This window comes from Crinia signifera, chromosome 1 (assembly GCF_055691185.1).
Source record: "Crinia signifera chromosome 1, ASM5569118v1, whole genome shotgun sequence".
Classification (NCBI taxonomy): domain Eukaryota; kingdom Metazoa; phylum Chordata; class Amphibia; order Anura; family Myobatrachidae; genus Crinia; species Crinia signifera.
Genome location: NC_139217.1, coordinates 226,769,812 through 226,900,622, shown reverse-complemented (window position 1 = coordinate 226,900,622; position 130,811 = coordinate 226,769,812). Strand labels below are relative to the sequence as shown.

Below are 130,811 nucleotides of genomic sequence, written 5' to 3'. Positions count from 1 at the left end.
CCCTGTTGTCATTGCCAGGATGCATCTTTTTCGATTTGCTTTTGGTGGTCCTGCGAGTTTCTTCAGTCTGGAAACTTGGAGCTTCTGAAAAATATACTTGTGGGCCTAAAAACTCGTTAGGCTGTGCCAAATATGCTTGGTATGACTCGGGTCTTCATGTTTAACCAAACCTAAAATAAAATGGTTAGGACTCCAGGACATATAAACATTCTCATCCTGGTGATGCTTTTCAGCATTCCTGTACTTCTGTGTGGTGTTCACAGATTGACACTCTGCATGTGGTCTCTCTAAGAGACTGTGGACATTTGCTCCACCACTAGATGTCTCTAACTGCTGTGTGGGGGTTACAGAGATGGTGGAACCTTTTGTGTGATCATGCATACTCAAATTCATGCCATTGCTCAGCTCAGACATATTTGTGGCTGAATACATTTGCTCATTTAATTCTGTGACAACTTTACCTACAATTGGAGTGTGTGCATACAAGGTTATTGTCTGTTCCCCTTTCCCTGAGGGCAACACAAGTTTCTTTGTCACAATGGGGGCTGTGAGAGTGGATTCTGCAGAATCACTCTCCTTCTCAATGTACTGATCTCCCCCCTTAATCAAAACAGTGCAGGGGATATCTCTCATTGCTCCTGCCTTATTTGCAGTAATGTGCGCTTTGAGGATAGGTACATCGTGCACAGTATTACGTTCTCTCTCTATTACAGAGCCCTGATTAGCATCTGTGACCATTTCAGACTTTGTAGTCTGTTTGTGAATGAGCCCCTCTGTGGTCTCATCCCTGCTCCTAACACCTTTGCTGGGTGCTTCTGTGATCCCTTCATGAGAGATCTGGGCAGTTTTTTCAAAATCTGCCAGAAAATTTACTTTTGTCTCAGAATTCTTCTGAGTACACTTCTTAACCTTTAGGGATTTTAAGAAGCAAATCACCTTTGCATTCATTTTCAGGCATGCCCTCTTGAAGCATGAACCTGATTTCTCTCTAGATCCTAAAGTAACAGTTTTGGGCATTTTCCTGAAAGCCACTGCAACTTTATGTAAATTCAGCATTGCACACGTTTTGCAATGCTATATTTATATTTTGTACACAAGATATCCTCCCAATGAGAGTGTCCGGATTCTCAAAGTTAACTCTAATATCTGGTACTACTTATCATTTATTTGGAAATGCTCATTTCCATTCTATTTTATTCTAGGCCTTACAATTATCATGTGCCTATTTAGTAACATACCCCACTGTGATCTTGCAATGTGTCAGCAGGCTAACCAGCCCTTGTGCTGAGCCTAGTAAATATAGTATTAGTTAAAAATGTTTCTGAATAATGCCATATTATCAATATCTAAGCGTGCACTCCCAGATAATTGTAACAGTGGAATATCAGTTCTGTTCTACCAATACGTTATTCTAGGTATACAAACAATGCAAGATAAAAATACACAATAGTATTACGTTTTCCTAGATACATCCTCACTGTGATTCTGTAGGTTAGGTAGCCAGCTTCACGCATCTGCTACTCCTTATAAATATTATAATCATACAATCAGATACCAAAATGTACAAGTCCTTCGTGGTTGCCATTGTAGAGTTTTATTTTAGGGATCATATATCTCTCTTATCCCAATAATGGTTATTGAGATTGAAATATTATCTAAAATATATTTATTATATCTGGTATTGATATAATAACATATATAGATGACATCTGCAATTATATTCTAATAGACTTTACAATACAATATGCAGAGTACTTGTCATAATTTGATTCCCCAAATATGAGAGTTCAAGACTTGTAATTTTAGCTCCAATTGGAGGATTTTATTTATAGGCAAAACAAACCATACAGAATAATTTTAACACAGTAATTTATGTATATGCTATTATATATATATTTATATACGCCTCCTTGCTTATATTACATAAAATTACATTAAACAATTGACAGACTTAGACTGCTACGATACTGACACAAACTATACCTATACCCATAAACGAACATTCATAACTACCATATTTACTGTTAGTCTCTCACTCCAGCCCATTGCTTCGGTTCCGTTCTCTCTCCTGCTCGTGTCTCACATCTCTCCTCCTGACTCACTGAATGGGTTTCTTGCTGACTGTCCGTGTGTGTCTGTGAGTGAATGTCTACTCTATCTCTCTCCTTATATCACAAATACATGGATTGAAGTTCCCTGTTCTCATGACGTTATTGAATTTATGGATGCTAATGGTGACAGGGTCTCCTGCTTGTCTGGACGCTAGTGGTAATCTCCATTGCGAGATCTCCTGTTTCTGGTCTCTCCCTGTGCATCAATCTATTTTACACTCCTGTTGTCAAAATACAATAGTGTCCTGTCTGTCCTGCAATGTAACTTGGATGATGTACTAGCAGTCTACATTCTCCAGAAAGGAAACCAGATGGCTGGAGTCTGGCCCATAGTGTCTATATAATATTGCTTACTTAATAAATATAGATATATCTGGGGAGGGTAACAACACTCTATCTGCTTAATAGTATGCCTTAGACATTTTGTCTCCTAAATGAATTCAGTTGCATTTGATATGTTACAAAGTGGTCATTCATATTATTTAGTAAACCCAAAAGCTATACTACGATGTCTAAACATTAAACTCTGATGTCCTAATTATTAAGCTATTCCTATTTTTATATACACATACATAATATATACTATGGTTAAAATCACATTACATTAATGATGGTATAAAACAATATCTATATGCCTATATGGTAACATTGCAATAATTCAATATTACAAAGATCTTGTTTTTAAAAAAATACTTTCCTAAACCTGTGTGACATTTACCTATATGTAAAGTTAGGAGAGGATGTTTCTAATCAAACATTTGAATTACCTCATTATTTCAAACTGGGTCACCATCTCCCTCATCACCAACGTCATCCCCGGTATCTTCTATTTCAATTGGAGGTTCTGACTTGACAGAAGGTAAACTATGTTCCGGACTTTTGAAGAGAGAACACGAAGTCGATGCTTTCGGATATGTTGGGAAAAATCTCTTGTAGGCCTCTTGCTTTTGAAGTGGTGTGTAAAGCTTTGGTGTATATCTTGGATTTTGCGATGTATTTTGCGGGGTTGACATTCCAAGATTTTTTTCCGATGTCATTGCCTGAAACCGGTGTGTTTTTTTTCTCTAATTGCTCAACTATCATTTTCAAAGCTGTAGTCAACAACACATGTGTAGATGTTGATTGACGCAGTTGTTCTCGCATGTCATCAATAGTAGTTGCAGTGCACGTTGTGTTGGCTACCAATTTATTAATTGCTTCTGCCATAATGTTAATTCCTTCCATTGTCTTCTGATCTGTCTGTAATCTTCGATTCTCAGATTCATGCAAGTACTCCAGGAGTTGACGTAGAATGTTTTCAATGGTTTGCTTGTCAGATATTTGTTTAAGATTTGAACCAATACTTTCAATGTTTTTATCCATTGAATTCATTGCTGTTGCCATTGACTCGAGCCTTCTATCTATTATTTCGCGGAACTGATCCTGACTGGCATGAAAACTTGACACTATTTTTTCAATGTCTTGCAATTCTGTGTTGCTAAGTGTTGCCCGTGGACGTTGAGTGCTGGACAGGGTTTCTGTAATAGTGTGGAGTAAAACATTTCCGTAAATATATATATATATATATATATATATATATATATATATATATATATATATATATATATATATATATATATATATAGATAGATAGATAGATAGATAGATAGATAGATAGATAGATAAAAAATACACTCAGTAGGTCAATGAATATTTTCAAACTCACCAATTGGTCTTATTGGGTTTTCAGGAGGATTGTCCTCATCTGCGTTTATCCTTTCAGCACAGTGCAAAGTTGAATTTGCCATATTTGAACATGAATTACTGCCAACAGGATTATCTGTAAATTTTAAAAATAACAATTCCCAAAAAAAATGTAATAACGTTAACATTAAATCAAACTAATTAAGAGTAAGATCCTTTAATATATGGGCAAAACAAAGAAAACAAACCTTCCAGTCTTTCAATGGAGATATGCTCACCATCGGAATTTTCACTATTCTGATTAGCTTGTCCAGTTCTTTCAGTTGCAAATGACTTTTCAGATTGACTTGATTCAAAGCCTAAAAAAGTTGATTCAGTTATGATGCTGTCTCCGAATAGACTACGTGCACTTGGAATGTTGGAATTGGGAATCTTGGATGGAAATAACTCTGCATCATCAATCAAAGCAAAATCACGTGTTCCAGAGGCAGAATGACTTCTTTTCTTACTTTTTGGTTTTTCTAAAAGAAAAGTAAAATAAATTATAAATATATATTCAATTACATTTTCTTGCCAGTTAAGCATCAACCCAGTGGCGTAAGTTTGTCCCAGTTGCCCGGAGGCAAGAAGAACATTGGTGCCCCCCCACACATATATATATATATATATATATATATATATATATATATATATAGTCTGTTATGAGATATATATTATATTCTGTATATATATACAGATATATATATATATATATTTCAGAACTCAGCCACAGAAGCGATTTTGATGGTTTTCAATTAATGGTTTTAAACTGGCAGTGGTGGAGAGGTGCCCCCTTGAGAGCAGGATCCCGGTGGCAGATGACTCCATTGCCTCCCAGAGTTCTGCCTCTGCATCAACCTCCTAGAACTCACCACAATCTGGATAAAGTGAAAAGAGAACAGGCAGACTGCTCGTTGAATGATGCATTTTGCCAAGTTTTTCTAGTAAATTAAGGCGCAACTCCAAGCTGCTTAGGAGCACACAAACCAATATACCATTACATAGTGATAAACCAGATATTTATCTGATAAGCTTAGATATGATAAATAACCCAAACCAAATTTATTTACTTTATTACCTTTAAATATAACGGCAACGCTGAAATGATTGCACACCCACACAACCTTGTTATAAAAGGTATGACAATGCTTTACTTAAAGAATAGCTTCATTACAGATATTTTGCAAATGCAGACTAACACAAGAAACATAAAATTGATTAGCTAATACTTAAACAGTAATTCTAAATCAAATCAAAATGGACACCTTTCAAGGACAGTGATCAGCCATGATTAAACCTCCTTCATAGTTACCTCCAGCCCCCTGTGCTTCCTTGTTCTTTCTCAACTGCCTTCCTCCTCCTTCTATCACTCTGATATTTAAACCTTTATCACATTAATTAATTAATTACTCATAAGCATTGAGTCTTATTGGCAAGCTCTGCTTTCAATCATGATGTCATAATTAACCCAACACCCAACTTCAGTGGCCTTGTGGGTCTACGCATGTGTGGCCTTGTTCCCATATAGTTTGTTCCTATTTCTAGACAAAACTGTGCAGACTGGCTGTCTGCCCTTGTCCTCTGTTACATCAATAAGGCATTCTTAAACCCAGAAATCCAAAACAATATCTCATAAGAAATTACTTATTTCAGCAGTATTCTGATTCCACACGCCATCTTGTAACGATATATGCAAGTCATGCCTAACAAAATGGCCGCAGTGTCTGACATATTATCACTGTTTAGCGCAAAGGGAAGGCCTCATACGCAGTGAATAGTACATTGTGCAACAGGCAAAAGTCATCTGCAGCAATAAAAGCGGCAGTCAGGAAAACAGAATATAATAAAAGCATAGATTTATTGATTAGTTGATTTTCTGTATTATCAGTCCATCCTCAACTTTTTTCATATCTCCGAAAAAAAGTTCATATCTCTCGTACTGTGCATCATTTGTTTCTCTCTTAATACATCGGAAAACCTTCTTGAAGCATTTCACTAGTATACAGAAAAATCAATAATATTATCTTGGCAAAAACATTAAACTTCTTAAAGCATATATAACATTGACTTATGCGAACCAGTTACTGGGGTTCAACCAAATAAACCAACTGTAGGGAATCACATCACTCACACCTGTTCAATAAACTAATTTTTAACCCAAATAATTTAATTCAACTTTCCTTTTAATGTCACCATCAGTTTTGTACCATATTTTAATTATATTCACAAATTCAAATACAATTTTATAAACTTGGGATAATGTAAATAAGTGTGTTTCTCTAATATACCATGTGTTACTTTCAAATCTTCATGTTGAATCACCACTGTATTAATTAGTAAAAGTAAAATTTTATTACAATAGATCTTGTTTGTAACCATTTAGAAACCTTAAGTGTGTAAATATAATATAATCCTTGTGGTAATGTCCATATCTTAAGAGACAGTATGTTTGAGAAAACATCATAAGAAACAATTCAATGAGTACCCCTTTTTTTTCTCTAGATGTTATACTAGCACACCCAACTCTGTCACATAACTACATGTTTTGTTGTACTCCAAAATATCTCCTGTTATTACACTCTTTACCAATTTTAAACCTAGGGAGAGTCAGTAACCTTATAAGATTCACTTGTGTAAATCCTACATAGAAAATGAAGTGTTGTTTGATTTGACTGCAAATATAAGTAGCCATTAACCCAACATTACCGGAGTGATACCGTAGATAACAATATAACCAACAATCAGTTTACCTTATTGTTCTTTCTATCAGCTCATGATGAGCGTCTTAAAGAAGAAATGTCAGTTTGCAGATAGATATTATGTTTGCACCTTTGTTACCATCCTTACTTAGAATGCCTCTTCTTTACTGATACCTTACTAGATGTATTCTATCAATGGTTTTGGTTTGGATGTTCTTAGTTACTTTTATGTTATTACTCATATATTTATTTTAAACCTTCTAATTAGTTTAACATATTGGCTATCAGTATTTTATTACCATCCTCTGATGCATACCGAAACCTGGAAGCATCAGTAGTATGATGTATATGTGTGTCTGTTATGATTATTACTATACTTGTGGGATTAAAATTAAAAGCAGAAGTAGAATACACCACCATGACTCTAGTAATACCTCTTTGATAACTATACACACTGTCCTTGCCAGCAACCAATCCCTGGTAACCCTCATTCACTATAAAAATATGAAAACTTAAAAAAACAAAAAATGACTTTTTCAGTTAGTTAATGTATGGGAAACTTGGTCACTCATGGGGATCATTGTTTTACACCTTGTCCACAACCCGCAGGGACACCACTAAGGGTATCCCCCGATTCCGTGGACCTCTTCTTGCCCACAACCCGCAGGGACACCACTAAGGATGCCCCCCGATTCCGTGGACCTTGTCTTGGTCTGTGTGGGGGCCCTGGACAGGCCCATCATCAAATAAGTTTATTAAGTTAGAATCACAGTCACAATATTTATCTGCATCAGTTTATTTCTTTCAACTGATATCACCACCAGGTCGGAAACCTTCTTGCAGTGAGACGCATTAATTCAATTGGTTTGTTTCACAGGGACGGGTCTTGCCTTTGATCTATGAGACATTTAATTGTAAGAATTTTCTCACCATTGCATAGTCTCCAGGCTGGACCTTATAACAACATCCCTTCATAAGCTTGTTTGCTTTTCTGGTAAAGTATTTAGATGATGTGAGAATTAGAGTGACAAGTCTGCTGCTGGATGTTGAATAGGGATTGATGGTCTCCCAAAAAAAATGTATATATAAATTTAAAAAATGATCTTACAGTATAAGGGGACAGGTTCAGTGGCTGCTGAGGAGTAGTGTGAATGTCATACAGAACCGAAGACAAAACTTCAAGTCAACTCATGGTAATTTCTACACCCACCCTAAATTATGTGTTCTCAATATGCATTTGTTAACATGTTCAATTTTGACTAAAACCTTTTAGTGAATGGTGAGTGCAACCAACCTTCAATAACCATACATTGATTTATTCCTTAGAATACCTTTCCTGTCAAATATGTACCTCTATAATTTTTTTTTTTTACTACCATATACCTTATGGGATAACATATCTGAACACAAATTTCTCAAAACATTTCTTTGCTGTAAAGGATGCTGTACATGGGACAGCTGGGATGTTCCTTCTAATCAAGATAACATATCAGATACCATTTAAATATAATGACAATTTTAAATGCATGTAAATTCCCAAAAAAATTATTTTAACCTTAGGAATGGACCAGTGGTAGGAGAAATGATTGATGGTTCTATAGGAATAATTTTCCTGAGTTCATTCTTCTGCAGATGCGTTTGGGCCTCTGCATAAGATGAAATCAACATACCGTATATACTCGAGTATAAGTCGACCCGTATATAAGCCGATGCACCTAATTTTACAACAAAAAACTGGGAAAACTTATTGACTCAAGTGGGACCCTCACTCGAGTATAAGCCGAGTCGGGCCTTTTCAGCATAAAAAGTGTTCTGAAAAAGTAGGCTTATACTCGAGTATATATGGTACATGCCCTCTCTCTCCTTACATGGGTCATCCCATGGGCAGCTTCCGCATATGCCAGGAGGAGGGGTTTGGGGAGCTACTGATCTGCCCCCACCATCTTTATATAGGCCATTAGCCTTTTGACTGTATCCATTCATCATCCATTGGCACATTCCTTTTAAATACACAACTCTTGATGCTTTATGAGCTTCTGCTAAAAAAACATTAAATTGTATAGTGGTGTGATTCACAACAGTGGTCATCCTGTTTTTTTTTACCAAGTGAAACAAGATCCCTTTATAACATGTGAGCTTGACACTTAACAACTACTGCCTTTGCAGGGAGTTGCACAGCCTCAATGAGCTCCTTTACTTGCTGTGATATTAGCGTATTATATCATAGCAAAATCACGATGGAAAATGAGGATCTCTAAATCCAATACTACCGCATATCCCGTATATGGCCATCCTGAGTCTCCTTGTTGGTGACAACTACAATCTTTGTAGATGGTAGTGGCGTGTCAGAGATATCAGGTCTAATTGGAGAAATTTTGCTTTAAATATTCCTCACAATCATGTTCTAAATCCTGCCTCTCATCCATCCTCTGGGACTCCCGGGTCCCACCAGGTAGCAGGATTTAGCGTACCACACCTGACAATGGTCAGGTCATGTGGCGCTGGGAGCAAAAGTTCCCAACGAGAGAACCATGCACTGGAAATGTGTCTTGTCCGTGAAGAGTTCATTAGAAAAGATGTAGCATTAGAGACACATAGTGTGCGGTGTTCTGTAATTTCTATACAAAGGCTGCAGCAGCCGCCACAGTCCTTAAACATGTTGGTAAAGCAGATGCCACTCGGTCAAATGTGCAACTGTAGTACCTGATGGGTCTATGTGAACCCCAATGTATATGTGTTCAAACTCCCAAGGCCTCTGCTTGTTGTTCATTACAGTAAAGACAGGTATATGATAAATCTGATATATTCAGTGCTGTGGTTTCTGTCAGTGCGTGTCTCAGAGCCTCAAATGAAGCAATGATGTCAGTATATTGTACTTTGCCAGCTCTGTGTCAGTTAGATTCAGTAGTAGTAATAGAAAAGGTGTCAGTAAGAGAATCCTGTAAAGAATTTAAACACATCATTAGATCATAAGCATATTGAATCAGCAATGTGGTAGGAATCATGCAACTCATTGTGGGACATAGTGGGACTGTCCATAAAACTTTGGCTTAATTAAGTCCACGTATATTGGACTGTGCTGTAAATAAATGTAGTAAGTCCTGACTATTTGCTATTTGATTGTAAGAGATATGCAGATCATAAATCAATGATTAGATGACGGTAATACTTCCATAACTGTAAAGTGAATTGATTTACACTAAAAAAAATAATAAGAATAATCACATTGGGTAGATAACCTACAATAACAGAGTGTTGCAAATACTATGGGTATTAAATAGTATACGTTGTTGTAAAATTTGAAAAAAACTATTTCTTGTGGTCCATAGATGTTTAGAAACTTGTGACATGATTAGTAATGAAAAACTCATCAAAATACTCTAACCCCGTGAGGGTCCTCATATCGGTTAGTGCCTTCTGACAGCAGTCTCTCATGGATTCCTGTTAATAATACACAATTTCTTCCAAAACCACTCTGAGAAAAAAACAATCATTAAATCATTACAAATATTTGAGAGAATATCATGATTAGTTGTGCAGCAAATGCGATTTACTAGTAGCAGAACCCAGTAGTGCTGCACCTAATTGTGACCTCCATTCCTTATTTGTGGGCTCATATGCATAAACCAATGGATCTAGTAAAGTGGCAACATGCAATCAGATAAATCAGTAAGCATAAAAATGCAACTCAATATGCATCTTATAATAATCACTATAAAATCTGTATTTTTCAATAAGGGCTTTGATAAGGATTCTGCAGAGGTACCTGCAGACTCAATATTTTTTCTAAATAATTTCTAGTGGCTCAGTAATAATAATAATAATAATAATAATAATAATAATAATAATAATATTTTTTTTAAACACTTGCTTTTTCTGTGCAAAATGAAATGCATCAATTTGTAAATTAATCTTTTCTCTGGAATGGTCACACCTCTATTAGCTGGTATTTAATTTAAATAAAACAAGCAAAAGCAATAGCATTATTAAGCTCAGACATCATATTAGCATTTGTCATTTGGGAAAAAAATGGCAGTTTTTAAACAGATGTTGACAAAACAACATTATCACATGAGGGAAGCAGAGGGGAGGGGGCTGGAGGTCATCCTTGGGTATGGCTGATCACTGTCCCATACAGAACATTGCAATAACTTTAATGTATTCATTGTGCTTTTTCAAAAGGGTAAACAATATCTTCAATTCTAAAATCTTTCATGTCCTTGTTATGGAAAACAGTTCTGTAACACTCCTTGGATATTTCACATCATTTAGGAATAAAACTTTACTCTCTTATCAATCTCATTAACCATTTCCTGCCTTTAATCTCCTACAGAGTTATTTCTGATGTTACTCTCACCTTATCACTGAAAAAAACTTATTCCCTTCTGCTTTTTCAAAAATAAACAAAAAATTTCAAAATTATTCTTTTTTTTCCCCATTTTTTCTTTTTCTCCCTAAGGCTCTAAAAGACATATCACCTCTCCTCACTTCTCACTGAACAGAATTAACCCCTCAGTGAGACAGTACAATCTTTCCAAACATATGTGGGTTAGTGGGATATACTATCTCAATTCTTGAAGCTTTCACCACCTGTCACCAGACCATTGCGCGTTCACTCTCATCAAATAATCATTACCTCACAGGTGCATCATCATCGCCAATTCCAACTAACTATGACCAGCATAGTATTTTCTATACCTTCTCACTTGCTCACACTAGTCACATACTCAGAGAACTTTCTGTGATCCCATACAAATGCTTAAAAAGGTGTTACCTCTTTCAAAGACAAAAATGTAAATAAAATAAATGAAAAATGTCCCCCAAAAAACCTAACCTTGCGTTATGTGTCTGTCACTGTTATCACACCTACGCCTTCCACATACTGTCCTCTGTTATCAGTATAGTGGGCCACCTACTGTCCATCTCTGTTATCAGCCTGGTGTTTCATCTACTGTCCTCTGTTATCAGTAGTCACGTGTCCCACCCCCACCCTTTCTTCTCTTATTATTTTTCCCCATATATTCTACCTTGTACGTAGGTGGCAGATACCCCCTGTGAATCTCGCTACCGGTCAGCACTCTTCACAGGAAAAAATCAACTCATCAAATCAGAAAAAAATTATATGCAATATGTCATTCTTTGTTACCATATCTGCACATTGTCTAAGCGATCATTACACGATTAGATCACTATCTCCCTTGGTTATATAGCTAACTGTGGCCACAGTATTAATCCCTTAAGATACTCTATCAATTTAGTACCCTCCCCCTTTCCAAACAAACAAAATTAAATTAACACAAATCAAAAACAAAACAAAAATTGGCTTAAAGAAAACCCCACAGCCTTGAGTCAGTTATCACTGATTACCTTCCATTCATAAGAATAAAAATAAATCCAGGATTTATCTGCGCATTACTCAAGGTATATCTGATTCAATATATGTATCCAGATCAAACAAATAAGCAATAGAAATTGCCAACAGAAAACATGGTCTAATATATCAATATGAACCTTTAAGAATAGATGTTATATTGGACTTATATCTCATCGATATATATCACTTTTCTTATCCAAAATGTATTACTCATTAAATGAAAAAAAACATTGAATTCACATGATCATTTCCTGTTTCTTCACCTAACATGGACAACTCCTTATCTCGCATTACATCAACTGAATCCATCACTTTAGAGTTTCCAACTCACAGCTGCTTTGTTTAATAAACCAAAAAAATTAAATCAAAAACCCATAGCAGAAAAACATCAGTCCTACATTACGGACTTCATCTCCGCAAGACAAGAGACCAAAAAAACTTTACAATGAGATAAACTCGATCTTACTTTCTTTGTTATAAACAATATTCCAATTAACTTTATTTATTCTGGTGGTAAAAATGAACTGTTACTTGGCTTACAATATTAGCGTCTACTCCTTTAAACTCTGTATTTTAACGGACCTTTGTCTATGGATACAAAGAAACTATCTCAAATTGTTATTGTAATCCGACTGCTTGCTAGCTCTAACAATGCAACGTATACTTAATTATTTATTAACATTTTCTTATATAAACCATATACAGTAGACAATCCGGGGGTTTCCAAACAATACAGATTATGGATAAATCATGCATTCCATTTCTTCCACATGTTGCTGGCCAGTCAACCAGGAAGAATGTAAATACACAATCTCCTATCTCTAATCACCAAATTATAAGCACGGGAAAACCTACAACAAATATATGCAACTTCTTTAAAATTTATAGATTGGACAAACAAAGAAACTCTAATTATCAAAACAACCGCTACAGATTAGTTACTTCAGCAATATCCTCAGCAGACAATATACACCAAACAATCCAACTGCGGTCAAAAAAAAAAAAAAAAAAAAAAAAAAAAAAAAATACTGTCATTTAAAGAATATTATTATTTTTTTTTTTTTAAAGTAGAAAATTTATTGCCAGCATAACCTTTATACCAATATGCTTGCTATAGTCTGCATGCTTTGCAAATAAACTAAAGAAATACTCTTCCTGACCCAAGCAATGTTGTTTACAACTTCTTGCCAAGTTTCTCGCTGCTCTCCTTATCTATTCTCTGACACAGAGAAGAAATGGGGGTACTTATGTAGTATCTGGGCTGCCGATTTTTTGATTGTATGCCTTAAGTTAAGGCATACAATCAGATGCGATGCGATGCGATATCGCATCGCATCGCATCCGATATCGGATGCGATATCGGATGCGATGACCCGATTTTTCCATAGGAATCAATGTTAAAATGATTCCTATGGAAAAATGGGTCCTTTTCATACCCCTACTATCCAAGTGGGCATGGAGTTGGATATAAACCTGTGGCGAGCGTAGCGAGCCACCGAGCCCGAAGCGTGGCGAGCGAAGCGAGCCCCGCGAGGGGACGGTATTCGTCCCCTCGCGGGGCTCGCTTCGCTCGCCACGCTTCGGGCTCGGTGGCTCGCTACGCTCGCCACAGGTTTATATCCAACTCCATGCCCACTTGGATAGTAGGGGTATGAAAAGGACCCATTTTTCCCATTGAATTCCATGTTAAAATGGACTCAGTCCATTTTAACATTGATTCCTATGGAAAAATCGGGTCATCGCATCGCATCGCATCGAATCGCATGGTCGCATGCGATGCGATGCGATCTCCCGATCCGACCCGATTTAGAAATCGGCAGCCCAGATACTACATAAGTACCGAAATGGGCGATGCGGGGGGGTTTAGCAAGCTGACAGTCTGCAAAATGCAGCGTTGTCTTTCCATGCCTTAAATTACGATCTATTGGTTTTATAATTAAAGATCGAAGTTGTTTCAAGTGATATTGAATTAGCACACTTTAACAGATGTTGAGAAAGATAAGGGTACAAATAAATGCACCGACTTTACAATTTTTTCTACACATTTTTTTTTATTTATTTATTTATTTTTTTAAATAGCTAATTTTTTTTTTTTTTTTTTCAAACTTTGATTTTCTCAACTGATAAAATGTGAAAACCAACATCATTGAATCTCGCTGGGGCCTCCAACTGATAAACCAGATATTTATCTGATAAGCTTAGATATGATAAATAACCCAAACCAAATTTATTTACTTTATTACCTTTAAATATAACGGCAACGCTGAAATGATTGCACACCCACACAACCTTGTTATAAAAGGTATGACAATGCTTTACTTAAAGAATAGCTTCATTACAGATATTTTGCAAATGCAGACTAACACAAGAAACATAAAATTGATTAGCTAATACTTAAACAGTAATTCTAAATCAAATCAAAATGGACACCTTTCAAGGACAGTGATCAGCCATGATTAAACCTCCTTCATAGTTACCTCCAGCCCCCTGTGCTTCCTTGTTCTTTCTCAACTGCCTTCCTCCTCCTTCTATCACTCTGATATTTAAACCTTTATCACATTAATTAATTAATTACTCATAAGCATTGAGTCTTATTGGCAAGCTCTGCTTTCAATCATGATGTCATAATTAACCCAACACCCAACTTCAGTGGCCTTGTGGGTCTACGCATGTGAGGCCTTGTTCCCATATAGTTTGTTCCTATTTCTAGACAAAACTGTGCAGACTGGCTGTCTGCCCTTGTCCTCTGTTACATCAATAAGGCATTCTTAAACCCAGAAATCCAAAACAATATCTCATAAGAAATTACTTATTTCAGCAGTATTCTGATTCCACACGCCATCTTGTAACGATATATGCAAGTCATGCCTAACAAAATGGCCGCAGTGTCTGACATATTATCACTGTTTAGCGCAAAGGGAAGGCCTCATACGCAGTGAATAGTACATTGTGCAACAGGCAAAAGTCATCTGCAGCAATAAAAGCGGCAGTCAGGAAAACAGAATATAATAAAAGCATAGATTTATTGATTAGTTGATTTTCTGTATTATCAATAGAAAATGAATAAAAGTAACTCTTCCTGTGTATTTGATTAATTGAAAATACCTTTCAGTTGCCTCGTATTCTCCAAAACACTCCTTCGGTTTTTGACTTCCTCAACCTTATCTTGTCCTTCTTGTCTGGCATCCAGAAAACCAGAGACACCTTGTACCATTATAGGGTTCATACGCCTTCTTATTATTTCTTCCCATGGCTGCCATTTTATGTTAACTTCTGGTCCCCCACCAGTTCCTCGATCTTGCTTTCGTTGTAAAGCCATTTTTCGCTGGGTTTGGCGCCTACAATCGCTGTAGCGCTTTAGGCAATTACGGGCATCACGCTTGTTCCCTGATACAGATGTGACTTGGTTGGATATATTAAGCCATATTTTTCTTTTTTCCTTTGTGGCTGTTACAGAAGCCCTTGGACCATAAAGAATATCATAATATTTATCAACTAAAAGAACCAGTGTAATATTTTCTGATTCTGTGTATCTTGCTTCTCTTCTCTTTACGGCTTCACCGTCTGAGGATTCTTCATCATCTGGTGGCTGATCACCTGGTGGACAATTGGGATCGCGGGGATTTCTAGGTTGTTGATTAGATGTTCCTTTAGTTTTTTTCCGAACAAATTCACCTTGCTTTGTTTTTTTCTATAAACAATAAAGGTAAATTACAAACTTCAAAATGACCAAACGTACAAATCAATGTTAATTTTTTCAAATTATTACCTGTTTCGCGGCTGCCTTAGTTTTTTTCTTCAATTTTTGCTCCTGCTGCCATTGATGAAATAGAGTGCTCTGCGTCCAATCATCATCACTTTCAATACACTCCACTGATGATATCGTGTCACTGGCATTGCCATTTTTGCTTACAACCTGAGCAATATTGGAAAAAACTATTAAAAAAATAAAAACCTACACACAAATGTACTTTAATTACAATGTAAAATATAACTTGACAGCAGTAAATTGCCATATAATTCACTCAACCAATAATATTTGGGGAACATAAAAAAAAAGGTAGATTGTGGAGTGGGTTTTAGGGTATGAGAAGAGAGGAGACCTGTACACCAGATGAGTGATTCACTGTGCTTGTGCTGCTGCTGGCTTCTTGGCACTGTGGACTGTGGGGTCATATGCGTGCCATTGTGCCGGCATATCTGGCACTAGGGGCATAACTAGCACTGTGGGGGCATAAGTGTGGCACTGTGGGGGAATATTTGCCTCCGTGGGTGATAAATGTGTGGCACAGGGGGCATACATAGCGCTGCGGGGGGCATATCTGGCACTGGGGTCATAAATTTGTACCATGTAGCCACTCCCCCTTGTGTCATGATCACGCCCATTTTTTGCAACACTGTCTTTTTTTTTCACTTGCACCACTCACTTTCATTGGGGTCAAGAAGTGCCTGGAGTAATGACACAGAGGAGAACCTGATGGCCAAACTGGATACATGAGTCTGTACACCAGTCTGTGTAGGACATGTAGCATTAAGGGTCCCGGGGGAAGGCTGGGTGTCCCCTGTCAGAGATGGTTCATTATATGGGTATAACTTTGTGGCACAATGGGCTTAATGAGGGGCAGGGAGAAGAGAGGAGGCTTTATTCTGATGGGACCCAGAAAAGGTCAGGTCAGACTTCATTTTTTTAAAGTGACTGGTCACAGGAACCCATATTTTTTTAAGGTTTTCACGATCACTGCTATGTAGACCGAGGCATCTTCTTCAAATAAGAACAATAAGACTTTGGCCAATAAAGAGAGATATTAATTAAGGGTAAAATACAATTACCTTTTTAACAGTGGATCTGGACGGCCTTGTAATATGTTGTGAACTTTCAAGATCTCTTTGGCTCACATCACTGTCATCTGAGGTGGATGTTAGCTCATTCACTAATGACTTTTTAAAAAAAGGTTACATTAAAATCAAAATTGTGAAGTTACACTGACATTATTTGAATGGGTTTGAAGTGAGTTTAAAAAAACATACCTTTTTCTGTATTTTTCGTGAGTGCGCATTAGAATTTGATTTGTTCCCTAATAATGTTACTTTATCATGCAAATTTGAAGGTCCCTCTTCACCTGATAACACCTCGTCATTAAATGCATGAATCTGCAAGCCAAAAAAATATAAACAATGAAAAATATACACAGCACTAACATCATTAAATTAAAGAAACAAATAAGTTACAAATCTGATATTTACTAAAAAAATTGAAGACATTACCCGCTTTTGTTGTTTGTCACAAGCATGAACTAAGGCCTTCATCTTTGAACTTGGTCGTGGCCGATCTACTTCAAAATCCTTCAGATTATTTTTTTTTTTAGTCAAACACTCATCAGAGGATATGTCTTGCTGGTCAGCCCTGCGCCAGGTTTTATGACTTTATACTATTGTAAAACACAATTGAATCACCAGTGCTACATAGCAAATAGTAGACGAAAAAATGAATAATGATTCATTATGTATACATACCACTTTCGGGCGCCTGCACCACCTCACAGGCCTCCTCCTCCGGCTCCACCTCCTCCTCTTCTTCCCTGGCCTCCTCCACTGCCACCACCTCCTCCTCCACTTCCTCCGGCATCTCCTCCGCCTCCACTTCCTCTGCCTCCCCTTCCTCCGGCACCACCTCCTCTGCCATCTCCTCCGTCACCTCCTCCTGGCCCTGCCCCGCCTCTGCCTCCTCCCGGGCCTCTCGTGCTCGATCCCGTGCTGTGTTGGAGAAAAGAAACATTAGTGCCAATTAGGGGTCATTGGGGCAGATGTATTAAGCCTTAACAAGCAATAAATGCAAAGGTGATAAGTAGAGATAAATGTCCAGCCAATCAGCTCCTTACTGGCTTCTATCAAACACAGGCTGTAACATGGCAGTTATGATGTGACATTTGGGCCATTGTATGCATCACAAACAATAATCCTATACAATTACATATTATATCCACATTACAGGATGTCAAACAGGAAGTAGCACACATATAGTGTATGCCATGTTTAACTCATGATCAGCCAGTTTACCTTATTGGCTTAAAAAAGTTCATGTAAGCAATAATGTACAAATGCCCATTTAATGTGTAAACACTCACATCGCGCAATCCTGGCCCTGATTTGCTGGAGCAAATCTGGCTGTCGACGTCTGAGGTCTGACCATCGCCGCTCCAGCTGAGCGATGGTCCTCTACACCTGGGTGCGGGCGTAGATTCGGCAGCGGGCCGCAGCATAGGAACTACGCTTCTGCCTAGTCTCCATAACGGAGACCAGTGCCCTGAGCTCCGCAGGTGAGAATGGGGCTGCTCTCCCATAGGCTGCCATCTTAGCAATGGCGCAATACAAGCAATCATGTCCTGTAATTGGTTGTTCACAGTGATATTTGGTATTAACTTTATTGTTCATTTTTACATTAACAGCGTGTATGCGCCACAACAGACGGCTAAAACATTGCATCGCAAAACAACACTTGCTGTAGCTTTGCATCGCTGAGCTGACCTTGGCATTACTTAGTATCTACAAAACAGACAGGGTGAAAGAAGTTGGGAAACCATTATACTCACCAAACATGGCTGGGCAATTGCGGCCCTCCAGATGTTGATGAACTACACATCCCAGCATGCCTTGCATCAGTTTCAGCATGGCCACATAGCAAAACTAATGCAAAGCATCCTGGGATGTGTAGTTCACTAACATCTGGTGGGCCGCAAATGCCCAGCCCTGCTCTACAAGGTACTAAAATAGACAGCTTTATTAGTGTGAAAGCTATACACCAGAAACATAGCAAATAGTGCAAGACCTTTTCCCAATATTAGGCCATGGTGCCATGTAAACACTTACCTTATACCGGCCCACACTAGAGATGTGGATTCAAATGTACCTAGCATCAAGGCAGTATTGAGAGACCTATCACATGTGATTTGGATGCAAGCACTGATTACTATTGCCTGAGTTGTGGAGTGGATTAACATATGGAATGGGTTAGTGTCATTTGTTGTACATACCAAACAAGTGCACAGTACAAATGAACATTCACATATAGATTTTATGTCTGGCCAAAGTTGTAGGTGTTTATTGTTGTTCAAATCTGCCAATAAGTACAAAATCAGACTTAGAAAGTATGCCTGGTTTTGAACTTTTTTTGTTCCGCTGGTATGGGCACGGTGTACGTACGGAACGCTGCCGTACGGAACGCTGCCGTACGGAACGCAGGGTGTGGCTGATGTACGCCAATGACAGAAATAGTATATAAATGTGTGCTAGAAAAACAAAATGTTGTTGCAAACATGGCTGGATCTCAATCTGAGGGAGACCAAGAGTACCAGGAACTCATTGCTCGCCTGGACTCCAGCACCTCCTATGTGCCCCTCACCACAGACCAGCCAGTGGGAGAAGAGCAGGCAGCTGGCCCTGCAACATCTGGCCAATGTACAGATGCCCAATCTGCAGCTGGGCCATCTTCTGCCTCAGCAGAATCATTGGAAACACAGCAGGTGGCTTCCCAACAGAGTAGCCTGGCCAGCACTTCAAGTACAGCGACAGGTGGCCATGGTCGTGGCCGAAAGAGGCCAACAGAGGAACCAAGCAGCAGGAACATGGCATTCGAACCGCAGGAGCTTGCCATACTGGTACCCCGTGCACGGGATTGGATAGAGTGTCCACAGGACAGGTTGACACACACAAGGAGATGGAAGATTTGGGAGGACATAACTGTGGAGATTAATGCGGTAGCTCCACAACTTCGTGAGGCGGAGCAATTGAGGAGGTCCGGGGGGTGAGCACCATGAATAGTGAGGCCCCAGTGGACGTTTTTGTTTCTCTTTTAGAAGGTAATTTGTTTGCATGGCATAAGTGGTTTGTACTAATTTTCCAGGAATATGTTGTAATTGTACGTTTCTCTTTCTTTCAGAAGCATCCCCACCGTTTGGTCGAGAAACTCTTGAGGAGGTGGAGGAGTCAGTGCCACCTGCCACCAGTGGTAGCCATGTGCAGCAGCAGCAGCCAACGGCCACAACGGATTATGACAGGTGGGTGCAGATGCTTGGCCAGATTCACCAGCAGGGAGAGTTAGCATCAGAGCGGATGCGTAGGACCAAGGAGGTCATGCAGGGTATTGTCAGCACCCAGCAGGCAATAGCTGGGAGCCAGCAGGCTATTGCTGACACTCAGCAGGCCATGGCTGGCAACCAGCAGTCCATAGCTGCCAGCCTGCAGGTGCTGGCAGATCAAGCCCTGCGCCAAAATGACCTCCTCCTCCACCATAATGAGCTTATGGTGGAGCTAGTTACCACCAATAGGGCCCTATTGTCATTCGTTTCTGGTGCATTTCCAACACCAGCACTCCCTGCTGGCAGAGGGGGAACACCATCCCCCCCTTCACCAGCATCTGCTTCACCTGGGCAACCATCCCAACGTGGCCGTGGCCGAGGAGCTGCTGCACATGGCAAGGGCCCTACCACGGCCAAAAAGTGCCGCAAATGAACTTGTGTCCGCATTAATCTCCACCCTTATGTCTTCCCAAATCTTTCATTTAGCTGTGTGTGTCAGCTTCCTGTGTCCAATCCCGTGCACAGGGTACCCACATTTGCCCTCGGTTCGAATGTCTTGTTTGGTTCCCCTGTTGCCCTCTTTCGGCTACCATTACCTTCTGCTGTACTTGAAGTGTTGGTGCTATACTTTTGTTGTGAAGCCACCTGATGTGTTCCTAATGATTCTGCTGTGGCTATGAATGTCAATAATACATTGTTTTATTTTTATTTATTTTTCGACATTCCTGGTATGGTACCTTTAATTTGTTGCATGTGTCCAAAAACATGCTTTTTCAATTTTGTGTTTGACCTTAGTGTAATAAATTTATATTTTGATCCCCAAATGTGTGGTTTTATTGGTAAATGTACAAGTGACATGTATATTTATATTAGTGATAGGAAGTTCTGTCCATTGCTTGCAGTGTAAATGTGTGTCAAAAATGCAGCATATATTGGTGTGTTTAGTAATGGTCCATTTAAGCTGCAATGGTTCCAATTGAAGCAATGACAAGAGTGTAATTAATGAGTAAAGGAGTGGATTGTATTGTGTTCAGCTGACATTGGTTGAGGTGCGCCCGTACTGATTGGGCGTTCCGAATGCCTAGCGCACGACCGAGTGGTGTCCGCAAAGCAATACTTTCTTGTGAAGACCGCATGTTTCCTGCCTTTTTGTTCGTGTGCATTCGGTGTGCTGTCCGAAATCACGCGTACCAGAATTAGTGCACTCCCTCGTGTACGCCCATGTTTACGCCCAGTTTAGCCCACTTTGAAACTACGCCCCTGTGTATTTCCAAATGACGCCCATAATACGCCTGTATCTCCAGAGTGAATGCGGTGCACATTTCTGTACGGTATTAGTGCAAACAAGTACGGAGACCATGCGTGGCACATGCGCATAGCGTTGCCCACGCATGCGCAGACGGCTAAAAAACACCATTCGAAAGAGTTCGGGAAAGTACGCACAGACCAGAATAAGGCCCAATGTGAGAAGTGGTGATAGTCTGACTGCACAAAGAAAATCGGCTGGCTGTTCCCAGCTGCTGATTGGCTGCCAGATCTCCCACTGACACCAGTCTCATGGAGTTATACATAAAGCACCTTAGTCCATTGGATACATTGGTACTTGTGACTTATCTGGGCGCCCGATTTTCTTCATCGCACCTAAAAATCGCGTCAAATCGCATCGCATACAATCAGATTGCATGCGATGCGATTTGATGCGATTTGCCGCGATTTTAATATGTGAAGGCACCCAGATGCCTGTTTCATATGTGAAATGGCCCCCCAGACCCTATTTTTAATTGTATACCCACCCTGATGGCTAAATGCCCCCCATTGTTAACGCCACCCCACTATCAACGCCAACCCGTAGCGTGGCGAGCGTAGCGAGCCCGCGAGGGGCGACGGTACGCGTCCTCCGACCTTTTCATACCCCACTATCCACGTCGGCGTGGAGTTGATTTTATATAGTGTGGCGAGCGCAGCGAGCCACCTAGCCCGAAGCGTGGCGAGCCCCGCGAGGGGACGCGGATACCTGTGAAGCCCGCGAGGTGACGCGTATAGCTGTGAAGGTATCCATGTCCCCTCGCCACGCTTCGGGCTCGGTGGCTCGCTGCGCTCGCCACACTATATAAAATCAACTCCACGCCGACGTGGATAGTGGGGGTATGAAAAGGCCGGAGGACGCGTACCGCCGCCCCTCGCGGGCTCGCTGCGCTCGCCACGCTTCGGGTTGGCATTGATAGTGGGTTGGCTTTAACAATGGGGGTCATTTAGCCATCAGGGTGGGTATACAATTAAAAATGGGGTCTGGGGGGCCTTTTCACATATGAAACAGGCATCTGGGTGCCTTCACATATTAAAATCGCGTCAAATCGCATCAAATTGCATCGCATGCAATACAATAGCATACAATGCAACGTGATTTTCTCTTCAAGGGAATTTCAAGGGAAATCGCATCAAATCGCATGCTTAGGGTACTGGCATACAATTTCAACATCGGGCGCCCAGATAAGTCACAAGTACCGATACATTATTAACCAATAGATAGGAGAGTATGGAATATCACCTCAATGTCTGACCATGTTTCCATTTTACAGATAATGATAACACAATGCTCTGCCCCTAAACGGGTGTGAATTGAGAGGTCTACAGTAACTAGGTAAACATCTAAAAGGTCAAAATTAAAAAATTTAAAAAAGGTGGACACAAGCGAAATGCCAAAGCAGGAGGTCAGCATGAGATTTGCACTTTTTTTGTGTTAATGTTGACATGGTCCCCAAGTGGTGTTACGTGTACCCTCGTATAGTTTGTGGACTTCAGGCGCACTTTACAGTTCCAATCATAGTCCACATGGATTGGAAAAGTCCAAAAAGTAAAAAATTTAGAAAAATGCATGCCGACCTTTATATGTGTCAACTATTGCCATGTTGACCTTTTGCATGGCGAACTTTTGTCAATATCGACCTAGTGCATGTCAACCTGTTGGCTACACATGGGAAATGTATTTACCAGAACCAGCATGGACTTCCCTCCTAATGTACGATTACAGTGAGCTGCACTGAGACACCTTTCTTATCAGTTATGTCTTATCAGAGTCCAGCAGCAGAGAATTCAGCTCAAATAGCATATGTGATCTCTACACAATGCAAATGCAGGAGGGGGTACATACCACCCCCTGCCTGCATACCATCCCCTGCCTGCATACCACCCCCCTACCTAAATACCACCTCCTGCCAGAATACCACCCCCTGTCTGCATACCACCTCCTGCCAGCATACCACCCCCTGCCTGCATACCATCCCCTGTCTGCATACCACCCCCTGCCTGCATAGGATCCTCTGCCTGCATACCACGCCCCTGCCTGCACACCACCCCCTGCCTGAATACCATCCCCTGCCTGAATACCACCCTGCTGTGTGAGGGATTTGAAACGGATCCCTCGCAGGAAGCCCTGTGGTTGCCTAGGTCTCTGCGCATGCGCAGGGGGACGTACAGGCAATGTCGGGAATCACAAAGGGCAGCTCTTATCAGGAGAGCTGCCCTTTATGCTGCTTATCACATATGTCAGTCCATATGCGATGGGCGGCAGGATGAACCACCGCTGCTTGGTGCATTCCGCCCTCTATTACTCCAGGGCCACTCTCTTATGTTTCTCCCCAGGCTAAGAGTTGCCAGCCAGCCCCTGACCCCTAGACTGCATACCACTCCCTGACTGGATACCACCTCCTGCCTACACCCCTGCCTGCATACCATCCTCTGCCTTCATACGACCCCCTGCCTGCATACCACCCACTACCTGCATTTGCAATCAAACTGAACTCAATCTCAGTACAAGAGGAACATTTTGACCATTGGTCATGGTGTCCCTCTACTGTTTAAGTCTTAAGGCCCCCATACATTAGGCCGACTTGTCCTTAAGACAAGTCGGACCCAATTCTCCTGTGAGCCGCCCGGGAGCTCCCTGGGAGGCTCACACACAATTTGGCACTTGATGAGCCAAATTTGACATGTGATAAATCGCTTGCGATTTATCACATGTCGGGGCGCAGGGGGCAGGCGGTGAGGGGCAGGGGTCGGCGGTGCTCTCATCAGGGGGAGCAGTGGGGCGGGCAGCGGGTCCCTGAGCGCCGGGGAGTGCTGACCTGGCCGGGCGGTGATGTTCATATATATCAGCAGCGCTGCAGGAGTCAGGAGGGGACGTGGTGCCGGGTGCGGCGAGTGCTGCTGGCTGACCTGGACGGGCATGTGATAACAAATAGCAGCAGCGGGGTCGGGACGCGCAGTGGCGGCTATTAGATTTTTAAAATACCTGTCAAATGACCGGCCGTTCTCTGACTGGCTGAGAGCTCTCTCAGCCAGTCAGAGAACGACCGGTCATTTGACAGGTATAATCTAATAGCCGCCACTGCACGTCCCGTCCCCACTGCTGCTATTTGTTATCACATGCCCGGCCAGGTCAGCCAGCAGCACTCGCCGCACCCGGCACCCGGCACCACGTCCCCTCCTGATTCCTGCAGCGCTGCTGATATATATGAACATCACCGCCCGGCCAGGTCAGCACTCCCCGGCGCTCAGGGACCCGCTGCCCGCCCCACTGCTCCCCCGGTGTCTGCAGGTGGGCAGGCATATGCATACAGGGAGGTCGGACTTGATCGTATGTACTGACCGTCCGACCTCCCTGATCCGGTCCGATGCGCACGGGACCGCACATCGGATCAGATAACACACTCTTGCGATTTTGGGCCAATTTCACCCGATTATCGGCACAAAGTGCCGAAATCGGATGAAATCGTCCCAAAATCGGATAGTGTATGGGGGCCTTAACCTTATTCAGACTGCCTGCCGTAGCCCAGCTTCCAAAACCAAGGCCCACCCAAAACTGAGGTGACACGCCCCCATTTACAGAAATCCAGTCCAGTCCCTCCAATGAATGCCTCTACATTCACTGTTCTGCATGCAGAGCAATATCATCGGGCATAATGCACGTATGCCATCCAACCAGATTTAACTTTTTTGTCACTTACTGGAATGGAAGATTTAGAAGAGGGTAAAAGTCAGAAACCTTTTAAAGTATATTCAAAAAGATTAAATCATTATAAAATTCACATATTTACATATTTTCAATGCATTTGACATCACCTTTTTTTAATGCACTTTACAATGATTTTCTGGCATATTCAATTGGGGATGGCCATTGAACATGGATGATTCACAATCATCAATGGTTTATGATCAATGTGGAATGGTTTTGTCATCAAATGGGAAAGAACCAACTGGTTTTCTCCATCGACAGAGCTAAAGGAGGAAATTTACTAAGATGTGAAATACACGTCACAGGTCATGTTGCTATGGGCAACCAATCAGATCCTGTCTACTATCTCCTAGAGCAGTGGTTCCCAACCTTGGTCCTCAAGTAGCCCCAACAGTGCACGTTTTCCAGGTCACCCGGCAGGTGCACTCATTATTCAGGCACATTTGAAAAGATCCACAGGTGTAGCTAATTATCTCACCTGTGATTCTGTGTGGAGACCTGCAAAACGTGCACTGTTGTGGGTACTTCAGGACCAGGGTTGGGAACCACTGTCCTAGAGGGTGAAAAATACATAAGTAGTAGCTTCTGATTGGTTGCCCATAGCAACATGACCTGTGAAGTGTATTTCACATCTAAAGGTGCCCATACACGTTACAATTATACCCCTTTCAGACATACGCGAAAATCCCGGGTTTTTTCACATGAACGCACCCAAACCCGGGACTAGCTTATGTCTGAAAGGGTATACCCGGGATTTCACTCCCGGATACTGAGCACCTGCAATTGACCAGGGTTTTTCCAGGTATTTAACTCCCGGGTATAATACCCGGCTTATGTCTGAATGGGTTTACCCGGGTTTTTCCGTTTTAAACATGTAATGTTGCTTTTTTTTGCTGCCGGGGCATGTCCCATTTTAATGATGAAACACTGAAATGCTTGAAAAGCCTGGCCTATGTGTGAAAGGGGTATACCCGGATTTGAGGTGTAGTGTGAAAGGGGGTTTGTTACTAAAATCCCGGGAGTGACCTGGGTTGAAAATCCCGGGTAAACCTGGACAAAATCCCAGGTAGTATGTCTAAAAGGGGTATTATTGTATACAATATCGCATCTTATCACATATCGGTTTTGCGATGAGATCAGATGAGATCTAGTACAAAAAGTATGTGCTGCACATACTTTTTGTACTAGATCTCATCTCATCCGATCTCATCGCAAAACCGAGATGTGATGAGATGCGATATTGTATACAATATTGTATACAATAATTGTAACGTGTATGGGCAACTTTAGTAAATTTCCCCCAAAATGTCTAGTGCTAATTTAGTTTAGTGCTCTATAGGTTTAGTATATTTAGCAGCGGTCCTCAGATGTGTCTGTACTCACACAAACAAATATCAGTATCAGCAACAATCAAATCCTCATTCTTTCTGGGAGAAATGTACAGAGATTTAGATTTACACTGTGTTCTCACTGCGAGTGAGAAATACACAGCTTTTACCCGGCATTAAAATGCCGGGGACTGCAGGGACCGTTCTCACTGCAAGGCAAATTCCCGTGTGAAGAAGTTCTACCCGGCAATTTGCCTGTTAACTAGAGATGTGTACCGGCCACTTTTCGGGTTTTGGGTTCTGATTACCTTGAGGTTTTGGGTTCTAATGGGTTTTGCCAAAACACCTCCTAAGTGTTTTGTGTTTGGATTTCTTGGGTTTTGGGTTCTGATTTTTTTGTTAAAAAAGCATAAAAACTGCTAAAATCGCAGAATTTTTTTTTTTTTGCTCCTACGCTATATTAACCTCAATAACATTCATTTCCACTCATTTACAGTCTATTCTGAACAGCTCACACCTAACAATATTGATTTTAGTGCAAAGGTTGCACCGAGGTAGCTGGATAACTATAAGCCACACAAGTGTGCGGCACAAACACTAGACTGATATGGCACACTTAGCATACCCTCTAGGCTGATACTGCACACCTAGAATTACCCCTGGACTGATATGGCACAGGTAGCATCACCCCTGGACTGATACGGCACATTTAGCATCACCCCTGGACTGATATGGCACACTTAGCATCCCCCCTAGTTTGATACGGCACACCTAGCATCACCCCTGGACTGATATGGCACAGGTAGCATCACCCCTGGACTGATACGGCACATTTAGCATCACCCCTGGACTGATATGGCACACTTAGCATCCCCCCTAGTCTGATACGGCACACCTAGCATCACCCCTGGACTGATATGGCACAGGTAGCATCACCCCTGGACTGATACGGCACATTTAGCATCACCCCTGGACTGATATGGCACGCTTAGCATCACCCCTGGACTAATAAAGCACACTTGGCAGCACCCCATGAATTATACGGCAGACTTGGCCTACCCCAGGAATTATACGGCACAGATGGTGGCACCCCTGACCTGATACAGCACACATGGAATTATACGGCACAGATGGCGGCACCCCTGGACTGTTACGGCACACATGGCGGCAGGCATGGAATTATACGGCAGACAAATTCCTGCAGTAAAAATAAAAATGTGTATTCTTTTAATTATAAAAAAGAGCAGCACACCTTACTTAGCAACACCCCATGAATTATACATCACTCTTGGCTCACCCCTGGACGGATCCGATACGTAATCCCGGCGGTCGGGATCCCGGCGGTCGGAATCCCGACACTGGAATTCCGACCGCCGAAATCCCGACATGGGGGGGATGTGGATCGCCCCCCATTGCGGGCTCGCTGCGCTCGCCGCGCAGCGGGCCCGGTGCCTCGCTACGCTCGGCACGCTATTTTATTCTCCCTCTATGGGTGTCGTGGACACCCACGGAGGGAGAAAGTTTCGGGATTTCGGCGGTCGGGATTCCAGTGTCGGGATTCTGAACGCCGGGATCCCGACCGCCGGCAAATTGACCGCATCCCCCCTGGACTACAGCGCATTTAACAGCCCTTGCAGTAAAAAAAAAAAAAAACACCTTAATTTTATTTTCATTTAAAAAAAGGGCAGCTCCCCTGGTCTGATATGGGACACATGGGGCACCCCTGGAATTATACGGCACACATGCGGGCACCCCAGGACTGATACAGGACACATGGGGGCACCCCTGGACAAATACAGCACACATGTGGGCACCCCTGGATGGATACAGCACACATGTGGGCACCCCTGGACTGATAGTACTGGTATCCAGTGGAAACAGCAGATTGGAATTATATACTGCAATAAATACTGGTAGCCAGTGGCAACAGACTGGAATTATATACTGCGATAAATACTGGTAGCCAGTGGAAACAGCAGACTGGATTTTTATATACTGTGATAAATAATACTGGTAGCCAGCGGCAACAGCAGACTGGAATTATATACTGCGATAAATACTGGTAGCCAGTGGAAACAGCAGACTGGATTTATATACTGTGATAAATAATACTGGTAGCCAGCGGCAACAGCAGACTGGAATTATATACTGCGATAAATACTGGTAGCCAGTGGCAACAGCAGACTGGAATTATATACTGCGATAAATACTGGTAGCCAGTGGAAACAGCAGACTGGATTTATATACTGTGATAAATAATACTGGTAGCCAGCGGCAACAGCAGACTGGAATTATATACTGCGATAAATACTGGTAGCCAGTGGCAACAGCAGACTAGAATTATAGACTGCAATAAATAAAATACTGGTAGCCACTGCCAGTGGCAACAGCAAACTGGAATTATATACTGTGATAGGTACTGGTAGCCAGGGGCAACAGCACACTGGAATTATATACTGCAATAGGCACTGGTAGGCACTAGCCAGTGGCAACAGCAGAGAGCAGACTGCAGCAGACACTAGGCAGTGCAGGGCAGGCAGTGGCACTAGCAGCACCAGTGGACTATCACACTGTGACTGACTATACAGGAGCAGACTCAGCAGAGGCAGGCCCCAGCACAAAGGAGAGACAGAACGCAGCACCAGTCATCCTTGCAATGGTGATGTCTTGATCACTGAGCAGAGACACAGTACACAGCAGCACGGGCCCCAGCAGAGACCACACACAGCAGCGAAGATGATGGCGTGAGGTTGCGGAATTTAAGGGTTCCGTGATCTCGCGAGAATCCGACGCCGGGCGATGACGTTTTGCCTGTGCGCCCGGATTCGAGTCAGGCGGGAAGCGCCGAGCGCTGCTCGTATCCGGGCCCGGATTGATGACGTCCGTGCGGGCTCGGATCTGGGGAATCCGAGCCCGCACATTTCTACTGTTAACACGGGTTTTTATGCAGTGAGAACGGGTCAACCCGTGTCTGCATACCCGGATCTCAAACACGGGTAAAAAGAAGGGTTTTACCCATGTATAAGATCCGGGTATGCGACCCGTTCACACTGCAAAAAAACCTGTGTTAAAAGGCACATTTCCTGGTCGTCATGCTAGACCCGGGAATTTGCCTGCAGTGAGAACGGGGCATTACTCCAAAATACCAGGTTTTTGCACATGAACGCACATAAACACGGGATATTAATATGTCTGAAAGGGTCAACCCGGGTGTTAAAACCTGGGTCTTCAACCCTTCTTTTTACCTGGGTTGTGGCCCCGGGATTTACTAACCGGATTGACCCTTATACCCCTTTTACACCAGAGGTTGGACCCGGGATATTGCAGCTCCAGTCCGGGGTGGGGCGCGGTGTAAATGGGCTGAAAAAAAATTATGCAGGTGCTGTTCCCTGGGAATCTGATCCGGGGCTTAGGGTGGTGTAAATGGTCATTATCCAGGTTATTTGGCGGTAAGAAGTCAACGAAGAGCTGATTGGTGCTTCTGTGGCTCTGGCAGAGGATGTTATCTGCCAGAGACTTGCACAGGGCACATGACAGCGCATGGAGCATCGCAGCAGCAGCGTTACCACGCTGTTTGCAGCCTGTACCCTACACTACAGCAACAGTCTGTGCTGGAAGCACTCTCCCCAGTGTGTTTACAGCCTCATCTGCAGCAACACACGCTGGCTGTCATGCAGTGTGTCCCACAGCATCACCCTCAGCCTGACTATTTGCCATCTTTGCTGCAATGCTGGGAGCAGACCCCATCCCCTCCCTTTTCCCTTTCTTGTGACCTCATCTCAAACAGCCCAAAAGGTCAGTTTTTAATGACACCAGCAAGGAAAGACAGGGCTGATCCGTTTTCAGTGTAAAAGGGCATTCAATGGGAATAACCCGGTTTGAAGTGCAATGCATACCTCCCAATATGACCCATGCCAGGACGGACAAATTACTCTGCTTCTGGACTTTTTCTCTTAATGCATGAATGCCATCACCTGTGTTGAACAGGTTTACTTATAAGAAAGGTGTTTCTCCACAGGTGATGGCAATCATTAATTAAGAGGAAAGTGCAGGAGCAGAGCATTGTGTCCCTCCTGGAGAGGGTCATGTTGGGAGGTATGGCAGTGTAAATGGGGTCTGAGGCATACTTGCCTACCTGACCCTCTCCATGCGGGAGAAAATGCTGTGTTCCTGTGCTTCCCTGGCAATGTATGATTGCCAGCACCTGTGGTGAAACACCTTTACCTAGCTCCCCACAGGTGATGGCAATCATACATTACCAGGAACAGGGGCGTAACTACACTAAGGCAGCCACCGCCAATGCTTGGGGGAGCGAGTGGCAGCGCTGTCTGTGTGGGCGCCGGCATTCAGCACTTTATACTGCCGCTGCCCACCCCGCATCCCCGGCATAGATTCCGGTCCAGTCCCACCGACCGTCAACTGGTGGCTGGCTGTGGTCGGGGGTATAGGCTACACGTGCCATGCTCCCCAGGACAGTACAGCACAGCAGCGGTGCAGGCTTGCAGAGCAGTTCAGTAGCACAGTGTCAGCCTGCTGCTTCAGCTGAGACGCTATCGGAGCTGGATACAGTCTACCAAAAAGTGCGGGGATGAGTGATTTTTGCATTGTCCGGCAACACATCACAGCGGCAGTGCAGGTACGGTACCAGCTTCACTTGTTCAATAAATCAAATCCTCCCCTCTCCCCTCTCTGAGGGCAGCTCAGCCTCTTCTGTTCACTGGCAGGTCACATAAAACACTCCTGACAGGGTATTTAAAACTTCCAGCTAATGTTTTTTTTTTTTTTTTCTGAATGAGCAATTCAGCTTCAGTGGGAGCTGGCAACAAATTAACTGTTTGGGATCACTACATTGGGCACAATTGACTTATGGTTTTACCTTATCTCTCTCTCTCTCTCTGCTGTCCTTATCTCTCTCTCTCTCTCTCTGCTGTCCTTATCTCTCTCTCTCTCTCTCTGCTGTCCTTATCTCTCTCTCTCTCTCTGCTGTCCTTATCTCTCTCTCTCTCTCTCTCTGCTGTCCTTATCTCTCTCTCTGCTCTTTCTGCTGTCCCGCTCTCCCATGTCTTTTCTCTTTCTGTTGTCCTTTTGTCTCTTTCCACTCTTATACCCCTTTTACACCGCCGAAAAATCCGGGTCAGCGGCGGGTCAGACCCGGATCCGCGGCGGTGTAAATGGGGGGTATCCGTTTCCATTTACACGGGTCCTCTACCCAGGTCCTGACCTGGGTAGAACACGGATAGGACCCGTGTAAATGTCGGTGTAAATGGTCCCGCTGCGGGTGCAGGCACCCGCAGCGGGTCCACAGCGTGCAGCGCTGGGGAAGATGTTCCCAGCTGCTGCGGGAGGAGGGGGGTCCCTGCGGCTGCTGAGGAGAGGGGGGTACCTGTCAGCCTGCTGTGCTGGGGGTACGGGGGTGCTAGGGGTGCTGGGGGTACCTGTCCTGCCTGCGGTCGGATCTCAGCGGAGAAGATGATGTGCGCCGCTGCTGTATCACCCCCCCCCCCCCCCCCCCCCCCCGCATCCGGCAGCCGGTCCCTGCGGCGTATGGAGTGTCAGTATCGGCGGTCCCTCCAGCGCATAGGAACTAGTACTAGTTCCCATGCGCCAGAGGGACCCCCGCCACTGACACTCCATACGCCGCACGCCGCAGGGACCGTCTGCCGGGGAGGGGGGGGGGTGGTACAGCAACGGCGCACATCATCTTCTCCGCTGAGATCCGACCGCAGACAGGACAGGTACCTTCAGCACCCCTTGCACCCCCCAGCACCCCGGTACCCCCAGGTACACCAAGCACAGCAGGCAGGACAGGTACCCTCCGGCACCCCCAGCACCTTAAAAAAACAAACAAAAAAAAAACACTTAACCTGGGTCAGCCCTGATATATATATATATATATATATATATATATATATATATATATATATATATATATATATATATATATATATATATATATTATATATTTCTATATTATATATTTCTATATATTATATATTTCTATATATTATATATTTCTATATATATATATATATATATATATATATATTTTTCTATAAATATATATATAAAATATTATTTAAGGCAGGGCTGACCCAGGTTCAGTGTAAATGGTGCAGACCCAGGTCCGACCCAGGTCAAAGTGCTGTGTAAATGGGGTATAAAGCAGGGTCAGACCCTGGATACTCCAGCATTCAAAGACCAGGGTCCGACCAGGGTTTTTGGTGTAAAAGGGGTATTAGTGAGTACATGCATCCTGGCAAAATATATATATATATATATTTTTTGTGGGGGGCGCCACAATTTTTTTTAGCAGGGGGGAGCAAAATTTATAGTTACGCCACTGACCAGGAAGTCCAGAAACAGAGCATTTTCTCCCGCATGGAGAGGGTCAGGTAGGCAAGTATGTTCTGCGGCAGGGCATACCCTGGCAATTTCCCATGTTCAATTTCCTGGGTCCTACCCGGCATTCTGGTAAGAAAAACCTGGGTTTTTCAGCAGATTACCAGGTAAAACGGCTTCACCCGGTATTTTGCTGCTGTAAGTTTGAAAGGGTGCTGGCTGCACCTGGTAAAATGACCCGGCAGTCAAAATGGTGGGTAATTCCCAGGTAGTATGTTTAAAAGGGTTATAGTATTTACCTGCATGCATTGCAAACACATACCTCCCAACATGACCCTCTCCAGGAGGGACATATTGCACTGCTTCTGCGTCTTTCTTATTAATTAACCTGTTCAACACAGATCAAAGTAATCATGCATTAAGAAAGTCCAGAAGTTGAGCATTTTGTCCCTCCCTTGCATTTGCAACATGGTTTGTCCAGGTAAAAAGTTTTTTGCATAATTGTTTTTTTTAGCTTTGCTTTTAGAATCAGTCCCCTGATAAGTATATTGCCAGTTATAAAGGCATGTCCAATTCATAGTTATCCCTGGGACAGCAAAGGAACACGCCACAGTAATGCAGCTTGCCTACCTGACCCTTCCCTTCAGGGAGAAAATGCTCTGTTCCTGGACTTCCTAGAGAGCTAGGTAATTGATAAGAAAGGTGTTTCGCCACAGGTGATGGCAATCGTACATTACCAGGGAAGTCCAGCAATAGAGCATTTTCTCCCTGAAGGAGAGGGTCAGGTAGGCATTGGCAAGCCTGCAGTAAAGCCACAGACAGACAGTAGTAATCTCACTCACTACTCTCCTGCCTGCGCTGCCCAGTGCCCAGCTGATTACAGGTTAATATATACAATACTACTAGCAGGCTGCAGCCGGACACATGTGACATGCGCGAGTGTCATGTGACCACGATTTTTCTTTTTCCTTCCCCCAAGAAGCCACGCCCTCACTCTTTCTGAAGACCCCAATATGGCGGCCAGTAATTACTATGGTTTCGGCAACGACGGCTATAGCAGGTAATCAGGTAGAATGGGCAGCAGGTAGTAGGGGTTTAGGGAGCGGGTCAGCTCCTTGGAGATGGCAGACGCTGTGCTGTGATATACGGAGTTGTCACTGCGGGACCTAGCGCTGTATAGGGGATGTCCGCTACCGCGACGGCAGGAGAACGGAAGTAGCGCGGGCCTCACCATCCTCCCCTCAGCCTGTGCCGCTCACCGCTCCCTGACTTACACATGTACAGCGGCACGGCTAAGCCACTTGCGTGTGTGACACAAAGCCATATTTATCTACGGGATCATCGGTATTGCGCGCACAAACTGCGGCTGGGAGCGGGCTGCGCGTGGCATGATGGGTCAGGTTTTGCCTTTTGTACTGTCGCCTATTGAATAGACCTGTAGCAGGCGGCATGCTGCACGGTCGCAGAGCCTGGCGTCTCTACGACCGTGACAGGGCTTCAACTGGTCTTACGTGTGCAGACACAACACTGCGCCGTACAGCTGCTGCACAGCACTGGGAATATCTGATCGGTGCAGCTGTTCAGACATGCTGCTCGGCAGTAGTAGTTTTTTTTTTTCAGGGTGATATTGTCACCGAAAGAAGTATTTTAATTTCGCTACAAATCTGGTTGATGGTTCACGTTAAACAAACCACAAATGTATTTGTTTGTTCATAACCATACATCTTGGTGCTCTGAAAGTACATGCCATGTGTTGCATGCAAGAGTGTATTTCTCTTTAGTGCAGTGATTGTTAACCTCGGTCCTCAGGACCCCCCAACAGTACTCGTTTTCCAGGTCACAAAAAATAAAGAGGGGGGGGGGGGACGAGACTTAGATTGAGAACCACTGCTTTAGGGCTTGTCTGTATTTGATTATCTTAACCAAAAATAAAAATGTCATTCTGTTGCTTTGCAAATTCTTAGGGGGGTATTTAATGTAGGGTCACGACCTGTGACCCTGGCCAGCTCGACACTGATTTTGCAGGTGGGATTCAATCTCTTGAGTGCCGAGAAGGGGGTGCGGCTGGAAATCGTCAAGCTGTGGCCGGCCGGGAGCTTGAAAATTCCTGGTCGTTCTCGGCTGAACGTGCCCGACTGCTTGTGAAGGCTGGCACATTCTGCTGAGATCCCTGTTCAGTTCTGCCGGGGAAGACCACAATGAATAGGGCACTGCCGCGATTTTCCTCGTCGGGAATATCTGTGGGAGATTGTCACGTATCCAACTAAGGGGAATATTCAATCGCATAAGGAATATAAAGGGATTCCCCCCCCCCCCCCACCACCACCACATTAATCTGCAAGTTTACGGGCATACAGTATTTATCAGAATATATATTTCCTTGTAAAAAAGCTTTTGGTATGGAAAGTACCCACAAATTTATAGGTGCCCGTACACGGGTCTGATCTTACCCAACAGATCGGGATGATAAATCGGGTGAAATCGTCCCAAATTGGATGGGTTTAACCTCTTGTCCAATCTGTTGCCTGTTCCCATGCGCACTGGATCTGAGCCTGGCAATATAACGTGCAGCACATCGTATCAGATTTCACATCGAGGCGGAGAAACGTGTAATTAAGTTTGGAGACCCATTTTGAAAACTTTCTAACTCTCCATGAGCTATGCAAATATTGCAACAAGAGTACCAGGAGGCATTCCATCAGTGTCCTGCAGGACTGAGATACATGCTAAAAAGCAGATCGATATACACGGCAAACTAATACCCCTTTCACGCCAGAAAATGCAGGGACTTACCTGGGAAAATGGTCCCTGTATCAAGCAGGGACATTCCCGGGTTGGCCCCTTTCACACCGTCCTAGTCCCTGCATTTTCTGGTTTCAGGGGGGGAGTGGGTGGCGGGCAGCTGGGTCCAGACTGCGAAGATCCGGGAAGGGGCGGCTGAGCGCTATTTGCCGGGCAGTGGGATGGGAAGCACTGCTGGATTTGAAAACACTGGCCAGACGCTGATTAGCTAAGAGCGTCCGGACAGTCTTTTCAATATATTTTCAAATCCAGCAGCACTGCCCAACAAATAGTGCTACAAGCACCTAGCCGCTGCTGCCCGGGTGCCCACAGTCTGGACCCCGGACCACACTGCCTGGGTAAGTTCCTCTCACGCCAGCCAGTAACCCGGGCTGATCGTGGGAGCAACCCTGCTAGCTAGTAGGGCTGAAATCCCGGTGAATTTTCCCTTGCACACCAGCGCTAGTCATGAGTTCCCGCGGCCAACCTGGGAATTTTGGCTGGTGTGAAAGGCGTATTAACTGAAGGATATTCCTTTTGTAATGCGGGCTAATTTCATAATCTGCGCAAACTGAACACCACCCAGGGCAGTTAATGAATAAATTGTGGTAATCAAATACCTTTTTAAAAAGCCTCTATATAACTTAAACAAATATACCAAGCCATCCATATCGCCTTAAACAGCAAATCATTTTGTTTTGTCGGTTTCAAATTTTTTTCTCTTATGATTGTATGTATTTTTATGTTTATGAATTTTATGAAGATTGTGTCTTTTTTTTTTAATGTGTTAAAAAAAAAAAAAAAAAGCTATGCGATTATGTGGGAGCGCACCTCACCGCTGAACCATACACACTGGGTGGCTTTGAGCTGAAAGCTGCTCAAACTTAGGGCCAAATGTAAAGGCCCATACACACTTGACGATTTTCAGCTGAAAATCGGTCAAAACAGCCGTTTTGAGCGATTTTCGACTGAAAATCGCCCCAGTGTGTATGCCCCAGAGATTGCCGACTAGCGATGATGCGCGCTCCGGCATCATCGCTAGTAAAGTGGTTCATCTGCTGGTTTTACCAGCAGATGTGGCGATGATGGATGGTTTTTCATCCATCATCGCCATGTGTGTACGCCTGCCGGGCTGAAAGATTAACCACTTTCAGCCCGGCGGACCGCCCCGGTGCCTCCCCACGCCCCTCGCCTGTCATACTCACCAAGCTGGTCCGCAGCGCGCCGCTCCTGCCATCTTCTATCCGTCCGGCTGCTGCTGCTGCTGTCGTCCCTGCTCCCCGGCCACTCGCCCCGCCCCCCGCCCAACACAGGAGCAGACAGCACTGCTCCCCGGCAACATAGTGCACCCTGATGGCCCCGCCCCTCTGGCCACCAATGTGTACACATTTTCTGCCCACTGCCACCAATATATTAATTTAAATGCATCAGCAATATATATATATGTATGTATGTGTATGTATGTGTGTATATATATATATATGTATATATGTGTGTGTGTGTATATATATATATATATATATATATATATATATATATATATATATATATATATATATATATATATATATATATATATATATATATGTGTGTATATATATATATATATGTGTGTGTGTGTGTGTGTGTGTGTGTGTGTGTGTATGTATATATATATATATATGTGTGTGTGTGTGTGTGTGTGTATATATGTATATATATATATATATATATATATATATATATATATATATATATATATATATATATATGTGTGTGTGTGTATATATTTATATTATACCTGCTCCACTGGGGGGGGGGGGTGTGATGTGGCTGCCGCATTGCTCCATGGGGGAATTATGCAGCCGCGGCCGCATCGCTCCAAGGGAGGGAAGGGGCTGGCAGGTGATGGGGTCGTCGCTGCATGGCTCCACTGGGGGGGTGGAGAGGCCTGCGGGTGATGTGGTGAGGACTGCCGCGTCACTCCACGGGGGTGGCGGGTGATGTGGCATCGGCCACCGAGTCGCTCCGGGGGAGCGGGGGGGGGGAGGAGTTGCGCCCCCCATCTAGTCCTCGCATGCCATTTAAATTAATACATCGGTGGGCAGTTTGCATTTAAATAGATATACATTGGTGGCAGTCCCTTGACGGCGGCGAGGGGCATCGGGGGAGGCGGCGGAGAAAGCTCCGTAGCCACGGGGCGCGTGCAAGCGTCTCGTGCACGCACGCCCCTGGCGAGAGCCAGCCACTGGCGGGGGCTGACGATAGAATAGCCAGCCCCTGCAAGAAAGAGGCCGGCTCCATCTGTATGGAACCCTTGGAATTCAAACCCAGCCCATTTATAATGAAAGATTTTCAGCAAAGTCTTTCGCCTCCTGAAAATCTCTCGCTCTTTGGGGAAAATAGCTCAGTGTGTATGCACTACTTTGGTGAAAGATATATCTATCACAGATTTTGGCAAAGTCTTTTGAAATGAAAATCTTCAAGTGTGTATGGGCCTTAATAGGGTGAGAGTTTCAGAAAGTGAGAGATTTTGGGAGAGTATTCCCATGGTTTTTAAAGCAGCAATTAATTACATTGCAAAATCAGCCTGGTTTTGCAGTGTAATTGATTGCTGCTTTAAAAAAAAGGGGAAAACTCTCCCAAAATCTCTCACTTTCTGAAACTCTCACCCTATTACATTTGGCCCCTGGTGTTTTATATTGTAAGCTCTGACTAGCAGGGCCCTCTCTCGTCATGTGCTTTTCATAGGGCAGTATTCAATGAGAAAAGTTCTCCGTGTTTTGTGGAGAACTTGTGCTTTGTTCGCCTTGGACGCAGCATTTTGCTCTCCAAAAGCGAGCAACCCTATTCAATGTGAAATTCTCTCCGTCTTTCTAAGTGATGTTCTCCGTGTCTCTCCGTGTAGCAATTCTCCATCTTTTGATGGAGAGCTGGAATGTGAACTTTTAAACTCAAAGGTTTTTTTCTTAAATTTTGGTGTCAAAAAATCAGTTTTTTTTTTTCTGTGAAGGGGCATGTTATTTTTATTCATGTGCTTATAGCACATGAATATATATTTAATTGTAAAAAAAAATATTTTTTTTAATTTTTAGTGCAGCCAGCAGGGTGCCGGAGCGCTCGAGCCGCTCATTACATATTCATATATTCACTGCACCCGATGCACGTTCGGGTGCAGTGAATACTGGGTCCCCCGCTGGCTATGGGGGGGGGGCAGCCTGTGCTGCCTGGGTCCCGGAGAGCCCCCCTCCTCTCCAAATTCCTCTGGAGCAGCCAGGGAGACTTTAATCTCTCTGGCTGCTTCCGGCTCCCTGAAAGCTCTCTGCTCCCTGCAGGGGTTAAGACTCTCCGCGAGTGGCGGAGAGTCTTAACCACATTGAATAGAGGGAGCAGGAGTGGCAGAGAGCCCTCCGGAACACGGAGAGTGCATGGAGAGCGAAATCAAACGCTCTCCATGCATGGAGAACTTTGACATTGAATACTGCCCTTAGACTATATCTCTGCCACTGTTCTAATTGCATCAGTGTCTGCTGCTGCAACTGTCTTTTTATCCACCATGTACTTGTCCTAATTTGCATTTGTACTGTAAATCACTAGTTTTCTTGTTTTGTTCTTTTGCTCATCTATGTATTGTCAGGCGCTGCAGAACCCTTGTGGCTCCATATAAATAAAGGATAAAAATAAATAAATCACCCAATGTGTATGGGCCTTAAGTTTGTTTGTGTTCTATGCATAAGGACTGCATACTGTGTATTATATGCAATCCTTCAGCCCAGGAAGCTGCCAGGCAGTTCAAGGAAAATCTCATGTCTCTGAGAAGTTGCCCTTGTGTACACTACCATTTAAAAGTGTGGGGTCACCCAGTCAATTTCATGTTTTTACATGAAAACTGACTTTTTTTAATTGATCAAATGTGTTGCAAAAGGAATAGAGCATATAGTCAGAACATTATTTGGTACTTCTTTACTTTCACGGCGCCACTAGAAATCGCGGGCATCGCGGCCATTGAATGCACTAAAAATCGGGTGCGATGCGACCGACGCGATGCCCGCGATTTCCCATAGGGAACAATGTTAAATTTTACTGTTCAATGCCTCAATTGACACGATTTTTCCATAGGAAACAATGTTAAATGGCCCACAGAGGCCAAATAGGCACCCTCAAGTGTGAAATGGCCCCCACAATTGTTAACGCCACCCCACGATCAACGTCAACCCGAAGCGTGGCGAGCGCAGCGGTACGCGTCCTCCGACCTTTTCATACCCCCACTATCCACGTCGGCGTGGAGTTGAGAATAGAATAGTGTGGCGAGCGCAGCGAGCCACCGAGCCCGAAGCGTGGCGAGCGCACGCGGATACCTTCACAGGTAAACGCGTCCCTTCGCGGGCTTCACAGGTATCCTCGTCCCCTCGCGGGGCTCGCTGCGCTCGCCACACTATTCTATTCTCAACTCCACGCCGACGTTGATAGTGGGGGTATGAAAAGGTCGTAGGACGCGTACCGACGCCCCTCGCGGGCTCGCTGCGCTCGCCACGCTTCGGGTTCACGTTGATCGTGGGGTGGCGTTAACAATTGTGGGGGCCATTTCACACTTCAGGGTGTCTATTTGGCCTCTGTGGGCCATTTAACATTGATTCCTATGGAAAAATCGTGTCAATTGAGAAATTTAACATTGTTCCCTATGGGAAATCGCGGGCATCGCATCGGTCGCGTCGCACCCGATTTTTTTTAGTGCATTCAATGCCCGCCATGACCGCGATATCCTATCTGTCCTATCTAGTGGCGCCGTAAAAGTAAAGAAGTACCCATTATTTTACTATTCGATTTACACTACACGGGAGCGTGCGTTGTGATCGAATCTGCATTGACTGTAGAAAAAATATTTGATTTTCTATTCGATTTTTCTGGTCAGTTTTGCTTCTATCAGCAAAATCAAACAGGAAAAATTGTGCATGTCTCAGCCTCTATAACAGTGATGGCTAACCTTGACACTCCAGCTGTTGTTGAACTACACGTCCCAGCATGCCTTGCATCAGTTTTACTATTTGGTCATGCTAAAACTGATGCAGGGCATGCTGGGATGTGTAGTTCAACAGCTGGAGTGTCAAGGTTAGCGTCACTGTTCTATAGGATGGTTGAATGGTGCAGAATAAGAAACAGAATTGTAGTAACTGGAGTGCAGTCACAGGAGGGAAAGGTTACCAGTGGAGTACCCCATCTGTTCTTGGACCAGTGCTTTTTAAAATCTTAATTGGTGAAATTTGTCATCTTCAAAAATGAAGCATATTTAACCAAAGGTATGCAACAGGGTAGAAACACCAGGAGGGTTAAACAAATGATTGATGGAACTAGGTAGATTAGAGCAGGGGTCCTCAAACTATTTTGCTGTGGGACCCCTTCAGACAATAAAAATAATTGCGGGATCCCAGAAAGTTACTGCAGAAGATCACATCACATGTGTAGTCAGCAGACAGCACATACACAGCAGCATTGTGGAGGCACAAAATGATGGGAGCAGTCTAAAATAAACAATTCAACAGCTTTTTCAGATTCCTTGAATCGCTGACTGATATTAGAAAAGTCATCAGCTTGATGGTCAGCAACATAGTTGTGACCCCATACTGAGAAGGTCGGGACCCACTTGGGGGTCAGGACCCACAGTTTGAGCACCACTGGATTATGCTGCTTTCACACCGCAAAACCTGCTTTGACCCGTTTTTTTTAAACCTTTAAAAAAATGGGTCAAATCAGGTTAAACCTCTTTCAGACAGCACTTATAAAAGCCGGTATTTAGGGTATGGCACTGAGGTCCCGCTCTGTGCATATCTAATGAGCGGGACCCACTCGGTGCAGGGAATATTTAATGAGCGGGTCCCCGCCCCCTGCAGATGGAATGAGCGGGTTCCGGCTGCAAAATACTGTACAGGCAAGACTATGTAGTACAGATTGAATGCATTAGCCCAATTCTTCAGCAAGGTAATCACATAGTGTGTGCATCCATTAAGACGCAACCTAATAACGGGTTATGCAGCCAGCTACATAAGGCCTCATTTTGTGCAAATATGCCTTTTTATCAGTTACTGTATAAATGGGAGACAATGTCTAGGTCGACCTCTAATGGTTGACACCTTGAAATGATCGACATACCGAAGGTTGATGTAAGCTTATGATCGACAGCCTTGGTCGAAGAGAGGTTTTTCACTGTTTTTGGTGTCAGTCTACATGGACACCGTATAAGTGTACTGCGTCCCCTTCACATGGCTTGCTGCACTTACCAGGTTTCGGGTACCATGCCTTGCTGCGCTCAGCACACTATTATATTACCACTCCCAAAGTATGAAAAAACACCTTTAAAAAAAAAAAAAAAATGTCGACAATGTATGTCAACAATAAACTTGTGTCAACCTTTTGTCAATGTTGACTTTGGGTATGTCCTCCATTTTAAGGTGTCGACCCAGTCACTGACGACCATTAGTGATCTACCTAGTGACTGTAGACCTAGACTATGGGCGGTATTCAATGAGGCTGATTTGCCAGGTTTTTATGGCGATTTTGTGCTGTAAGGCGAAATTTTGACAAAAACGGTGAATCACCCTATTCAATGACCAGATGGCGAATACATTTCAAGGTTTTTTTCGCGATGATTCACCGAGTAGCAATCGCTATCTTTTTATGGTGAAGTAGAATGTGAACTTTTAAAATAAAGTGTTTTGTTTTTTACATTTGGTGTCAAAAAATCAGGAATTTTATTCTGAGGAGGGGCATGCTATTTTTCATGTGCTGTAAGCACATGAATATATATTTAATTAAAAAAAAAATATATATTTTTTTTTGCACTGACCAGCCAGCAGGGGGCGCCGGAGCTGAGCCGCTCTTTAGATATTCATATATTCACTGCACCCGATCGTTACATATGCATGATCGGGTGTAGTGAATATACCCGGTCCCCTGCTGGCACCCCCGGGGGGCAGCCTGTGCTGTCTGGCACCCGGGGAGCCCACCTCCCCCCCACATACGCTCTGGGGCAGGCAGGGAGACTTCCATCTCCCTGCCTGCCACCGTCCTCAGGCTCCCTGCGGCGTTCGCCGCAGGAGCTCGTATTCGCCGGTCAGGGGCAGCGAGCCCCTGACTCGTTGAATACCGGAGCCGGCGAGGCTCCGGAATGCGGCGACCAGTGGCGAATGTGCAGCGAATCCTAAACAGGATTCGCTGCACGTCGCCGGTATTCACATTGAATACCGCCCATTGTCTACCCAATGACCGCATACCCTTTTACCGGCCTTGCAAATACAGTTGCATAACAATGTTGTGGTTTGTGAAACTGCCCAAAGCGGTCTGTGTCTACTTTGTCATTGCCATTGATTAGTGCAAGGAAACCTCCCAATAAAAGGGTTTACCAGGCCTGGCCTAAACTGTGGCTCTCCAGCTGTTGTGAAACTACAAGTCCCAGCATTCCTTCCCTTAGTTTTTCTATATTTTAATGCTTAAACTAGCAGGGCATGCATGTGGCATGGCCTATTATAGACACACTAAGAAGATACAGTGGGGGAAAGTTACTTAGATGTGTAGTCTACTTCATGTGATGTTGCTATGGGCAACCAATCAGAATATACTTATTTATTTTGCACCCTCCAGAACAGGAATGTCCAACGTTGGCCCTCCAGATGTTGTGAAACTACACATCCCAGCATGCTTTGCAATAGTTTTAGCATTCTCTAATAGCAAAACTGTGGCAAAGCATGCTGGGATGTGTAGTTTCACAACATCTGGAGGGCCAACATAGTAGACAGGCTCTGATTTGTTGCCCATAGCAACATCACATGTGATGTTGAATACACATCTTAGTAAATTTCCCCCAGTGTGCCTAACTTGCATTTTAGCAACAGCACCAGTTCTGCCTGGATCCTGTAATGTGGTACACAATATGCATATTCTGAAATATATGCACTTCCCTGTATTGTCAACCTGAGTAAAAAAAACATTGTCTGATTTAATTTAGATTGCTTTGTTGTACATCTTGCATAATTGTATGCAGTCAAATTAAAAGGTCTAGAGTAGCTAAGACTGAAGGTGCCCATACACAGTCTAATTATTGTATACAATATTCTATACAATATCGCATTGCATAGGTTTTGCAATGCAATGAGGTATAGTACAAAAAATATGTACTGCACATACTTTTTGAGCTTTGTGACGGAAGCGCGAATCTCATCGCACCCAACAATTGTACTGTGTATGGGCACCTTGTGGTATAGATTAAATACTGTGTGGTTAACCTTGTTATTTTACATTGTATAGTAACCAAATTATTTGGCCTGTTGCAGTTCACACACCGGACCCACATATTCCTATCCTCCACCAGCACACAATTTTCCTGTTCAGCAGCAGAGCTCGGGATACTCTGGAGATATGAAATACCAAAATGCACCACCTTATACACAGCCAGCAGCTCCTAGGGGGTTTGGGAATCGTCACAATTACATGGAAAGTCATACAAGCTTTGGAGCCCGAGAAGAGAACCAATCGCAACATTCAATGAACGATCAAGGCTATCAGGTGTGTATGAATATAAAAACACCCCTAACGTTTCCAATTCTAATATTTTTTTAAAGTATAAACATACTTGAAATGCTTGGTATATTACTGTGGATGATATAGTAAGTTTTTAATTAAACGATAATGTGTTTTTTTTTTTTGTTTTTTTTTATTGTGACCCATTAAAAAAATGTCTGTTTTAGCAGTGTAAAGCAGCATGCAATATTTAGAGGTACATCCTAATCTTTCAGGAAGTAGTTGCACCATATATTCCTGGATACATTGGTGGATCGTGCTTAACCCCCACTATGGGGCCCCAATGCCACCTAATATTATACAGGCACCTCCGCCATGAGTTGATACATTATCTACCATGGTACAAACCTTGCACAAACATCAGTGGCTATGCATAAAATGCTGCCTACTGCTCAAAGGCCTCTACATTGCCTAAGCACCCCTCTTCCTCTGCCAGAGATGGTCGCTGATGAAAAAGAAACTGCCGGGGGATCCCGGAAGTGGAAATCAGCTGGTCGCATGTTCCTGCGATCACTATGGGGGAGAAAACGGGAGCGCGCACCCGGCGATATATTGCCGGTGCACACTCACATCGCGGGCAATATGGTCATCCAGCGACCACATTGCCCGCGATATTACACAATTGCCCACGTGTGTACACAGCCTAACAGTGGCAGCGTCTTGGGCTGCAAAAGCAATTGAGCCCTGGATTAAGGTTATAGAAGATGAATTGCCAGTTGAGGCATACAAGTATTGTAAGATGTGCATTTCAGACATTAGTGCTGCGCTGATGCGGGTATATTGGCTGCTAAGGCTTCAGCTACCCTGGTATTGGCACGACGAAATGTTTGGTTCTAGATTCTAAACATACTTTATAAATGTTGCGATATTACACAATTGCCCACGTGTGTACACAGCCTAACAGTGGCAGCGTCTTGGGCTGCAAAAGCAATTGAGCCCTGGATTAAGGTTATAGAAGATGAATTGCCAGTTGAGGCATACAAGTATTGTAAGATGTGCATTTCAGACATTAGTGCTGCGCTGATGCGGGTATATTGGCTGCTAAGGCTTCAGCTACCCTGGTATTGGCACGACGAAATGTTTGGTTCTAGATTCTAAACATACTTTATAAATGTTGCCTTTCATGGGTGAAGTTCTGTTTGGAGAAGACTAAATAAAATCGTGGCCTGTTTTCACTCTGCTCTTGCTCTACTAGCTAAAGTACACCCTTTAGGTCCTTTTGACCCCTAGGAAAGCAAAGGGACAAAGTTTTCCAAGGCAATCTAATGCTGCTAAGCCCAACAGACATGGACCACCAGTCAACCCCCTGCTAAATCTGATAAGCCTACTGCCTGACCCCAGGGTGGGAGGTCAATCTTTTCACTTTGCACAGTATTGGATGAGCACCATTTCAGATGTCTGGGTCCTTCAAAGGTCACCCTCTCAGCAATACTTTTACACAGTCTCCTGTCAGACCTTAAAAGGTAAGCCTACAGGAGTTGATAGAGTCCCTAGTACAGTCCAGAGTCATTGTTCCGGTCCCTCATCACCAAAAAGCTTGCGGAAATTACTCAACACTGTATTTGGTCCCCAAGCCAAATGGGATTTATGGGCTTATTCTAAATTTAAAGTCCCTAAACTAGTTCGTAATAAAGCTAATTTTATTTTTAAATCCTCTGCACTCCCATGAAATTAATAAGCAGCTCCTTAAATGGAGTATATTTAAATTTGGTGTAATGAGAGCGCTGATTAAAAAAATTAAATGGGTTTAAAGAAAGAAACAAGTAAAAGAAAAGTACGTAAATAAAACAAAAAAACAGCACAAATGTTTGCTCTTTTCAAAAGTTCTGAAAAGGTGTATTCAGCACTAAAGCAAGCTGGTGTGTAGTGTAAAATCCAGCAGCCACCACCACGATGGAGGATTGCCTACCTTCAAACTTTTGGAAAAAGTAGAAAGTACGTGGGGCACTGTTATACAACCAATGTGATTGAAAAAGCCGAAGGAGTCTTTAAGGAATTTGAGTATTGCTAAATCCCACCATCCTAATCCCCACTAAAATCGCCACCAGCTTGGACTTCAGCGGCACACATCAGCAGCGGCATTCGCATGCTGAATGCAAGCAATGGCTGGAGCCCACTTATTCTTAAACCGCCAGCATCGAGGTCTCCCACGGCAGCTGAAATAGCCATGCCGGGTTTGAGGTCAGGCTTTCGGGCGTACAGCACTCTCCACAGCAATACAGAAACACGTCCCTGACATCGCACAGCAACTTCCTCCAGCTCGGCTTAATTTGAAGTCTGCCTGAGGACACCTCTATATGGATACCACCGGTGAGACTTGAGTATCCTCGTAGTGGTAATAATACCCACCTTTTTTCTGTTTCCATTTAATGGATAGTTCCACTGTGACATGCCAGTGATTATTGGTTGCTTCCCAATTTTTGGACGCCGATATTTCTCTTTCAATGGTCCTGGTGACACAGCTCAACACTGGGATGTAGGAGGGTCCGAAGGAGCCAGGCACCTATCCTAAAGTTTTAGAGGGTAGGCTCCTCCCCTACTGCATCCCTGGACTCTTCAGTTCGTGTTAGGTGCCCACTGGAGTGGGTGCTATTCTAAAGGGCTGCAGGAGCAGCCGAAGAATTAGAGTAGTTAGGGGATTTTTATTGTTTTATTAACTTTTACCCTAGCTAGGTAGGCACAGTGTGAGGATTCTCATAGTGAATCCTCACACTGATAGCGCAGCAGGAGCCGACAGAAGCGCGTCCTGTCAGCTCACTGTGCACAGGGGAGACACTGTCTGGTCTCCCTGTGCAGCGCTTATAGCCTTTTCTAAGAGGCTGCCTGGGCTCCGGAGTACCCTGAAACCGGCTCCACATTTAGGTGGGGATCATGGGGGACAGGCGCTCCGTGATGGCGGCGGCCATTTTATGCGGAGCTTACACGCTGAGCTCCTAGATGAGAGGACAGCAGCGTTGTGACAGGCATGTTCCAAGTGATCCCCAGTTGAGGGGGAGACACTGGAACTAGGAAATCCTACCTAAGGAGCGGCTGGCTGGGGGTGGTTGGCGCCAAAAGGTCACGGACCCCGCAGCAGCAGGGACCTGTGGTCTCTTCCTTCACTCTGACTTTGGCGCCTTTCAGAACGCTTGCAGCGGAGCTGAGCTGGCTTACTGATCCTGGCAGAGTGACTTGGATTTCCTGGGCATCGCTTCCCCGCAGTTGAAACCAACAGACAGATAAGTGACTGGGTGCATTGCCTCTGTATAAACGCTTGTACATTGTTTGCACTGTGTATACTGATAGATATACATTTATCACTTGCATCATGTCTGAGCATCAGGCTGTGGTTTTGGGGGAGGGAGCCCTTAGTGCACTGAGCGCGTGCAATGTTTGCACACAAAAGTTTGTCCCTGAGCAGATGGCCAAGGGGGGCTTATGTATTACTTGCGCTGATGTGAGACCCATGGGCAGTGAACCCCATAGGGCAGAGCAGATGGAACCTGCGTGGGCCAGGGCCCTAGGCAGGTCAGTAAACGCTTTGGTGCAGCTTTTGGACAGGCAGAGTGATGGGCTGGTAGAATCACAGAGACCTATGCCATCATCTCAGCAGTCGTCTGGCTCCTTGCCTCTTACCCAGGCAGATCCTGCGCTGATTCAGGTGATGCAGGATACTGCTAAAGGGATTAACAGGTTCAGTGAAATGCTGGACAAAATGGATGATGTGGCAGGGACCCCTAGAAGGTCTTATGCTTTGACTACTGTGGTAGATGAGGAGGAAGGAGAGTATACTGACATCCCCTGGGATCAGGGTGATGATTTGGAAGAGAACTCTGCTGCTGGTATAGAGGATCTCATTGTAGCTGTGAAGCAGGCTTTAAAGCTGTCTGTGGAGGATAAGACTCCTGTTAAAGGTGTTTTTAAGCGACAGCGGAAGGAGGCTGTTACTTTTCCTTCAGATGAGGGGTTACAGGAATTGTTAGAAGGGGCTTGGAAAACTCCTGATAAGAGGCTTCAGATGCCTAAGCGATTCCTTAGTCTGTACCCCATGCCAGAGTCTCATGCGGAGCTCTGGGAAAAGGTCCCAGTTGTGGACGCTTCAGTGGCACGGTTGTCCAAGGCTACTGTATTACCAGTACAAGGCGGTGCAGCTTTTAAAGATTCTGTGGATAAAAAGCTGGAGGGAAACCTCAAGGCTATCTTTGAAGGGGTGGGGTTTACCTTACGGCCCCTTATTGCTTCAGCCTGGGTCTCTAAGGCCATGATAGAGTGGGCTGGTGAATTATGCACCATGCTGCAGGCTGACCCTGGTGCGTTACTGCTTGCAGAAAAGATTAAGGCAGCTGCAGAATATGCAGTGGAAGCAGAGGAGGAAGCTATTAAAATGGCAATCAGAGTGTCCACAGTCTCCATTAATGCCAGGAGAGTGCTTTGGCTTAAAGCCTGGGAAGCAGACAATGAGTCCAAGAAGGCTTTGGAAACATTAGCCTTCAAAGGAAAGGTACTCTTTGGTACCGAATTAGAGGAGATTATAAAACAGGCCACGGGCGGCAAAAGTACATTCCTGCCGGCCTCCTCAGCAAAGCAGACGTCCAGATTTTCTGCTTTTAAGCCGTCCTTTCGGCCCTCCCCTAGAGGTGGTGCGTCCTTTCGAGGACAGTCTTTCAGGGGAAGGTTTCAGTCCTCTAGAGGCAAGACACAAAAGTCAAAATTTGGCTCTTTTCACAAGAAGCCTGCCACAAAAGGAGAGGACAAACTCTCTGCATGACTGTCAGGGGCTTCGCCCGACAGTGACAAAAGTGGGGGGGCGTCTCACACTCTTCAGGGACGCTTGGGCTTCTCTAAGCCAGGATGCCTGGGTGTTAGATATTATAACACAGGGTTACAAGATCCCTTTCAGAGGGCCGCCTCCGAAAAGGTTCATTCCCACATCCTTACCAAAGGAGGCACGGCTTCGTACAGCTCTTGTGAGAGCAGCTCACTCCCTTTTGGAAAAAGGGGTGGTTACACTAGTCCCCAGGGCAGAGTGGAAGAAAGGCTTTTACTCCACGCTGTTCCTGGTGCCCAAACCAGACGGGTCTTTCAGACCAATACTAAATTTGAAGTCTCTAAATGTTCATTTATGGGTAGACCATTTCAAAATGGAGTCCCTACGGTCAGTACTCCTGAGTCTGGACCAGGGAGAATTTTTGGCGTCCATGGATGTCCAGGACGCATATCTGCACGTCCCTATACACCCGGAGCATCAGACCTTGTTGAGGTTTGCCATAGGAGACCTGCATTTACAATTCCGGGCGTTACCCTTTGGGCTAGCAACCGCGCCAAGGGTATTCACAAAGATAATGTCAGTGATGGCGGCGGTGCTGAGGCTCAGGGGAATCACAGTAATACCCTATTTGGACGATCTCCTGTTCAAAGCAGAGTCAGCAGCCATGCTGCAGAGTCACTTGGCAGAGGCCATCAGTTTTTTGCAGGCTCACGGCTGGATTTTAAATTTGCAAAAATCTCAGTTGGTACCGTCACAAAGGCTCCAATTCTTGGGAGTCATACTGGACACCCATCTTCATCGGGTTTTCCTCCCGGAGGTAAAGGCCAGGGATCTGGTCACCCTAGTCCAGGAGATTCTCAGGGCTCAGAGCATTTCAGTATGGAGGTGCCTCAAGCTCCTGGGGAAAATGGTGGCGTCATTCGAGACGCTTCAATTTGCCAGGTTCCACTCTCGGAGGTTCCAATGGAACATTTTGTCAGCCTGGTCAGGAAACACTTTGACCATGAAATCCGAGATGATAGTGCTGTCTTCGGACACTCGGGAATCCTTGAAATGGTGGACAGAAGTAGATTCCCTTCAGTGGGGTCGGTCATTACAGACCTGGGACTGGTTGGTAGTAACTACCGACGCCAGTCTCAGGGGCTGGGGGGCAGTAGTCCTGGATCTCAGGCTTCAGGGCCTGTGGACGGCAGAGGAATCAGCGTTACCAATCAACATCTTGGAGCTGAGAGCTGTCTGGAAAGTGATTTCCTTGGCGGGAGACAGGTTACAGAACCTCCCTTTGAGGATTCAGACCGACAATGCCACAGCTGTGGCGTATCTGAATCACCAGGGAGGTACACGCAGCAAATTGGCCATGTGGGAGGTGTCCAGAATCTTCCTATGGGCGGAACAGAATGTCCCAGCTGTCAGCTGTATCGGCTATATTCATTCCAGGAATAGAGAATATAGAAGCCGACTTCCTGAGCAGGGAGGAGCTCAAGGAAGGGGAATGGAGCTTACACCCTCAGGTGTTTCACCAGATCACTTCGATGTGGGGAACTCCGGATGTGGACCTGATGGCATCCAGGGTCAACCGTCAAGTGCCCAGGTTCTATGCCAGAACGAGGGATCCACTAGCGGAGGCAGTGGATGCCATGACTATTCACTGGCAGGGAGATCTCCTTTATGCATTCCCACCAGTACCAATGTTACCGAGACTTCTGAAGAAAATACAGGGGCAGAAGGTTCCAGTGATCTTAGTGGCCCCAGATTGGCCAAGGAGGTCCTGGTACTCGAGGCTTCAGAGGTTGTCTGTGGACTCATGGCGTCTACCTCTGAGACCAGACCTTCTAAGACAAGGCCCATTCAATCACCTGGATTCCGATCGATTGATTTTGACGGCCTGGCTATTGAAACCACCATTTTGAAAAGGAAAGGGTTTTCTGAGGCAGTAGTACAGACGATGATAAAAGCCAGAAAAGCTGTATCTTCGGCAAATTATTATAGAGTCTGGAAGACTTACATTCGATGGTGTGAGAGAAGAAAGGCTCATACATCTCATTTTAAGCTATCAAGAATGATGGAATTCTTACAAGATGGTTTTTTATCGGGTCTAAGCCTTCAGTCACTGAAGGTGCAGATTTCGGCCTTGTCCATCTATTTCCAGAAAAAGATAGCCATTTTGCCGGAAATTCAAACCTTTTTACAAGGAGTATCCAGGTTGAAACCTCCATACAAGCAACCAGTAGCACCTTGGGATCTATCACTGGTTTTGGAATGCCTTCAGAAGGCACCATTTGAACCTTTAAGGTCGGCTGACTTTAAGTTTCTCACGTGGAAGCTAGTGTTTTTGTTAGCAGTAGCATCTGCTAAAAGAGTTTCAGAGTTGGGAGCCTTGTCATGTAAATCTCCCTTCTTAATTTTTCATGATGACAGGGCTGTTTTGAGAACAGTGCCTCAGTTTTTACCGAAGGTGGTATCTACCTTCCATTTAAATCAGGAGATAGTTCTACCTGTGTTTCAACCCCCAGAGGGTTCTAAGAAAAGGGACAAGTTGAGAACTTTGGATGTTGTGCGTGCTTTACGCATATATGTGGACAGAATGAAGAGTGTCAGGAAGACTGACACGTTGTTGGTATTGTATGACGTACACAAAATTGGTTGGCCTGCATCTAAGCAGACTATTGCTAGGTGGTTGCGGTCTGTGATAGCCTTTGCATACACCAAAGTGGGTAGACCGGTACCGGCCAAAATAAATGCGCATACCACCAGGTCAGTTGCCACCTCTTGGGCGGTTCGACATGGGGCCACAGCTGAGCAGGTTTGCAGAGCTGCCACTTGGTCATCTGTTCACACATTTGGCAAATTCTATAGATTCCATGAGTTCGCGTCGGAGGACGCATCATTCGGGCGAGCAGTGCTGAGAGCTGCAGACCTGAGCGTACCCTCCCAAAGGACCGGCTCTGGAACGTCCCAGTGTTGAGCTGTGTCACCAGGACCATTGAAAGAGAAAAAGGGATTTTTGTAAGAACTTACCGTTCGAATCCCTTTCTCTGATATGGTCCTGGTGACACAGCGATCCCTCCCTTACGCTCAGTAAGTATGCCAGAAGTTTCATGATGTTCATGTTAAAATGGTTAAAAGTTAACAGTTTCTGTTATAAAATATGCATATAATATGTGCAGGCGTTTGTACTGAGTTAATGTATTCCAGTGGCTTTGAAAGATTGAACTGAAGAGTCCAGGGATGCAGTAGGGGAGGAGCCTACCCTCTAAAACTTTAGGATAGGTGCCTGGCTCCTTCGGACCCTCCTACATCCCAGTGTTGAGCTGTGTCACCAGGACCATATCAGAGAAAGGGATTCGAACGGTAAGTTCTTACAAAAATCCCTTTATAAATGAAGGAATATTGCCTTTTATGCATCTCAGATCACTGAGGCCATCTATATCAATTGCTCAATTTACCTAAGACCAGCAAGCTTGTTGGCAATAAGAACTGAACTCAAACATCAAATTTGTCATTTATATAAGTGTGTACCCAGTGTTTTACTGTGCTTTATATTTTTAAATGATTGTATTCCATTGAATGTCGGTATGTTTCATGTTTTAAATCGTGGTTTTGTGACATTAAATAGATTTTTATTTTTAACACTGTGGTTGTATAACTAAGCGCCCCACATACTTTTTCATCTTTTCAAAAGTTTTTTTTTTTTAAGGAGTCTCCTTTCCCTATTCCATGGGTCTTCAAACTGTGGCCCTCCAGATGTTGTGAAACTACAAATCCCCCAGCATGCCTTACCACAGTTTTGCTATAAGGGAGTGTTAAAACTGTGGCAAGGCATGCTGGGATTTGTAGTTTCACAACATCTGGAGGGCCACAGTTTAAAGACCAATGCCTATATCTATAATTTGCCGGTAATTGAGATGTTCCAGACTGCTGGCGAGATGTTTAGAAAACGAGAAATGGAGTATCTGCGCTGTTTTTTATTTATTTAATAATTTGCACCATGGATGAAATCACTTTACATACACAATTTTTATCTGTTTATGAATATTTATTTTCATTTATTTGTATAAAAAGAATTCTATCATATATAAAAAACAGTACAATTTTTATATAGGCGGCCACCTACAGATATAGAAAAAAGTATTATAGCGATTGCATAAATATTATTTATCATGCAATCGATATATACACGTGAACAATTATATAAAAAGTTGGTTTCACATATAGAATAAATCACATTTAAATAGAAAAAATATATAATAAAAATAAATTTAAATTTTCAAAAAATAATAAAATCAAAATATATAAAACAGTAAACTTTGTGACTTATAGCCCCAGGATGGCGAAAGCTGTATAGCTAGTCCAGGTATCTAGAATTCTGGACAGATATTATAACTTTTGAAGAAAGACTGAACTGAGCGGGTCACTTTCCATATAAACCTTTTTAGTCTTTGGTTAAAGAGAGTCTTTTCCAATTAAAGATGAATTTATACGCAAGATATTCTGTACGCACACACTTGTAACTGTAGATGACTTGGCAATATATGCCTTTTGAAAAAAAGTAAATTTGCACAGCGGTGCGTCTCTCACCTGCACAGGTTGTGCGTGGATACTTGTCCTAGCAGCGGGATGTCTTGCTGCATACACCGCGCTCAGGTGTCTGCACGGGCTGTGTAGATATTTGTCCCAGCAGCGGGACGTCCGGCTGCACACACTGCGCTTTGGTGTCTGCGCTAGTTGTGGAGTGTCCCTCCGGTGAGCGGGGTGATCGGGGAGGACGCCGCGTAGATGTTGTTAGCTGGCGTCTCACTCACCCGTAGTTGGAATCCAACAGCTGGCGCTGCTCTCACCTGCGCCGCTGTGTCACCTATTTTCTCACCGGAGTTCTCCTAGCAGCTTGGCTGGCGTGATGACGTAGGGCTTGGTCTATATTTTCTCCCAATGAACTTATGCTGGTAGTAGTAGATGTGGGAGATTTATCGGAATCCAAGCGGATAAATTTCTTCTCAATTGAAGGCTGTAGGCTGGGTGAACCTCTAACGCGTTTCGCCCTATCAGAGGGCTTTTTCAAAGAGTGATAATAGTTTGCTCAGTGTGGCTTTTTATACCCAGCTACAAATTGATTTTCCAATTTCATTGGACAAGAGGATGACACAGGTGTGTCTGGTCATTTTAACCTCTTATATGCTTTTTCTTCCGCAGTCCACAGGGCTTTTTTAGTCACATTATAAACATAAATCAAATATATATATATATATATATATATATATATATATATATATATATATATATATATATATATATATATATATATATATATATATATATATATATAATGCAACAAACATATTTCTACATATAATTAATTATAAAAAGCAAATACTGATATAAATAATATTAATAACAATAATAACTCTCGATTTTTATTTCTTTTTCCTTTCTAAAAAAATCATCAATTAAATTGTCCCATGTTTAAAATTTACCCACTGTTTTGATCACAACACAGTTAATTTTCTTGATTTAACTATCTCTGCGGAGAGCCTCTCTAAAAACATTTCCACGGTCAATTTTAAAAAGAAGGTAGATACAAATAACTTCCTTCATTTTTCCAGCGGACATTATAAGCCGTGGCTCACAAATATTCCACTTAGCCAGTTAAATCGGCTTCGTAGAAATTGTTCCGATATAGAAAAATTTAAAGTCCAGGCAGATCAAATGTGCATGGATTTTGAGAAGAAGGGATATCCCAGAGAATTGCTAGAGAATGCATTTAAGAAAAGTTTAAATACAGAAAGAAAAACCCTCCTTACACCAAAAATAAAACCAAAAAATATCAATGCACTCCAAGACCCTAATAACCCCAAAAAAATGATGACCTTCATAACAAAATTCAATTCAAAATCTGAACAGATAAAAAAGATCTTAAAAAAGAATTATACTCTCTTAGAACAAGACCCAATTCTGAACAAAGTCATTGATTCACAATTAAAAATAGTATTTAAAAAGAACTCAAACCTAAAATCCATAATTGCTCCAAGCAAATTAAAGATAGAAAAACCTCTGGCTAAAAAGGAACAAAATAGAACATGGCTTGATCAACAAGAGAAAATTAAAGGATGTTATAAGTGCAACCAAACTAGATGTATTACTTGTAGCCATATGCCAAGAAAGATTGTGGTGGTAGAATCTTATAGTAACAAAAGAAAATTCGAGATCAAAGAATTTTTAAATTGCAACACAGTATATTGTATATACGTGTTGCAATGTATATGCGGCTTACAATATGTGGGCCGCACTACAAGAAAACTGAAAGACAGATTCAGAGAACATCGACTCAATATTTTGAAAAATTTTCCCCACCACAGTGTCTCTAGGCATATGACAGAAGCCCATAAAGGAAATATTGAAGGTTTACAAATATATGGTGTACACCATGTTAAAACCACAGAAAGAGGAGGGGACAGATTTAGAGAGCTGGCAAATAAAGAAGCATTTTGGATATTTCAACTACAAACATTAACCCCTTTAGGGTTAAATGCCAATATAGATCTAGAATCTTTCATCTAGAATACTTTTGAAGATTAAGATTGGAGACAACAAATATACATTTTTTCATGTCCACCAAGCTAGGGGCTGCAGTCTGTAAGACGGGGGGAGCACTGTGACTCCAGTATCCGTCTTCACTCCCGTTGTAGAGTGGCACTTCAGCGGGGTGAAGTACGGACCAGCGGGGTGAAGTACGGACCAGAAACAGTCTGTGTAAATCCATAGCCAGGTGTAATAAAGTTAGGATATACTTTGATAAAACATATGTAAAATAAATTAGAGGCAAATGCCATCTAGCGCAAATGTGTAATTATTGGTAATTCGATGGAATAAAGATGTTTTTGAGAATATGATTTGATGTTAATTTAACGAATAGTAATTTAATGATAAAAAAGACAGGTATATGAATTGATAACTATATACAAGCGAATAGAGGATGAAGTTATGAGAGAAAATATCGTTAAAATGAAAATTAAATGAGCGATTTAGGACTATGAAAATAAAGAAAAAATGTTTCTACTCAAGTGGCACAATAGGTAGGGAGTCAGTTTAGAGATCATGGAGTGCCAAGTTCGAGTCCAACATGGGACAATTTAATTGATGATTTTTTTAGAAAGGAAAAAGAAATAAAAATCGAGAGTTATTATTGTTATTAATATTATTTATATCAGTATTTGCTTTTTATAATTAATTATATGTAGAAATATGTTTGTTGCATTATATATATATATATATATATATATATATATATATATATATATATATATATATATATATATATATATATATATATATATATTTGATTTATGTTTATAATGTGACTAAAAAAGCCCTGTGGACTGCGGAAGAAAAAGCATATAAGAGGTTAAAATGACCAGACACACCTGTGTCATCCTCTTGTCCAATGAAATTGGAAAATCAATTTGTAGCTGGGTATAAAAAGCCACACTGAGCAAACAATTATCACTCTTTGAAAAAGCCCTCTGATAGGGCGAAACGCGTTAGAGGTTCACCCAGCCTACAGCCTTCAATTGAGAAGAAATTTATCCGCTTGGATTCCGATAAATCTCCCACATCTACTACTACTACCAGCATAAGTTCATTGGGAGAAAATATAGACCAAGCCCTACGTCATCACGCCAGCCAAGCTGCTAGGAGAACTCCGGTGAGAAAATAGGTGACACAGCGGCGCAGGTGAGAGCAGCGCCAGCTGTTGGATTCCAACTACGGGTGAGTGAGACGCCAGCTAACAACATCTACGCGGCGTCCTCTCCGATCACCCCGCTCACCGGAGGGACACTCAACAACTAGCGCAGACACCAAAGCGCAGTGTGTGCAGCCGGACGTCCCGCTGCTGGGACAAATATCTACACAGCCCGTGCAGACACCTGAGCGCGGTGTATGCAGCAAGACATCCCGCTGCTAGGACAAGTATCCACGCACAACCTGTGCAGGTGAGAGACGCACCGCTGTGCAAATTTACTTTTTTTCAAAAGGCATATATTGCCAAGTCATCTACAGTTACAAGTGTGTGCGTACAGAATATCTTGCGTATAAATTCATCTTTAATTGGAAAAGACTGTCTCTTTAACCAAAGACTAAAAAGGTTTATATGGAAAGTGACCCGCTCAGTTCAGTCTTTCTTCAAAAGTTATAATATCTGTCCAGAATTCTAGATTCCTGGACTAGCTATACAGCTTTCGCCATCCTGGGGCTATAAGTCACAAAGTTTACTGTTTTATATATTTTGATTTTATTATTTTTTGAAAATTTAAATTTATTTTTATTATATATTTTTTCTATTTAAATGTGATTTATTCTATATGTGAAACCAACTTTTTATATAATTGTTCACGTGTATATATCGATTGCATGATAAATAATATTTATGCAATCGCTATAATACTTTTTTCTATATCTGTAGGTGGCCGCCTATATAAAAATTGTACTGTTTTTTATATATGATAGAATTCTTTTTATACAAATAAATGAAAATAAATATTCATAAACAGATAAAAATTGTGTATGTAAAGTGATTTCATCCATGGTGCAAATTATTAAATAAATAAAAAACAGCGCAGATACTCCATTTCTCGTTTTCTAATTATCTTTATAGATCAGTCTAGAACCTGTACCCTAAAAAGTCAGGTGATAAACAGATTGGGTGTATCCACACTGGTACACAAGGGAGAACTGCAAGCTATAATACAAAGCAATTAAATTTCAAACGATTATAGGTCAAATATTTATTGTTTGTACAACTGTTACCAACTAGCGCCCAATATTCCACTAATTTAGTGGCTTCCTTTTTCTTTTGTGCTGGCGAGATGTGTTGTAAAAGCCTGAGGCCATTACCGATCGGTCTCTCCTCAGCTCCTCTTATAATCACAACAAGAAAGAACTTAAAAATCAGGCGCAGATCTGAAAAAACATAAAGTGCTTAAGTGGATATATATCCCAATTCACTGGGGTGCTTAAAATTGGTATATATATGCAGCTCCCAACAAAGAACAACAATACTACAGAATAAAGATTCCTCTTGTAATCATGATGGTGATAACTGCATAACTGAGACTTCAGGGGGTTTGTATTCTTCTTCATATGGACAACCTTCTGATAGCAAATTCACAGGCCAGTCATTAGGATCCCGTTCAGCTTACCATGGGTCAGATGCACTAAGCTTCAAAAGTGATAAAATGTATAGTGATAGAAATCCAGCTCCTACCTGTTGTCACAGACTGTTTGAAAAACGTCAGGTAGCTGATTGGTTTGTTGTTATCTCCATTTTATCAATCAGCTCCTACCTGACATTTTTCAAACAGTCTGTGACAACAGGTAGGAGCTGGATTTCCATCACTATCCATTTTATCACTTTTGAAGCTTAGTGCATCTGGCCCTGAATCCATTCTGCAGTCTCACGGATGGCTGATAAACTGGAGCAATTCCAGTCTTCCTGCCCAGTGCAGAATTCCTCTGGGAGCCCTGCTGGATACCAAAATTCAGATGGTGTTCCTGCCTAGAGGACAAACTAATCATAGAAACATAGACTTTGACGGCAGATAAGAACCATTTGGCCCATCTAGTCTGCCCCTTTTTTTACCCTTTAGGTAAACTCAACCCTTTTTAATCCTTATTTCTTTGTAAGGATATTCATATGCCTATCCCAAGCATGTTTAAATTGTTCTACTGTCTTAGCCTCTACCACCTCTGATGGGAGGCTATTCCACTTATCCACTACCCTTTCAGTGAAGTAATTCTTTCTAACATTTCCCCTGAACCTACCTCCCTTCAGTTTCAGTGCATGTCCTCGTGTTTTATTACTTGTTTTCCTTTGAAGAAAATTTCCCACCTGTACTCTGTTAAAACCCTTGATATATTTGAAGATTTCTATTATGTCCCCCCTTTCCCTTCTCTGCTCCAAACTATACATGTTAAGATCTTTTAGTCTATCCAGGTAAGTTTTGTGATGTAGGCCATGAGCCATTTTAGTTGCCCTTCTTTGTACACTCTCCAATGTATTTATATCCTTCTGAAGATATGGTCTCCAGAACTGGACACAGTATTCCAGATGAGGTCGTACCAATGACCTATAAAGTGGCATTATTACGTCTTTTTTTCTGCTACTGATTCCTCTCCCTATGCAACCAAGCATCTGACTAGCCTTCCTCATTGCTTTGTTACATTGCCTCCCTGCCTTTAAGTCACTTGAAATAGTGACTCCTAGATCTCTCTCCTCTTCAGTAGTTTTCATTATAGTACCCTTGATACTATATTGAGCCTTTGGGTTTTTGAGTCCCAAGTGCATAATTTTGCATTTTTTAGCATTAAACTGTAGTTGCCATTCTCTTGACCAATTCTCAAGTTTACTTAGATCATCAGTCATTTGATTTACCCCTCCTGGTGTGTCTACTCTGTTGAATATCTTTGTGTCATCTGCAAAAAGGCATACTTTCCCTTCAATACCATTTGCAATGTCACTAACAAAGATATTAAAGAGCACTGGTCCAAGTACAGATCCCTGGGGTACTCCACTGGTAACATGTCCCTCCATAGAATGCACTCCATTTACTACAACTGTCTGTTTCCTATCCTGCAACCAGGTTCTTATCCATTTAATTGTTTTATAATCCAATCCCACACTTTCAAGTTTATTTAGCAGCCTGCGATGTGGGACAGTGTCAAATGCCTTTCTAAAGTCTAGATATGCCACATCTACAGCCCCCCTTCATCTAGTATTTTGGTCACAGAGTCAAAAAAGTCAATGAGACTTGTTTGGCATGATCTCCCTGCAGTAAAACCATGCTGTTTTGGATCCTGTAAGTTGTTTAATTTAAGATATTCCACTATTCTTTCTTTTAATAGTGTTTCCATTATTTTCCCTACTACTGATGTAAGGCTCACTGGTCTGTAGTTACTTGCTTCTTCTTTGCTTCCGCTTTTGTGCAGTGGAACTACATTTGCTTTTCTCCAGTCCTCTGGAACGGCACCTGTATCTAGTGACTGGTTGAATAAATCTGTTAATGGCGCTACCAACACATCTTTTAGTTCTTTTAGTATCCTTGGATGCACTCCGTCTGGCCCCATTGATTTATCCACTTTCAGTCTTGAAAGTTCTGTTAGGACTTTCTCCCTAGTAAATGTACCTCCATCTACCTTATTTTTATTACCCTGTAGATGATGCTCTGGGACTTCCCCTCTCACTGAGTGTTGCCAGTTTATTTCTACATGCACCTTGGACATTTCATAGAGTTTGTTTCCTCTGATTGCTCTCCTGCAGCAAGTACCTTGACTTCACCCAAACCGTCCTTGCTTTGCTTTGATGGTCTGGCTGTTGAAAGGTTGGTCCTAAGAGCTAAAGATTTTTTACTGACCAAGTCATTACTACTGTGGTCTCTGCTTGTAAACCATACAATCTTCGTCAATATTCTCTTTGCCTGCTCTGTTTTCTGCAGTCGGGCCTGGATGTAGATTTCACCTGGCGTCTCTAAAGGTGCGTTTTCTGCCCTCTGTCCTATTTCGATGACTGATTGCTCAGTCTTCTGTGGTATAAACCATTTTAGAAGGGGTGCAACATCTTTCAACCTCTTTTTGCTTCCCCAGTAAATCCATGGGATCTGGTTGTTCTTCGGGCCCCGTAAAAGGCTCCCTTTAGCCAATTTTACAGGAACTTCAGATAAAAGGCTCAGTGGAAGACTTTTTTTTTTTTTTTTGGTAGCCATTTCCTCTTTCAAAATGAGGTGCTCACTCATATAGAGCTCCTTTTTCTATTTCTTTTTTTTTACCATGATGGGGCGGTACTCTGCATTCATTTGTACTAGACCCTTTCGCAAAACAAATTCCTTGTTCATGTTATGACTACCACAAGATATGATGGCCAGCTTCTAAGCAAATCATTGCGCAGTGGATTTGTATAGCTATTTGATTTTTGGGAAGACTGTGCTGGTTTCTGCCTGAGCCCATTCCACCCGTCTGGTTGAAACGTCTTGGATGGGCTCGCATGGGGGTATTCTGCGGAACAGATTTGCAAAGCGGCCACTTGGTCCTCTGTGCATACTTTCATCTGTTTCTATCGATTTGACTTTTGCCAGGGTTCCTAAGTGCAGCTTGGACGAGTTCCCACCCTTGATGGATTACTTTTGGGAGGTCCTATGGTGCCAGTGCGACACCATAGGCTAATAGAAAAAATAACTGATTATTCTCACTATAATGTATTTTCTTCGGAATACTTCATGGAAGCCTTAACCTCTTATCTCCTAGTTTGTAGACAGGTAGTTTTTTTCGCTCTAGGATCCCCCCTTCCTCTGACCAGGAATTATAGTGAGTATAAAACGTTATTTTCTCCTTACTACTTCATGGCAGCCTTAACAATGGGACATACCAAAGCCAAACAGGGAGGGCAATAAAATACATAGTCATGACCTGTTTAAGGACACAACCACCAAAATGCTCCTTAGTCACCTTCAACTCATAGTGTTTAGCAAAGGTGTGGATAGAAGACCAGGTTGCTGCTTCACAAATGTCTTTCATTGATACTTTTGCCTCTTTAGCCCAGTAAACCGACATTGCTCTATGGGCAGTATTCAATGAAAAAATTCTCCGTGCATGGAGAGCGTTTTATTTCGCTCTCCATGCACTCTCCGTGTTCCGGAGGGCTCGCTGCCACTCCTGCTCCCTCTATTCAATGTGGTTAAGACTCGCCGCCACTCGCGGCGAATCTTAACCCCTGCAGGGAGCAGGGAGCTTTCAGGGAGCCGGAAGCAGCCAGAGAGATTAAAGTCTCCCTGGCTGCTCCAGAGGACTGTGGAGGGGAGGGGGGCTCTCCAGGACCCAGGCTGCACCCCCCTATAGCCAGCGGGGGACCCAGTATTCACTGCACCGTTCATGCATAGTTACGTTCGGGTGCAGTGAATATATGAATATCTAATGAGCGGCTCGAGCGCTCGGGCCCCCTGCTGGCTGCACTGTGTAAAAAAAAAAAAAAAAAAAAAAAAAATTAAAAAAAATATTTTTTTTTTAAATTAAATATATATTCATGTGCTATAAGCACATGAATAAAAATAACATGCCCCTTCACAGGAAAAAAAACCTGATTTTTTTACACCAAAATTTAAAAAAAAAACCTTTACGTTCAAAAGTTCACATTCCAGCTCTCCATCAAAAGATGGAGAATTGCTACACGGAGAGAGACGGAGAAAATCACTTAAAAAGACGGAGAATATTTCACATTGAATAGGGTTGCTCGCTTTTGGAGAGCAAAATGCTCCGTCCAAGGCGAACAAAGCACAAATTCTCCACAAAACACGGAGAACTTTTCTCATTGAATACTGCCTATGCCTTTACTATCCCTGGAAGTTGATGACCAACCTTTTTATAAGCGAAAGCATTTAGTTTCTTTAACCCACCTGGATAGTTGGTTTTGAATGGGTAAAACCCTTTTTTTGTACCTGATGGAATGACAAAGAGCATTTGTGAATTCCTTAATGTCTGTTCTCTCTTATTGGATGCTTTTGGAAAGAACAATGGCAACACAATCTCTCGGAGAGGACACAATTTTTGGCAAGAAGGATGGGTTGGTTTAAAGAACTATCTTATCTTCAAAGAACTTCTTCAAATAAGGATCATGGGTCCACAGCGCCTGAAGTTCACCAGTCCCTCTCTCAGAAGTGATGGCCACCAGAAATACAACCTTCCAGGTTATGAATTTCAATTTCACTCTATCCAGTGGTTAGAAAGGTGGCCGTATGAGGATATTCAGTACCAAGTTTAGATTCCATTGGAGGATAAAATATTTTATCCTATGTCTTGTGCTCTTAATGGCTTGACAGAACCTCTGAATTAGCTTATCCTCTGATAATTTCTTATCTAGGAGAATATTTAAGGCAGAAATATGTACCTTAAGAGTATAGCTGGCTAGACCCTTATTATACAAATTGCAATATATGAGAAACCGTGGATATATAATTTATCCTTACTCCAATTAAGAAAAGTTTTCCATATCCTGTAATAGATTTATGACGTGACCTTTTTCTTTCTTGCTTGGATAAGATCAATTACTGATCAATTTAAGATCAATTCTCTTTCAGTAACTGCCTCTCAATTTCCAAGCCGTTTAAGACCACTTTTGAGGCTACTGATACAGAAGAGGTCCCTGGCTCAATATATCTGGGGATACTGGCAATGTTCGCAGGCCTCCCACTGCCATGTTCCAAACAATCGGGAATCAAAAGGGTAGAATAAGTATCATTTGAACCTTCTCTTCCCTGATCTTCCTCAAGACTCTGGGAATGAGGGAAAAAGGTGGGAATATGTATGCTATCCTGAAATCCCTTCTCTGGGACAGAGCATTTATCCCGTAAGACCCTTGCGTCTTATACGATCCAATTTCTTTTTGTTGCATGTTGCCATGAGGTCTGTCTGGCATCCCAAACCTTTGAACCACCAGCTGAAAAATGGAGTCTTGTAGCTCTTACTTCCCCGGGAGTCTTCTGCTCAAGTAATCTGCTATTGACTCTAGCTGTTCTTCGGCCCAGTACATGAAGTTTCCTAATTGCTTCAGAAGCCTTACACTCCTTGTAGATTTGTTACGTGGTGACATTCTCCGAACCCAGAATATGATCTTGAAAACAGCCAAACAGCCCTTAGCATTCTTTCCTCCAATCAGAAGGAGCTTTCTTGATGAGACTAACTCCGTTGACCGGTTCTGTTTAGCAGATGAGCTCCTCAACCTGTTGCGCTTGCGTCCGTAGTGATGACTATAAAAAAGGGATTTTCTAGGGAGGAGAATCTTCATACCAGAAATCTATGTTCCCACCAGGTTAGAGAATTTAACCTGGTGGTTAAACCTCAAGAGCATAATCTTGAGGGTTGAACATCACATTCCTAACTGTGTAGATTGTATTGTCGACCAGACTTAGGTCGACACCATTGGGTCAACGGGGTTCTAGGTCGACATGGGACAATGTCAACATAGGTTTAGGTCGAAAACTGCGGGTTAGGGCGCGAGGTCGACATGGACACAGTCTGAAGTCAACCGCAGCCCCTCGCATCGCTCACTATGCTTCGAGCACATTATTTTATTCTACCACCACGCCCAAGTGGATGGTAGGGCATGAAATACCATTTGTCGACACATGTCGGCTCGAACCGTGTCGGGTCGACAATACGACTGTATCCCTTCCTAACACTCACCGCTGTTCTTAACTGAACTTGTATTCTGGTTTGTATAACAGTCACCAAGTTTTGAATTATGGCGCACCTGTCCTCTGACAAGGAAATGTAATGTTTCGTGATTGCTCCAAATGGCTTTTCACCCATGATTTTGCAGAAAATCCATCGCGAATGTAGCAGTAACTACCGAAGCCACTTTTGATGACCCTGAGACGAGGGGGTCGTCTAGATATGCCCAAATCTCTTGTTTTCTGAGATGAGCTATTAATGTTACAAACACTTTTGGAAAGACCCAGTCGCGACGCGCAATACATGAAAAGTAATCAGTGTCCCCTCGTTGGGCTCGCCACGCTTCGGGCTCGCTGCGCTCGCCTCACAATCTAAAATCAACTCAACGCTGACATGGATAGTAGGGGTATGAAAAGGTCGGAGGACGCGTACCGCTGCCCCTCGCGGGCTCGCTGTGCTCGCCACGCTTCGGTTTGGCGTTGATCGTGGGGGTGGCGTTGAGAATGGGGGCCATTTAACATTGTAAGGACCCATCATGGTGGTTGTACAATAAAAAATCATATAGCATCGCATGCATTGTATGCGGCTATATGGCATGCGATGCGATCGCATAAGATTCCATAATATGAAAATATTGGGCGCCGTGCTAGGAAACAAGTACCGAAAAAAAATCAGAGGAATCTCCTCCAAATCATGATCCACATTAGTCTGTGATCTACTTCTTTTACTACTCCTAAAGAAATCTTCTTTGGACACAAGTCTTTATCATCCATTTCATAAGGTCAGTTAACTGCCTGGATGTAGCCGGCATATAGGTGGAATCCTTACTACAGTCCCCACACAATATTTCCTCCGTACTCCCCATAAAGGACTTATCACAGGAAGGGCACGGCTTAGACCCAGATTTCTTCTTACAAGTGTTCTTTTTTTGGTGCAGAAGGCATACTAAAACAAAATGCATCCTCCATTGCAACACAGCATTTGCACCACTGATACAGAACAAACCTCTGCTCTTAAGCCCAATTTCTGGAAGTCCAGGCACACCTCAGAGATAGGAAGCTCATACTGAGGGGTGTATTCAATGCTTTTTGCAAGCTGTGACAGCGAGCAGTGCTGCCTACACGCTGTCACAGCTCGCAGGGTGAGTATTTAACTTACCCCGTGGACAGGCCTTTTCACCCTCGGTAGACTTTTGAGTGAGGGGGAAACGGCATATGCGGCTGCTAAAACAGCGAGACTCGTGGCTAAATGAAGAAGGCTCCCTGCATTAGCCGTGAGCCTCGCTGTTTGGGGGAATACTCACTGTCCTCTGACAGCAAGGATTTCCCTGGCGCATTGGATAGGGTGAATGGCGGGGGTTAAGCAGCATTTTAACCCCCTCGCTGGCCGCGTTGAATACACCCCAAAGCTTTAGGACTGTGCTGTAATGGAGCGCACGCTGGCACGCAGCGCCATAACGGGACCTCCAACTGGAAGCGGAAGTCCGTGACGAGTACGCTGCTGTTTCCGTCCTGAAGCTGCTGGACTGAGTTACTCACCATGCGGCTTCAGCCCTAGAATGGTCACCGCCACTGGCCAAGACCAATATCTGGATTTAGGCACCGCCATCCCATAGCTGCCCAGGGACCGCAGCATAACCAGCTTGCTGACAATAAGGTAAAATAAAAAAACTGCAAAACAGACTCATAAGGAGACAGGAAAAAGACTGATGGGGTATAATGAAGAGAGAGCATACAAGGAGGAGGAAGGAGGATCCTAGGGAGAAACTACCTGTCTACAAACTAGGAGATAAGGGCTTAACCCATTGTTAAGGTGCCCATACACTAGTAAGATTTATCTTCAAATCTGGCTGGTTGGAACAAAAACATGGTTATGGATGAGTGACAGTTTGTCAGTTTTCCAGCAATTCTAAGCAAATGTCACCTGTCATTTGCTATCATCCATAACCAGGTTTTTGTTCCAACCAGACAGATCTGAAGATAAATCTGCGTGTGTATGGCCACCTTAAAGGCTGCCATGAAGTAGGAAGGAGAAAAATAGATTTGGTTACCTGTTCAATCTCTTTCTTCTATCTGCTGGAGGCCTGTCTCCTGTCTTGTATATCTTTCAGATATCTCTAGTAGCTTGTGTGTGTATCTGGAAATCTGCTTCTCCTTGCCATGCGTTTTGGGCTTTATAAGAAAAAACGGTACTTGTGAGTTATCTGGACGCCCGATTTTTTGATTGTATGCCTTAAGTTAAGGCATACAATCAGATGCGATGCGATGCGATATCGCATCGCATCACATCGCATGCGACCATCGGATGCGATGACCCGATTTTTCCATAGGAATCAATGTTAAAATGATTCCTATGGAAAAAGGGGTCCTTTTCATACCCCTACTATCCAAGTGGGCATGGAGTTGGATATAAACCTGTAGCGAGCCACCGAGCCCGAAGCGTGGCGAGCGAAGCGAGCCCCGCGAGGGGACGGTATTCCGTGTCCCCTCGCGGGGCTCGCTACGCTCGCCACGCTTCGGGCTCGGTGGCTCGCTACGCTCGCCACAGGTTTATATCCAACTCCATGCCCACTTGGATAGTAGGGGTATGAAAAGGACCCCTTTTTCCCATTGAATTCCATGTTAAAATGGACTCAGTCCATTTTAACATTGATTCCTATGGAAAAATCGGGTCATCGCATCGCATCCGATGGTCGCATGCGATGCGATGCGATGTGCCCGATCCGACCCGATTTTGAAATCGGGCGTCCGGATAACTCACAAGTACCGAAAAAACTGTCTGGCCTTGAGCAGGCTGGTTATAGGGGAGGAGCCTCTGCTCTCAGTTTTAACTCATTGGTGACCAGTCTGTGAACCTACAAATACTCATGGTGCCAGTGTTCCACCATGGCTTCAAAAACAGATTTAACAGGTAGGAACCAAAAATCTCTTCCAAATTTTTGGAATTGGGAAATGTTTCTGTCCCTGAGAAGGGGAACAGATGTACTATTTCAACAAAAGTATTTGACACCTGACCATTACACAACAGGAAATGTAATTATATTGCATTTAAGTACATATACTTTAATATGTAGTTGGTATTCCTTTAGCAGCTATATAACCGCTTCCAGTTGCCTTGGAAGGTTTTTCGCGAGCATTTGGAGTGATTCTGTGGGAATTTCTGGCCATCCGTTTTGAGCATTCATTAACAAAAGAGTCTTCAATCTGAACACTGAAATATAACTACAGGTTCAGTATCCCTTATCTAAAAATTATCTGGACCACAAGCACATTTTGGATAACTGATTACTCTGGATTTCGGGAAATGTAGAATAATTTTTTATTTTTTTGTAAGCTTTTACATTGTTAAACTACAACAACTAAGATTGTTTCTATCTTTAGGAAAGTTATAATTATGAACAGTCGTCATCAAGTAGCCATCCCAGTAAATCTTTCTATCAAGATCAGGAGGCAGAGTATCCAGTGTCCGACACCTACATGGAGGATAACAGGCAGGACAGAAGAGGATCGTGGAACACCCCCTCAGATCTAAGCACAGGTACAATTATGGGACGTTAGTCAGAATTTTGTCCTGTTCATATCATTTATCAGGATGCAATTCAAGAATTCTACTGGGGCACTATACAAGCAACACACTAACCAGTTGCTGTATAATTTAGGCAAGATGATTGTGACGCTTCAATACAGAAACGGCATACATATTCTTTGAATGTATGCATCTGTAAAATTTACTCCATTTAAAGCAGAATTTTTTTGTGCCACGTCTAATGGTAAAAGTTTGTGTGATGGCATTAGAGGCATGACTACCCATCTATCCACCCCAACCAGTCTGTGATCAGTGGAAATCTTGATTCATTTTGTGCAGATGATAAATGTAGTTGGCATGGTGTTTTTCTACATTCCACAAAGCGAAAAACAGTACTACAAATCCATGCTTCATAGCCATCCTACAAACAGACGTCCAAATGACATGTGACTTACAGCAGTGGACCGGGCCCACCGACGTCACAGCTGTGGGCGGCCCCGGCCACCACCATCACCAAAGGGGGCGGGCCCAGCACCGCCGTCACCAAAGGGCCCCTCCGAAGTTGCTGTGCTGCCGGGGAAGCGCCGGGCATCGCCTTGTGGTGTGTCGGGGCAGATACCAGGCTGTTTTAGCGGGGTCCTGCTAGAGGGGCTGGAGCGCATTTTGCCCTTTAAAAATCGGGCAGTGTGCAGCGCCCCGCTAAAACAGCCTAGCGGGAACACTAGATTGTGTGGGAAAGGACCTTCCTGTGCAGCTCTAGGGAGATTGCGGCCAACTTCTCCGCTCAGAGAAGTCGCCCTAGTGCATTTGGGCCTTTAAAATCCAGTGTAATAGAAGCCTAAAAGATAAAGCTAAATATGCACTCAATTTTCTTGTTGGATTAATATACCAATTTCATTTACTATTGAGTATACATATTACAAATCCTTTTTTTCTGGTATGGTTTGGTTATAAATCCAACCTATGATCATGCTTTTTTTTTTTTTTTTTTTTTTTTTTTTTTTTAGTTAAAATTAAGACTTGGAAGTAGGATCAGAGGTTTGGAATATTAGTTATGCATTTCCATGTATGTAAATATATATCCTTGCATTAATTATCACCTAGAGCCTACTTCAAGTTACCAGCATGTGCAACAGAATCGATATGAGTATGGATCTCGTGGCACTGGAGACTCAAGATATAATGGGTCTGGTGTAAATTACACTAGGAAAGACCAGTATCCTTACAAGCCGCTGAAATTAAAGGGACCACCAAGACCACCACAACTGCTCTATTGCGAAATCTGCAAAATTAGCTGTGCAGGATCTCAGGTATTTTGCTGGAATAATGTTCTGTATCCATAAGGTTCAGATATGCCAGGGGTTCCTGAACACAGTCCCCAAGGCACATTAACAGTGTGTTTAAAAAAAAAAAAAGTTGAGCACAGTTTAGTGCCTCAGGTATTTTGCACCACTTGTGCTCAACACTGGCACAGCTGATGGCCCTAATATGTATTTTTTATGTAAAATGGTAACTTCATTTAATTTAAAAGAATTCAGTGTTACCATTTTGCTTTTAGTTTATTACTTTTTTTCCTCTTGCTATCTAGCAGTAAAAAAAAAAAAAACTTCTGTAAATTAATAAGCTTTTTAGAATATGTTGCAGACTAATTTAAAGAAACTAAAGTGCAAACCTCCTTCACATACCGTTTCTTCACATATTTTTTAACGTTACGGCTTTTTGCACTTTTGGAAAGCCTGTTAAAATTATTTTCTATTGCAAATCCTTTATCCAAGTTGAATACAAATGCATTCCTCATATAGGAGGGCATAGGGATCACAGTGGATGTAACCTAGAGAGGTTGGGGTAAATCTTCTAAAAATTGTTATGGGCAACGTTGCCTATTCTCTTATTAGAACTTTTAGTAAATTTTACCCTGTTGAGTCTACGCACAAAACAGAAACTTTGTTTCCCAGCAGCCCAAACTCTCCTCTATTTCCATGTATGTAAATTTATATCCTGCTCCCAGTCATCAGCAACCAGGTTTAGGTTGGTGCCGGTAGGAGCTGACCATTTTGAGGGGGCCTGTTTTAAGTGGTCCCTCCTTTATTTTACTTTACATTTTTATTTTACAGTTTTTGTTCTCTTGAGTGTAAAATGAAAGACATCCCATAATACACCCTCAATGACAGGAGCAGCAGGGGTGGAAGACTGGGTAGTGCGTTAGGGGGGAGCTCCAGCTATTTTCACTCCACCCCACTAAGCAACATATGCAGAAAAACAGAATAGGACGCCATCACTGGGGAAGACCGACATACCCAGCATTGATGTAATGACAATTCACCAATAAGAATCTTGCTAATTTAATGAATTGTTTCCATTTCATAGACCTACAAAGAGCATTTAGAAGGACAGAAGCACAAGAAAAAAGAGGGAGCACTCAATTCTGCATCCTCTTCTCAGATTAATTTCAAAGCAGTTCAAGCACCATATCATTGCAATCTCTGTGATATATCGTGCACTGGAGCAGATGCCTATGCTGCACACATGAAAGGAGCCAAGCATCAGAAGGTAATCTGACATATTTTACATGGAATTCAATTAAGACCAGCCAATTATGTTAAGACCAGTGTTGAAAGTAGATAATGCACACCTGTTCTCATGGCGCACACAGCTCCTGCACCAGCAGCCCCAAACCTTTACTAGTCTGAGGCCACAATTTAGACCTCACTCATTAAAGGGGTCACAGTAAAACTTTGCTTAGTCATGTAAAATAGATTGACTATTGGAAAAAGACTTAAGCATTGTTAAAAGGTCCCTTTAGAAAAAGAAGTGTAAGCAATGACGCACCGTGGAATGTGATACCATATGATGTCAGACTGTCCCCTGTAGCAACAAATTTCCTCTGCTGTGCAGAAACACAATCGTAACACCGCAGCAACGTGGCCTGATGCACTTTTACACCTTTCCATTTGGCTACCTCTACTTTACTCTTCAGGGTCCATAGTCATCCACAGGAGTCACATTGAGTAGGTTTTACACACTGGTAGGTTTTAGTCTCCGGATGCTCCGGTACAACACTTGCACTCTCCGCCCCCTAACCTCAGGCACTAAGATTTCTTTGTTAGTGCGGCCGGAGGCCAGACACCATTTTTAACAGTGCTGCTTCTTCAGCTGTCGAGCACTGCGGCGGTTATACACCGCTCAAGACACCGCTCCTACTACCACAATGGCTCCGTAACACCAATGCATGTGATTACAGCGGGCGCTAGCTGAGGACTCCAGCAGTTCTGTGGGAATGCTGGGTCCGGTCTCCTGTACTCCTCTCATCCAGGATCAGGTTGTACAAGCAAGCATCCTACCAGCCTCTGTGGTCTCTGTAGTTGGCAGTGCTTGATTTTATATTATCTGCGTTGTGCGTGACTGTATGCTAGTGCTGTATGTCTGACTATTTTCTATTATATCTCTGTCCCCTTTATTCTACCTAGCCCTGCCTAGCAGCATTAGAGGGTTATTACTTCACAGTACATATTGTCTGTGAAGGTTGTCACACTTATGGTGTGTACACACGGTCAGATGTGCCTTAAGATACTATCCACGATCGGATCGTGGATAGTATCTGAAGGCACATCCGATTTGCATACAAGTCTGACTATATAGTGCAGATCTGCACTATATAGGCATGGCAGACAAGACTTTCTGCCATGCGATACGTGAACGCGCATCGGAATCTGATCCGCATCCAATTCCGATCCGATGTTGACTAGATCGTCAACATCGGAAGGCAAAAAGTACCGTGTGTACACACCATAAGTTTAGTAAGTAAGTTTAATTTATATAACGCACTTTCTCCAACAGGACTCAAGGCGCTTTACAGACATTAAAAAACAATGCACATAATATATGTTGGTAGTACAATAACAGACAATTCACAGACAAAAGAAACCCTAAAGCACACAGTAAGCATAATGCAGGAGTGGTGCAGCATTTTGGATAACCACTCCCATGGGTTGTGTACTCCACTCTGACAAGGTACCAGGTGCGGCAGCCATTTTAAATGCTCTGAGTAGGATTACCGTGGGTGGAATAGATCACCCATATTGGGTAGTTTCTTTTATGGGTAATTTCAATGTAAACTCTGGTCCATGTATTTTTCATCCCATCCACAAGTGTACCAGATGCGGCCGCCATGGTGGGCGCACAATGAAGGTTACACTGTAGGAGGCGAGCCATACAAGGACATAATGCATACATTGGAAAGCAAATACTTGTGTAGTAGTAGTATGATCAACCCTGCACAGAAACATCCACGTGACCCACATCCTGCCCACAGAGATACCATCTGAGGCAACCTGCTTGGTGCACTACAGGTCAGAGCAAGCAGGGTGTGCAATCTGCAGAGGTAAACATTACAGGAATAGCACATGGTGGGGTAGATGTATGCTGCAGGAGGGGGGGAGAAAAGACATGAACACACATTTGCAGGGGACTGTCACCTTTACAAGGAACTGTGTTGCTACATAGGCTGGCCCTGGTGCTTCCCCTCACATGTCCATAAAGGCCAAGGCCTCTGAAGCCCATGTGCTTATTTCCTGGTCTATATGTACAGGACGGCATATGTCCTACTTGCAATGTGCCCCCTTTTCCTTCAGTGCCTGTCCCTGTCAATACTATGCAGGAACCGCAGTGGGTGGTCTCCTTTGCTGAAGTATTGGTGACAGCTTAACGGCTTCATTATATAGTTACATAGTAGGTGAGGCTGAATAAAGACTTGCGTCCATCTAGTTCAACCTATGTTTATAGTAGCTTATCCCTTGTTGTATAGTATGTTCTGATATTTTAAAGACAGATTATGTTACTTATTCATACCCATGGATGTTTTTAACCAATAAATGTTTATCCAACCTTATTTTAAACGTATTTATAGTGTCTGTCGACACCACTTCAGGAAGAGAGTTCCAAAGTTTGACTGCTCTGACTGTGTAAAGAAATTTTTTCTTCTAGATCAGTGGTTCCCAACCCTGGTCCTCAAGTACCCCCAACAGTGCACGTTTTCCAGGTCACCCAGCAGGTTCACAGATTACTCAGGCACATTTTTAAAAGATCCACAGGTGGAGCTAATTATCACTTGTGATTCTGTGTGGAGACCTGGAAAACATGCACTGTTGGGGGTACTTGAGGACCAGGGTTGGGAACCACTGTTCTAGATGAACAAAATCTTTTTTCTTCTAATCTAAACTCGTGCCCTTGCGTCCTAGATTCCTTTCTAGTAGAAAAAAGGATGTTTGACAGTTCCTTATATTGGCCGCTAATATATTTATACATGTTGAGCATATCCCCCCTTAAACGTCTTTTCTCTAGTGTAAATAGTCCCAAATTGTTTAATCTTTCGTCATAGCTTAAAGTCTCCATTCCCCTACTAAGCTTTGTTGCTCTTCTTTGGATTTTTCTTTCTAATTCTATGATGTCCTTTTTATAGTGCGGGGCCCAGAACTACACTGTGTATTCAAGGTGCGGTCTAACCAATGATTTGTACAGAGGCATAATTACTTTTGAGTCCCTAGTTTCCATGCCCCTTTTAATACATGCGAGAATTCTGTTGGCCTTTTTTGTTGCTATATTACATTGAGCACTACACCCCAGTTTGTTGTCTATTTTGACTCCTAGATCCTTTTCGAGTACTGATTTACCCAATTTATCCCCGCTTAGGTTATAACTAGCACACTGGTCTCCCAAGGTGCATGACCTTGCATTTGTTCACATTGAACCTCATCTTGCAGCAACTGTTTTTGGGGTTCCCTTCCCATGTGCATATGCCATTCATGCTTCTGCAGGAGATGCCTCCGACTTTGTGTGCAGCTCAATCTGAGATGCGGTCACCTACATGCAAAGTGCATAAAGGGGCAGTCCCCCTCTGTGCAGATATTGCAGTCTGAGGCTTCTGTAGAGGACGAGAAAGCTGCGGCCTTGCAGGAATCTTTCTGAAGATGATTCTTGGGTTGGTATGGGCGTTCCAGCCTCAGTACAGGAGGTTTGTGCTATTTTGCAAATTCAAGATGCGAACCACCTAAACCTAGGACGCCAATGTTTAGTTTTAAGAACTCTGTTGGGACTGGATTCCCACCGTGTGATGACCTTACTGATTTATGCCAGGAAGCATGGCAAACTCCTAGCAGGCAGTTTATAGTTCCCAAGAAACATCCCTTTTTATCCTGCCAGTCTCAGAATGCACTAATTGGGGAGAGCCGTCCTCTATAGATGCTCATGTCATAGTCCACATTTCATTTTTGTCCATATCTTAAAAGATGCCATAGACGGGAAGCTTGAAACTGGTCTTAAGACCATTTTTTCCCTTTCAGGGGCTGCTATTAGGCCAGCGTTCGCTTATAGCAGGGCTGGGCAACACCGGCCCTCCAGATGTTAATGAACTACACATCCCAGGATGCTTTGCATTAGTTTTGCTATGTGGCCATGCTGAAACTGATGCAAGGCATGCTGGGATGTGTAGTTCATCAACATCTGGAGGGCCGGTGTTTCCCAGCCCTGGCTTATAGTATGCCTTGTCCTGGCTCTTGATGCTTGGGTTAAATATTTTAGAAAATGTTAAGACAACTGTTTCTTTGTGGTATTGTGTGATGACATTAAACATGCTGTGGCCTACTTGAGAGAGGTAGCAGTTATACAATTGTCTTCTAAAGCTTTAACTACATTAGTTGAGCACGCCGGACCCTCTGGCTACGCAGTGGAAAGCTGATCCCAATTCCAAAAAAGCTCTAGAAGACTTGGCTTTCTCTGGAGAGCTTCTTTTTTGGGTCAGACAAGAATGTGACCACCATAGCGGCCTCTAAGTCGGCAGTCTTTCCGTCTATTCCAGGGCTGGTCAACACCGGCCCTCCAGATGTTAGTGAACTACACATCCCAGGATGCTTTGCATTAGTTTTGCTAAGTGGCCATGCTGAAACTGATGCAAGGCATGCTGGGATGTGTAGTTCATCAACATCTGGAGGGCCGGTGTTGCCCAGCCCTGCTCTATTCCTACATCTAAAGCGAGACCGTACTTTTGGTCTTTCTGCATGCAGGAAAATTCAAAGGACAATCTTTTCCAAGACGCAGGCGCTTGTTAAGGGTCTAGGCTTATGTCAGGAGCAAGTCCTAACAGAACTCTCAAGACTTAAGGCCCCCATACACTATGCGATTTTGGGACGATTTCATCCGATTTCGGCACTTTGTGCCGATAATCGGGTGAAATCGGCCCAAAATCGTAGGTGTGTGATATCTGATCTGATCCGATGCGCGGTCCCGTGCGCATCGGACCGGATCAGGGAGGTCGGACGGTCTGTACATACGATCACGTCCGACCTCCCTGTATGCATATGCCTGCCACCTGACAGGCATATGCATGCAGACACCGGGGCAGCGGGTCCCTGAGCACCGGCGAGTGCTGCTGACTGACCCGGGCGGTGGTGGGGGCGGGCGGCGGGTGCAGTGAGCGCTGCTGACCTGGCCGGGCAGTGTACTTACACATAGCAGCAGCGGGGACGGGCAGCGCAGTGGCGGCTATTATATTTTTAAAATACTTGTCAAATGACCGGCCGCTCTCCGGAGAGCTCTCAGCCAATCAGAGAGCGGCTGGTCATTTGACAAGTATTTTAAAAATATAATAGCCGCCACTGCGCTGCCCGTCCCCGCTGCTGCTATGTGTAAGTACACTGCCCGGCCAGGTCAGCAGCGCTCACCGCACCCGCCGCCCGCCCCCACCACCGCCGCTGCCCGCCCCCACTACTCACCGCCCTGCAGCTCCCCGGGGTTTTTTTTTACATGGGATAAATCGCATGCGATTTATCCCATGTAAAAAATGGCACATCAAGTGCCAAATTGTATGTGAGCCTCCCGGGGAGCTGCCGGGCGGCTCGCAGGTAAATTGGGTCCGACTTGTCCCTAGGACAAGTCGGCCTAATGTATGGGGGCCTTTAGTGGATAAATCAATGGGGCCAGACGGAATACATCCAAGGATACTAAAATAACTAAAAGATATGCTGGTAGCGCCATTAACAGATTTATTTAACCAGTCACTAGATACAGGTGCAGTTCCAGGGGAGTGGAAAAGAGCAAATGTAGTTCCACTGCATAAAAGCGGAAGCAAAGAAGCAGCAAGTAACTACAGACCAGTGAGCCTTACATCAGTAGTAGGGAAATTAATGGAAACACTATTAAAAGAAAGAATTGTTGAATATCTTAAATTAAACAACTTACAGGATCCACTGCAGGGAGATCATGCCAAACAAATCTTATTGACTTTTTTTTGACTCCGTGACCAAAATAATAATAAATTAAGTTGGGACCGTAGATGTGGCATATCTAGATTTTAGTAAGGCATTTGACACTGTCCCACATCGCAGACTGCTAAATAAACTAGGAAGTGTGGGATTGGATTCTAAAAATATTAACTGTATAAGAACCTGGTTTCAGGATAGGAAACAGTTGTAGTAAATGGAGTGCATTCTATGGAGGGACATGTTACCAGTGGAGTACCCCAGGGATCTGTACTTGGACCAGTGCTCTTTAATATCATTGTTAGTGACATTGCTAATGGTATTTGAAGGGAAAGTATGCCTTTTTGCAGATGACACAAAGATATGCAACAGCGTAGACACACCAGGAGGGGTAAATGAAATGACTGATGATCTAGGTAAACTTGAGAATTGGTCAAGTGCATGGCAACTACAGTTAAATGCTAAAAAATGGGACTCAAAAACCCAAAGGCTCAATATAGTATCAAGGGTACTATAATGGAAAGGGATCTAGGAGTCACTATTTCAAGTGACTTAGGGCCTTATTTTGGTTCATTCTTTCTGACAAAATCCTTCTTAGATGGACAAAACCATGTGCACTGCAGGGGGGGCAGATGTAACATGTGCAGAGAGAATTAGATTTGGGTGAGTAATTTTGTTTCTGTGCAGGGAAAATACTGACTGCTTTATTTTTACACTGCAATATAGATCTCACTTTGAAGTAAAACCCCACCCAAATCTAATTCTCTCTGCACAAGTAACACCTGCCCCACCTGCAGTGCACATGGTTTTGCCCATCTAAGAAGGATTTTGTCAGAAAGAATGAACCAAAATAAGGCCCTTAGACAGGAAAGAAATGTAGCAAAGCAATGAGGAAGGAGCATAGGGAGAGGAATCAGTAGCAGGGAAAAAAGTAGTAATGCCACTTTATAGGTCATTGGTATGGCCTCATCTGGAATACTGTGTCCAGTTCTGGAAACCATATCTTCAGAAGGATATAAATGCAGACATATTAGAACACGAGGACATGCACTGAAACTGGAGGGAGGTAGGTAGGTTCAGGGCAAATGTTAGAAAAAAATTACTTTACAGAAAATTTAGTGGATAAGTGGAGTAGCCTCCCATCTGAGGTGCTAGAGGCTAAGACAGTAGAACAATTGAAACATGCTTGGGATAGGCATATGAATATCCTTACAAAGAAATAAGGATAAAAAAGGGTTGAGATTACCTGAAGGATGAAAAAAGGGGCAGACTAGATGGGCCAAATGGTTCTTATCTGCCGTCAAATTCTATGTTACTTTAGATTTAGTGCCTATATATTGTAAGATTGCAAGCAAGGCCCTCCTAACTCTTGTGTGTTTGTTATTACCCAGTTTGTTTTCACTGTTTTCCTATTGTAACACGCAATGGAATATTCTGTGCTATATAAGAAACTGTAAATAAGTGTCAGCTCCTACACACTTATTCGTAACCCCCATGGTCCAAGTCAATCAAAATCCCCCCTACAATGTCTTGCAGGTGGTGAAATTGCATACTAAACTCGGAAAGCCAATTCCTCCAATAGAGCCTGCTGGAGTAAATTCGAACCCCACCTCTTCATCTGCAATCAATACAAAACCTCCATCCAGCTCAAAAACTTCCCCGCCACAAAAATCAACTGATTGGGAGACCACTTCTACAAGTACGTATTACCAGTTATTGAAAATAGATCTCAAAGTTTTCATATGGCTAACCGTTTTCTTTTCCCTATAAGGTTCTCCACAGCTTACCACAAATGTCACACAAGATTCTACATCTCTATCATCAGCACCAGTGACTGAAGCAGACCAAGAGGATAGCCAGGATGGGCTTTCTGAGTCACAGCCTGTTGGAGAAAACTTTGTAGAAGAGGTGTGGTTACGTATTTGTGATTATGTATTAAGTGAGTGAAGTGGCGGAGTAATCACTAAACCTTAAATGTGACCTGAGCATAAGTGTAACCTAGCATGCAGAACTTTTTATTGCTCAAATCTTTACTTGCAACTAAAGAGAAGAGGTACAGATGCACCTATAGCAAAGATGTTAGTCATTATCATAGGTATAGTCTAATGTTAAATGGGAAACTGAAGACCCCTTTGCCCACTAAATAAGAATTTGCATCTAACTTATGGTTGGTCAAACTAGAATGGTCAGTTCTTCCTCATCTTTGCGGCCACCGCTACGCCAGTTACGTCAGCCGCTTCTTAACCGATACGTAAGGATTTCCGGTGAGTAAGTACTCCACCCTGCTGTGTCCACGCCACCATCTATTATATTTTAGTGAAGTTGTGGCAAGTGGAGTGAGCCACCAAGGCTGAAGCATGGCAAGGGAACAATGGTGCGATGTAAGTTCCGTAGCGTAAGCGGTGGCCGCAATGATGAAGTACTGAATGTTCATAATAACAATTTAGGAATGGTAATTTATCTAGTACAAATGTGCCATCGGTTAATCTTGTGACTAGTAATATACAGATCTCGTCAGAGCGGCTCTCTGCCCGCCCTTGCCATTCGCAGACTCTCGCACACCACAATCTTGGTAATGTCGCGTCGCGAGCTTGTGAGACACACACTCGCGTCCACGTCAGCCGTCGCTTGACATCCGTAGCAGTAGATGGCATGGTCTGTCTGTAAAGGGGAGGTTCAGTTGAGCAATGCCTTATGGAGGAAAACTGGTTAAAAGCAGGGCAGCTCAATCATACCTCACTCACACCACACAAAAAAATAACCTGGGTTGTTGCCGGGTCGGCATGCGGTGTGAAATTACAGTTTTGAATCCCAGGTCAGGCAAACTGACCCGGGATATAGTGTTGTTCCTAGGTCAGACCCTGGTTGCTAGGTAGTGTGAGTGGGTAACCAGGGTCGTGCCAGGTCCCACTTATTTCTATTGAGGAGGCAGCAGCATCACATCGGTGCTAGTCCTCCCCCGTCCATGCCTGACGCTCCACACCCCTAATACCTGTATGTGGCAAACTGAAGGTGAAAAAAAATTTCATGTCAAATTGCTAACTGGGAGGTAGATTTATTAAGCTCTGTGAAGTGATAGTGTCTGGTTTTTATCACCGTCCAATCAGCTCCTACCTGTCATTTTTCAAACCAAGCCTGTAACTTTTACAGTTATGATCTGATTGGACGGTGATAAAAAAAACAGACCCTTTATTACTTCATCGAGCTTAATAAATCTACCCCTGGTTTACATCTTTTCCACATGATCATATTCAGAATATGATCAAAAATGTGTCCACACCCGTTAATTATTGAATTCAGGTGTGTCAATCAGACTCATTGCCACAGGTGTATAATATCATGTACCTAGGCATGCCATCTCCATTTGCAAATGTGTGATAAAAAATGGGTCTTTCTGAAGGATTCAAGTTATGACACACAGGCAAAAATCGACTGGAGTGTGCACTGGTGATAAATTGCCAGGTACGCGCTCCTGGTTTCAGCCCCCTAATGGTTGCTGGTCAGAGGAGCATGCCTCCTCCCGGCAGTGTCATTTTCATCAGCGACCATCTCTGGTCACTGATGAAAACGGGACACTGAGCAGTGTGATTGCACCGCTTGTATGTACACCGCTTTAGTGATAGGTTGTCAACTTTGCAGTAAGACAGTTCATGAAATGTCATCCCACTGGATATTCCACTGTAAACTGAAAAATATTAGGAAGAGTAAAGTGTAATAGTGGGTACACACTCTCCGATGTGGAATTCGATTTGTGTTTTATTTCTGTTATATAGTCTTGCCTGGCAAGACTATTTTTCTCTTTGTTTTCCTCTAAACATGAATGCGCATTGGGATCGAATCTGCATCGACTCTTGCTAAAAGCATATGCATTGGATTTTTATTTTGCTTCTATAAGCAAAACTGAATAGAACAATTGTGTAAATTTCGCTGTGTACCCTCTATAACAGGGCTGGGCAACACCGGCCCTCCAGATGTTGATGAACTACACATCCCAGGATGCTTTGCATTAGTTTTGCTATGTGGCCATGCTGAAACTGATGCAAGGCATGCTGGGATGTGTAGTTCATCAACATCTGGAGGGCCGGTGTAGCCCAGCCCTGCTCTATAAGACCACGTAAAGTCAGAGTAGGGTCAAAGACTGATATGGTGCATTGTGCATAAGTTGCCAATGTTCTACTGGTTTCATAATAGAAGAAATTCAATGTATGAACAAAAACTGGGTTTCATGCAAGCCTAAAGGTGCGTACACACGGTAAGATTTATGTTCCGTATGATATTGTATACGATTTCCCAGGAAAGTCCCAGTGGCCAAAAGCATAAAAGATTTGTGCTTAAAATAACGTACAATGTGCATAAGATATCATATACGATATGAGGTCACAGCTATACTACACTATACATCTTATGCTTTCTAGACAGAATTGGGTTGCATGTTTACCCGAGCAGCTCCCTGCCAGACGACCAGCGGGAGCACGCATCGTATGTCGGATAGTGCACTATATCTTACCTTGTGTACGCACTATCTAGCATGCTATTCAAAACTGGCTAGATAGTGTGCTAGATTGTGCACTATACCATACCGTGTGTACGCACCTTTACATCACAAAGTGCTTGACTGTCCTGCATAGTACCCTGACCTCGACCCCATTAAGAACCTTTTGGATGCACTTGCATGGATATTGCGAGCCAGGCCTTCTTGTCCAACATCGGTGCTTGATATCATAAATGCTTTACAGAATGATTGTGCACAAATTCACAAAGAAACACTAATAACATAATATTGTGGAAAGCCTTTTAAAGAAGAGTGAAAGCTGTTATAACTGCAAAATGGAGATGACCTCTATATTAAAGTAATTTTATTGTATGTCATTACACCCTGTTGGTGTAACGGTCAGGTGTCTAAATAGTATTGTCCATATAGTGTAGCTGATTGTCACAATTGATGTCACTAGCTTTACCATTGATAAATTGCGTAGTTGACCTTGCCAGTATAAAAGTAAGTACATGAAGTAACTACCTATGGTCATACATTTAGACAATCTGTCCCTTGGCTGATTTTTTTGTCATTTAAAAAAAAAAAAAAAAAAAAGGTACTTATGTAGTTTCACGGCGCTGTGCTACTTCCAGTTTCTACGCTAGGCAAACTATCTAAAATAAAGTAACTTAACTCCATGCCAATGTGGATAGTTCATACCCCCACTATCCACGTTGGCATGGCGCCGTGAAACTACACAAGTACCAAGAAATTTTTTTATTGAGAGATTCTGAGGCAAGCTATAGGCATAACATTAATAACCTTCATAAGCATCAATAATGGAATAAAATAGTTACACTTTTAGGATATAGACAGGCACATAAGAAATGCAGTAAAAAGTAACACATAACATGAAAAGCAGCAATAGACGTTGCATGCTGCACTATGCTGTCAGATGCCAAAATTGGTTACAATGAGTCCTGTTGGAGAAAGTGCGCTATATAAATTAAACTTAATTACTAATTATATTGGTGGGTCATTGCCAACCACTTTTGTTAAATACCACAAAGTAGTTGTCCAGCATATTTATTGCGAGCGGCAAAATTAGTCACATTATTAAAAATATATATATATATATATATATATATATATATATATATATATATATATATATATATATATATATATAAAAAAAGATTAATTTATAATTGCAAGTCTGTGTTGAATAGCCCTTATTAATCTTTGATGAGAACAGTAACCTTATTAGATTTGCTTGCAGGTCCGTAATGAAGATGGGAAGATTGTACGTTTCCACTGTAAGCTCTGTGAGTGCACCTTCAATGATCTGAATGCCAAAGATCTGCATCTGAAGGGCCGCCGGCATAGGCTGCAATACAAGGTTAGCAGTCTGGCAAAAGCCATAGATTCTTAATCCTATTCTGTTATGGTACAGTTCTATATACTGTTTTCAGTCTAAATTTGGTCCATTCAGAAATGCTTTAGTTTAGTTGAAGATCTACAGCACAGGTCTTCAACCTGTGGCCCTCCAGATGTTGTGGAACTACATATCCCAGCATGCCCTGAGGGTTTTTGGCATGCTCTTATAGGAAAAAATGTGGCAATGCATGTTGGAACATGTAGTTTCACAACATCTGGAGGGCCACAGGTTGAAGACCCATGATCTACAGGAACAATGGAATATAGCTTTGAGAGGATAGGGTATGGGCACAAAATAGTAAAAATACTTAATTCCCAGGCAGTTTTAAGGGGGGTATTCAATCTGGGGGTCTGGGCTGTCTAGCTTGCTCGACAGCCGTGACCCAGTCCTGTTCTCTGTCTGCTCGACCGACAACATGCAGGCGGGATTCAATCTCCCACCTGCAGTGGGACCAGAAGGGGGGCATGGCCGACAGTTGTGGCCGGGAAGAGACGAGCTGCAGCCGGCAGCTCGTCACTTCCCGGTCGTTCTCAACAGAAGGAGCCCGACTGCTTGTGAAGTCAGGCTCCTTCTGCCGAGCTCCCCTGTTCAATGCTCTGGGGGAAGACAGCATTGAATAGGGCCCGGCGGCCATCTCCCTCTCAGGAGATGGTCGCCAGGGAATACCCCCCTAAATCTGGGCTTCGGTTAAGGGGGAGTGACAGCAAGGTAGTGGAGAAGGCTAAAAGATGCCCATTACTTGCATGCAAGTCGCCGTAAATTGAATGGGGTAGCATAGTCTTAAGGTGGCCATACACATGCAGATTTATCTTCAGATCTGGCTGGTTGGAACAGAAACATGGTTATGGATAAGAGCAAATGACAGTTGACCATTTGCTTGGAAATGCTGGAAAACTGACAACCTGTCACTCATCCACAACCATGTTTTTGTTCCAACGAGCCAGATCTGAAGATAAATCTTACTAGTGTATGGGCACCTTAAGACTGGGGTAGCCAACTCCAGTCCTCGAGAACTACCAACAGTTAATGTTTTCCAGATCTCCTCACAGAATCACAAGTGAAGTATTTGGCTCCACCTGTGGATCTTTTAAAATGTGTTAGTGAGTAATGAGCAGCTAGGTTGTTTGGAAAATGTGAACTTCTGGTAGCTCTCAGACTGGAGTTGGCTACCACTGGACTAAGGGGATCGATTTTAGGCTTAAGCCTCTACTGAGGTGTGTTCAGATCCAGATATAGATATTAAGGACAGTGTTTGTACTTTTTGTGCTAGTGTCAAAGCTGCAGCACACTTAGATATCTCCATGCTCCCACATTCTTACAGACCACCAGGTTCTGAGTCCCAGTAATTATTTGACCTGTATTATCTGCTTCTGCATGCCTTGGGGACCTCTCTTGAGGCTCATTGGTCTTCCCTGACATGCGCAACCAGACGATTCCCCTTTTGGTCGCTGCTTACATTGACCGTCTCGCTCTGTACCAGAACAGAAGCATTTGGAGCAAAGAGCAAACAGAAAGTAGTTAGTCTGTAATGGGTGGCTATTCACATCAAATACTTGTGGTCTCACGTGGCCAGGAAAGTCTTTGGGCTGTGTACCTGGAGTGCTGACACAATTTCTGTGAAGACTTTGCAGTTTTGTAATTTTTCAGGGGACATCCCCTAAATCTACAGGGTAATTGCTGCGGTGACTCCGGACAGTTTTCCTTCCTTCTACAGCATCTGACACCCCGGAGGGACACCAGGAAGTTACGTTTTCAGAAACACCTGTCCGCCATCTTTCCAGTACTTTAGAGATCTGCAGGACATCTCAGGAAGTCCATTCTCTCTTCTGGTCTCCATGGCCAGTTTCTATTCCAAAATCTTTCTGATTTATGTGCTAGATGACTTGTTCTGGCTCCTCCTCATTTAGAAGGTGCATAAAGGATGCCCATGTTCTTTATGGAGTCTATTTTTTTTTTTCTATCTTGCTGCCTCTAGAACAGAGATATTAGGGCATCCTTAAACATCCATGATGCTGGTTTGCAATTTCCCATCAGTCAATCATCCTCACTTGCTCAGGTTGGGGGTACATGAACAACACTTTTCAGTTTATTGCATCAACGTATGGATGGTCCGTGATTACTTGTGTTTTCACCCTGCGCATGGCAGGTCACGGAGTCTTAGAATTTGATATGACTTGAATTTCAGGTAACACATGTATAGCGATAGATTCTTTGTGACGATTCATAAATTCCTCCTTTTACTATGTTAGGAGATGATGCATTGAAAGACTTTCTGGATTATAGACTTCAGGTGTTTCTCTCTGAAATCAGACTTTGCATCTTGCCAACAAATTATTTTGTCCAGTTTCCATGTTAATGTGGTAGGGAATGCTCCCTTTTATTCCAGGCCCCTCTAGGTGAAGGTTTTGGCTATTTGTGATCAGTGAAAGGCACATGGAAGACCATTTTTCCAATTGACTTTCTGGCCTATCTATGCTCCTCCTCTGTTACTCATTCACCATTTTCCGGCCCAGCTACAGACCGGATTCATAACAGAATTCCTCCTTATGACTGCACTTGCAGACATGCATCTATGACAGAGGTAGGTTGCAGCCTGGGTAGAGCATGGTGTCATATTCTGGTACTTGTCCCTGGGGCTTCTTAGACTTCGATAAAATGGTGTGTAGTCATATTCACATGCGGTTCCTGTCCCTTGCCTGCCTTGAGCTCTCTTTGTGGTTACGCTTAACCTCTTATATACATTTTCCTTCAGTGTCTAGGTTCTTTTGAGCCCCTTGCCAATTTAAAATGGAGTGATGCACGATAATCCTCGTAGCTTTGTCTTGTCCATGGTAGCCGTGCTATTCAGATCTGTGCTTCCATCGGTTCTCCACTGCACATTCCCCTCAGATCGGACTTTTTTTTCGAAGACCTGTCCTTTTTTGTCCAGCTTCGACCCGCCTCCCCTTTTGGGTTGGCTTTTTCATTGTGGCTCTAAAGTCGTGTCTTTTCTAAAAAGGTTTATATATTTCAGTCCCTGCCTTTTTTCTTGAATGCACTATGTTCAGTCACTAGGTTCAGTCAATCTGCTCTCTTCTACAGCAATGTCTGGTCATTGCTGTATGGTGGTCTCTACAGGTAGCCACTGTTTGTGCTTTATTGGTTTCATGGACCTGACCGGTCCTTTTTTAGCCTGCTCAAGTCATCCTTTTAGCCTTTAATATGAGGTTGACATTCATTTACTTTTGTGGAAGATGGTCTTCCTCCTTGCCATCAGTTTGGCCCGGACGGGATTTGCTATTCTCTGTTTCAGAACATGTTCTTTCTGACCATGTTAAGTGAATGCTATCAGGATCTTGTGCCCAAAATGTATTGGTTTTTACACCTTTGGTGCATTGCATTGTCTGATGCGGCCTTTGGGCGTTCAATTCTTAGCGCAGCTCAAGGATGTACTTATGCTCCCTAGTGGATGAAGAAGAAATTTAGATTTACATTCTTACCTGGTTAAGTCCTCTAGGTGCACAAATAGCCCACCTTGATGCACCTACTTTGTGAGGTTTGTTCCTAAATACCTAGTCTCTGAATTCTTGTATGTGTTTATCTTTTGTGTGCTAATATTCCTAATCAATCTTGCCATGTCTTGCTAAATTAAATGACTTGTTGGGGATGGGGTATAGTGTAAAGCACAGGTTCTCAATCGGTCCTCAGGACCCCACACAGTGCATGTTTTGCAAGTCTCCTCACAGAATCAAGTAATGTCAGTCCATAATGAGTGCACCTGTCGGGTGACCTGGAAAACGTTTACTGTGTGGGGTCCTGAGGACCAAGTGTGAGAACCACTAGTCTACAGGCTGCTTTAAAAAATGTTAACCATTTGTTATCTGAACTATAACCTTTCCATGCTATACCCCAGTGTCCTTGTGCCCACTGTGGACATGAATTAAGGATTTAATCCGGTAAGAACATAATTGTTCTTTTTGGGTTCAAAATTGGTATCAAAACTGTTATGTGTCCACCACATAATCATGCAAGTGAGTAACTCCTAAATGCTTAATGCATTCCCCATTATCAAAATAAAATGGATATTATGTTAAGATGCAACATGTTACACCCTATATACATTTGTTCTTCAGAAAAAAGTGAACCCAAATCTCCTGGTAGACCTGAAACCGAGTAACCGACCTCGGAAGCAGCAAGAGGAGAAGCCAAGGAGAAACCGGGATCAGAGAAAGGCAATGCAGAGACATTGGAATGATCCACATTTTATGTGGTGCATGGAAATGAGGTGCATTAATCAAATTATTACTTTTAAATGAATGCTTGATCAAATAAGCCAGCGGTTCTCAAAGATGGTCCTTAAAGCCCCGTCCACACGGGGGGGGAGGGGGGGGGGGAAATCTCACAGTTTCTCCTTTTCATCAATGACCAGAGAGGGTCTCCGATGAAAGGGAACCTCTGCCGGCTCCTGCGATCAGCGATTTATAACTGGGCTAATAACGGGAGTGCGCACACGGCGATTTATTGCCGGGTGCACACTCCCATCACTGGCAATATGGACGCCAGCGACCATATTTTCAGCGATTTCAGCCCCTATCGCCCCTGTGTGTACACAGCTTAAGGTGCACAAACTGTTTAAGTAGAATGCTGCTTAGTCACAGGTGACTTAAATAGTACCTCAATCAATTTGATTTAACAATCTGTGCTTAGCTGTGAATATCTTTAAAACCTGAACCATTAGGGTGCTTTTGGCAACGTCTTATACCAGAGGTTCCCACATGGAGCCCAGTGAAATAGCAGGCTATCTTTTCTCCATTTTGCATTATGTTCTTGATCAGGCCTTGTCAACCGAAGACTCTCCAGCATACCCTATCATAGTTTTCAGCAATGCATGCTTGTACTTTCAGAACAGAGGTTGGCCAGGCTTTTTCTAGACCTTTATATTATGACCCTATTTTGTCTTGCATCCTAGCAGAAGCAGAATGGAGCAAAGTCCTTAGTTATTGGGGCGTTATGTAATTTTAATTTGGAGATGATGGTGATGAATATTAGAGTTCAGTTTGTTCATTCACCTTCATAACACTGCCATCCCACTCAGTACTTCCTATATTCCAAAACCTAAAAGTACTACAAAGTCAAATTTTATGTTAAGATGAATGATCAGTAGAGGGATAATTAGCGTTAAGTTTACAAGTTAAGTTTGCAAATCAGGCAACTGAAACTGTTAGATTTAGTTATACCCCGTTCTCACTGCCTCAAAAACCTGGGTTTTTGCCAGGGCAAGCAGTAATTTCCTGTGTCCTGTCTTAAGGTGCGTACACACGGGGGCGATTATTGCAAATATCGCTGGAAATGTGGTCGCTAAGCGACCATATTGCCAGCGATGGGAGTGTGCACCAGCGATAAATCGCTTTGATCAGCCCCTGAATGGTCGCTGGTTGGAGGAGCATGCTCCTCCAACCATCGGCTTCCACTCCTCTTCTCCCATCAGTGTGACATTTTCATATGCGACCATCTCTGGTTTCAGATGAAAACGGGACACTGAGCAATATTATTGCTTGCAATATATTGCCAGCGATCATATTGCCCTGTGTGTATGCACCTTTAGTGTGAACGGGTGTGAGTGAAATTCCCGGGTGTAATGACCCAGGAATTACACACCGTTTTTTTGCAGGGTTATTCCTGGGTAATACACGGGTGTGGCAGTGTGAACAGGCTAGACCTGGGTTTTTCTCACGAGATGCAAAAAAAGCAAGCTCAATACATTGCTCAAAGCTGCTTTTTCAACAGCCAATCAAAGCTGCTCTTAGATTCCACACACTTGTTGGCAGGCAGACCAGGGGAAGCGGTGTGAATAGGGCAGACACGGGAATTTCTCAGGTCTAAGGTGCAGTATGAATGGGGTCTGTAGAGCTGAGATGTGCCCTGCCAAAAACCTGGCAACAAAAACCCGGGTTTTTGCAGGGGTGACAATGAGAACGTGGTATAATTTTTATTGAGGCCAAATACCTGCCTCCAATATTCCTGCGATCAGGACGGTAAAGGCATTCACTGTCAGATTTGGTTTTCAGAAACAGAATCTCAAGTACAAAAGTGGCCAAGCAAATGGTGAACTAGAATAGCCATTTACATAAATATTTTGTAATTTCTTTAGATTAATCCTAGATAAACTGCTTACATATAGGGTACAATAGGCTTTTAGTAGAGCAGTGTTTTTTTTTTTTCTTTGTTCTTGCAGACGTTATGAAGAGGACATGTACTTAAGACAGCTGGAAGAGGAGTACATGTTTTGGAGATATGAACATGAGCGGCGCATGCACTACTGGGAATCTATGCACCTCAGGGGTAGGACTGGTGGACCTGTACCACTCATGGTTAGTATAGTGCACTAGGCACTGTTCTCATTCTATTTTAATAGTATTGTGTGCATGCTTCTGTCTACAGTAATGTTTTTGTAGTTTAAATATGTTTTTGTGACCCCCCCCCCCCCACCCCCCCACCCTCTCTTTCTCTCTCTGAAGCCCTCCCTTGCCCCTCAGGCACATGGCACCATGGATGACCACTACCTTATGAAAAAACATTCACAAATTTATCCCACTGAAAAAGAACTTAAAGCTGTACAGAAAGCTGTATCTTTCTCTGAACGAGCTCTCAAACTTGTGTCTGAAAAACTACGTGAGGAAAATGGAGGCAAAGACTCCAGGTAAGAAATGTTATCCATGTTCTGTGTTTTTTTTCTTCCTTCTGTCTTCCTCATGTATATTCTGTAGAATGCAATTGTGCGGGAAAACAAATAGTTGTCGGTGGTGTTTAAAATTGAGATTAACTGTATTTCTAAATCACATCAGTGAGGCAGTTCCCTCCATTATGCAGTCATTGGAGCACATAAATGTCTTTGTTTTTGAACATCAAAGCTGCTTACCTAAATATCCTAATCCCTTTGGGACATATGTAATTCCTGTGATTTGCATTCCTCTTGGACTACTACGGGTTTTGTGCCTTGCCTTTCACACGCTCAACAGCCCCATTGGGTATTCACCAATGGCAGCCTCCCTACAGAGTGGTTTATAGTCTGTGTTCTTACTAGCATAGTCGCAGGACCACCACTGCCAGTCTATTTGGTTTCTCCAACATGAATGGCTCTTCAATTGGTGCAAGTCCAGCTTGGACCCAAATGGTGCACCTGGATGCTCCATTGAACACCGTAATAAAAAATATGGGTACCATTATGTAGTATTAGGGCTACCATATCAGAGATGCCTTGCATTGGCTGGTGGCTTAGTTACATATATTTACAATTTGATTTAAGATGTATGCATTTTTATTAAATAGAGTGTAAATCTTATTACAGATTCGTTCTAGTGTGCTGGGACTTCAGTTTTTTTTTTTTATATTCCATCTCTAATTTAGATCTGGCTTCAGTGTACTTTCCACGATAAAATTACATTTTTATAGACCTTAATCAAATTCCTGCTTAATTCCACGGATAGTATTGGTTCATCAATACATGTGTTGATCTGAAGATGGCTTTCATGGTGGAGCTTGCCCAATTTCAGTCTAGTCTTCCAGGTCTTGGAAAATTTATTTGTACCCAGAGGCTTGTCAATCTTTTTGGTGGTGGTTTCAGGTGCAACCTGAACTAGTCCACCAGTGGGTGCTCCTCACCACAGACTCTAGCCTCAAGTTAGGGAGCAGTCATTCAGGAGGTGACCTTTCATGATAAAACAGAATATAGTCTCCCAATAAATATTCTGCAATTTGGGTCAATATTCGTCCTGGCCATGTGATATCCTTTGCCTCAATAAATAATCAGGGCTGCGCAAGAGCTGCGACTATGGTCAAGAGGTTGGCCTGCCTCCAAACAGATAGATTGATTGTAGATACAGGAAACCATCTGTAATGTGTATTCTCTGTTGGGTCTCTAGGTTGCTCATTTTGGTTGGGTCCTCCTGATCATTTTGGCATGCTGTTTCAGGGAGCAAATGTACAGGGGCTCAACTTGCTCCTTGCCGCACACAAATTATCAGTTGTGAACTGATAGATAAAACAAAACTAAATATGATTTTCTGGTGCCTTGGAGAAACACTGGATCCCTTTTTGCTTTCCATGGGGTGTGGTCTGGTTTACATTATCCTAGGCTCTTCACAGTCTTGTATGACTGTGCGTGATTTGTTCTCTCCTACCTCCCTGGCTTTCCTAGGCAAAAACTGCCTGGCCTTGTGCAGGAGTCGGGGGTTTAGGGCATGAGGAACCTAGACTGCCCTACACAAAATTAAGTTAAACACACACACACACACAGTCACACACACACACACACACACACACACACACACCCCCCCATTGTCTTCCTTCAGTGTTCTCCATGGCTGATACTAAATCAGTTTAGCACTGGGCTAGCCAACCCTAGTCCTCGAGAGCTAACAGTGCATGTTTTGCAGGTCTCCTCACAGAATCACAAGTGAGCTAATTAGCTCCATCTGTGTATCTTTTAAAATGTGTCAGTGATTAATGAGTGCAGCTGTGCAGCAGCTAGGTTGCCTGGAAAATGTGAACTGTTGGTAGCTCTCGTAGGCTAGGGTTGGCTACCACTGGTTTAGCAGGTAAGAACTACAATCCTGTTTTATCTGTTGGTTCTAATATTATCTTATGTAAAATGTACGATCTCTGTGTCCTTTCCATGTTAACGTTTTCTGCTGTTCAAATGTTATAATTGTTTTAATGTAGTATAAATATCTTTTTAATACAGTAAAGAAAATACTTCACTTCTCCTAAAGGGGGTTGTACGAGTTGGGAATTTGTCAAAGGGCCTCCTATTGCAGGGAGACACAGATATCCATCTGACCTTGCTGTGTGCAGAAAAGCCAAACCGCGCACTGTTTGAGAAGGTAGTTGAACTCCTACCAGTTCAGTTAGAGGTGAGATTTGAATCCTCATTGTGTGAGATTGCATACAGTTACTATTTCTGAATCTGAAATTAGTGTTCATTTTTTTTACTTTTCCTTTCCTCATTTTTGCATTTTGTGCCGGAATGCATTTATAGTTGGTATTATTTCTAAAAAATGGTGTAATAGTGGTATATTTATAAAAGGGCAATACATAGAGGGTAAGGGGTGGATGGCCATGAGCTGTGTTATTAAACGAGCAAATTCTAAAAAAAATAATTGAAGCAGTCCTATGTTAGCATTAAAACATGACACAATCACGATCTGTGTTTTCTTATCACATTCCTTGTGAACTAGTGTTCTCCGGTATACTGATCAGCTATACTCAAAATATAGTAATTCCAGTTGGTTACCTTTGGTCACAAAGGCTAATAAAACCAAAAAACTGTATATATACACCTTGAGGGTGTTTCATGATCAGGGTCCATACTAGCTGTCTCTTCAAGACAGCGCTGGTCAGAAACTCCATGACTAGACTGCATCATAGTTCACGTATGCCGGATGTTCCATGTATTAGACGGTGGCGTGTTGTCACAGAACAGCATTCTATCCAGTTTTCGTGATGTTTAGACAACCAGTGACCCATGATCCTCCTAACACACGCAGTAACCAATCACATGACCTGGAAAGCGGTATATTTCGGTGTATATGGCAATAAGACACCACCTCCTTAATTCTTCAACAGCAGATGGTAAATATTACAAATATAAAAAATTCTGCAATTTCATGGTACCTCCAAACTACTGCGACCCAACTAAAGTTTTTTTTGCCCCCTGTCACCTCACCTCCTCTCACCAATTCGTCCAGTGTCACCTTGCCCCCACCCTTACCTTACATTCTTGGCCCACTCTGTCACCTTTCCCCTCTCTCAACTCTCCCACCCCTTCTATTTCCTCTCTTTGACTCTTTCCCCATCCTTTTTTTTTCTATTTCCTCATTTTCTTCTCACCCATGCTCTCTCCCCCACCCCTTGCCTGTCACCCTCTCTGCTCTCTTCCTCCCTTTGCCATCCCTCTTTCTCGCTCCCCTACTCTTTTTGTTGCCTCCTCTTTATCTTAATGCTCTCACTTCACCTTCATCTCACCTTTTGTCTCCTCTCTCTTCTCCGTCTTATTCCCAATGCTTCTCCCTCTTTCTTCCCCATCCGTTTCTCTACCTGGCGCAGTCTCTCTCCCTGACACCCTCTTTTTTAAATTGAGTCATTTTTATTGGTTTTAACAATTGCATAACCTATGTATACAGACACATTCTTTATGGCGATATAAAGACCTTTAAAGAGTATATAGATGACTGTCAAAGGGTTCCTGATGAGGGTGCTTACAAAATATGTACAATATACACAAACACGGAAAGCAGTATATAAAATCATAACACTACATCCATAGGATAAAGATATAGAACATATACTGTACCCGAAGGCGCCATTCGGGCAATCATTGTAGGAGTAAGAGTGTATAACTTCAGGACAGTAGATATCATAATATGTGTACCCTAACAAGTCATGACACAGCATAATAAAGACATCAATACATCATATCTAAATCAAAATTTGAGAAAGAAAAGACTGTGCCCAAATTAAACCTAATACTAACTAAACAAAAACCCAGAAAAAGGGCCCCAAAACAAACCTCCCCACAACCACTCCACCCTGTATGACCTAACACCAACCTTAGTATACCTGGATCCCAAACTGCTACTTCTCTCCTACCCAACTTTCTCTCCTACCCAACTAACTAGACTAACTATGTCTATAATCCTACCCCCCCCCCTAACTACCATGGACCTATAGGAGGCAATAAATTATTGGCCATCAGCTAGACATTAATCTTATCTCCGCCAAGTGTAATCTCCCCACACCACCCACCCAACTACCCAAGTATTGAAGGATATATATCGGACAACTAACAGGGGCTAAGCTAATGGCCTTGACAAGGCCAGGATCAACTAGTCTACAGAATATGGGGACAAAGTGTAATGGTGTGTACACACTGGTACAATCACCCTGCGATTCTGACTAGATAGTCAGAATCGCATCAGTATCAACGCAGATCGCAAGGGTTTTAACCCTTGCGATCCCGATGCGCGCTCCCGTATCGCACGGTAGAAAGTCTTGGCTGCCTTGACCTATATAGTGCAGTTCTGCACTATATAGTCAAAATTGTATGCCATCCCATGCATGCCGTGCCATGTGATCGCATCGCACGGCACATCTCACCGTGTGTACACACCATTACAATAAAGGATATCACCAATCTGGACTAACTGGGTGAGGTCTGTTGCGCTGTGCAAAAAAAACATATCAGGAGAAATACAAGGTAATAAAAACAAAACCATTAATAGTAAAACAAATATGAAATTAAATGATAACGTTAAATGTAGTACTGGGTCAAAAGTTCCAGATAAGGGTTACAGGGCACATGGTGAAGAGGGCCGTCAACCTAACTTAGGTATCTAACTAAACCCTAATCTCCCACAGTGACCCCATGAGTGCGCGCTTGATGTTATAACATGAGACATACAATACATCGCACAAGAAAAATAAAATAAAAACAGGATATCTAAAAATCATGCAATTTGAGAAACGTAAAGTAAAATGTGCAGCGGGGTATGCAAGACATCCCATAGCTATATTTTATCTTGGTGCACTAGTCCGGCCAGGTCTCAAGCTCCTAGAGTGTACAAATGGTCACGGCCCAGTCTACTCTGAGAGAACCAGGAGGGTCTCTAGGATCTGAAATTATATAATCTGAGAGTCGTTGCTTGCACCAGGAGCAAGTCGAAGAAGTGTGGGTGTAGTAGTGTATAGCGGTAGTAGCAGTAGTAGTGTATAGCCCATCTGTAGTTGTAGTAGTGCATAGCCTATCTGTAGCGGTAATAACAGCATTACCAGGTAGAGACTCTGCATCCACTAGTATATCAGCAAACATGTTAAGCCTCTTCGGAGGCATATATATAGCCTGTAGGAGCATTTGTGTATCCAAATTTCTCCTTCGGGAGACATCAGGGGCCACAGCGTTACAGTGGGTAGTAAGGAGATGGGAGAGCACCAGCACCCTAGAGGTTAAACTTGAACTGCCTCCCAGGCAGCCGGGCTCCTCCCCTCCTCTACCCCGCCTCCAGGCCAGGAAGCTCAGTTTTTTCGGGTGCTGGCAGGAGCCAGATGCACCTAATAGAGGGGCTGCTATTTAGCAGCCTAACTTGATTTTTATATTTTATTTTTCATTTTTCTTTTACACTGACTTGTGTCAGTGACAGAGCAGCAGCACTGGGGGTCTGCACAGACACCTGCGCTGCTGCTCCATCACCCGGGTCCGGAGCTGCATCGCCACTCGAGGGTGGGGACCTGCAGCGGCCCCCGGGCACTGGGGAGCCACAGCCGCCACCGGACGCCGGGGACCTGACAAAGGTAACGCGCTCCCCGCTGGGAGCGCGCGCGATTGCGCTTGCTGGGCATTGCGGCTGCAGCAGTTCGGCGGGGGGGACCGCCGACTGCGCTGACAAGCGGACGGCTGGTTCGCCACCCGCTCCCGCTGGACCACCAGGGAAACGGTTTGTGGGCAGCGGCGCCAGGTATGCGGGGCCGCCCGGTAGCGCCGGACCCCTGCCATTTTTACCTGCGCCGCATGTGGACACCTCCCTGGGGGCCATTTGTCAGCAGGGGGAGAAGGCTCCCCCCACATCAGCCTCTCCACCCGGGGACAGTAGGCAGGGAACTGTGTTTATCACACAGAGAGTTCCCGCCACTGAGATCCCTTCCTGCCTGCCTGCGACATGTGAGGAGGGACACGGAGGAGCTCATAGCCACCCGGAGTTCCACTCCTTCACTGCCAGGTCATTTGGGCATGTCCCCCCTGTACCCCTCCTTCGGGAAACTGTACAGTACTGTGCTCTGAAAGGAGCCTTGTGCCATTAATTGCATTGCCCTTGTATGCTGCATTGTTTGTTAACAGTTTAGCTGCCTGTCAGTTTAATCTGTGTTACACTGTACTATATGGCCATGTATTGCTGGTTAGGTCATGCTGACTTAACATGTGTGGAGGGACACAGAGAGCTTATCAAGCCAGTCTGGGGTTCCACTCCTTCACTGCCTGGGCTCCCCTGTAATAATCTCCTCCAGGAGTCAGGTTACAGAGCAGACAGAGTTCAAACTGTGGGCACAGCAGAGCCAAGTGCAACATTGTATCCTGTGAATTAACACCATCACTGCCTGTCGGAAGCATAAAGGACAGAGCGGATGGTGTAATGGTTAGCATTGCTGCATCACAGTGCAGAGGTCATGGGTTCGATTCCCAACATGACCCAAATTCTGCAGTTATCTGCCTGTCAGATACAAGCTGGCTGTCAGATGCAGACTGCGTTGTCTGTATCATATAGACTGCCAGTATATCCACTGCACCTGTGTGTATATATAACTGCACTGTATGTCTATATCACTGCTTTGTATGTCTATTACAAGCTGGCTCAGATGCATACTGCATTGTCTGTACCGTATAGACTGCCGGTCTATATCACGGCAGCTGTCTATTGTATGTATATCACTGCACTGTCTATATCACTGCACTGTCTATATCACTGTATGTATATCACAGGCTGGCTGTGCACTGTGTAACACTATCACTGCCTGTCAGAAAGGCTGCCTGCCAATGATTGCTATATGTGCCTAGTACTAGCTTACTGCGTACTGTGGGGGCAGCACAGCTCGGGTCGTGGGTTCAATTCCCACTATGACCCTAACTGTGCAGAGTTTGTACGTTCTCTCCGTGTTTTAGTGGGGTTACTCCGTGTACTCCGGTTTCTTCCCACATTGCAAAATTTAAAACAGAAGTATGCTGTGTTAGCCGTACATATGGGCCAAATGTCTACGCCACCGCAAGGTATACGTAGTACCAGCTTACGGTGTATGGCTTGAACACTATCTCTGTTGGTCAGAGAATACTGTGTTAACGGTACCATATAGGCTACCCGCCTATTCTATGGCATTGTATGCCTTCTATACTTGTAGTACATTGTCTTACCTGTGCTTTAGCAGCCGGTTCACAGTGCTATAATACTGCAACGTCTTCCAGGAGTACCAGTCCCAGTGACTCTGGGGCTCCGGCGCGGATGTCTTGTACATCCTGTAATGTTGGCCTATGCCCCCATTACTAGTACAGTACGGCTTATACGCAGGCTGCTACAATGCCTGGGCGATGCCCACAGGTACAGCCTCCTCTAGAAAACAGGAGCCTGCTTGGGCCACGTTCTTTACTCCGTTGCCGGTGCAGCTAGTAGCAGTAGCAGCCTCATCCCTTGGCTGAGTGCTTATCTGCCTCCAGACAAGGTCCCCAGAAATGCCGTCCCCATCCTTGGCGGGTGTAGCTCCCCGCACAGTGGAAGCGCTCTGTACCTGCAGGTAGACGCAGATACCCCCGTCATCCAGACTCCTCCGTCAGCAGACACAGAGAGGAGGACACCTGGGATTAGCATTGTCTAGAGGGGACCGTCGACGACGGTATGGAAGATGGGGGGCCTGTGATAAGGTGAATCCCCCCCACCTCGTCTTGAGGTGCCGACCTTGGTCTCAGCTGTCAAATAGGTCCTTACCTTAAACGACCCCGCTGAGCCGCCTACACCTTTGGGTGTCTCCCTAGGTGTATTCTGTGTTTATTCCGTAAATCAGTGAACTCGACTAAGGTCATCAGTTGGGAGATTCCTAACACGAAGTTTAGCTTGCCATCGGCGGTTTCCCTTCCTTTTACCCCCTTCCACCGGAGGACATAGTCCCCTGGGAGACTGTCCCTAAAGTGGACGCACTCCTGCCCCAGGCATCTGCTTGGGTGGCTAAGGCCTTAGTTGCGTGAGCAACTTCTCTCACAGCGGACGCTGCATAAGGGGTGTCGGAGGAAACCCTGCTGCCTTCTATTGAGTATCAGGTGACACTTTACCTGGGGGTGACGGCTCTGGAAATTACACCGATCGCCTCCAGAGGGTCACCCTCGGCCATAGCTGCACACACATACCAGTGTCTGTGCTCTTGGAAGGCCTGAACTCAAAGTCCCTTTTGAGGGTTCCTTTTTATTTGGGCCAGTGCCAAATATGGGGGCCGGTTTAGATACCATTCGGCAGAGGATATCCCTTCTGGGGGATTGCCATCTGGCTCTACAGTCCAGGATCAGACATCTCTTGTCCCCCTGGCAGGTGTCTGTGCATGCCTGCGTGGGGTCCCTGGGGTTGGTGGATCGGCCTTCGAATTGGCAGAATAGGCTCAGTTCCATACCAACCCTCTACAATACTGTCCAAGGAGCAGCACGGATAGTGTAGTGGTTAACATTACTGCTTCACTGCGCTGAGGTCATGGGTTCGATTCCCACCATGGCCCTAACTGTGCGGAGTTTGTATATTCTCCCCAGACTTGCATGGGTTTACTCCTGGTACTCCGGTTTCCTCCCACAATATCCATGCCCAGAAGTTCGCCTGGTCTCCAGCAGGGCCCCCCTTTCCTGGGGGCTTCTGGACGGGACCTCGCTACTGGAGCCATGCATGCTAGCCTCCCGTGTTTGGGGGGTGGTCACTTCTCAAAGGTCGTTCCAGGGTCTCTGGACCACTCTAGTGGCCCAGCCCTCCATCATCGTCCTCGAACTAAAGACAATCTTCCGGGCAGTCCGCTTGGCGGAACCCTAACTTAGGGGTTGGCCGGTGCAAGTCCAGTCGGACATTGCGACAAGGGTGGCATATGTTAACCACCAGGGTGGCACTAGTTGTCAGCCCACTATGACAGAAGCATCCGGCATCTTTCAGAGATAATCCATGCTTTTTCAGAAATTTTTATCCTGGTAGTCCAGAATTGGGTGGCGGTCTTCCTCCGGCCGTCAGACCTGTGATGCCGACGACTTGACCCCCCTTAGAGTGATGTTTCAGATGCTGGTACAACGGTGGGGCCCAACCGAGGTGGCCTTGACAGCCTCTCGCCATACCCTCAAACCACCACTGTGCGGGTCCTGGTCTTGCGACCCGGAGGGGGGGCTTGCCTGGTAGACGCCCTGTCCGCTCCGTGGCCGTCCACACTGATGGCGCCTTTCCACCACTTTCCTCTTTTTGCGAATGTCTCGCAAGCTGAAGCCGGAGGGCGGCACATTGATTCTGGTTGCTCCACCTTGGCCCAGACGGATCTGGTTTTCGGATCTGCAGTCAGTAGCCCCTCCTATTCGCTTACCCCTGGACACAGGCAGGCTCTCATGGTCCGCCTCTCTCTTTCGGCTTTGAGGCACTTGGCTTTGACGGGGTGGCTGTTGAGACCTCCCGGGTAAGACCCAGCGGGTTTCACTCCACCATGCTCAGGGCGAGGAAACCTCCCTAGATGGGGTGTACCATCGCATATGGAGGGCTTACTTTTCCTGCTGCGAACCCTACGCTTCAGATTCCGGGACTTACTACCTGGCTAGGGTTCTGTTCTACTTGCAGAAGGGTCTGGAGGCTGGGTTGCGTTGATCATCTTTAAAGGTTCGGATTTCAGCCTTGCACATCTTGTTCTGTCGACGGGTGGCCCTGTCGACGGATGTCTGTACATTACTGCAGGATGTCTTGCATATCCAGCCTCCCTTAGTTACCCCAGTTGCCCCCTGGGATCTCTCTAATCCTGACTTCTTCAGGGCCCACCTTTTGTGCCCTTGCGGTCGGTGGACCTGTGTTGACTCGCCTGGAAGATTGTTTCCTTGTTGGCGATAGCTTTGGCCAGGGGAGTCTCTGACCTGTCAGCTCTGTCCTGTAAGTCCTTGGTTATAACTGGGCGGTTTTTCCTACCGTCCCTTCTCAACTACCTTAAGTGGTGTCCGGCTTTCAGGTCAACCAGGACATTATTGTTCCGGCATTTAGACAGTCTGTTGTTACTACGGCTTGGTCCTCCTTGGACGTTGTCCGGCCGGGGCGTATTTATGTGCTATGTGCACCGTTCTAGGCTGTTGCACTAGTCAGACTCTCTCTCTCTCTCTCTCTCTCTTTGTACTATATGGTGTTCGGATGAGAGGGTGGCCCGCCTCTACGCAAACTACTGCCCGCTAGAGTCGCTCTGGCAGGCATATTTGGACACCTCCCTCCCGGTTCCGGCAGGGATTCAGGCACATTCCGTTAGGTCTGTGGAGGTGTCCTGGGCTGTAAGAGGCGGTGCTAAAGTTGAGCAAATTTGCAGGACGGCGACTTGGTCGTCCGCCATTACTGTCTTGCGTTTTTACGCTTTTGACACGTTTGCCTCCCAGGACTCGGCCTTTGGCCAGAGTGTGTTGGCTGCGGCACAGGCGCGTCCCCACCCATAGGTGGCTGCTTTAGGACGTCCCACTGTAACGCTGTGGCCCCTGATGTCTCCCGAAGGAGAAAATGAGATTTATGTCTTACCTGGTAAATCTCTTTCTTCGAGGACATCAGGGGCCACAGGGATCCCTCCCTGCCGCGCCTGCTTTACTTCCGTTATGGTTAAGTTATGATTATGTTATATTATCCCTCGGTTGAGGGTACTAACATGTTCAGAATGTGTTTCTGTGCGGTGCTTCTCTTCCTTCTATCTTGTCTCCTGCCTTGGCTTGTTAAAAAAACTGAGCTTCCTGGCCTGGAGGCGGGGTAGAGGAGGGGAGGAGCCCGGCTGCCTGGGAGGCAGTTCAAGTTTAACCTCTAGGGTGCTGGTGCTCTCCCATCTCCTTACTACCCACTGTAACGCTGTGGCCCCTGATGTCCTCGAAGAAAGAGATTTACCAGGTAAGACATAAATCTCATTTTCCAGCGCGATGAGTGATGGAACCGTGGTTCAGTAGTTAAGGACAGGAGCAGATGTTCTATATTGGACAACTGGGGTCCCAGCAGAGAACTATAGCAGCAAGCACTATATATCCGATGATTCAAGTCCCAACGGAATATAAAGCAGCAGATGCTGTACTCTTATACCAAACAGATTAGAGTCCAGTAGATAGTTTTGGCTAAAGCTAAAACAGCAGACAACTCAGATTCCTGCTTTTATTATATAGTATAAAACTCAGTCCTTCTCCAGCAGCCCACAAGAAGCAGAGAGAGAGTATGTTGCAGGGTAACAGGCAGCCCCAGTAAAGAGTTCCAGCAAGAAGGACGTGAGTGGGACACTGTACATTACTTGCCTCCAGCCAGATCTCCGCTCATCAGAGCAGGACTTTACTCTACACTCCTCCCCACAGTGTACCTCCTGCCGCAGCCTCAAACTCCCCCTCCATTGGCAGGTCCCCCGATGTGCAGGGCAGGAATCCACAGCCGGACACCACTGCAGGCAGCTGCCCCAAACCGCCCCTCAAGTCCCATTGCAAAGAGCAGGAGACCGGGGCAGAGCGCAGTAGCAAGGAGTCCCAGCGCTCACCGCTTCAGTGCAGGGACACAGAGCAGCTGAAGACGCCAGAAGAAATATGGTGCCTCACTTCCCGCATGGTAGGACTGGGACGCTGCGCACTTCAGTTGTAGAGTAAGGCTGCCACAGGTAAGCTCCAGCTCCCCAGGAGTGACTCAACTGGAGCTAGGAGGTACAGGCAAGAGGGTGGGTATACCACAGCCGGTAACAGGATAAATTTAGGATAATTCCCAGAACTCTCACCCCACACGTCTCACAGAATGCTCGGCCAAGCCCCCTGGACACCCACTTCATCTCTAATCCCTTTCTTTCCCTGAGACTCATTCTTTCTCAGTCTCTCCCTGACACAACTCGCTCCTGTCTTTCTCTCTCCCTGACACTCCTGCTCACACCCCTCCCTCTCTTGCTCTTATACCTCTCGCATCTCTATCTCAATAGATTTTTTTTTTTTTCCATGAGACCTCTCCTCTTTTTCTTGCTTGTTTTCAGTGTCTCGTTTCCAACACCGCTCACTTCTGCCCCACTAAGAGGAATTGTAGTGCAGCTTGAAATATATTGACTGGATAATTTATGACACTGCTAATATTTTATCTAGATTTTAGTGGTCTTTACTATGAATGTAAAATTTAAGTTAAAACAATCTGCTATGTAAATGTTTGTTTATATTAGAGTCTTATTGCCTGCCTTGTAGTTGGGGAGGGGGCTTGTTTAGACTGGATCCATCGTTCTTAAGTGAAATCTCTAGCCTGGTCAAGCCGTATACTGGTCAGAGGAAGGGTTTATTTAAAAGCGTTTAGTAATGCAACAACAAATTCAGTACTTATTCAGGAAGCAAACAGATGGAAATCCTCTCCAAAACATCTTTGTGCCTAAGATCCCACCATTAACACCCTGCCATTCACCCTTTTGCAAAAACACCTCCTATATGTACATATCTTGCATTCTAAGACCCACACACTGTTACTATGCTGCCTATATGTATTTGTGATAAAGCAATTCTAATAAAATCTTCTTTTATATTGTACTACCTGTGCGTGTAAATTTTATTCAAGGATGCCTTGCTAATTGAAGCCATAGTAGGGTGGTGGCTGCTTAGCCCAATACAGGGCTTGACAGCTTGAAACATTTACTTCACTGCAAGCCACATAATTGTATGCAATCTATGGACAGCTGTGAGTGTGCAGAGATATATATATATATATATATATATATATATATATATATACTCTCTATATCTCTCTATCTATATCTATCTCTCGCTATCTATATCTCTCGCTATCTATATCTCTCGCTATCTATATCTCTATCTATCTATATCTCTATCTATATCTATCTCTCTATCTATCTCTCTCGCTCGCTAGCTCTCTCTCGCTATCGCTCGCTCTCTCTCTATCTATATATCTATCTCTCTCTCTCTATCTCTCTATCTATATCTCTATCTATATCTTTCTCTCTCTCTATCTATCTCTCTCTATCTATATCTATCTCTCTCTCTATCTATCTCTCTATCTATCTCTCTCGCTCGCTAGCTCTCACTCGCTAGCTCTCTCGCTATCGCTTGCTCTCTCTCTATATATCTCTCTATATTTATCTCTCTCTCTCTCGCTCTCTATCTATATATCTCTCTATATTTATCTCTCTCTATCTATATCTATATATATCTATCTCTCTCTATATCTATCTATCTCTCTCGCTCGCTCTCTATCTATATCTCTCGCTATCTCTCTCTCGCGCGCTCTATCTAGCTATCTCTCTCTCTCGCTCTCTCTATCTAGCTATCTCTCTCTCGCGCTCTCTATCTAGCTCTCTCTATCTAGCTCTCTCTATCTAGCTCTCTCTATCTAGCTCTCTCTATCTAGCTCTCTCTATCTAGCTCTCTCTATCTAGCTCTCTCTATCTAGCTCTCTCTATCTAGCTCTCTCTATCTAGCTCTCTCTATCTAGCTCTCTCTATCTAGCTCTCTCTATCTAGCTCTCTCTATCTAGCTCTCTCTATCTAGCTCTCTCTATCTAGCTCTCTCTATCTAGCTCTCTAGCTAGCTATCGCTCTCTATCTAGCTAGCTATCGCTCTCTATCTAGCTAGCTATCGCTCTCTCTCTAGCTAGCTATCGCTCTCTCTCTAGCTAGCTATCGCTCTCTCTAGCTAGCTATCGCTCTCTCTCTAGCTAGCTATCGCTCTCGCTAGCTAGCTAGCTATCGCTCTCGCTAGCTAGCTATCTCTCTCTCTCGCTAGCTAGCTATCTCTCTCTCTCGCTAGCTAGCTATCGCTCTCTCTCGCTAGCTAGCTATCGCTCTCTCTCGCTAGCTAGCTATCGCTCTCTCGCTAGCTAGCTATCGCTCTCTCTCGCTAGCTAGCTATCTCTCTCTCTCGCTAGCTAGCTATCGCTCTCTCTCGCTAGCTAGCTATCGCTCTCTCTCGCTAGCTAGCTATCGCTCTCGCTAGCTAGCTATCGCTCTCTCTCGCTAGCTAGCTATCGCTCTCGCTAGCTATCGCTCTCGCTAGCTAGCTATCGCTCTCGCTAGCTAGCTATCGCTCTCGCTAGCTAGCTATCGCTATCGCTCGCTAGCTATCGCTATCGCTAGCTATCGCTCTCGCTCGCTAGCTAGCTATCGCTCTCTCTCGCTAGCTAGCTATCGCTCTCTCTCGCTAGCTAGCTATCGCTCTCTCTCGCTAGCTAGCTATCGCTCTCTCTCGCTAGCTAGCTATCGCTCTCTCTCGCTAGCTAGCTATCGCTCTCTCTCGCTAGCTAGCTATCGCTCTCTCTCGCTAGCTAGCTATCGCTCTCTCTCGCTAGCTAGCTATCGCTCTCTCTCGCTAGCTAGCTATCGCTCTCTCTCGCTAGCTAGCTATCGCTCTCTCTCGCTAGCTAGCTATCGCTCTCTCTCGCTAGCTAGCTATCGCTCTCTCTCGCTAGCTAGCTATCGCTCTCTCTCGCTAGCTAGCTATCGCTCTCGCTAGCTAGCTATCGCTCTCGCTAGCTAGCTATCGCTCTCTCTCGCTAGCTAGCCATCGCTCTCTCTCGCTAGCTAGCTATCGCTCTCGCTAGCTAGCTATCGCTCTCTCTCGCTAGCTAGCTATCGCTCTCTCTCGCTAGCTAGCTATCGCTCTCTCTCGCTAGCTAGCTATCGCTCTCGCTAGCTATCGCGCTCGCTAGCTAGCTATCGCTCTCGCTAGCTAGCTATCGCGCTCGCTCGCTAGCTATCGCTATCGCTAGCTATCGCTCTCGCTAGCTATCGCTCTCGCTCGCTAGCTATCGCTCTCGCTCGCTAGCTATCGCTCTCGCTAGCTATCGCTCTCGCTCGCTAGCTATCGCTCTCGCTCGCTCGCTAGCTATCGCTCTCTCTCGCTCGCTAGCTATCGCTCTCTCTCGCTCGCTAGCTATCGCTCTCGCTAGCTAGCTATCGCTCTCGCTAGCTAGCTATCGCTCTCGCTAGCTAGCTAGCTATCGCTCTCTCTCGCTAGCTAGCTATCGCTCTCTCTCGCTAGCTAGCTATCGCTCTCTCTCGCTAGCTAGCTATCGCTCGCTAGCTATCGCTCTCTCTCGCTAGCTAGCTATCGCTCTCTCTCGCTAGCTAGCTATCGCTCTCTCTCGCTAGCTAGCTATCGCTCTCTCTCGCTAGCTAGCTATCGCTCTCTCTCGCTAGCTAGCTATCGCTCTCTCTCGCTAGCTAGCTATCGCTCTCGCTAGCTAGCTATCGCTCTCGCTAGCTAGCTATCGCTCTCGCTAGCTAGCTATCGCTCTCGCTCGCTAGCTATCGCTATCGCTCGCTAGCTATCGCTATCGCTAGCTATCGCTCTCGCTCGCTAGCTATCGCTATCGCTAGCTATCGCTATCGCTAGCTATCGCTCTCGCTCGCTAGCTATCGCTCTCGCTCGCTAGCTATCGCTCTCTCTCGCTAGCTAGCTATCGCTCTCTCTCGCTAGCTAGCTATCGCTCTCGCTAGCTAGCTATCGCTCTCGCTAGCTAGCTAGCTATCGCTCTCTCTCGCTAGCTAGCTATCGCTCTCTCTCGCTAGCTAGCTATCGCTCGCTAGCTATCGCTCTCTCTCGCTAGCTAGCTATCGCTCTCTCTCGCTAGCTAGCTATCGCTCTCTCTCGCTAGCTAGCTATCGCTCTCTCTCGCTAGCTAGCTATCGCTCTCTCTCGCTAGCTAGCTATCGCTCTCTCTCGCTAGCTAGCTATCGCTCTCTCTCGCTAGCTAGCTATCGCTCTCTCTCGCTAGCTAGCTATCGCTCTCGCTAGCTAGCTATCGCTCTCGCTCGCTAGCTATCGCTCTCGCTCGCTAGCTATCGCTCTCTCTCGCTAGCTATCGCTCTCTCTCGCTAGCTAGCGATCGCTCTCTCTCGCTAGCTAGCTATCGCTCTCTCTCGCTAGCTAGCTATCGCTCTCGCTAGCTAGCTATCGCTCTCGCTCGCTAGCTATCGCTCTCGCTCGCTAGCTATCGCTATCGCTAGCTATCGCTCTCGCTCGCTAGCTATCGCGCTCGCTAGCTATCGCTCTCGCTCGCTAGCTATCGCTCTCTCTCGCTAGCTATCGCTCTCTCTCGCTAGCTATCGCTCTCGCTAGCTAGCTAGCTATCGCTCTCTCTCGCTAGCTAGCTATCGCTCTCTCTCGCTAGCTAGCTATCGCTCTCTCTCGCTAGCTATCGCTCTCTCTCGCTAGCTAGCTATCGCTCTCTCTCGCTAGCTAGCTATCGCTCGCTAGCTATCGCTCTCTCTCGCTAGCTAGCTATCGCTCTCTCTCGCTAGCTAGCTATCGCTCTCTCTCGCTAGCTAGCTATCGCTCTCTCTCGCTAGCTAGCTAGCTATCGCTCTCTCTCGCTAGCTATCGCTAGCTAGCTATCGCTATCGCTCGCTAGCTAGCTATCGCTCGCTAGCTAGCTATCGCTCGCTAGCTATCGCTCGCTAGCTAGCTATCGCTATCGCTCACTAGCTAGCTATCGCTCTCTCTCTCGCTCGCTAGCTATCGCTCTCTCTCTCGCTCGCTAGCTATCGCTCTCTCTCTCGCTCGCTAGCTATCGCTCTCTCTCTCGCTCGCTAGCTATCGCTCTCTCGCTCGCTAGCTATCGCTCTCTCTCTCGCTCGCTAGCTATCGCTCTCTCTCTCGCTAGCTATCGCTCTCTCTCGCTAGCTCTCTCGCTAGCTAGCTCTCTCTCTCGCTAGCTAGCTCTCTCTCTCGCTAGCTCTCTCTCTCGCTAGCTCTCTCTCTCTCGCTAGCTCTCTCTCTCGCTAGCTCTCTCTCTCTCGCTAGCTCTCTCTCTCTCGCTAGCTCTCGCTAGCTCTCTCTCTCGCTAGCTCTCTCTCTCGCTAGCTCGCTAGCTCTCTCTCGCTAGCTCGCTAGCTCTCTCTCTCGCTAGCTCGCTAGCTCTCTCTCGCTAGCTCTCTCTCTCGCTAGCTCGCTAGCTCGCTAGCTCTCTCTCGCTAGCTCGCTAGCTCTCTCTCGCTAGCTCGCTAGCTCTCTCTCTCGCTAGCTCGCTAGCTAGCTCTCTCGCTAGCTAGCTCTCTCTCTAGCTAGCTCTCTCTCTAGCTAGCTCTCTCGCTCTCTCTCTCGCTAGCTCTCTCGCTCTCTCTCTCGCTAGCTCTCTCTCTCGCTAGCTCGCTAGCTCTCTCTCTCGCTAGCTCTCTCTCTCGCTAGCTCGCTAGCTCTCTCTCGCTAGCTCTCTCTCGCTAGCTCTCTCTCTCGCTAGCTCGCTAGCTCTCTCGCTAGCTCGCTAGCTCTCTCTCTCGCTAGCTCGCTAGCTCTCTCGCTAGCTCGCTCGCTCTCTCTCGCTAGCTCGCTAGCTCTCTCTCTCGCTAGCTCGCTCGCTAGCTCTCTCGCTAGCTAGCTCTCTCTCTAGCTAGCTCTCTCTCTAGCTAGCTCTCTCTCTAGCTAGCTCTCTCGCTCTCTCGCTCTCTCTCTAGCTAGCTCTCTCGCTCTCTCTCTAGCTAGCTCTCTCGCTCTCTCTCTAGCTAGCTCTCTCGCTAGCTAGCTCTCTCGCTCTCTCTCTAGCTAGCTCTCTCGCTCTCTCTCTAGCTAGCTCTCTCGCTCTCTCTCTAGCTAGCTCTCTCGCTCTCTCTCTAGCTAGCTCTCTCGCTCTCTCTCTAGCTAGCTCTCTCGCTCTCCTATATATCCTGGGGGCTCTAGGCAAACTGGTCCAACTTGTCCTTAGGACAAATTGGGCAAGTGTATAGGTGACTTATGCCTAGCGCCTTATAGATTTAGAGACTAAAGTTTTGTTATCGCCATTAATTGTTATCGCCATTAATTGCCTATCTACCCCCAACAGAAGTACTTTTTAGTCGACTCTAAGGGTTGTTTTCTACCTTCAGGTGCTGACAAAAGAGAAGCCCGATATGACACATGATGTGGATGAAGCTAATCTCATCATTACTTTTCAAGGAGATCCCACAATAAATGTCACTGTGTCACTTACATCACATGCCTTGGGTATTAGGGATGAAGAGAAAGGTAAGGGTTTTTATTTTATTTTTTATGGTACAAATCTGGCTTCCCTTTGTTAACCAGACACAGCAGACACAAACATTACATTGTTTTCCATGTACAGTAGGCTTGCAATAGTTAGTCCTAGATTTCAGTGTTATCCATGCATTTGAAAGGTCAGGGGAGCAGTTGATGTTTTTATAATATACAGGATATAGTAAAATGCACTTCTTGGGCAACTACTTTTTGCTGTGCATGTGCGAACTGGAATAGGGATGTCCGTGACCATCCATTGTGTTCACAGACCTTGCCTATCTTTCACTGCACATGCTTGCACCAGCATAGTTATGTTACAATTAACTACTACAGGGGGCAGTGGGAGTCCCAAAAGATGTGCCTAATTACATGACCTTTTGTTCTCACTTGCTTTGTTCCTCATTATCTTTGAACAGCTTTTTGTGGTCCCATTATTACTTTTATCATGTTTATTATTGCTGAAACCACAAATATTTGTTTTTATGTGTAAGCACTGTACATTGTCTCTAGTTTTTGATATATTGCTCCGTTCCCATAACGCTTTATTTCTAGCTTTTTCTTCCTTTTCTGAGCAAAACAAATCAATACATTTTATATTCCAAACAAAAAAATAGCTATGCATTCCCCCTGATATAATAACAGGGTCTAAAAATATATAAAGCAAAAAAAATTAGATGATTCAAACTATATTTTTACCTAATATAGGCATTTCTACACTTTTTATCTATATAAACATATGGTCTACTATAAATAGACTCCAGAAAAGCAAAGTAATCTACATTATTAGAATTATTTTTAACTTCAATTTTATAGATGACGGCCTTTAGGACTAAAGGTCCCTAAGTGAAAGATGGTTTGTAAACTTTATTCATGACCCTTTCTTTTCCAAATTCACCTAAATTATCCAGATGCTACAAAATGTTAGATGGAATGGGTTTGCAACTATGTATTTAATTTAGTGTGCTGATTTTCTGATGGAAGTCCATGCAGAATCTGGTAAGTATCCTCATCTTTAGAAAGGATTTTAGAGAAATTCACACTAGCTGCATTTTGATGCTAGAACGCTTAGCACACAGCAATGTGTCAGCGCTGTGTGCTGAGCAAACTGTCAGGGCCAGTGTTCTCCTTTGAGAACACTGGCCCGGACACTGGCAATTATAGATTTATCAAGCATGCAGGCTATTAATTGCCGCCGGATAGTGCCGCTCGTCACTGCATAACGCTGTGACACACACTGAACGATGTAAGTTCATTTTCTAAGTGATCTAGTTGGTTCGCTTAGAAAATGCCCCTAAATCGCTATGTTTGTAGACTCCATTAAATTGCTTTGGAGTCTGCATAAGATCATTACGCAGGCAACTATTGGGAAAAAGTCAGGTGTCCAAGATAACCGTTATCTTCTACTGTGGATTGCTCTAAATAATAAGTAGAAGTCTTAAGGCCCCCATACATTAGTCCGACTTGTCCTAAGGACAAGTCGGACCTGATTCCCCCCTGCAGCTCCCCGGGAGGGGGACACACGATTTGGCACTTGATGTGCCAAGTTTTGCAAATGATACATCGCATGCGATGTATCATTTGCAACTCCAGGGGAGCTGCAATGTGAAGGGAGCAGGGGGCAGGGGGGCATTGAGGCGGCTGGGGGGACGGACGCTGCGGGGGACACAGCTGCAGCAATTACTTACAGCTGAGCCGGGAGCTGTCTGTACCGAAGAAAAAAAAAAGCCCATACAATGAATGGGCAGCCTGTGATTGGCTGCTGAGCGCTCTCTCAGCCAATTGCTGACTGGCTGAGAGAGCGCTCAGCCAATCACAGGCTGCCCATTCATTGTATGGGCTTTTTTTTTTCCCTTCCGTACTGACAGCTCCCGCCGGCTCCCCCTGCCTGCCTCTACATTACTGCCGCCTGTGTCCCCCGCAGCCCCCCCTGCTCCCTCTACCGCCGCGCCGCCCCACTAGGTCCCAAGTCGGGTGGTCGGACGTGCAGCAGGTCCGACCACCCGACGCAGATCCGATGCGCACGGGACCGCGCATCGGATCTGAGGGGACATCAAAACTAGCCGATTTTGGTCCGATTTCGGCCAGATCCGACTGATCTGGCTGAAATCTGACCAAAATCGGCTAGTGTATGGGGGCCTTTACTACAGCTTCTAACTAATTTGGTAATTTTTTTTGGGGGGGGGGGGGGCGGGATTCAGTTTTTTATGGGTAGCTGGGAGCTATTCAAATTGTTTCTGGGTGTGAGTACCTTGGACACCTGTTAGTTCTGCTCACATCCTGAGAAAGCAAATAGAAAACCACAAACACTTGTTCTTTGGCACCCAAATGCAGTAATTTACATGGGTTTTAGATGCTTTACACATCAACAACTTTGGTCCATATTGGGCGCAACATGTGTGATAAGTAATGGTTTAAGGTTTAAAACCAGCCGGACTGTAGTTTGTTATGGAGTTGTTATGGAGTTGACAACACAACTTACAAACACTGTTTGATGCACACAATGGGCCTTATTCTAGTTCACTCTTTCTGACCAAATCCTTCTTAGATTGACAAAATCATGTGCACTGCAGGGGGGCAGATTTAAAATGTGCAGAGAGCATTAGATTTGGGTGAGTTATTTTTTTTCTGTGCAGGGTAAATACTGGCTGCTTTATTTTTACACTGCAATATAGATCTCACTTTGAAGTAAAACCCTACCAAAATCTAATTCTCTGCACAAGTAACATCTGCCCCCCTGCAGTGCACATGGTTTTGTCCATCTGCACAAGTAACATCTGCCCCCCTGCAGTGCACATGGTTTTGTCCATCTAAGAAGGAATTTGTCAGAGTGAACCAAAATAACCCCCAATGTGTCAGGCCTTATAAAACACCAAAACTGGCCATGAACTGGCTATAATTCTGAGGTTACTATTCCCAGTGCTAACTGGTGGTTTTGGACTGTATTGAGTGCGAAGTTCTAAAGCATTTATGTTCAGGTGAACAGGTTCAAGATGTAATAGTTCAGATCTGTCAGCAATAGCATGGATAAAAAAAATGTATCCTGCTACCAATGACAAGGACGCTCAACTACATATTGTAGCCTATGACATGGTTGCATAAATATCCGATTTTTTTTTTTTAAACAAAAATTGTATTTATTTGATTTTAAAATATAATTTTTTTTTGTATTGAAATAAGATCTTCTTCCCTTATTAAGGAAAATATTTGATTTTAGATCTTTACACCTTGTTTTAGTAATACATAAACAATCTTTGAAGTGAGAACAGTAACAAAATGAACACCATAATAGAATAAATACACACCTATCAAGAAGTAAATTTCGGCTCTGCATTTCACTCAGTCAGTTGTTTGTGTCCGATTCAAATATGTCTTCTGTCTCATGTTTTTCCTCAACAGAAAAGGCTCTGTAGCATGCAACCAGCTTAAGTTTGGTTGTAGATGGAAATTGCACTATGAGAAGCAGCTCTTATAAATGGGGCAACTTTATATACTGTGAGAGCGCTAAATGAATATTGATAATGGGCTAATTAGATTTAAGTATATAAATAAGAGTGGTACCTGTAAAAAAGAGGATGGTTAATATAAATGTTTACACCCTTTTGGGGAAAATGTATATTGATATTGAGTCTTAGTGCTCCTGTCCCTATCTTACCCTACGATCTTCCGTCCTTCTGGAGTGTTTGAGTCTGGCCGAAGGTGCGGGTTCCTGGTATCCGGTGCCTGATGTTAATTGCACAGTTTACTGCAGTCTATCATTGTTGATGTTCCGGGCAGGCTGTTACTGCTGCGTGCCACGGGAACCGGGTATCTAGTGCCATGTTACTACATATGCGGGTCACTCCGGGCTTGTGATGTTGATGTTCCAATGCAGATCACCGCGGGAGCCGGAAGTTAAATATCCACTTTGTTTCAAGTTTCTTTAATTCTTTTACAAGATCGCCACCACGCCAATTTTTATTTTACTTTTTGTATGGCAGTGCATTTGAGGCCAGCTAGATTTTATAATGTTTTTTTTACAAAAATGATTGGAGACGATGTGAGTCCTAAGGCCCTTGATGTTGTAAATATGTTCTGCAAAACAAATTTTTGCTTTCCTTTTTGTTTGTCTGATGTACTGTATGTCAATGCGGATTACAGTACATCGGACAAACAAAAAGGAAAGCAAAAATTTGTTTTGCAGAACATATTTACAACATCATCAAGACTCAAACACTCCAGAAGGACAGAAGATCGTAGGGTAAGATAAGGACAGGAGCACTGGGACTCAATTTAAATATAAATTTTCCCCAAAAGGGTGTAAACATATTAACCATCCTCCTCCTTTTTCTTTTATACATACCACTTTTATTGATATATTTATGTACTTAATACTTACATCTAATTAGCACATTATCAATATTCATTTAGCACTCTCACAGCTTAGCTGCCTTTTCATTTCCCAAACTGTTGCATGTTTTGATTTGTACAAACATCCGGTACTTGTGAGTTATCCGGACGCCCGATTTCAAAATCGGGTCGGATCGGGCGCATCGCATCGCATGCGACCATCGGATGCGATGCGATGCGATGACCCGATTTTTCCATAGGAATCCATGTTAAAATGGACTGAGTCCATTTTAACATGGAATTCAATGGGAAAAAGGGGTCCTTTTCATACCCCTACTATCCAAGTGGGCATGGAGTTGGATATAAACCTGTGGCGAGCGTAGCGAGCCACCGAGCCCGAAGCGTGGCGAGCGTAGCGAGCCCCGCGAGGGGACACGGAATACCGTCCCCTCGCGGGGCTCGCTTCGCTCGCCACGCTTCGGGCTCGGTGGCTCGCTACAGGTTTATATCCAACTCCATGCCCACTTGGATAGTAGGGGTATGAAAAAGGACCCCTTTTTCCATAGGAATCATTTTAACATTGATTCCTATGGAAAAATCGGGTCATCGCATCCGATGGTCGCATGCGATGCGATGCGATATCGCATCGCATCGCATCTGATTGTATGCCTTAACTTAAGGCATACAATCAAAAAATCGGGCGTCCAGATAACTCACAAGTACCAAACATCCTTTCAATTCCTGCACTTAATGAAACTACGGTTTCATCTGCTTCAGAAAATTTATTACAGAAGCGTCTACCTGAAGTTGAGCTGCATAGGACTTTCACCAGGCTAGAGGAGATACTTGGCATAAAGTGTCCACTTCAAACATGTATGGTGCAAATGGTTTCATGGATGCACGAAAGTTGATGGCTGCATAATTTGATGATGATTGGCATGAGCAAACTATAGCCGCCTCAATTTCGGCAGGACAAAGCTTTTTTTTTTTTCTCCCCTGTACTTGGGATCAAGTAGATTAGCCAGCAAGTGGGCATCTGTGAGCGCAATTTTAGCTCTTTCCTTTGCCATCTTTACTGCATTGCTGTGGTGTCCATTCTCCAAGATCATCTTACAGCTTCTTCCACACTTGTTACATCCTCCGTGATTGTGCAGTTTCATCTTTGTGCACAATCCAGGGCTACAGCTTTGTCAAACAAAATAATCTTCAGCACTCTGCTTAATACATGTTTCTCTACCGTCCAATGGGATACTGGGTTATACTATGGGGATAGAGATCCTCCGCAGGAGAGACAGGCACATTAAAGCTTTCAGTGTGGGTGCACTGGCTCCTCCCCTCTATCTCCCTCCACTAGTCAGTTTAGAAAAATGTGCCTCAGGAGAGGCAGTGCTTTCTGGATGCTCCAGACTTTTTCTTCAAATTTTTAGTTTATTATTTTGGGGCGCTGCTTTGACCAGGCAGCTGTCCTACTTCGAGGGTGTCAGGGGTAGGGTCAGTCCCCGACCTCTTAAGGTGCAGAGCTGACCCTGCTGCCTGCAGGATAATCTGTCCTGAGTGGGGCCTGTCACCGCACAGCATTGCGCTGTAGCGAGCAGGCCCCCCAGCTGCCGCACACCCCTTGACTGGTCCGAAGACGTCTGTGGTGAGTACAGGTTGGGGGTCCCACAGGGGACACCCCAAACCGTTCCGTGCGGCAAGATGGCGGCGGCCCCTCGCAGGGACCGCGCGACCCCCCCTCATCACACTGGCATAGGGTGATGCCGCTGGACCACCAGGGATGCCTAGGGCGTTTTTAAACAATTTTATGTGAAAAGCGCTTCTTATGCCAGTTTAAATATACTGGAAGCGCCAGCTCTGTGTAAAGGGGGCGGGGCTTCGCTCAGAGCGGGACCAGGCTCTGCTGGGCGCGCCATGTCTCTGCTTCCTGCTTCACGCATCCAGTGGTCGCCATTACAGCGCCTCAGCGGCGTGGTGGATTTGATACTTTGCAGCAGAGACAGCAAGTTATAACAGCGCAGCAGCGTTGCTTAGCTGTGTTATTTACACTGTGTATGATATATCACTGTGTGTTTTGTGCGTTACCAGCTCACTCAAATCCGTGAGTTAAGGTTTAGGGTGTACTGGTCTCCTCATATTGCTCTGAGTTTACCCCACTGGCTAGTTAACCACTTGTACACACACCATAGTCTCTAATACAGAGGTGTATTACACTTATACTGTGTAGAGTTACAGTACATCAGGTGTGGGTGTTGTGTGTGCGCTGCTGGGGGTGTCCTGTTGCTTCATCATGGTGAAAAAGTTAACATGCATGGTGTGCAGCACAAAGTTCATTCCAGCTTCACAGTCACAGGATACCTGTGAGCCGTGTATGCTGCCACAGCCCAGTGGTGTAACCACTCAGGTAAGTGGGGTGCACAAGCTGATAGTCAAGAGCCTGCCTGGGCCAGCAGCAGAAACACCCTGAATGACGCTGTTGCTTCCCAGCTCTCTGCAAATACACAGCAGACGCAGAGGGTGCAAAGGGAATTAGCCATGTTGTCTGCCAGGGTTGATATTCTCACACCTCCCCCTACTCAGCTTTCAAAGCGGCCTGCTACTGCAATGGTCCCCGACTCTGATGATGATGATGACGACATCCTTGAAGTGGGAGATGGGGCAGATGAACAGGATACTGTTCAGGAGCAGTCTTTAGTTCATGGTTCTGAGGCTTTAATTAAGGCCATAGGGAAGTGTTAGAGCTTCCTATGGAGGAACCCTCTGAGGGAGATTCCTTTTTCATGACCCAGAGAAAGCAGCCGGTGTATTTCCCAGAACAGGCTGAATTAGAAAGTGCTTTTAAAGGTGCTTTGCAGAACATTGAAAAGAGGTTCCAGCTTTCAAAGTGGTTCACAAATGCATATCCCTTTGATCCTGTTGGTAGGAAGAAGTGGGAGGAACCGCCATCGGTGGATTCCTCTGTTTCCCGCCTTTCAAAGAAGGTGCTGTTACCAGTTCCTGGGGTGTCTACCCTCAAGGATGGTGCAGATAGGAGACTTGAAGCAACACTTAAGTCTATGTTCACGGCCAGTGGGGCTTCACAACGCCTGGTATTGGCCAGTTGCTGGATGGCTAAGGCCATTTATACTTGGTCCACGCAGATCCAAGAGGGTTTGTTGGGGGACATGCCGTGCTCAGATAGGTGAAAACCTGCGTCGCATTCAGGACACGACACGGGTGCTTTGTGAGGCACAGAAGGAATTGGGCGCTATAAACGCACAGAATTCTGCAATGGCCGTGTCAGCTAGGCGGGCTCTGTGGTTGCGCCAGTGGGTGGCTGATGTGGATTCCAAGAAGAGTGTAGAAAGCATACCTTTCACAGGGGAGAGGCTCTTTGGTAGTGAGCTGGACGACTGGATTTCTAAGGCTACTGCAGGAAAATTCGCGTTCCTCCCATCAGCACCCACTCCGGCATAATGCCCTTTCACTGGTCCCTCCCAGCAGTCCTTTCTTGGGTCCAAGTTCCGCCCTAAGGCCAGAGGCGCCTCTAATGCTAGCAGAGGCACTAAAGGGAAATTCAGGAAGCCAAACCCCTCAGGTCATCAGGACCGTTCCACCGCCCCTGCCACTTCCAAGCCGGCAGCATGAAGGGGTGCACCCACCACGAGACTGTCTCGAGGTGTGGGCCCGGTTGTTACACTTCAGCAAGGTGTGGGACGCCTCGTGCCTAGATTCCTGGGCCAGGAGTCTTATTTCGCTAGGTTACAGGCTGGAGTTTGCCAGGCCCCCTCCTCGACGCTACTTCAAGTCGGCCCTCCCAGCCTCAGTGGAGGATCAGTTGCTCCTTCAGGGAGCAATTCACAAGCTCCTCCTGTCCAAAGTAATCCTACCTGTACCAAGACAGGAGCAAGGCCAGGGTTACTATTCAAACCTGTTCCTTGTCCCCAAACCGGACGGTTCAGTAAGGCCCATTTTGAATCTGAAGTCGCTGAACCCCTTTCTGCAGGTGTTCAAATTCAAAATGGAGTCGCTCAGGTCGGTGATTGCCTCCCTGGAAAAAGGGTAATTTCTGGCCTCTGTAGACGTCAAGGATGTAGACGTCCCAATTTGGCCTCCCCATCAAGTCTTTCTAAGATTTGTGGTGGGAAACAGCCATTACCAGTTTCAGGCAATACCCTTTGGGATGTCAACTGCCCCGCGCGTCTTTACCAAGCTCATGGCAGAAATGATGGTCCTTCTCAGGCTGTCATACCCTACCTGGACGATCTGCTGATCAAGGCAGGATCGGAGGAGGCCCTGAGAAGTGCGTTAAATCTGACTACGCAGGTGTTGAGAGACCACGGGTGGATTTTAAACATACCAAAATCCTCGTTGCTCCCGAGCCGGAGAATGGTGTTCCTGGGTATGACTCTGGACACGATGGAGCAGAAGGTGTTCCTGCCGGCGTCAGCTTTACAGGACTTGGTAAGAGAGGTCCTATCAAACCCTTGGGTCTCGGTGCACCTCTGCCTGAGGCTCTTGGGCAAGATGGTTGCTTCAGTCGAAGCCATCCAGTATGCCAGGTTCCACTCCAGGACTTTTCAGCTGGATATCCTCACAAAAGATCAGGATCCCCCCGGCAAATGCACAGGAGGATTTGCCTGTCTGCGCAGACCAAACTCTCCCTGCAGTGGTGGCTAGATTCGCCAAATCTATTGGCGGGTCGCTGCTTCCAGATACAGGACTGGCTTCTGATTACCACGGATGCCAGTCTCAGAGACTGGGGAGCCGTGATACAGGGAGTCCGCCTGCAAGGCCGTTGGTCTCCGATGGAATCCATGCTGCATATAAACAACCTCGAACTGAGGGCTGTTCACTATGCCCTATTACAGGCGGAGCCTATGCTGCAGGGCAGGGCGGTACAAGTCCAGTCGGACAATGCAACTACGGTTGCCTACATCAACCGCCAAGGAGGGACAAGGAGCATGCCCTGTATGAGGGAAACCACCAGTATATTCTCCTGGGCGGAACGCCGTGTAAAAGCCCTGTCGGCCATCTTTATACCAGGAGTCGACAACTGGGAGGTGGATTTCCTCAGTCGTCACGATCTCCACCCCGGGGAGTGGAGACTTCACCCTCAGGTGTTCCAGGACCTGGTAGATCTTTGGGGGCTCCCTCAGATCGACCTTATGGCCTCACGGTTGAACCACAAGCTGGACAGGTACTGTGCCCGGACCAGGGATCCAGGGGCAACAGCAGTAGATGCCCTGACTTGGACGTGGGATTTTCAGCTGGTGTACCTGTTCCCACCGCTCTCGTTGCTGGCACGGGTGCTAAAGGGGATTCGACACCAGAGAGTAGAAGCCATTCTAGTGGCTCCAGACTGGCCTCGAAGGGCCTGGTACGGGGACATTCAGGCCATGCAGGTAGAAGACCCGTTGCGTCTTCCTCTAAGAAAAGATCTTCTCCTCCAGGGACCGTTTGTCTTTCAGGACTTAACCGCGGCTGCGTTTAACGGCCTGGAGGTTAAGCGGCAGATATTAGGCCTCAAGGGACTACATCCCTCTGTCATTACAACCATGATGCGTGCCAGGAAACCAGTCACGGCTTCTCACTACCATGTGATATGGAAGAAGTACATAGCCTGGTGTGAGAAAAATGCTTTGCCACCAGCAGTATTTCGTCTTAACAATCTGTTAAGATTCCTTCAAGCCGGTTTGGACTTGGGCCTCCGGTTGGGGTCCTTGAAGGTACAGATCTCGGCTCTGTGAGTATTTTTTCAGAAGAAACTGGCGCTGTTGCCGGAGGTCCACACCTTCCTGCAAGGGATGCTGAGGATTCAGCCTCCCTTTGTAACACCCACCGCGCCTTGGGACTTGGATGTGGTCCTCACCTTCCTTAAGTCCTCTTGGTTCGTTCCTTTGGAACAATCGGAGTTGAAACATCTTACTTGGAAGACTGTTGTCCTGCTGGCCTTAGCCAGGCGGGTGTCTGAGCTAGGGGCATTGTCTTGTAAAAGGCCTTACCTGGTATTCCATGAGGATCGGGCAGAGCTCAGGAACAGGCCGCAGTTTCTGCCAAAGGTTGTGTCCGCATTCCATCTGAACCAACCTATTGTGGTTCCTTCCAGCGCGGTACATCCTGATATCCCTCTCTTTGGATGTGGTACATACCCTCAAGGCGTATGTTAAACGTACAGCTAGAATCCGGAAGTCGGATAGTTTGTATTGTATGATGCGCAAAAGAAGGGCTCTCCTGCATCTACAAGGACCATAGCCCGGTGGATTCGATGCACGATACAACAGTCCTATGCATCGGCTGGGTTGTCCCTTCCTCCAGCGTTGAAGGCCCATTCCACAAGATCTGTTGGGACTTCTTGGGCGGCTGCCCGAGGGGTTTCGGCTCTGCAGCTGTGCAGGGCCGCAACTTGGTCAGGGAGTAACACGTTTGTCAAGTTCACAGGTTTGACTCTCTGGCCAGGGAGGATTACCAGTTCAGACAAGCGGTTCTACAGCAGACTCCGCACGTTCCCGCCCGTTCTGGTAGCTTTGGGACCTCCCCATAGTATAACCCAGTATCCCATTGGACGGTAGAGAAAATAGGATTTTGGGAACCTACCGGTAAATCCTTTTCTCGTAGTCCATATGGGATACTGGGAGCCCGCCTCAGTGCGGCTTTCTGCTGTAACGACACTGTTACTAACACGGTTAGGGCTTGTTGCCCTGTTGTCATATATTGACCTTCTTCAAGGATTATGGTGAACTCAGAAGTTGTTATGATTCACCTCTTTGTTGTTTTATGTTTATTATTTTGGTTTGGGTGTGCTGTGAGAATCTCACCACGTTATTGTTCACTTTACCTCCTCACATAGCTCTCCTTCGGCACAGTTTTTCATTAACTGACTAGTGGAGGGAGATAGAGGGGAGGAGCCAGTGCACCCACACTGAAAGCTTTATTGTGCCTGTCTCTCCTGCGGAGGATCTCTATCCCTAAAGTATAACCCAGTATCCCATATGGACTACGAGAAAAGGATTTACCGGTAGGTACCCAAAATCCTATTTATTAGTTTTTCAGAAAGTATTCATGTTTCCTGCCAGAGGTAGCCATACTTGGTAACGGCGAGTTTCTGCTTGTTCAGACTTCAAAAGTGAAACTGAAGAGCCATGAAAATCACAACATTTTTTTGTGAAACTGAAGCGCAATATGAAATCATTCTCCCCAGCTGAGCTATAAAGACTGCCCCAACCTACTTACCAAACTGTGTCTCAAAAATCAGGACCCTATGTGCGCCTGAAATTTGGCTATGCCCCCCACTTTTGCAGCTGTGGGGACATGGCCAGCAGCTCTGAGCTGCTGGCCATGCCCCCAGCCTTTCTTTGTCTGGGAATGTGCACAGTATCTATGCGCTGCTGCTGACGGGGGACTCCCAACTGCACCTGCTGCTGGACTCTGCCAGCCCTGGTGGGACGCAAGACCTTCCCAAAAAATCGGTGGTCCTGTGAGAATCTGGACAGTTGGGGGATGTATGTTAAATGTCTAAGTAAGTGTTGTGCGTTTTTTTTTTTTTTTTTAAATAGTGCAACTCTGGTCTGTGAGGTTGCCAGTGCCTCCTCGGATTTATTACTATAGTGGGTGCCCAACTAACATAAGTACCACATCTTCAGTTTAGGCACTTCTCATTGGTCTGCAAACTCCACACCAGTTATTCATGGAAGGTATGGCAGGATGTGCAGTTGTGCTGCTAATAGAATGAAACCAATAATTCCAAAATGTTTAAATCTGTGCAGTATGGAGGAAAATTGGAGTGGATTGCAAAATAATTGAGACTGTATTTTAAGCAAAATGTACCATGGGTTCTAAAAACTGTAAAACGATGTCTCCTCCATGGCCTGAGAGAATATGAACATAAAAGCCATAGTTTCTGATGATAGTGAAGGTTCTAGATCGCATATATAACATTCTCTAAAATGATATCCGCAGGTTGCTACATACAATTCTTCCACACTTTAGAAGGTTTGATACATCTTTCCATAAAGTCAAAGAAGGGAACAGCTAAAGAACGGATAACGTGCAAAGTACACCTTTTAATTTATATACAATAGTTCATATTTAATTAGCTGTTTATCAACAAGGGTGTACTTTTCCATAATGTGTGAAAATAAATTTTCAAGAGTAACCATCAGGGGTTAATGTGTAGGTAAAACCCATTGGTTCTGCAGTTTACACAGAATTGATCTTCACAAATGTCTATGCGGATAAAATGCTATTTAATTGAACACCCTTTCCCAGTGCTGTGTAGTAATAAACCATGATGGAAGCCCGGTAACTTAATTCATGTACCCCTATGACTGCTTTTATAGATTTGAAATAAAATATAGATTTGCTGTAATTAATTTTTTTCAAGATTTAATGTCTTCGTTTTATGTCTTACAGATGCAGAAATGACACCTGACGAAAGTAACTTGTTAAATGTGGACAAATGTACAAAATCATTGTCTCGCCTCCGGCAGGCTAAATGGTTCCAGGTAATGAACAAAAATTTGCTTTATGTGTAATGTTTGAAGTTAAATAATATGTGAAAAATATATTTTTTACCTAAAGTGGCTCTGTGTGTGATTTTGTATGTGTATCTACATACACGAGTCACATTTATTGACCACCTTCTACATTTAGCATAATCTGTGTTTAGCGTATGAAGTACATAACATGCTGTGCTCTGCCTGGGTGGGTATATAAGCTGTGTGATAGACTGTCTGCAAACATCACTCGTTGCGGTCATGGGTAAAAGGGGCGATTTTTATAGTTTGCGAAAAAGGATTATCAAATTTTGGGCCAAGGGTGGCAGTATTTCTCAAATTTCAGTTTGTGAACGGTTTGCATACTTCTGTGGTAAAGGTTTATTGTGACTTGACAAATGGCATTATTGCAAATAACTGACACGGAAACTGCAGAGCACCACAAGCCATTGGTGTGACTGGTCAAGGTCTGCTGCAAACATGCATCAGGGATGGGCAACACTCTACAGTGGAGCAGCTTACCGTGAGACTGTACCGGTAAACTAACCGTTCAGTGAACTCTGCTGTATTTGGGGCCCTGATGCATATGGATGTGAAGAAGGGTGTATTGGCGGAAAAGGCTTCAGTTTGCATGGCAGTATCTAAATTAAACATCCACTGATTGGCAAAGGGTTCTGCCCTATCAGACGGTTGGGATGTTACGTGAGATACATCAGAGAACAAATACCCTGCAACCATTGTTGGAAGGGAGTGGTCGCAGCATTATCGTGTAGTGAATGTTTACATCGTGATTTCATTATGTCTAAACTAATTAAAAACCTGTTCTTATTAGTTACAACCTTAAAACCTTAGGGATTCAAAAATTATCTGCTTTATGATCTAAAAGGAATAGCATGGTCAATTCATTATATATTTTATTGTTATAGTGGAATGTGTGTGTGTGTGTGTGTGTGTGTGTGTGTGTGTATGTGTGTATAGATATATATATATATATATATATATATATATATATATATATATATATATATATATATATATATATATATATATATATATATATATATATATATATATATATATATATATGAGAGATATAGATATATAGAATCTATCTATATCCCCAATATTCATAAACACGCTACCAGAAATGCAAATATAATAAGGTATACAAGTTAAAACAATCGTTACTTGGCTGCCTGACTACAAAATTCCCAGAGGGTTCAAGGAATAGAGTCCACAAAATGTTTTCCAATAGTGGAAAGGCGCCTATAATACAGAAACACAGTCCATAAGTGATAATTCTTTTTCAATGCTGCAACGAGGATTTCATCCCCAGGGACGTTTTTTATACATCTGATTGTACTATTGACTCTCCATTGAAGGACAAAATAAAAACTAATATTGGATGAAATCCTCGTTGCATCATTGAAAAAGAATTATCACTTATGGACTGTGTTTCTGTATTATAGGCGCCTTTCCACTATTGGAAAACATATATCTATCTATCTATATACAGTTATAATATATAAATAATGGGGTTTTAGATCATGAATTGATCAATGCGTTTAAGCTTCCTGTCCATTGTCAAAGGACCCCATGTAACCTCAAGTCCTGCACTAATAATATAGGGGTAGATTTATTAAGCTCGGTGAAGTGAGTGTCCTACAGTACCTGTCATTTTTTCAAACCAGGCCTGTAACTTCACAAGTAGGAGCTTATTGGCTGGTGATAAAAACCAGACAGTTTATCACTTCACGAGCTTAATAAATCTGCCCTTTAGTCTCTTAAGAACCTGGCAGCTGCTGACACATCATAGCTAAAATGAACATGTGCTTGTTTCCTGGTTTAGAGCTCATCTGCCAACTACCTTATGGCTTTTAAAGGTGAGACAATCACCAACACAACTCCTGATTAGCACTAAGGGGGCAGCTGTCACAGGTTTAAGATAAATGAGCTTACCTGGGGTGCATGAGAAAGCTATGATCACTATATTGAGATATATATTATATCTAGATCTATAGATGGATATCTATATGAATCCAAGGGTCCGGCACTCTGTGTACAAAAAAACTTGTTACGGTGCCCATCCGAAGATAAATATATATATCCAAAGAGGATGTCACTCAAACAATAATGCTCAGAAGCAATAATACACTGACTGCAGTATTTTCAGATCAACGTTTCAGAGTTTAACCCCTTTTTATCAAGACCATTGCATCAATTGTCTAGTACAATTAGGTAACTATGAACTAAAAAAAAAAAGGCTAACCGTACATCGCATCGCATCCCATCCCCTACAAGTGCCAAAATCGCATGGCACAAATGAAGTTCAAAACGCACAGCACACATCACAAAGTGTACGGGCACCTTAATGCGGATGTGCGCGTCTTTGGCGCTTCTGTCACACTTCCAGTTTTTGAGTTGTTCACATTGCGCATGGGCAGTATATGGGAAACGCGTTGTCCCTGGAAAATGTGTTGGGACAGGCTAGTACCAGGATGGGAGACCTCTTGGGAAATATCGATGCCGTAGTCTCAAAGAAATGTTTCCCCCTCACACACCGGCATTCATTTTATCTCCCCTTGTCCACCTCTTTCGTACCCCGTCTCACCTCTTTATCCCTCTGCACTTATACTTCCCCTGTCTCTTCCATCTCTGAATGTCTCTGCCTTGCCTTTTTCACCCCCTCTCTCTCTACCTGGTACGGTCTCTAGCTCAGTCCCAGACACCCTGTCAGACTTCTTTCTCTATTTTTTGCTCTTTCTCTCTAGACAGAACCCTCCTAGATGGAGAGTGATTTTGCTCTAGATATAAACATATGTATGTTTTTTTCTTTCAATTAAGGTTATTAAAGGTTCTCTGGGTTTTCAAGCAACTGAAAAATGCACAAATGTTTCATTTTGCATTGAATCCTTTAAGAAAATCTCAGCAGATCTCTTACACGATACATATTTGTATAGAGGTTTGATCTTGATAAGCAAGTATTGTATGTAATGTAAAAAGAAGTATAGCTGGATTATAATTGGTCCTATGAATGCAGTGTCAATGGTTTAGTTCAGCGGTTCTGAACCGCTGTGGGTCTGACCTTCTCAGCATGGGGTCGGGACTCCATGTTGCTGACCATCAGGCTGATGACTTTTCTAATCTCAGTGATTCAAGGAGTCTGAGACATCTTTTGAATGGTCTGTTATTTTAGACTCCTCCCAACATTTTGTACCTCCACAATGCTGTCTGCTGACTACACATGTGATGACCTTATTACGCAGTCACTTGCTGGGGTCCTGTAATTATTTTTCTTGTCTGATGGGGTCCCAGAGAAAATAGTTTGAGGACCCCTGGTTTAGTTCATGCTCTATTCTGTTAGAAACAAGTTTAGAATTGAACCAAAGACCTTGGTGTTGTGAGGCAATAATGCTGCATTACCAAGTTTGTTTTTTTTTGTATTTTTTCAAGGTTTATTGTGCTTCCATTTTATGTAAATTAATGCTTTCTTTACCACATCTGTCTTTTCAGGCACATGCAGATAGTTTACAATCTTGTGTTCTTATTATCCGCATTTTTCGTGACTTGCGTCATAGAGTACCAACATGGAGAGCTCTCTCTGACTGGGTAAGTAGGAGACCTAAGTTCCCTACTATGTGTAAAAAAAAAAAAAAAAAAAAAATATTTAATTCTTTTTTTGTTTCAAATGTTGACATGTTTTTTTTTTTTTTTTTGGTACTTTTGTATTATCACGGCGCCCATCGCATACCACTAATTAAGGTATGCGATGGGACCCGATTTCAGACTTTCCCCGGGCTGAGTATACAATTTTAACATCACGTCGCATCGCATGCCATTATAATGGCATGCGATGTGACTGGATCATGCCCGATTTGGGCTTATTCCCATGTTAAATGCCCCCCCAGACCCGATTTTTAATTGTATCCCCACCCTGATGGGTAATGAGTATGTTAAATGCCCCCCCATTGTTAACGCCAACCCGAAGCATGGCGAGCGCAGCGGTAAGCGTCCTCCGACCTTTTCATACCCCCACTATCCACGTCGGCGTGGAGTTGATTTTATATAGTGTGGCGAGGGGACGTGGATTACTTAAAATGTATTCCGCATCCCCTCGCGGGGCTCGCCATGCTTCGGGCTCGTATTCAGTGTCCCCTTGCGGGGCTCGCCACACTTCAGGGTCACTGCGCTCGCCACACTATGTAAAATCAACTCCACGCCGACGTGGATAGTGGGGGTATCAAAAGGTTGGAGGACGCATACTGCCGCTCACTTCGGGTTGGCGTTGATAGTGGGGTGGCGTTAACAATGGGGGGCCATTTAACATAGTCATTACCCATCATGGTAGGTGTACAGTCAAAAATCGGGTCTGGGGGGCATTTAACATAGGAATTGGGCATCTGGGTGCTTGTACAACTTAAAATCTGGTCCCATCACATGTGATGCAATTTTTTTGGTTGTACAATGCCCTGCGATGGAAATCTGGGGCGCCGCGATAATACACAAGTACCTTTTTTTTTTATTTATTTTTTTAAATAGTTTAGCTGGGTAAATATTACTTATATAACTGTCTAAATTGAGAGACTAAAAATATAAGATACAGTAATAGCCACTTGTATAATTAAAAAAAACTAATGTATTGCATATGAATGAATTTAAATGGATCTCACTGTACATATGTAAATTCCCAATTCTGCCCAGTACATTCATTTTAGTAGAAATGTTCGAAATCCATCTATTTATGCAATTTTGTTGCATTAAAATGTTTGAAGTTTCTGAATTGAGGTAAATGGTCATATCACTGTACACTTGCATACCTCCCAACACGACCCTCTCCAGGAGAGAGACAATGCTCTGTTTCTGGACATCCTTCTTAATTTGATTGCCTTCACCCGTCCTGACCTAAACAGGTTAAATGGCAATAAAGGTGTTTCAACCCAGGTGATAGTCATCAGAAATTAAGAAGGAAGTCCAGAAACAGAGCATTCTGTCCCTCCTGGAGTGGGTCATGTTGGGAGGTATGTACTTGCCCCTTTTTTCCAGTGTTAAGTGTAGCTTCAGTGATTGTAATCCATAAAGCAACTAGTGTGTAGAATTCTACAAACCTCGTCCGTGACAACACCCCCCCCCCCCTTTTGCTCTCAGGATACAAATGTGAATTTTTATTACTTGTATTCAACTAAAAATATTACTATGCCTGAGTTGTAACCATTTCCTTTGTGTTGTAGGCATTGGAAGTACTAGTAGAAAAGGTCCTGAGTTCTGCCTCCTTACCACTCTCTCCTGCAGATGCGGCACAAAGGGTGTTAGAGTGTATTGCATCTGGAGTCCTCCTTTTGGGTTGGTTTCTTCATGCAGATTCTTTGTAATATTATGTCTGATAATCCTACACGGTTTGTAGATCTAGAAATAAATGAATGTTTTCTGCAGTTAGTTTTAAACTACAAATATAGGCGCTGCTTTCTTTTCATTAATTTAGAAAAAGTAATGAGTGAATTTACATTCATTTATATATGACATGGATAAATGTTGCTGTGTTCTATCTGGTAATAAATAAATAAGCTTGAAGCAAAATATACAGTTATTTATATAGTGCACACATATTCCGCATAGTTTTTCAGAGAATATGTGCACATTCACATCAGTCCCTGCCCCAGTGGAGATTACAATCTATATTCCCTATTGTTGCAAGCCAATTACCCTACCAGTATATTTTTGGATTGTGGGAACAAACTGGAGTACCCGAAGGAAACACAAACACTGTGAGAATATACAAACGCCTCACTGTTAGGGCCATGGTGGGAATCCATCCCATGACCTCTGTGCTGTGTGGCAGTAATGCTAACCATTACACTGTCTGATGCTCTCATGTAGTATAATGATGTGATTACTTTTACCTTATGAAGCTGGTTCAACGACGTTTAGTCGTATACCATCCAGCTGCATTCAGATGTTGCAGATTCAGAGTTCAATGCTCTTAATCCCACTGCATATTCAAGATATCAGTGTTATACACACCCTTACCCTCAACAACCTATGATCCCATGGTATGCCTCTCTATGCTTCCACACGCTAACAGCTTAAATATGCAGTGGGATTAAGTTGGATTGACATCAGAGCTTGCAATATCAGAATGCAGCTAAGGGCACGAAGGGCCTGATTGCAGGACAAATTTGTCCTCCAAAATGGGCAAAACCATGTGCACTGCAGGTGAGCAAACGAACATGTGCAGAGAGAGTGAGTAACTTACCCTGCACAGAGACAAAAGAACTCTGCTATTTTATAGATTCAGACAGATTTGGCAGTGTAAAAATAAAGCAGTTTCAACACACCTCACCCAAATTTAACGCTTTGCAGATGTTACATTTGCCCCACCTGCAGTGCACATGGAATTTTGCCCATTTGAAGAAAAAAATTGCCCTGCGATCAGGTCTGAATTAGGTCCTAAAGCCCCGCACACACGGTGCAATTTCAGCTATTATTGCAAGGGATATGGTTGCTGAGTGACCATATGCCTGTGTGTATGGGGTGACTGATGCCAGGAGTGCGCTCCAGCTTACCAGCACTGGGGTGGTCGCTCGTCATAGCAGCTTCCTCCATCAATCAGCTCTTTGCCTGTGCGTCTCCCCCTGGCAGCGTCTCCTTTCATCAGAGACCTCTCTGGTTGCTGATGAAAACGGGACACTGAGCAATATATTGCTCCGTATGTACAGAGCTTAAGTACTGTTACTTTGAAATCCACAATAAGTGCTGTATTTATAAAAATGGCTACAATTGGATTCTGCTAAATGGCAATTTGCCAACCACCGGGTAGGTGAAAAAAAAATCCAGGTAGTGCTGGCTTTCTGAGAAAATTGCATAACCCCCAGTGAACTAATTACCTCTGGTAATTTACCACAGCTAATTGAATTCCCCCTCATGATTTTAGTTAAATTTTTATGTTTAAAGTAGTGCATTATGTCCATACAATTGTTTTCACTTTGCCAGTAGTTTATGATCTTAAATGGAATGTTGTGAATATTTGTTACTGGAAAGTAATGCCGTTTTTGCTTTCGCTTACGTATATGAAATCAATGTACAATAGTTCAAAATGTGCTTCAAATGATTATATTGGATTATTTGATTGAATGAATAGTATATTATATGTCTAGGCCTGTAATGTATTCATTTCTACAATGCTTCCTTTATATTCATAACTTGTATATTTTAGGAGTATTTTTTTGTTGCATTTTACTTTAGCTTGGCATTTTAATAAACCGAAAAGCAATATTGTATGTTATAAGCATATTAATATCTATCTATCTATCTATCTATCTATCTATCTATCTATCTATCTATCATAGGTATGTAACTATTTATTTTATTGTAACTCTCTTCAGATGGGCCAGGTCTGAAGGATCCCTGTGAGAAGGAATCCAGTGATATTTTTGAATCTATGACCAAGCAAGAACGAGAGGACATCACAACTAGTGCTCAGGTACTTGGCATAAATTCCTATAGTCCTCTTACTATGTAAATCATACTAAAACACTGCACAGGGATGACAGAAATAAATAACAAATATTCTTCCTCTACAGCATGCAGTCAGGCTGATTACCTTCCGGAAGATCCACAAGATATTGGGTATGGAACCTATACGCACTGGAAGAAACAGGCAGAATAAGAAGCGTCCGCATGATAAAGATACTGATAAAGATACTGATAAAGATACTGATAAAAATACTGATAAAGATACTGATAAAGAAGTGGGAGGAGCGGAAAAGAAGGTTAAGACAGAGGATGCACAAATCGTTTAACCAAATGACCTATGATTTCTGACACGTATTACACACCTGTAAATAAAGCCTTCAACAGAATTTGACAATGGATAGTTGTGTTCAGACTTCTTGTTTGCAGCTTATATCCACATTTATCAAAGTAAATATACAGACATTAAACTGCAGTTTTCTTTTTAGTATGTGACTGCACAGGGGAATCATGTATGAACCACATGTGTTCCTCTTGCTTTGTCATTCATTTAAAAGAAAGCTGCTGCATCTCTGCACCTATTTCTCCAATCGGTAATACGCATAGCCTAAATTTAACTAAATTTATATACAGTAGTAAGCTATAAACCATGTTCTGCAGTCTCCAGTGACTGAGCGTGATGATGTATCCAGACTTGGATCTGTAGTACACCTAGCTAATACCACTGCAATCTATACACAAATATTTAACAATTTTAAAATTTTCAGTTCAAAATTAATTTCCTTTTTGTAAATGGAAACTTTTGAACCTTTTTTCTGAAGTGTCAGCTTGTGTTTTTTTTTTTTTTTTTTTTATTAAAATGATTATAGGGGCCAGAGTAGAAATGTATATACTGTTAGAAGGGTAGTGTCAGACAGGTATTTGAGAACACTTGTTGTTGATACCAGAATAACAATGGATTGAAAGGGTACAGCATGTAACATTCACTTTGATTTCATGGGCCAGATGTTTTAAGCTTCAAAAAGTGGTAAAGTGGAGAGTGATAAACAGCCAATCAGCTCCTACCTCATTTTTTAATCCCAGGCATGTAACATGGCAGGAGCTGATTGGCTAGTTGTTTATCACTCTCTATTTTATCACTTTTTGAAGCTTGATGCATCTAGCCAGGTAGTTTGTTCCCTTTTCCAAGTATGAATGTAACATTTGGAGCTTGTGCACTGAGGTTGTGGCACTCAGTCAGCAAATGTTCTAAAAACATTATACTCCTTCCTTTCAACCCACATGTGCATCTATTCTAAGTTTGCAGTACATATGTTATATGACCGCATGTAGATGTTTAACAGTAAGGCAGACAGAAGTACACAAATTTTGACAGATCATTTGCAAATGTATACACAGACAAGCTTGTAGCACACATGACCGATCGTTTAATCTTTTCAAGCAGATGTTAGTTTTACATATAAGCATAGATTTGAGTTTTTATCCTGTGATTTAGTAGTTTATACTGTTAAAAAAAATTGTTTTGTGCTTTTGAATTGTTTTACTTTTCATAATGTTCTGTACATTTGTTCTAGTTTGTCATAAAAGTATTAAAGTTAAAATGCTTAATATCCTGTCTTTTTCAGGGATATCCTATGTGACATTTGGCATGTTTGCAAATGTTGAGTTTAAATTTGTTTTACTTTGCTAAAATGCACCTAAATTTGGATTTCTACTACATTGGTTCCTACAGCCACCTATATTTCCTCATTCGTAATATAAATAAACAAGTGTAAACAAAACATATATTACATTGTTAAAGAGCATACTCATTGCATTAAAGATTTTTATGCTTTTATACACAGAAGCTCAAGCATATTCCACACAATTTGGTAATTGGGTCTATTTTGAACATAAATGTGCGGATTATGAATGGTTAAATGGTGCCACAAAGGTTTCGTAGTGCCTAATACATGATTGAGCAAAAAAACAAATTAATGAATTGCAGCACAAGGCAATTTAGGACAAGTACATGGTAAAAAAAAAAAAAAAAGACGGTTGCATCAGGGGGCAGGACAGTGAAGCAGTTACTAGGGTGGCAATGATTTATACATTCTGAGGGGTCGATCCTATTAACCCTGAAGGGTACAAGTTGCAGTTCAGGTGCTGTTTTCAGCGTGAAAATTGCACCCAAATGGCAACTTGCACTCTTTGGGGTTAATAGGATCAACCCCTACAGTTGAGAGTAAAGCAAAAAAGAGCAAGTAACTTTACTTGGAGAAACCATGCTACAATGGCAGAGGCTTGCATTAATTTATTTTGCATGCAGGGTAAGTATTTCTTCTACGATCCCCATGGCAGCCATACTCAGAGATAATTCCCCTTACCTAGATTTAGACAGGATGATTTTTTTTTTCTTCCAACAGGGACCGCCCATCTAAGGTATAAACCTGTTCTCACTTCTCCCCTTACCTTTATGTCTTTTTTTTCCTATCGCCTATAAAATTTAATTTCAATTTAGGTTGAGTAGGGTAGCTTTGTTTATTTGACTTGGCTTACCTTATGGCTCTTTGCCTGGGATGGCTTCCCGGGGAATGAGTGGAGGATATGGCCCATCGCCCGTAGGGTTGACACCGGCTCCTGCAGTGAGTGTGGCCGCAGACTAAAGATAGCTGCCGTCACCTGCATTGAACGGATTTCCCTCTGGATTTCATTGTGTTGCAGCAGGATGCTCACTGAGGAATGTAGTCATGGATCCCCCATATCTTTTGGGCTGTAGTTTTACTTTTACTTAGTTAAAAAAATATGTAAATGTTTCTTCTGCTACTGTGCCTCCTATCAAGAAAAGGACTGTAAAAAAGTATGTTTAGATAGTCATTACCTGATCTGATAAAGGAATCAGATGTGAAGATTGCAGCAGCCATCATGTCACTGAGGATTCCAAGCTAGAAGTATTAAAACCACTGATGGCATGGATGAGAAGTCATTTGTGAATAAAGAGCTTTCTCAGTTACAGCCTTCTGAACGGTCCAGATCCCAGGCAAGTCTGGATTATGATGCTATTGCATCTTCTGATTGGCGTGAAGATTTATATGAATGCTTCAGTGATGAGGCGGGAGAAATTAAAGGGGAAGTTAGATTGTCAGATTTGGTAGCAAGTATGTTAAATATGCACAAATCTTTAGATTATAAGGAGGCAATTGATCCGGTGGCGGGTCAAGATCTTTTGTTTGAGGACAGATCAAAAAGTGGAAGATGTTTACAGTTCATCAGATGATGAAAGATCTGATTTCAAGGGAATGTATTGCTCTGCAATAAAGGGATTCTTGTAAGAACTTACCCTTATAATCCCTTTCTATGATACTATCCTGGTGACACAGCTACACTGCGCTGTAGATGAAAGCAAAGAAATATATATGTATAATTGAAGAAAATTCAGAAATCTATTTCTTATGAGAGAGCGCTACTCAATTGTATACAATAAAAAGTGTTTATTTAAGGTTGTTATACATTTCTACACAACCAATCAATAAAATACATAAATAGTTAAAACATAATTCTCACTCCCGGTGTATTGATGTTTGCCTTAACCTGATTGTTCAAATCACAAAGAACAAATGTCCGGTGTTTGAATTGAATAGAATTTGCAAAGAATAGTGGTAACCCCTAATAAATATAATATTCCACTTTGGATCTGTTCCAAAACAATTTGGCAAATATATATCCACTAGGACCGATGATCAATTAGGCGTGATGTCATCCAGCTCAGGTATTGATATTAAAAACTTTAGTGGTAATTTTTAGTCATACCTATAGAACTCCAAATGGACACGGTAGAGGTATGAGAGGAGCTAATGACGTGCCGTTGATGGTATGTTTGAGCAGGGATCGAGCTGTCAGTCTCAACACTATGCATTGCACAGACTCCTTCCTCGTGGACTCGCCAGATGGAGCGGTGGATGGTGGTCACCACAATTAGAGTTCTCAGCACAGACACCAATGAGGTTTAGTTGTAGAATCAGGGTTAAGGTTCACACAAGGGAGATGAGATGCCCAAAATTCATACATTGGGCTCTAGTAGGGTCCATCCGAGCCAGCCACCTATGCTAAACTTTCAGAGGCAGACTTCTCCCTTCCGCATCCCATCATGTCTCAGTTAAACTTCCAGAGCACACTAGGATACATTAACTCAGTACAACACCTGAACATATTATATG

At 43.9% G+C, this 130,811-nt stretch overlaps 1 protein-coding gene across 1 annotated transcript; it reads left to right on the top strand.

The window, feature by feature from the left end:
• Positions 1-33,566: 33,566 nt before the first annotated feature.
• On the top strand, positions 33,567-128,223 carry ZFR2 (zinc finger RNA binding protein 2). Its single transcript, XM_083179350.1, has 18 exons — positions 33,567-33,722; positions 43,747-43,978; positions 67,331-67,487; positions 68,580-68,785; positions 69,843-70,025; positions 77,264-77,426; positions 77,499-77,635; positions 81,481-81,600; positions 85,752-85,903; positions 87,854-87,989; positions 88,137-88,318; positions 90,362-90,530; positions 106,204-106,342; positions 119,066-119,157; positions 122,662-122,757; positions 124,377-124,488; positions 126,528-126,625; positions 126,726-128,223. The coding sequence occupies exons 1-18, from the start codon at positions 33,676-33,678 to the stop codon at positions 126,942-126,944; spliced, it is 2,640 nt and encodes an 879-aa protein (XP_083035476.1). The 5' UTR covers positions 33,567-33,675; the 3' UTR covers positions 126,945-128,223.
• Positions 128,224-130,811: the final 2,588 nt, after the last annotated feature.

What these genes read in the sequence shown, in the direction of transcription:
- ZFR2 (XM_083179350.1), top strand. Translation starts at nt 33,676, where the DNA reads ATGGCGGCCAGTAATTACTATGGTTTCGGCAACGACGGCTATAGCAG. An exon ending in AATGGAGGCAAAGACTCCAG is followed by an intron (nt 88,319 to 90,361) that starts GTAAGAAATGTT and finishes TTTTTAATACAG; the next exon opens with TAAAGAAAATACTTCACTTC. An exon ending in TATTAGGGATGAAGAGAAAG is followed by an intron (nt 106,343 to 119,065) that starts GTAAGGGTTTTT and finishes TATGTCTTACAG; the next exon opens with ATGCAGAAATGACACCTGAC.